The 144,179-nt window shown below is 31.7% G+C and overlaps 11 protein-coding genes and 1 pseudogene across 16 annotated transcripts; 10 read left to right on the top strand and 2 right to left on the bottom strand.

The window, feature by feature from the left end:
- Positions 1-5,401: 5,401 nt before the first annotated feature.
- Positions 5,402-7,829, bottom strand: LOC125846387 (uncharacterized protein At5g65660-like). 2 transcript variants are annotated; one of them, XM_049525793.1, is made up of 3 exons: positions 7,700-7,829; positions 5,852-6,144; positions 5,402-5,687 (listed from the first exon to the last, which is right to left on the bottom strand). In XM_049525793.1, exons 1-3 carry the CDS (start codon positions 7,767-7,769, stop codon positions 5,451-5,453), a joined length of 600 nt encoding a protein of 199 aa, XP_049381750.1. In that variant the 5' UTR covers positions 7,770-7,829; the 3' UTR covers positions 5,402-5,450. The 2 variants fall into 2 exon arrangements, with proteins under 2 accessions (XP_049381750.1, XP_049381752.1); XM_049525795.1 differs by having other exon boundaries at positions 5,852-6,115; positions 7,700-7,797.
- A 20,968-nt stretch (positions 7,830-28,797) lies between these two features.
- On the top strand, positions 28,798-31,734 carry LOC125846345 (E3 ubiquitin-protein ligase WAV3). 2 transcript variants are annotated; one of them, XM_049525741.1, is made up of 2 exons: positions 28,798-29,493; positions 29,610-31,734. In XM_049525741.1, the coding sequence occupies exons 1-2, from the start codon at positions 29,152-29,154 to the stop codon at positions 31,404-31,406; spliced, it is 2,139 nt and encodes a 712-aa protein (XP_049381698.1). In that variant the 5' UTR covers positions 28,798-29,151; the 3' UTR covers positions 31,407-31,734. The 2 variants fall into 2 exon arrangements, with proteins under 2 accessions (XP_049381698.1, XP_049381699.1); XM_049525742.1 differs by having other exon boundaries at positions 28,800-29,493; positions 29,613-31,734.
- Positions 31,735-34,721: 2,987 nt separating this feature from the next.
- Positions 34,722-41,308, bottom strand: LOC125846368 (protein RMD5 homolog). Its single transcript, XM_049525774.1, has 2 exons — positions 41,022-41,308; positions 34,722-36,164 (listed from the first exon to the last, which is right to left on the bottom strand). Exon 2 carries the CDS (start codon positions 36,108-36,110, stop codon positions 34,950-34,952), a length of 1,161 nt encoding a protein of 386 aa, XP_049381731.1. The 5' UTR covers positions 36,111-36,164; positions 41,022-41,308; the 3' UTR covers positions 34,722-34,949.
- Positions 41,309-45,155: 3,847 nt separating this feature from the next.
- On the top strand, positions 45,156-50,704 carry LOC125846362 (uncharacterized). Of its 4 annotated transcripts, none has more exons than XM_049525764.1 (10): positions 45,156-45,365; positions 46,634-46,715; positions 46,806-47,020; positions 47,569-47,686; positions 47,958-48,035; positions 48,158-48,281; positions 48,384-48,847; positions 49,024-49,151; positions 49,572-49,658; positions 50,277-50,704. In XM_049525764.1, the coding sequence occupies exons 2-10, from the start codon at positions 46,695-46,697 to the stop codon at positions 50,383-50,385; spliced, it is 1,344 nt and encodes a 447-aa protein (XP_049381721.1). In that variant the 5' UTR covers positions 45,156-45,365; positions 46,634-46,694; the 3' UTR covers positions 50,386-50,704. The 4 variants fall into 4 exon arrangements, with proteins under 4 accessions (XP_049381721.1, XP_049381722.1, XP_049381723.1 ...); XM_049525765.1 differs by having other exon boundaries at positions 48,158-48,245; XM_049525766.1 differs by lacking the exon at positions 47,958-48,035.
- A 563-nt stretch (positions 50,705-51,267) lies between these two features.
- Positions 51,268-56,418, top strand: LOC125847456 (probable starch synthase 4, chloroplastic/amyloplastic; annotated as a pseudogene).
- Positions 56,419-60,382: 3,964 nt separating this feature from the next.
- Positions 60,383-68,290, top strand: LOC125846341 (kinesin-like protein KIN-8B). Its single transcript, XM_049525737.1, has 16 exons — positions 60,383-60,833; positions 60,936-61,007; positions 61,129-61,245; positions 61,394-61,482; positions 62,163-62,307; positions 62,393-62,488; positions 63,116-63,207; positions 63,545-63,646; positions 63,729-63,875; positions 63,950-64,100; positions 65,252-65,314; positions 65,397-65,633; positions 66,097-66,201; positions 66,283-66,396; positions 66,704-67,288; positions 67,457-68,290. The coding sequence occupies exons 1-16, from the start codon at positions 60,786-60,788 to the stop codon at positions 67,748-67,750; spliced, it is 2,457 nt and encodes an 818-aa protein (XP_049381694.1). The 5' UTR covers positions 60,383-60,785; the 3' UTR covers positions 67,751-68,290.
- Positions 68,291-68,826: 536 nt separating this feature from the next.
- On the top strand, positions 68,827-75,140 carry LOC125846375 (COMPASS-like H3K4 histone methylase component WDR5A). The gene is made up of 2 exons (XM_049525781.1): positions 68,827-69,635; positions 74,670-75,140. The coding sequence occupies exons 1-2, from the start codon at positions 68,985-68,987 to the stop codon at positions 74,961-74,963; spliced, it is 945 nt and encodes a 314-aa protein (XP_049381738.1). The 5' UTR covers positions 68,827-68,984; the 3' UTR covers positions 74,964-75,140.
- A 1,272-nt stretch (positions 75,141-76,412) lies between these two features.
- On the top strand, positions 76,413-78,343 carry LOC125846370 (transcription factor bHLH25-like). The gene is made up of 4 exons (XM_049525777.1): positions 76,413-76,498; positions 76,570-77,118; positions 77,621-77,989; positions 78,229-78,343. Exons 1-4 carry the CDS (start codon positions 76,460-76,462, stop codon positions 78,310-78,312), a joined length of 1,041 nt encoding a protein of 346 aa, XP_049381734.1. The 5' UTR covers positions 76,413-76,459; the 3' UTR covers positions 78,313-78,343.
- An 11,076-nt stretch (positions 78,344-89,419) lies between these two features.
- LOC125846376 (transcription factor bHLH18-like) lies at positions 89,420-91,182 on the top strand. Its single transcript, XM_049525782.1, has 3 exons — positions 89,420-89,866; positions 90,314-90,685; positions 90,791-91,182. Exons 1-3 carry the CDS (start codon positions 89,429-89,431, stop codon positions 90,884-90,886), a joined length of 906 nt encoding a protein of 301 aa, XP_049381739.1. The 5' UTR covers positions 89,420-89,428; the 3' UTR covers positions 90,887-91,182.
- Positions 91,183-102,552: 11,370 nt separating this feature from the next.
- Positions 102,553-104,352, top strand: LOC125846374 (transcription factor bHLH18-like). Its single transcript, XM_049525780.1, has 4 exons — positions 102,553-102,588; positions 102,728-103,294; positions 103,820-104,179; positions 104,266-104,352. The coding sequence occupies exons 1-4, from the start codon at positions 102,553-102,555 to the stop codon at positions 104,350-104,352; spliced, it is 1,050 nt and encodes a 349-aa protein (XP_049381737.1).
- A 12,520-nt stretch (positions 104,353-116,872) lies between these two features.
- Positions 116,873-121,137, top strand: LOC125846356 (probable hexokinase-like 2 protein). Its single transcript, XM_049525756.1, has 9 exons — positions 116,873-117,166; positions 117,421-117,601; positions 118,891-119,061; positions 119,338-119,412; positions 119,507-119,662; positions 119,743-119,841; positions 119,928-120,058; positions 120,464-120,545; positions 120,766-121,137. The coding sequence occupies exons 1-9, from the start codon at positions 116,895-116,897 to the stop codon at positions 121,072-121,074; spliced, it is 1,476 nt and encodes a 491-aa protein (XP_049381713.1). The 5' UTR covers positions 116,873-116,894; the 3' UTR covers positions 121,075-121,137.
- Positions 121,138-128,457: 7,320 nt separating this feature from the next.
- Positions 128,458-132,434, top strand: LOC125846338 (leucine-rich repeat receptor-like serine/threonine-protein kinase BAM1). Its single transcript, XM_049525734.1, has 2 exons — positions 128,458-131,160; positions 131,753-132,434. Exons 1-2 carry the CDS (start codon positions 128,583-128,585, stop codon positions 132,217-132,219), a joined length of 3,045 nt encoding a protein of 1,014 aa, XP_049381691.1. The 5' UTR covers positions 128,458-128,582; the 3' UTR covers positions 132,220-132,434.
- The last annotated feature ends 11,745 nt before the right edge of the window (positions 132,435-144,179 follow it).

The following is a 144,179-nucleotide window of genomic DNA, read 5'->3' on the forward strand; positions in this document are numbered from 1 at the left end:
GAATTGATGAATGTATGATTGTCCAAACTTGCTCAATAGGCAATAGCTATTTGGGCCTGAAACGGGTCGAGTCCATATGATTTTTAAATAATTTGACAAACCCCAACTGTTCAACTTATATCAAGTTTTAATTACTCTTTGTTCGCTTTTACTTGGCACGTCCATTAATTTTTTTTATTTTTGTTAATATAGGTATTTTACCAAATTATCCCATATTAAATGATTTCTTGAAAAAAACGTATTTAATGCTGAGGGTATAGCATGATTTATTTTTTGTCTTTCTTCTTGATATGTCATAAGTGGCAAGTAAAAATGAAATTTTATTTTAGGAATAAGTGACAAGTAAAAGTGAACGGAAGGAGTAATTAATTTATTTATAATTTTTTAATTATTAAATAAAATTAATATTGTATAACTTTTTTTTTCTTTTTCATTACACTTACATATAATAGATAAAACTTTATTTTAATTTTTGTACGAAACTTCTCATGGACTAATTTAGACTTCATAAAAGTAAAAAAAAAAAGTTGGGCTAAAACATACTCACTCAAATCAACTTAATTCTTCGTTAACGTTGCTTCAAAACTTCTCTCCTGAAATTACTAGAGTTAAAAGGCCTCAAATAAACGTGTTAAAATGAGTTAGTCAAGCATACGACGAGGATCAAAGGAGATCTTGTTAGTTGTTATTGTACTAACTCATAATGAAGGAAGTATTATAATACTATTAAGAATTGAAAGAAAAATGGGTAATGCGTGAGAATTCGATAAATCCACTAATGCCACACTTTATTTCTATGGGCGTCTACTAAAAATTAAAGGAGCCAGTGGTATAGCTATAACCAAAAAAATTAAAACAATGAATGAATGCTGTCATGTTTATCTGCCTAATTTCATGATTGGCTTTAAGCCCACTAATAAGAATCTTGCTCCACTATTACTAGCAACTTTCATTTAATGTATAGAATTACAAGACAGAGAAAAAGAATTCCATTGTTTAGCTATCGTCATCGTACGAATTAACGAAAATCTACTTTATCATTTGGCTACAATCTATTCATGTGTTAGATCTAGGCATAGTACCTGATTATAATATGAGGCTCAGGTGTCATGCTTTCTGCAATAATAGCGTTAGGCGTTAGATATAAATATGATGATGTATATGCTTAAAAATTCACCAACTAAGAAGAATTTAGAATTCATAAATCCCAGGTTTATTTTTGTTTGGGCTCTTGGTCCACGCATGACAATTGAGCCTAGCTAGGCATGAAGGAGAGTGTTAGAGTGGGTAAAAGTTCTATATTGGTTGAAAATGAATTGCTGATCAATCTCCTTAGATAAACTTGAACAATTCATTAGCTTTTGAGGTTGAATTAAACCATGTACAATATCTTTACAAAATTTATTGGGAGCCCGTAGGTGGAGCTTTGATGGACAGTGAGACAAGTTCTAAATTTTTTTACAACCACATAAATGTTATTATGACGTATTTAATATATTAATTTTTAAAAGTATCAAATTTCTTATAAATGGATACATCAACTACATTATTTTATTGATATGGTCACTAACGTTGGCACTTGTAGTTGCCCCCTAAAATGTCATTTTCCAGAACGGATTCTCGCAGACAACGGGTCCTAGATCTACACGCTCTACTTAACATCCGTACATTTTCAAATCCTACAGGGTCGAAGAGTTATATAGGTATTAAATTCGGCATAAATATTATTTTCTCTAAATTTCCTTTTGCATTGTTTTATTGCTTTAAATTTTATGCGCTAATTAATTGTACAAAAAATATTGATACAATAATACTACTTAGAAGATATATGGCCGCAAGTTACTTTATGTACTAGCATTGATTAGTTATGGGACTAATCCTCTGATATCAAGTTATTAAAAGAACTTTGGTATGTTTATCCTATTAAAAATTGAATTAAGTTTGTACGTGAAGAAACATGATGAGAATATAATAATGTATAAAAATGATAACGGAGGGGATAGTCACACACTCCAACTTGGTGTTCCATTTTTCAACCAATCCCCAACTAACTACAACTTTCAATGGAGAAAGGAAACTGCAGTTATTGCATATTTGAGCAAAGTAAAAAAACACTAAGCAAGTGGACTATATTGACAATTTGTTTCATTCTTCATACTTGGAAAATGGATAAAATAAAAAGAGAAAAGAAGTGTTAATTAGTGACTCTTTTTTTTTTTTTTTATGCTTCAAAGTTTGAGAAGTGATTATTTGTGAATTTACCCAATAGTCAAGAAGGTGTGTGAATGAATTTATACTTGAGATTATTAAGAAAAATACTAATATTATATCTAATTTAATCTCAAAAACTAGTTCATAAAAAAATTCGTTCTTTTTAGTGAACAATAAGTTCAAATAAGAGAATGAGCGGCAAGGGTCAGCAAGTTCGGTCATGATGGTGAAAGGTTGAAAAAAACGAAATAGTGAAAAAAATAGACAAGAAAAACAAAGTGCAAAATCATTAGGAATGACGGAAGCACATGGTTAACATGTTAAGTGGTGGGGAAAGGTGGAACTTTTAATATCAACAAAAGGGCCACTTTCATTCTACAGCAAAATTAGGTCAGGGTTAAAAAAATAAAGTGGTTAATACACATTCCATCTGTCTCTTTTATCTCCCTTAACTTTCTACTTTTCCTCTTCTTTTATGTGGTTTATACTATATTTGCGTTAATCATCATACAATCCATAAATCGATACTATACTTGAAAGTTAGTCATAGAGTTTGACATCCCATTAGTGGACTGTTGATTGTTACTATTACTCAATCAATTGATTAGTAATTGAACCATACATGAAGATTATAAATAAATGTAATTTTACCTTACGATTTAAGATAAGATAGTGACACACTTCCATGTGATATTAAAGAATTAGACAAAGGTTTGGAATTCAAATTCCAACGTCACTTATTATCAAAAATAAATAAATTATATGCTTGACTAATTAAAATAGAATCAGCTAGCATGCAAATGAACATGTATGTTGAAGATACTCACTACTAGAAAATATGGAATCAGCTATAAAATTTGTCAGTAGTCTTTACTCTCTAGTTAATTTGTGTAAAAAGTTGATCTTAGCTAATTGAGTTTTCTTATAATTTATCGCTATTATATTGAAATTGGTATGAAATTTTTGTTGTTTAGCTATGAAATATTGTTCATCCCTAATTCCTAATATTCTAGTAGTAATATTTAAATAAATAAAAATATTTACCTGATTTTTTTGTTGTTGATAATTTTGAATGATTCGCAATTCACTTTATAATCAACCATCATTTGTGTTTTGTATGTGCAACGTGACTACTAATCAAATATTACTTGCTTTGAACACTTGTCCAAAGGTAAAAGATTTGGTTTTGTAAAAATTGTTTTTTTATTACTACGACCACCGAGTAGACCTCGCATAAATTGAATGATAAAAGACAGAACGAATCTGATAGAAGAGGAAATCTTTGAGTGGTAAAAGTAGAATCATGACAAATTTATATTAATAATGTAAAATTTTTGGCATTATTAAAGTTTTTTTTTTTTTAAAAAATAAAATAAAATCCCAAGTATCAAACTAGTAATGTAAGTTGATTATATTAAAGCAATCGTTAATTAAACTATAGTAATATTGTAAAGAAATACTTACAACATAACAGCAAGTATCGAAAATATTCGAAATAGTAATGCAAGTTGATTATTTTAAAGCAATCGACTAAGCTATGCCGATATAATAGTGTAAAATAAATTTTTTTACAACATCGTTCAGGCAAGTAATGTTATTCATATTAAATTAAGGGAATTAAGCTATATATATTTATATGTAGTTTTAGAAAAGAGCATTATGAGTATAAGTTCATTGTTATCAGTATTCATAGTAGCATCATATTATTGTTACTCTGCTATTAAGAGTTATCTATTGTTATATATCATACTCCCTTAATTTAATGATGCGAAGAATTTATACATGCATTATCAAAACCAAAAACTTAATTTTATTAGTACCAAAAGCCCTGATCTAATATTGTATTACAGGCAAGAATTCAATTATCTCAGTTGCATATGGAGTTAACAGAGGCGGAGCTAGGTTGGATTTGTGGGTTTTGACGAACTCAGTAACTTTTTCGTAGACCCTGTATTTGTACTAGAAAATTAAATAAATATATATGTATATTAACTTGTGAACCCCTAACAAAATTGATTGACAGTTAAGTAGTAAGGAACCGTAGAAATGTTTTTCATGCTAAAGTTATAACTCTGAACCCCACTCTATTTTTTTAAAAGAAAATTTAAAACCCCAAATTATTAATCATAGTTCCACCTCTGATGGAGTATCTTCTCTCTTCTTCTTCTTTTTTGGTCCTTTTCGTTTTAAAATGTGGACTTTATTTTTATATCTAACATCTCTTCTTCTTAAGATTGATTTCATCTACGTCCGAGATTTAGTTTGTATCACAGTTACATCATCCTACTATTTTTTCATCATGATTCATGACCAAAAGCTCATTGACATCTATTACGAAGAGTCTACAAAACTAGAAGTAAAGATAATAAATCGACTCATAAACGGGCAAAGACATTAATTCGGAACCATATCATCACTTTGCCACTTTTGTATTTATCTCGTCAATATTAGTTCTGATATTGGTTATTGGCTATAACTACGGCTGAAAATAAAATATCGAATGAATTGAAATTTTTGGTAATTTGGTATTTATTATCTGGGTATTCGATATAGTATTCGAGAGTAAAATTTCAGAATTATGGTATTTGAGTTTGAGTTTGGTATGAGACACTAGTACTATTTGGTATTTGTATTTCCCGAATACCGAATTATTTATTTAATGAAAATCATGTATCAACATGTCCATTACTCATTCGTACAAATCAAAAGAAGAAAGTTAAAAATGAACATAAACGACCCAAATACATGTTTTTTAGTTGTATCATTTTTTTTAATGTCTTCTTACTTATTGATCTTCTATTATATCGTGACATACAAAAATAGAAATGATTGAAAAAATAATATTAACTTTGTAAAATAATCAACTACAACTTCAATACGATATTATTGAATATCATACGAAATTTAATTTATTGATTACCGAATCGAAATTTAATAATCCCACACCAAATACGGAACGGCCACCCCTAGCTTCAACTTGAATCAAAAACAAACTTAACATGCTGTGATATTTACACATTGGGATCAAATCCATACCACTCTGTCAAAAAGTCTTGTGCGTTTAAAAATATCCTTGCACCTTAACTTTTTTCTTTTCTTAGATACAAAAATATAAAATTTTGTTTGCGCACACTTCACTATTTACTACGATCACCATAAAAGATTTTTTATATACCACATCCAAGCCTCCAAAGAGTAAAAATGTAGTAGAAAATTGCTCATATAAATTTAATTTATATTTACAAGTAAAAAGTACTACGAATTTGAGTGAAAGTTACATCCTCTGCCTCTGCCACTGCCCGTACTGGTGTATGAGGAGGTGGCTTCATTGGAGATGACGGCTGCTGCTGAACCTCAGCAAGTACCTTGTCTGGTCTGGGAGGCTGACATGGACATGGCAATGCTATGAACTTGGGTACTTGATCTCCAGGCATTAACACTGCTGGCATGTCTGAGATTTGGTTTTGCTTACAATTCTGTAAAACAGAGCAACCATAAAATTCAGCAATAGCCCATCATCACATGACAATTGATTAGACTTTTTTTTAGAATAAAATTCCAAGATAACTAAAAATTGAATAGATTCATATAGCCGATGATCCAACTAATTTGGTAAGAGTGTTTGTAATTGAAATCTTACCATGTATGCTCGTTTAGATTTCAAATCTGAAGGGTCTCCGCCGGCCTCGAGATCTGTGCCGTTGGCAATAGATCGACGGAGAGACCGAAGCTTGTCCCAATGGTAGCAACAAGAAAAGATGCCACTCAAGCTGAAAATTATTAGCAATAGAAGCGCAGTTCCGAGAGGGAAGCCAAGTGAAGGCCGCGACGCGTCTGAATGGGACGGTGCATAATTTTGATTCTCCATTGTTCTTTCTGTGCTGATAATAATTCGAATTTTCTCCTTCCAACATACAGTGCAAGAAACAACTTCTGTTTAGAGAGGAAAAAATGCTAAAAATATATGATAGAAAGTAGTAGTAAATTTGAGAAGGAAATGGAAATACAGAGGACGGACTACAAGGAGAGTTGTGAGGCAGAGCAAGCAGATGGGGCATGAATTTATAAACTGAGAAATGTGTACACAATAAAGGACGTACACTGTACGGAGGAAGTGCTGGGACCCTTTTGAAGTAATCTTTTCCTCATTGGTAAAAGATTGCTTATTTATTTATTTATGAATGAATGAATAGTTTTTAATTAAGCGTGTTCTATTTTATCAGTATTTTTTACATTGATACTACAAAAGTCCAATATTTGCAAGTAATGATGGCCAAAACTTCAATCATGAAAATAATGACTATAATTTTGCAATTAAAGTCATGGTCAAACACCAATCTATCTGTTTATTTCGTTTTTGTAGTGGAGCATTTGTGTTACACATGCCTTTCACAATAAGGTATTAAACCTCTGCTTCAGGCACGTTTGAGGTTGAAAAAATTACATTCACTTAAGTTCACTACAAGTCTATATGTCAAACATTGTCTACTTTGAAATTTCATAAGATTCGATTAAGAAGTGACAACAAGATGTTAAAATTTCACCTAGAAAAGTGAAAACTTTAGAAAGTTGGTTAAACAAACTTACAAGTTAGCAGTGTGGAAACAAGAAAATGGGAAACGCCACTGAGCTGGCAACAGACAATGGAATTCTGTAATGTCCTTTTCGATCCATTGCCGGTTCCGCATTAGGAGACTCCGAAATATTTTATTGGCCTCAACTTAAGTTAAACATGGAAGAATTCAAGATTTTCACCAAAATTTAATGATTAAGGTTTGATCTTGAAACGTCACACGGTGAATTTCAAATTTCTAAACCACTAAAATTTATATATATATACATTAAAAAAAAATATATCTTACATATATCATATAATTTTTTATTGACACGGTTCAAGAGAACATCTTCCGGTCCTGTTAGATTTGCCCTGCTCTTAAGTAACTCGGCCCGCTTAAGCGGGATAATTAGTTTTAAAGGAGATATGTAGACGGTTCACACTAAAAAAATATATGTATGAATACTAGAAAATCTAGCACATCTTTTTCTTATCTTTTTACTTCTGTTAGTTTCTCTATTTGTTGCTATTGTTTAGAATTTTGGTAAATTAATACTTTGCTTTATAGTTTTCCAGTAATATCCCAAAAGATCTTTTCACATGAGCGGCTTCCTGGAAACATCCATAACATACATGAAATATTCTGTCTTTGCCGTCTTATCACCATGAAAAAGTACACGTTCTTACTTGTATCACTTGAAAAGTCAATTCAATTGATCTTCAAAGTAAATTGAATTAGATGAACTAATTAACATATTAATATGATAGAAAAAAATATATGAGATATATATAAACTCACTGCTGATTAAGAAAAAGGAGGAAGTGGAGGATTCAACTAGATTTGGCATTAAGAAATCTAATAGTACAATTTTGTTAGCACGAAAGTAACAAATGGAGATGAGTAATAAAATGGTTTTTTTCCTATGTACTCACCGGTAGAAGAGATGTGTTGACTGTTGACCCTTTGAGTTGTTAAAGTGCACAAGTATACATGGCATTCCATCGTATATATATCCAAATTATTCTATTCTTATCTTAAAACGTTAAATGAGATAAGGATACCGCTTTTGGTAACTTACCTTCTTTTATTAATTTTTTACCTTATTATATAGGTAGGTGTTTGGTCATAGAATTTGAGTTTTTGAGTTTTTGAACTTAAAATTTTAATTTGAAATTAGTGTATGTTTATGAAATTTCTGCTTTAATTTTAAATAATTGAAGAGATGGTATGTATTATGTGAGAGGACAATATCAAAGAATAGCTGATTATTGTTATTATTAATTTATTAGATCAATAAAATTTTAAGATTATATGTAATTCAAAATTTGTCCAAACTGACCTATAAGATGACTTTCTTACCTAACATATATACTTAGGAGGCTAGGACAAAAGCAAAACTAATAAGAAACTTAACTAAGGTAGGTACTATAGTCACCACATTTATTGAAAAAAACCTAAAAAACCAATGAGTAGTGGACCATTCCAATTCTGTTATTAATCAATTATGTGTTGTCTCCTAAGTCCTAAGTATAATTAAGCTCACTTATCAAAGTCACCGTATAAGTAATTACTAATTAGCATGGGGTGTTAATTTAAACTAGTGTGGCCTAGCTAACTGTGCAAAGCTTGACAAAACGTATTTCACGAGAGGAAACAGTGAAGTTCCACAATTATATTCAGAGATAAAAAAAAAACGTTGAATATGGCAGATTAAGGAATTCAAGTTTGAAACATCTATGACAAAAGTTGTACGTATTTTCTACTCTTTGGCCCACAAGTTCTTATTTTTCTTTCAATATATATTCTTCCATGTCAAAGACAAAAAAAAACTCATATAGACTAAAGTAAGATGCGCAATCAGTCATGGATACAAATCGGCATCCTTTTAATAAGAAAAATTGTATTGAATCTATTCGTTACATACAGAATTGAACCAAAAGTCCGTTCGAAGAGTGTTGTGGCTGGATTATACTTTCATATATTATCTAGTCTAGTCTAGTAATAGAAAAGTCTGATTTCATAAGACACTTGCGGACATAACTGATCATCTACCCAATTGTCCTAGCTATAGCTAGGCTTTGGCTCATGCTAGTGGACAGTGGTACCATTGAAAATGAACATTTTGGTCTGCTTAATTCTCCCATACAACGACGCACACCGCCGTAACTCATGAAATAAAAAATCAACTGAATCAAGACAAAGATGTCTTGTGCCTACTTGAGTAAAAGGGTAGAAATTAGTCTCATCAGTCATATTCATTGTCTTATTCATATCAAGTTTTCAACCTATTAAGGTTGCTTCCATATGATGATATATATGATCAATTACAGATCAGCTACATAAAGATTTTGATGCTTTTGAGTTTTGGCATATGCTTCCATAAGGACCACTGCCATAAATTCCTCAAATGGCGACGAAAAACACAAACAAGGTTTAAATCAAGACTTTTGATTAAGAAAAAAATAATTCAATGGTGAGACTTCTGATTAAAAAAAAACAACTTCAACTTACTATACTAGATCCCTTAATTATTATGTACCTGACTCATTTGCTCGTATATTGGTCATAGTATTAAGATTTCAAGTCCCAAATTAGAAAATTATAAAAGTTTAAATCCAATTCAATCTGTAATTAAAAAATCTAAATCAAAGATATAAAAACGTTAAACTTTAATTTGGATTTCGATTTTACCCCAATTATACCCACCCTAATAAAAGTGTATCTAGCGAGTAGCGACTACATAAAAGGGAATTTTATATCTTACAGCTGTATAACTTTACAACTGTACATGACAATCCACGCCCCAAGTAGTTTGTATTTCTATTTTCCACCCTTAATTAACTGCAATTTTGAAACATCATAACACGACAAAACCGTAAAGCCAAATTACGAAAAAAGAAATAGATAAGAGACGTGAGTATATCGTCTCTGCCTACTGCCCAGCTCTAAAGATAAAAGTAGCAATAAATTATTAATTATATCTATTTATTAAAATTCACTTTTTTATTTTTTAAACCTCATGTTTAGTCAAACAAACAATAGGAAGGCGAAGGATATAATTATTTTGGACCAACTGTTTTTAAAACAATTAAAATGAAGGGAGTATGCATATTATCCTTCTCTTTTTCTGTCGAAGATCAAATTTTTTCTTTATCGGTGTTAATGAGATAATGATGTCCTCATAAGATTTAAGCAATCCTCATTTCATTTAGTTAGTTTTTTGAAATATAAATTAAGTCAGATGTACATTTCTTTAGATCTTTTAAGTAATACGGTTTTATTAAGAAAATTATTGTCATTTACCTTAATTAATAATCTTTCAAATCCATCATAATCCCGACAAGCACTTGTCCTTATCCTACTCATGAACTCGTGGAACTATTTTAGGATTGTTCAGTTTGAACTTTCTCAAAATCAGCTAGATCAAGAGTTGTAGAGGTTTTGTTAACTTTATTCGGCAACTTTTAAGTGTTTGAATTGACACTAGAAGAAAAAGAGAGTTAACAAAGTGAGATTCTATAATTATAGCTAGGATATTAATGAGAAGAAAAAGTACTTTGTCCATTTTCTAAACCCCCCCTATCAATTATTGGTATAACAGAATTCGCTAGATAAAACTCATCAATAACAATAACATTAACGTATTCAGTGAAATTCATAAATAGGGTCTGGAGATAGAATATATACAAAACTTACCATTATCCACAAAGTTAAATGATAGAATTTTGCTTTCAAGTATGGTACAAGATCAAATGAGAGGATAACTTGGGTTATGTATACGGGAGTCCAAGTGAATGATACCATATAAAGTATAGACATAAAACTAAAATAAGAAAAAAAAAAAAAAAAAGGACATATACCTAAATATTGTAATTATAACTAGTAGACTCTAATTTCAATTCAGTGCTGAAACAATAGTAAACTGTTCTATCTTACCCAATTTGAAAAGAAAAAAGTACGAAGAGATATGTGTAGATGGGCCATGTGTTGCCCCCTAGCTCAAGTGTCATTGCTGTAGTTTTAATACTATTTCTGTATTAATTTTTTTTATAGATTTCCAATGTACTTTGTACCTATCTCCTATAAAAATGATCATACAACGAAATCACAATTTTAGACTGTTTTCTAGAATTTCTATAATAACGATCTCTTATAAAATAGCTCACGTAACAAAAACAAATATATGTAACGGACTGCAAAATTAAATTCCCCGACTTTGTGTCTCAATAATTTATTTATGATGAGATTGTCCAACTCAAGAACTCTAAGACATTCACTTGTCAAGGAAATTTCTAGGAACTAACGCTCATAATCTAAAAGTAAGAAAAGGCACATGTATCAAACTATATAGGTTATTTCAGAAAGTGAAGGCATAAGAGTTCATTCAGAATTTCTTTGTCGAAAAATTATATATATTAATATTTTTTAATTTTTTCATTGGCTTATTTTTTTATATTTTGAAATTGTTTTAATAAAAATTTTGATTTTATCACTAATCGTTATAGCTCATCGTCTTCTGATGACTTGAACCTTGGGCATTACGATCGGCCACTTTGTCGATCGTAATTATTGTGCAAATAATTCAACATAGATTTTATGAAGTGCACTTATGTTTTGTTATCTGATTAAAATTTTAAACACAATATATAGCACTACTGAAATTAATTAAATCCCAAAAACTGAGCCTCAAGATATTTAATTAGGGATATTATGGTGCGTGTCAATTTTCTTTTGGTGATAGTGCATGCCAACAAAAAGGTAGTCAGTGTCTGGACTCCAGCCGACGAAACAAAAAGAAAAGTTTGCATTTACTTTTGCATAATTTTTTGTAGACAAGATGGGACAGTAGAAAATATCTTAATATAAGAAAAATTCGAGATAGATATTAATCACTTGTGAAAATGAAATAATTTTACAAAACTTTGGTATCACCAAGTCTTTTCAAGAATTGAATGGTCGAAAAATCTAGTTTGATTTATATACCATATCTTGTTGATAGGAGGTTAAGTAATCATGATGATCGTTTTATTCACAAAATTTAAATGGAGATAAAATACTCACCGAGTAAAAGACTATGATATGCCAATTCTAGTGTTTATTGTAATGATATCCCTGTTTATGTATATCATGTAATCAACTTCCTCTTGTGTTGTTAAAGACGGTAAATATGTAAGCAATACTTTCATTAACTAGGTGCGTCAAATGGATAGATTAAATTGAATTTTAGTAGTAAACAAACTTAATTTCAAGTACCATCTTACTTATATAATAAAAATTATTTTTTATTATATGTACAATGATCGTAAAAATAATTTCCAACAAATAAATAGAAAGAGTGCCTTGGATTTTGGAACCTAAATGGATTAAAAAATTGTGAAAATTACAAAAATATACTAGTTAAGACTTTAATTAACAATATATACACATACATATTTTTAATTACAAATGAAAGTTTCTAAATTACAAACATAGCATATTTAATTAATTTTCGTTTTTAATTATTTATTTATTTTCGATTCTAGTATATCATTTTTTGGAGATTATGTGCCTATTTTGGGGGGATGATTATCATGTATTAAATTTATCTCACCAATTAATGGTTATTACTTAGTTTTTCAAAAAAAAATTATCTTTCCACCTCTTCAGTTTTCCAAGAAATTGTTACTTCCTATGCAGTTTTATTTTCTTGAAAATTTTGAAACTTCTCTCTTCCATGTTCTTCTTCATTCTTCTTCTCTCTCTGAATTTCACCATTGTTATTTTTTACCTTTAAAATTTTTAAACGTGAAAGTTGCTCAATAGAAGTTGGAACAGTGTTAGATATCATATAGACTAAAAATCAAAGGTTCACGTAAAAAAAAATCAAGATACTTCAATGAATACAAATCGTAAACTAATTAAAATCTTTGATTTAGTTTCTTTCAACAGTATCGTAAGGATAGGAATACACATGGAGGTTTAAATTCCGCAATTTCGATAGTATCGTAGGATAGGATTACACACCAACCTTACAACGATAATTAAACCAATATCATATTATAGATAATATTTTTTGAATACTACTCCAATATTAAAGAAATGAGAAAACAGTCAAATACCTCCCCAATCTATTTACCGAATCCTCAATTACACATCAATACTTTACATAGGTCCTATTATCCTCCTTGAAGTATTTTAAACAGAGATATTGACATCCTTAAGTGCTGATGTGGCACAGCAAGTGTGTTCACTCTCCTGAAAGCAAGTGTAAGGCAAATAAATAAATCAAAATTAAATGATTTGACAACTATCATTTCTTAATTGAATTCAATATAATTAATAAATAAATTTAATTAATTACAATCACATTCTCTCTCTAACCATTTCCTTCCTTCAGAAATTACACATCTGCAATTAAATTTTAACATGGCTGCCATGGCAAGCACCTATTCAATATTTTATTTTTTCATTTTTTTCACTTTTAATCCACAATGAACTTTTTCATGACCAACCCCTTCAAATCTTTCCTAAATATAGACAACATAACCAAAAGAAAGTTAATGATAATCCTTTAATTTCTTCACTTCAATGAAAAATACTTTCAATTCGACATTGAAAAATGATATTACGGCTTCTGCTACAGAAATCTTTTCGATTATAGTAGCAGCCCTTTCTTAATTGGAACTAAAAGTGGGTTTTAGAATTTGAAATTTGTGAGTTTCTTGATTGGAATTGAAAGTGGGTATTAGAATTTGAAATTTGGCAAGGTAAATTTCATCTTCAAATCTATCAAAAAAAGCAACAGGAGAACCACCTAGATGCAGAACTAGACAATAATGACAGTAAGATATCATAATAAAAAGATTCAATATTCATGTTAAATTTATTGAATTCAACAATGACAACTAGATTTTGTGCAAATAAATGATCGGAAAGATAGAAGAAAGACGAAGGATGATGGGTGTGATTGAGATGGAGGTGGATTGGTGGAGATTAGACATTTGAGAACAATAGAGAAAAAATGGGATGATTGAGGAAGATGAATGGAATGGTGGAGAAAAAAATGAAAAACATCAAAATTGATGTATTTTGGTAATAATTTTTTTTAAAAAAATTTTATTCTGAAAAAATAGGTGCGTGTATTGCACTCTCCAACAAAGATTTGGGGTGACATTATAAGGGTGTCAATATCTGTGTATAAAATACTCTAGGGGGTAATAGGACCCCCGTGAAGTATAAGTGTGCAGTTGAGAATCGGGTAATAGATTGAGGGGGTATTTGACTATTTTCTCTTAAAGAAATCATAGTTTCTATATTAAAATGGGAAATACATAAGTACCTCACAGCCTATGCCCAAAATCTCTGAAACACATCTAACATTTACTAAGATCCTATTACTCCCTGAACTTATTTTATATATAATTTTCTACCCTTTTTCGGCCTACGTGGCACTATATTGTGGGCCCAACGCGTGTTGATTATTTTTTTCCAGGATAGTGCCACGTAGGCCGAAAAGGAGTAGAAAATTATATATAAAATAAGTTTAGGGGGTAATAGGATCTTAGTAAAGGTTAGATGTGTCTCAGAGATTTTGGGCATTGACTGTGAGGTACTTATGTATTTTCCCTACTAAAATTTACAACTATTTCATAACCATTTACATAAATAGATTTGTGCATAAAAAAGACAAGTTAATATCAAAAACTCGCAAACATGAATGTTTATATCATTCAATACATCAATAATACGATTCATCCTACCAACATAAAACTAAAAGTTTCAACTACATAATGTTTTAAGTAAAAATAAAATAAAAACAACACATTACTGTTAAGCTTGATCCGCAAATTTGGGGAAAGTCTTCTTGTTATGCCCGAGTGTACGACATTTACTACAGGTGACATTACTTTTCTTGCATTTTACTTCATTGAATCCCTTCTTACGATCATTATTTGGTGGTCTGCCTGGTTGCTTTCTTGCAATTGGTGGTAACATTATCGCTTCCTTCATTGGTTGCTTTCTTGCTATTGGTGTTTGCATCATACATCACTTATTCAATATTATAATTCACGTAATTTTCTGTAAAATTACAAATTATTAATCAATTTCCAAAATTAGCAGAATGATGTTCCTAAAGTAATTAAATTACACCAAATCATCTACACCGTCTCAACTAACAACTACACATAATAATTTACCATCACAAATCAATAAGCTTAACCAATTTAATAATTCTTTAATTTTGTTAGCTATACCAAATCAGGCACCAATAAATGTACCAAAATATTTACTGTGAATCATGCTGGTATTCCAAACGGTTGAAGAGACATAAATTAGTGGTCTAGACAAACATTTTCACCAAATCAGTTACCAAAATATATACCATAATTTCGTTGTATAAACGTTAATTTTCTTCAATTTGTTATCTATACCAAGTCAGACAATAAAATATACCAATATATGTACCAAAATAATAACTTGCAGTTGGTGTTTCTACAAGGTCTACAAGATACTAATTACACCAAATCACATGCCATAAGTAATTTGAGAATTATGATATAAAATTTGGTACTCTATATCAACTCAGACAATTAAATACACCAATAGATGTACCAGAATACTAACTCGAAGTTGTTCTTTGTATAAGATCTAAAAAAATACCAATAACAACATATCACACACCAAAATAAATTATTGATTTATGGTGTTTATATAAGAAATGCAACATACCAGTAACATTTTGACAAAATCAGTTACCAAAAAACATACCATAGTTTCGTTGAATTTAATCAACACAAAACAAAATTCATAATACAACAAAGTTGTGACCTATGGTGTTTATAAAAACACAATAAACAATATCTCTTACACCAAACTATCTACACTATCAATATCACATAATAATCTATCATCACTTGCATGAAAAAAAAAAGATGATAATGGTGTTTCTAAAAACATACTACATAATACCAATAAACCACACCATATCCACCATGTTCACTATCAATTAAACATAATAACATACTAAAAACGATTAATAATTTTTATTATTTATTAAAGAAATAAATCCAGCCAATCGTTGCACCAGACTATTACCCAAAGCATATCAATTTTATACTAAACCAAAATAACATACAATTGAAACCTATGACTAATTAACAAAACGACTAAATACAGATTATGAGAAAAAAAACCAAATCAATCGTTAGTTGTTCAAATACCTGATGCGTCCCATCGCCCGTTGTGTTGTAGGATATCCATGTTTGAATAGTAAATCAACGTAGAAAGAGTTTTATATTTGTTAAAGACCTTATTTTATGGGAGAGAATATATAATAAATCTGAGTAAATCAGGAAAGGTAAAATAATTGAAGAAAATCAAGGAATATGTGATAAGTGTGGCTGACTATTTCTACGTTTTTAAAAAATATACAAATTCTAGTTTTGAAAAAAAAACTATTGTTATATAAGTGAAAAAAAAGTATTGTTATATAGTAGTAATTAAGGTAGTTAAGTTGTATGCTTAAGGTTTTTGCCCTAAAAAATTTCATTGAATATAGTACATAATTCACGTTGATGTTTGTTTAGTTATATGATTTTTCCTTTTTTGAATAGCCGAATGCTAACCAAATTGGGCCAAGACTAGTCTGCCATATTCTCAGCCTGATAAGATGGGCCAAAATGGACTTTGGCCCGTGAGTTTTCTGGACTAATACCAAATACGGGCCTCGACATTTTTCAGGCCTTTGTAAACGAAAATAGACTTGGGCTTGAAATTTTGGCACTGTATGATAACCATATAGGGGTGTCCATGGTCGGGTTGATTCAGATTTTTCAAATATCAAACCAAACTATTTGTGTCAGATTTTTAAATCTATAAACCAAATCAAACCAATTAAATTCGGGTTTTTCAACCTCGGGTTTTTTCAGAGTTTTTCAGGCTTTTTGGATTTTCGGGTTTTCCCGGTAAAGTATTCATACAAACATATAATTTACTTGTATTTCAAATATTTCTTTAGTCCTACCAAAATACAATTATCTAAGGTGTTTCTTAAGAAAATAACACAAAATATGAGTATATGAGTAATGACACTAAAAAAATAATAATAATGAAATCACATAAAACAAATACTGCAAATTAATAATTCATAATGAAAATGATCATAATTTAAAAGTTCTAAATCATGCTAAAATAAATTTAATAAGTATTAGTTACATGACTAAATATTAAAGGAAATTAAAATTATATTATGTATTTGAATTGTCTAAACCAATGTAAAACCAAAGAACAAATATTCAATATTATTGTCATTCTTAGTGTTGAATTGATTTTCTTTTTGCATTAGTATTAATTTATTTTTGATTTATGCTTTATTATAATTACCAACATAAGTGAACTATAATCTTTATTGAACCATTTAGAATTCTAAGTTTCAAACTTGAAATAATATATTAAAAGATAAAACTATGAAAAAGTACAAGAAATATTTAAAAATTATATCAAAGTAAATATTTTTTGTATAAAATAAAATTTTAAAATTATATATATAATGTCCGGTTGGTTTGGTCTCGGGTTGATTTTTTTTAGTTAAAACCAAACCAACCCAAATATAGTCGGGTTTTTTTTTTTCAATACCAAATCAAGTCAAACCAACCACTAGTCGAGGTTTTTTTCTCAGTTTGACTCGATTTGTGGTTTGATTTGGTTTTCGATTCGATTCTGTACCCCTCTAATAACCAATATACATGTTCGAGGCAATAAAATTGTATGTCATAATCGTAAAACTCTTCCTTTAAAATAACTTAATATTTTCGAATTCCTCTCTCTTCTTAAGAATTTTATCCAATTCCAATTTTCAAATCTCTTAAATCTTTTCCTGAATCTTTTATATATATATATATATATATATATATCCATTTATTTGAGATACATTATGCTAGTATACATACAATGTATATCATTATGTCTATCTCATATTTTGAGCTGAAATTGATATTCATTATCATGCTAATCTACAGAACAATATGAAAAATATGAAAGTGTATTTTGATATGAACTGTTTGTATAAGTTCAACGAGCAAAGAATGATATACTTAAACCATTGAAACTCCAACCTATGAAAACATTCTAAAGTTTAAATCTTATGTTCAAGCGTACTTAAATATCACTGTTGCATGGTACTTAATACATATGTTTTTTTGTTTGTTTGTTTCTCAATCGATGTCTGATACTTATATTGTAGTCCAATGAAATTCAAATTTGGATAGAGAAATCTCACATTGAAAGGTAAATTGCCTCTTAACCAAACGACTTTGTAAGCCTAACACAAAACCTCTAATAATATTATAGGTGTATCAACTTTATTTTGTTGTATTTGAGCTACCAAAATTTGTCTTTAATATGGAATCTTGTTTGCTAGATAAGGTTAAGGGTGTTTCTAGACGTGCTTCATGGCGTAGATAATGTTTTATTTCATATGATAACCATATATATAATATTTTAATCTTATCGCTATACTTCCATTTGATTTTTTGCAATGATTGATTAGAGTAGTTTGAGGTCTTCCTATTTTATGGTTAAAGATATTGTATTATACAGAGACATTTATTTTTTAAACATAAATAAATACTCGTGGTCGTAGTATATTATGTTAAATTGTATGGAAAAAATATTTTTTTTAAAACTCAAATTTCCATATAAACATCTATGTCAATGATTGCCACTAATTTCAAAATTGCAAGTGGTTTATTTTTTAAAACATCAATTATCTACTACATAATGGCGCAGCTAAGAAAAACTTATGTTCAATAATCATTAATTACACAAATTCCTGATTTCCCGGTGCATCTTTTTAAGACTAAATTGAAAACTTTTTCTAGTTTTGCACCACCTAAATGAATATATACATTATTATTACTAAACACTAGTTAATCGTTATTTAATATATATTCTCACCTCAAATTATCTCATAGACACGATTAATAAATACATTTCAAAGTGGGTGAATCTGCTATATAAGTTGTATAATTTCTCCATTACCGTACACTCTGCTTTCAATCTTAAATAAGGAAATGAAGATTCTGGCAGCACTAAGAAATTTTGACAAGTTTGGAACCCACAGAAGGGAGCCCATTTTAGAAAGCGATTAGACTTGACCACTTGCCGTTTGGATGTCTTGATCAATAATTAAGATTATTTGTATTCTGATACTTTATTTTCTTTTCTAATCTTGTCCCTTTTTTCTTTTTCTTGAATTCTTGTTTGTATCAGAATGAGGTATTGACACAAAAGTCATGACCAAGAATCTAGAGGTAAAACGTTTTGATAGACGGAGTTATTCAATATCTGTGTTTAAAGAGGTAGCACACTCCTAGTAGAACTAATCGAGATACACACAAACTACCTGATTTGAAATGATCAACTTACTTAAACGAAAAATGAATCCAAGATGTTGGAGTTTATAAAAATCTAAAATTCATTTGTTGATGACTAGCATATTACAAAATTAGTGCTGTTTAATTCTTTTGCCAGCTGGTTTTGATGGCTATGGTAAAACCTCCCACTCAATGGGCAAAAGTTATAACCACACAAAGTGCACAATATCATTTATGGAAGTGCTAAGAAAAACTTGATAATGGTGCTTTTTGACTTATTTATATTGCAAAGTTGGCTTCTACTAATGGTATTTTGGCTACCCTAATTGTTCTCTATTTTTTTTATCTCTTATTAAGGTTATTGCGGCTAATTAATCATTTTGGAATTAGTGCACTGCCTAATCATTACCAACTATACCTAAGTTATAAGAAAAAATATCCCAAATCTTGTGAATCTACAGAATATCTGATTTTCTTCTACTCAATCATTGACAATTGAAAATCAAAATGTCATTTGAACCTTTTATTTTGGAAATGCAATAGGAAAATCTTAACTTAGTGCTACGTCTAGTCGGCTGACTTTGATTTTATGAAATTAATTAGTACAAGGACTTTTTCAAATTATCCATTTCCTAGTTCCTTTTTTTCAGTATTACAAGTTTTGTGATGTTTGGCTGGCGCAAAACTATTACTCTTTGTCTCAAATTATATGATGCTATTAAACTTGAGATTAAAATTGGCTATCTAAATCATACAAAATATTGATAATATCACTCTTAAGATTAAAGTTGGCTATATGAATCGTACCAAAATACTAATTGTATCACACCTAAGATTTATCGTATCATTGGGTCTTTTAGCAAAAGATTTCAAGGTGTTGATATTTTTGAAGAAGATAGAGTAGGAACAAACTATCTAATACAAAAAAAAACTACGGTATGTAATGTTATCTTTATAAAAATAAAAAAATTATATGCATCAAATGTTTATACTAAATTAATTTATCATTGTTAAATGATTTATTGAGGTAGGAGTGTATATTAATGAACCATGGCTCATTGAGAAATGTATATGTGCAAGATATCATGCATTTATATTAATTTAGTGTAAAGATTCCGGTACAAATAAATGTAAATCCTAGCATAATGTATACAAGACTATCTTTGAAATAAAATAAAAAAAGTGACAGCTTTTCTCCAATTGTTGATATTTTATTTGGAGACATTAATGTGACTCTTCATCTAGTACTAGTATACCTTTTATAATTATTGTTTTATGGGTACATATTACAGCAGTATACCCCCATAATTGGAGAAAAAATTAATACTGTAGAACAATCCCCACACTGCATTTACAGTCAGTACTATGACAAGAAATTAATGCTAAGATTGCATCATATATGCACCCTATGCTGCCACATTTCATGCTTCAATACCGATTGTTGAACTTCATCTTAATCAGCCAATGCCTTTCAACACTTTCATTTTCCTCTGAACATGGGGCTGACCACGGAGCGAGTTTTCGGAAACTCAGTAACTAATGTAGATTTTATATTTATATTGAAAATTCACAAAATATATAAAAATATTTTAACTTGACGGTTGGCGCCAATCTATGTATCGGATATTCAATAACAAAACAAGCTCATTGAGATGATGTGATCGTTGGAAAAATATAGATTTTAAATTTTGAATTTGTTACTGAAAGTTGAATTATTACTCCTGTTCATAACGCGTTTCTTCTTCCACCCCATTTAACTACACATTGTTATCAAAGAAAGTTCAAAATATGTGCGACATGGGACACATTCTCAATTTGTCTTGTTGATTTTAACAATACAAGAAAAATCATTAAGAGATTAGTTATATTTGTAGGGTAATATATATATATATATATATGCATCAGAAAAGTGGTCCTTTCGAGAACCTACATGTCTCAAAAATATTCATTCATCAAGTTTTCAAATTAATGTATCAAAATGATTACTATAGCTAGAGTGTTTTCATGACAACTAGAGATGCACGTGGAAGTCATTCCGAGAACAAATACAGGAAGGCTTGAGAGAGACCAAAACACTTGGTCTAAATGTTCATGAATATAAATGTTTCATCAATATCTCTCATCAACCATACATATGCAAAATCACCTCCAACCCCTAGCATTTGGTCATAAATTTTAAAATTTATTTTTAAATACCTCTTTGGCCATGGTTTTAGATAAGATTTTGAAATTTTGTAGGGAAAAATTTCACTTTCACTTTTAAAAAATTTCAACTTCAAAATCTATGACCAAACAGGAGCTTAAATGCTTAATTAGCAAGTAATTTACTTTTCTTGATACAAGAATTTGGCTCTGTTTAATTCCCGTAGTGTAAGACTTGTAATTAATTGGGCGAATTAGAAATTTTCACTACAAGAATTTCCGAGGACTTGTTTGGTAGAAAGAATAAGGGATAATTAATTCTAAGAGTAATATTAAGATAAGTTTATCCCACGTTATATTGGCAGAAAATTGCTGAATAACTTATTCTTAGTAAACAAAAAGGGCTATGGTTCTAATCATGTATCGCCATAGACTTGGCGATCAAAAGTAATTTCTAATTTAAAGTAGTTCCTAGTACCTAGCTAATTTCATCACTATTGTTCCTTTTGGCATTGTATATAGCTCATTTTTGTTTGCATTTTTCTTTTATTTGTTCATATTTTGTACCTATGGTGGGTGGCACTTGGCAGTGGTGATAATTTTGCTAAATTTATGATAATGAAGTATATGTTTAGTACAACCATTAGGTCATTAGGGAAGGTGAGGAGTCACATGGATAAGCAATGGCATTGCATATTCCTCATAATTATTAAAAAAAATAAAGAGAAGGCCAATAATATTCATAGAATGTGATGAAAATGGTAGTCTTCCTAGTTGGGTGGTTGTTGAAAACTTGAAATGTTGTCATTATTGGGGCACATGTCATCAATTCATTAACTGCTACTATCCCCACCAACAAACCCCATAATTAGGTAACAAATTATTTGAATTAATATCTTAAAAGATCAATGGACTAGGAGAGTTTATCTATTTAAAATTATTAAATATTATTTTTAATAAAATCACTTAATTTAAAAATTTTATCTTCAAAAATTATTCAATTATATTTATTAATAAAAAAATAAAAAATTACTTAACTTAAAGTTTTATCTTCAAAAAGCGCTCAATAAATATGTATTATAACAAGTTTATTGAATGATTAACGTAGTTGAGTGATTTTTAAAGATAAAAACTTTAAGTTAGTAATTTTATTGATATAAAATAAGATTTAATGATTTTGCTAGATAACTTCTCATAAATTCAATTTATTCTTAAGATTAATACTCCAAATATACAAAATTAGTAAAGAAGTAGTACTTAATCTATAAGTTTTCGGCTCGAGCCTTGTTGGGTGAGAATTTGCTTCTTCTTTTTTTAGGGTAGCATTTGAGCCTTTAATATGAAACACAAATTTAAATCTAATTGAATTTCAATATAAATATCAGTATCGAACAAAAAAGTAATAATATATCTTCATTTCACGATGTGATAAACTTTTGGGAGCACATTCATGTTAATGGTGGGAGTGGGATCTCTTATTTTATAATTCTCCACAGAATTAAGGGCATGTCATGTCACATTTGCACCAAATAAAGAGACCCTCCCTTCAATGGTTTGTTCCTTTTTTTTTTTTTTTCAATTCTTTTTGTAATATTAAGAAGAAGAAAAAAAGGTAAAAGAAGTGACACGAACCAAAAAGGTATTCTTGTATTTGCTACATATGATTAAAAGTGCTCTAAAGTGTCTGAATTTTAATTAAATTAATTAGCGCACTTAATATTAGAGGTCCCCAAAGGAAAATTACAATAAATGATGTGGATTAAAGTGTTGATAATCGGCGCCTCCAATATAATTTTGTGCGCTTCCAATAAATAGGTGGTGGATGAAATGAATGTTGAGAATGAATTGGTCTCTTTTTATTATCTGGAAAAAAGTATGACATAATTTTGTTTCTGCCTTTCACAACCTAATAATTTTACATGTCAAAAACTTTCATTATAATGTCTTTCCTTCAATTATCTTCTCTAGTTCTGTTTCTATTACTACTTTCAACCAAACATATGTACTACTTCAATCTTTGTATCAATTCACAAGAAATACCAAAGTCATGTGTATTTTTTTAATTTACTATATTAATATCTTCATGCTAGATATTGACGTTACGTAGTATTATTAGTAGTGAATAAAAGATAATAGAAGCTAAAGTTTAAATTTTCATTGATTAAATTATATATTGCTGAAGTGTGTGATCATATCATTTAATGATATTCTTAACACGCCCTATCATGTGCGAGCCTGATTTTTTTTTGAGGAAATACTTTTTAATTTGGGTTGCGGTGAGATTCGATCTCTGCATGCTCTAATACGATGTTGAAGTGTGTGACCATCTCATCTAAAAGTTTAAGTTGTTAGAGAAAACACACTTTTATTAGTAAATGATATTCTCAATATAAATGAGGCAAAAAATATTTTTGGAGTTGAAAATATCGATAAAAATATTCTCAATATAAATGAAGCAAAAAGTCTTTTTGAAGTTGAAAATAACGGTCTTGTTATATATTTGAAGCAACTTTTATATAATATATATATATATATATATATATCATAAAGTTTTTTACTAATAATTAATATCTGGACTGAATATACATGACTCCCAGCAAAAGTGATTTATCCTATCTGTCTTTGTACTTTTTCATGATCTAATTGAGAGAGAAAGAAATAAAGGTGTTTTAGAAAATACTCAAAATAATTAAAAAGATCGGCCAATTAATTGTCCATATCAAATGCTCTTTAATTAATTTCCTTGTGTCCAGAACAGGTGCATTTGGATATTCTTAGAGTGATTAAAATATAGCAAGGTCTTGATCCTATTCTAAACCACTCTATCATTTTAAATTAGGAGTTAAGTCAACCGAAAATGGGGTAGGTCATATTACTCACCATTAATTAATTATCCGCTATTATTTTAATTTTAGTATACAATAGCCTCATTAATTAACTAAACGAAGAGATTCTAAGGGGGTTGTTTTATTTTTAGATCAAGAATGCTTTTTCAACTTGTCCATCAATGGAGTATGGTCAAAGGCAGCTCCATGTGTTTATATAATTTAATAAAAATATATTGAGGGGGGAGCTGCAATTTGTTACTAATAAAGATTTAGAAATGGTTTGTTTTCCTAGGATTCTACACTCCCATCTTCTTTTGTCGATTTTGTTATTATTAGAATGTGCATTTCTTAATTGAAAAAAAAAAAGTTAGGCATCTTTGTAGGCTTTTAGATTTTACAATTAATATTTTATAATTAGATCAAATTCAGATAATTTATCAAAAGTTTTAAACTTGAGCTCTAGATATGAAACTGGCCATTCAAAATGAAAGTTCGTTTGCTTATTTAATTTTGGTAAAGTGACTTCCACATGGTTCAATATGGATAAAGAAAAGAAGTTGGAGTATGTTTACCGTGTCTAAAAGAAACAGCTTAAGCCCAAAAGCACAAATTATATATGTAGGTAAGGCTACAGTTCCACATGTAATATATAATTTCAAAAGATAACTATTGATGCATTTCTACGCGTATTAGTATATGATTATAGATTTATGAATTTTAGATTGATTCTCCCAGAAATGCAGCTTTAATATTTCACATGTCTCAATTTATAATATATTATTTTATTTTTAACATAATAAATAAAATATTTGACATAAATATACTAATCATATCACATAAATTAAGTCTATATCCAAAAGAAGAAAATCATGTATTTGCTGAAATATAAAAAATCTTCGGAAAAGAAAAGCGTTTAATCAACTAAAGAAACTGCACCTCCTACCACACTCTAAACAAAGAAAGGATATGATACAATTTTACGAATTTAGTAAATTACACTTCTTTTAATATTGGGTGGAATATTCTAAAGAACAGTTCGATTTGTTCCATACAAAATAATTTAAACATGCAATTATATATAGCCTAAAAGAAACATCTGATTTCCGAGATAACTAATGTTATTTCTATGTAACAAAATATAGAAAAAGTAGGCAATTTGTCGTATAAAAACTATTAAGTATTTATTATTTGTCAAATAATAAATGTATCATGCCTTTTCGATCAATATTGTCGTTTTCCCATAATCAGTCTTAGTATGTACGTAAATTCATCCCTACTTCAAATTTTCTTTTGAGTCAAACGCAATGAGATGAAGACTAGATAGGAGTATCCTTGTTTTATTATCATAAAAAGTAAATAAAAGAGAAATAGTTAGTAGAATGACGATTTTGCCCTTATGACATTGGTAGTCACGAGGATGGGTCTGACGCGCATTTAGTGTCCCATCTCAGCCCCTAACCACATCCCCCAATGCACTAATAACTAGCCTTTCCACAAGGAGCGAATCACGTGCCACATCGACAATCACCCTTTTTTTTTTTTTTTTTTTTTTCAGTTTTTAAAAGGAAAAAGACAATTGGGTGACCCCGGTAACCGGTAGCATAGCACTGAATTCACAAAGGAAGTCAGGGAGAGACATAATTTAACCGGGAGAAGGTGGTTATATTCCCATGCACGTAGTCAAACTTTGCAGTAAAATCAGTAAAAAAGAAAAACAGAGAGTAAATTATTTGACACTAATTACTCCTTGACCTCATCCTTAATTTTTACTTATATTTACTTGATATACTTTTTTAAAAAAATTACTACTATTTGTTATCATTTTTTAGTTGTTCATTATTTTAAAAAAAAAGATTCACTTTTATTTGTCATTATTGATTAATGTATCACAAAAAAATAATTTTCTTTTTTATATTTTTACTTTTAACATTAATTATTTACAAAGATTTAATATTAAATATTAATCAATTAGGATAGTGTGTTAAAATAATCATGTCAATGAAGTAAAAGTCATTTTATAATAGGGATGTCAGGTTCAAATATAACAAGTATAGTTAAACAGAGGTAGTATTTACTAATTAACCTTGTAAATTATGTTTGAAAATGTAAAACAGGGGATTCTGATATACTTTGAAAGCAAATATTCTAGAATAGGAGATAAAAGTTGATTTCATTATTTTATGAGCGAGCGCGGTGGTGGCCGGTGGGTTGGCTCATGCCTGGCCATACAGAAGGTGCAATTTCCCATGCGTGAGAAGGGAAATTGATGGACAAAGCGACCGTCCATCGGAGCTAACGGCGTTAAAACTGAAACATTGGAAAGGACGGGAGGAGAGGAACACGTGATTGGAGGAAGACAAGTACTGTCACTGACATATGGGTCCAAAATACTGTTGCTAGGCACTGCCTATTGCTTAATCGTCAAATCCCTCAATCACACTCTATAATAAGTACTCCCTCCGTCCCTTTTTAGTTGTCCACTTTAGAAATGGCACACAGATTAAGGCAACAATGATTAGCACAGTGAAGTTACAATTTTACCCTTATGACAACTTTTCACTTCAAAATTACAACCACTTATTTGAATTCAAGTGAAATAAATTGGAGGGAAACAACATAAACTTTTACAATTTTCAAGAAGTATAAATAAGGGTATAATAGGAAAAAATTTGTTGTTCTTTCTTGATTTGTCAAAATGGACAACTAAATAGGGACAACTAAAAAAGGAAATATGGACAAGTAAATAGGGACGGAGGGAGTATCTCATTTTTTTCGCATTTTGGGAACCTCTTCCCCCTCCCCCCCTCGCACCTATTAGCCCCTCCCTACCACTTTTGTCTATTTTTCCAACTTTACTTTACAATAATATCCCCTTAATTCCAATTTATAACCATACGGTAAATTATGAGATAATAATAGTTAAAGCTATTTATTAGGACAAAATTTAAGTAATTGATTCTTAAAATTTCAATGGTTCCACGTAAATTGAGATACGTAGAGTACGTAGTATCATGAATGCAACCAATAAGTAGGATATTAAAATGTAGGAGTGTAGGAGAATCTTATTCCCCTATTTTGAATGTGAAAGAAGATTATTTTCCATAGCTAGCCTTGATAATTTAAAATAAAAATAACAAATAGATTTAAAAAATAATTTATCATATATACTATATACTGTACAACATGTCATAAGAGAAAGAAAATAATCCATGCATTCTAAATGTTAGAAATATATATACATGGACAACTACATACCTATAAGATTTTCCGTCTTTTGAATAATTTAATATTTACAATAAGAGTAGTTTTTTCTTATAGTAAAACTCACCCTCTAAATCACTTTTTACTTATCCTTCCTTTGTCATATACATAAAAATGAAATGGATATTTGGTATACTATTAAGTAAAATTTTACTTCATTATTATAATATTCTATTGCATTTTTAATAAATTTATTAATAATGTAGACTCTCATTAGATCTCCTTTCTTCAAAAACTTGTACTTCATGTTTCATACAACTGACATAATCGAGTGAGAGATATATTTCTCCTTCCTCATTCTTCTTCCAATAAATTCAATAGGAGTGTTTTGGATTTGTTTGGATCGATTTTTAAATTGTTAAAGCCAAAATAAAATTAATTTGATCTGTTTTTAAATTTTTAGATCAAATAAAATATAATACACGTTCATTAATTTATTTATTGTAGGTTTGAGTCAGTTTTTTATTATTATTTGTCAACTTATATATCCTATATTATTATTATTATTATTATTATTATTAAAATAATGGTAACTATAATTTCTTTGAATTATGGAGAGATTTTCAGTTTATTGATCAACTTATAATCCTATTTATGACCAGACAATCTGAGGAACTTTAATTTATGGCAATTAGCTAAAATTATAAATTAAGTGGCTAATTTCTGGCAATTTTTTAGTGCGAATTTATTTTTGTAAATCACCTGTAGGTGAGACCTGAAAAATGGTTGGGCCTTGCTCAATTCTCAAAGTTAAAGCTAAAAACTCTTCCAAACCACCCATAAAGCCATGTATTAGTATTTAATTTTGTAGATTATGAGGGAGGAAATGATGTGATATCCTAATCCGATTATACCCAAATACAAACACCAGACTTACTTCCTTAAATAATTTATGCGCCGTTATTATTAGTTAATACAAGTTAATAACTATTGAGCCTCAATCTTATATACATGGAAGAATATTCTATTCTATTAATTCATCGTTATTGAAGTAGTGTAAATTATTACTGCCCATTATTATTATGGTGTTATAATGGCCATTACTCCGTCTACCTCTAAAGTTACACGGTCTATAGAAAATAATTACTACGTATTTAATTATTATGCTAGTTAAGAGAGTACTAATATGAAAAGGAGATTGTAAATGTACTCAAAGGAGTCACGTGGGTTAAGAGTAAAAATGATGTAAAGGTGAAAACCATTGTAGGGGAAAAGGTAGAAAAAATAAAGCTAACAATAGAAAGAATTAAAAATATGCAAGTTGGCTAATCGTAAAGAAAGAGAGATTTCATGGCAGAGATGGTTTGTTTCAGTCCCTATTTTATCGTGAAAATAGAAATAGTCAGCAGATAAATGTAAAAGCCAATACGTTGACTTGCAAAAACCTCCATTTGCCGGTAATCTTACCTTTTTTTTTTTTCTTGGTCCCCCTTATTTTTTAAAGATATTCTCACCTCGGAAAAAGCTTCTGCACTCCAATAAAAGAGACTCACTGGGATTTCAGTTTCACATTAAAGTATTCTTGGTAGCATTTGTAGTGATCTTTTTGTGTTTACTGATTAACAAAAAGGAAAGAGAAAGCAACGTTTCATCCTCAGCAAAAAGGAAGAAGAAACGATTAAGTTTCTATTTGTTTTTGTCTTCTCCTTTATTATGTTTTTTCCTCCGTTTGCTTTGTTAATACCAAATCCAATTTCATAGACCCAACTTTTTTATTTCTTCTCTCCATTATTATTATTATCATCATCACAGCAAGCAAGAAAAACAACAAAAAGCAGAAAAAGAATCAGAGCACTCACAATGGTTTTGGGATGGCGAAGAGCTTTTTGTACATCGATCCCCAGAGATCGAGATACTAAAGAAAAGCAAGACAACACAAACCCAACTCCAAGTCCAAGAATCAATTCCAAATTTGGGTTTTTCTCTAACCCTTCAACCCCACGATTCCAGTCTCCCCCAGTTTCCAGTTCAATACTCCGTTGCCGGACCACTGCTACTGTTCAGGCGGCATCAGCCCCTGGAAGTCCAAAGCTTCAATGCAAAACCAAAAACAGCCCCCGGTTTTTTAACCGCTCTACGCCATCTTCCCCACGTTCACCTTCTACTTTTTCGCTTCTCAAATCCAGCTTACGTTTTCCTAAGGTAACAATAACTGATTAATACTGTTCACTATTCTGTTCTTCTATCCTACACGTTTTTGTACAGTGGAATCCAATTTTTTTTATTTTTTTTCTTAACTTGCTGTTTTCCATGTTTAGCAGACTAAGTGCGGCACATGCTTACAGACGGTGAAGACTGGGCAAGGAACTGCTATTTTCACGGCTGAGTGCTCTCACAGTTTTCATTTCCCATGTATAGCAGCTCTTTTAAGGAAACAAACAGCCCTTGTGTGTCCTGTTTGCCACTCTGAATGGAAGGAGCTGCCTCTATTGTCGATACACGATACTCAAAAACCAGTAAAAGTTGAAGAGAAAACAATTAGAGAAGTATCTCCATCACCTAAAGCAAAAGGAGATGTCAAATTTACAACCGAAACCAACTTTCAGGGAAGGCCTATTTTGAAGGTATACAATGATGATGAGCCACTGATGTCTCCAACTTCTGTTGCTCGGTTCAATCCTATACCGGAATCCGATGAGTATGATGAAGAGAGTGATAATGTGGTGGAAGAATTTCAAGGATTTTTCGTGGACGCAAACGTGAAGCCGGAGAAGGAGAGTTTGGTAAATTTTACCAACTTCGAGGCGAGGTTATTGCCTGAAGCAGCCGTTGTATCTGTTGGCCGGAGTTATGAAACGTATGTGATAATATTGAAACTTAAAGCTCCACCGGCGTTGACAAGGACAGCCCGAAGAGCACCTATTGATCTTGTTATGGTGCTTGATGTTAGTGGGAAAATGAAAGCTCAGGATATCCAAATGATGAAACGTGCCATGAGGTTAGTAATATCAACGCTATCCACATCCGATCGGCTTTCAATTGTGGCCTTCTCTACAACCTCCAAACGGCTTTTACCATTACGGAGAATGACAACAAGCGGAAAACGATCGGCACGTCGCATTGTAGATGCCATTGTTGCTCTAGATGGAACAGGAACCAGTGCAAGCGACGCTCTAAAAAAGGCTGCGAAAGTTCTAGAAGATCGCAGAGAGCGTAACCCCCTCGCTAGCATCATGCTCTTATCAGACTGTCCAAATGATCGTCTCACCACCACCATCTCCACCAATCAACGGTATCAATCTACCATCGTTTCCACCTGCACGCGCTTCAACAACTCGGAGATTCCGGTACATTCCATCGGACTGAACCAATCCAACGATGATGTATTCAAAAAATTCATCGGAGGCATAATAAACGTCGTCGTTCAGGATCTCCGAGTTCAAGTGGGATTCGTTTCCGGTTCAGCGCCGGCGGAAGTAGCGGCGGTTTATTCATACACAAACCGGCCCGCTGCTCTAGGTTCCGGTTCTCTCCGACTCGGCGATTTCTACGCAGAGGAAGAAAGGGAATTGTTGGTGGAACTAAAAGTTCCCACGTCAGCCATTGGGACCCACCATGTATTGTCCGTTCGATGCTCTTACAAAGACCCATCAACTCAAGAGCTCGTATACTGTAAAGAACAAGCTCTTTTGGTCCCACGTCCCCACGCCGTTCGATCATCAACCCCTAATATCCAACGGCTCAGAGATCTTTTCATTTCGACTCGAGCCATCGCTGAGTCTAAGCGATTGATTGAACGAAACGACTTAACCGGCGCGCACCACATGTTATCCTCTGCTCGTGCTTTGTTAGTTCAGTCAAATTCCAGCTCAGCTGGTGAATTCGTTCATGGCTTAGAAACCGAGCTGTCTGAGCTTCATTACAGAAGGCAAAATCAAACTCAGCAGCCACATCGACGAAGAATAAACGTACAACAAAGAGAAGATGATAAAGCTGAGCCGCTTACACCTACATCGGCTTGGAGAGCCGCTGAACGGCTAGCTAAAGTGGCTATAATGAGAAAATCGTTGAATAGAGTCAGTGATTTACACGGCTTCGAAGATGCAAGATTTTAGTTTATTTTTATTTTTATTTTCTTTTTAATATTGTAGAAATAGGTTAAAATATAGTAGTGCCTATCCATATGAAGAAGCAAACAAAAAAAAAAACTTTAAAAACGACAAAGGGTACCCGACGGCTCGGCGCTTTCTGCAGAGGAAAACAACAGTTAGTGAAAGGGTAAAGTGGGTACCCTACATTGTTTGATTAAGGCAGTGGGGGTGGGGGTTAAGAAGAGCTATGTGCTTTTGTCTTCTATTATCTCCCAAAAAAATTATAATCCTTTCTTAATGTAGAGATTTTAATGATGTTTAAATGGAGATGAACAGAATAATCTTTCTTCAATTTGTTGTCAGTAATTGTCTCTCTTGTATCTTTTGTTTTCTTCTCATAATATGTTTAATATCTTTTTGGAAATTCAAGGTTAATTAATGCAGGATATGTTTGTTTACTACTTATTGGGCATAAATACTCCCTCCGTCCCTATTTACTTGTTCATGTTTCCTTTTTTAGTTGTCCCTATTTAGTTGTCCATTTTGACAAATCAAGAAAGGACAACAAATTTTTTCCTATTATACCCTTATTTACACTTCTTGAAAATTGTAAAAGTGTATGTTGTCTCCCTCCAATTTATTTCACTTGAATTCAAATAAGTGGTTGTAATTTTGAAGTGAAAAGTTGTCATAAGGGTAAAATTGTAACTTTACTGTGCTAATCATTGTTGCCTTAATCTGTGTGTCATTTCTAAAGTGGACAACTAAAAAGGGACGGAGGGAGTACTAACTACTAGGAAAAACAGCCCTATCCTACCCAAGGTTTGGTATCCCATGATGAATTTGCATTCATCAATTGGTAGAACGCTTCCTAACAAAGATGAATTCATATTTAGAGGAATTTGAATTTGAAACATCTGATTAAAGATGAAAGAATATTTAGCACGACCTAGATTGGTAGCCCTATACACTTGAATTAATTCACCATTGAATAGTTTAATTTGTTAAGTTGTTTTAAGATGAATGAAACAATATAGATGATGGTATTAGTCAAGAATAGAGACTAGAAAGGTGGGTGTTATATTAAAAAATAAATAAATAATTTTATTACTAGTAAATGATAAATACAAAACAACTGTTGTTGTACTTTAGTTGTGATGAAGGACAATATGTATTGATTGAAGTACACCAGCACGAGCCTGGTTGCTCATCAAATAATTCCAGAGAATACCAAAATCAAAACGATTCTCTAATGATCTTGCGGTCACCACTGATGAATCATTGCACAAAAATCCAGACTAATTTAATGACCAATAAATACAATTTCCTTCCTAGAGAATAATGCCAACTCCAAATTATTATCAAAATAAAAATGATATAATCTTATTTATAAAAAATCTCATCGACATACAAATGTTATGTTATTCTTACAAATAATTCTAGTCAAAGTGTGTCATATAAATAAAAATGGGACAAATACTACTCTTTCAGTTCAGTTTATATGACTTATTTTTCTTTCTAATTAGTTTTAAAAAAATAGCACATTTTTATATTAAGTAATAATTTAACTTTAAAATATTTATTTAATTTTAGATCACAAGTTTCAAAAGTCCCGAGCTAAGTACGAAGAGAGTACATAATTTATCAACTTGTATAATTGATGATAATCAGTGAGAAGTTGAACGAGACAAGAGAATTCTACACTGTTGCCAAATATGAAAACACATGACATGATAGACATCTCTATTTTAGAGTCATTATCAATTGATTCAGAAAAATAATTAATATTGAAGATAATGACCTTACAAGGGGGGATTATTTTAATATGCACTCTCTAATCCCAATAAGAAAAAAGCAAATGTGAGGAGGGTTAATCACATGGTTAGAGTGATGGACCACACATAATCATGATCAACTCCATTTAATTTTTAGATAAATCTCTGTTCTTGAAAATCCCGAGAAAATTAGCAAGATAAAAGTGATCTATTTATGCACTTTAATGAAATTCCACGTTAGCGTTACTTTAGCTATACATTTTGTGAAAACCAAGGAAAAAAGATAGAGAACTTTTTTTGCAAATGCAACAAAGGAAGAGAAAAAGGGTTTAAGAAGAATGTAAATAATAGTTACTATGATAAAGTAGGAAAAGACACTAATGAATATTTCGCGATAAAAAAAAATATTTACTCTTTTTTTTTGAATAATTTTTCATTTTATTTGAATAACGATGATGTTTGCCTATGAAAATTTAATTTCAATTCAAAGTTGTGTTTCAAATTTGAAAATATTATTAACAAAATGTATAATCAAATACAACTTCATCTTCAACTTTAATTCCGTAAATTTCAAATAAAGCGGAAAAAAGATTAAAATTTATGATTAAACAAACGCCTAGTAAGCTTGTTGGTTTCTCTACATTTTTTTTCAAACGCCTACTAAGCTTATTACTGTACCTTCTTTTACTTTTTTGGTGGTCTTCTCCTGAAATTGCGTACCTCTGTTAGAGCTTTTTGAGAATTAACTACTATACTATAATACTTAAAAATTGGTACGTTTTATCTGCTCCCTTTTAGGCAAATTCTTACCAATCCAAACCAAACAATTCCATTGGAACCTAAAAGACACCTACTTTTTACTTCTCTATATGTCGCAATAAAATAAGATAAAAGTAGCCAATGGGAAACATAATACCTAAAACAATTACTATATGGTTCATTGATGCTGTACTTTAGGTCTTCATATTCTTATCATTTTCTCTATTTGTGGGGTTGTCACATTTTCTTTTTTTACCAATTTAACAATGTATCAAGATCTGGAACCCAAAGAGACGTGTCCCAATAGACAGAAAACACTTAATAAGTGAGTGGATATTTGAATGGGCGGACAAACCACAGTTTACACTTCAACCATGATAAATCAATTTTTGACACCATTAAAGTGATGTGTAAGCAGATATATCATATACTCATATGAGTGGAATTATTCCCTTAAATATCGCGTCTTCACAAGTGTTCGACTGTTTTCCACATAAAGGATAACAGTACTGTAGGTTATTCAACAAAAATTGACTACTATCCTAGAAATAGACATCTTCAAGGTGATATCCCTACTTATGAAACTCCATGAGAAGTCATGTGCTTACATGGAATGTAAGGTCCTATCTTTAGGAAGACATCAAGAGAAACCAAATGGTGTTATAACCAAAAGTTATCAAAACATCCATTCGGTTGCTCAATTCAGTCAAATCATCAACCCATCGCTTGATTTGTTCAACAATATTTGGACCCATATCACAGGCATTCCTTCAAGTTCATATCACATTCATTGACCTAAGGTATATGAACTGAAAGACTTAAGGCAGCTTATTTGCATGAAATGGTAAAGAATTCCTATATACATCCAATTTACCATAGTACATAGAATAGAGCAGCTTAAGCACAATTAACACTATGGTCAGAGGTACCATCAACCATGTAACGAACGAACGGGAATTAAGTTCACAGAGCATAGAGATAAAGAGGGGTAGCAAGAAGATTTTAATACAAACGCCGAGGTGATCAACTCCTACTAGAAGAACAATTGTCTACACTGACCGACCTCAACCTCCGTGGGGCAGTAGGGACACTTGAAAGGCCGTGTGTTGTTATTCTTTGACAGTTTGGTAATAGATTGCTTGCATAACACATGCCCACAAGACATCAGCATAGGGGGATTCTCCTCAGATGCCTGATCCCGACTCACTGGACAGACAAAGATAGAGTGGAACTGAAATTCTCTGTCCAAGTCTACTGGCACGGGTAATTGTTTCATGGATTGCCATTCCTGCTTTTTCCCAATCATCACATTCATCAGTTTCAGAAGGGTTGGCAATCCCTGGACGCCTGCTGCAATGGTCACACTCAACGGACTCTCATATGATTGACCCATGAGATTGCAGAACTGCCGAGCAAGCTCTTCAGCCAATTTATCCCAGTGGAGAGGTGATAGTAAATCTGAGTAAGGTGAGGACTCCAGTTTCTCAGCCCACAATAGACAGGCCATGAGCCTCTGGATCTCTGCCAAATATTTGGTGGCAAAAGGTGGGAAGAAAGTTCTAGCATAGTTTAAAGCTCCATCTCTACCTCTTTTTTGCAGAATTTCTACAAACTGCTGCCTGTGTAGCTTCATTTCAATATCAGATCCACTCAGCTTAAGTTTCTCACTATTCGTGGTGGCCCAACTCAGAGCTGGCTCCAGGTTCCTTGACCTCATGGCTTCAAGTATTTGATACATTTGCAGAAAAGGAGATTTTTGACCTGCAGCTTCAGATTCTCTGGCCTCATTCACGAAACAATCACCAAGATCAAAGTGGCCTTCCCGGTAGAAATGGCTGGCAATTATCTGGTTAACAGTATGGATATCAGAACCAACATTCCTGTAAGCCTTTGATATATCAGGATTGAGTGACTTCTCAAGGAGCTTCGGGTACTTGCTTAGTGCAACATTTAGTTCTTTTTGTGTTCCTTCCATCTGACTGAGTGGAGCAACTTCCTTCAACTTGGCTTTAAGTTCACTTAGAATCACTTTGTGTTCACTCAGAGATGCAGTGTCATTAGCTGACTGTATTCTCAACAGTGCTTGTTCTATTTCATGACTGATCTGCTCTATCACTTCTTGAGACTTTGATGATGCAACCTTTTGCTTCTTTGTGACACGATCAAAGGCATCTTTAATGGTACTCAGCTCCATTTTCTAATTTCTCGAATTCCTGCTAGAATTTCTCGGTGTAAAATTGGCAATCCCCTAGATGAAAAGGATACAACGTCATTATGCATATACATATGGGCACAATAGAAGATAAGAAAAGGAAACGAAGAATCCATCGGTGCCTAACCACCAGACTTGACTGTGCGCGCTTGTGCCTGCAAAAAATATTTTTACTCCTAAGAACTGCCTAACTTTAACTCATTGTGAAACACAAGATCCTAATTAGCTAAAGCTAAAAGAAAGTTTAAGATCCTTAAAGAACCGGAAGGTGACAGGATCATTAAAAGTTAGTAACTAATTAGACATGGAATATTTTAATTGCTTCATTGTATACCTTTACCAGCTGCAAGTATTGTCTCAACAGTTGAGGAAACACACACACACATCTCTCCCCTCACATAAAATATACCTTGCATCAATGCTTCAGTACTTCATAACCAAATATATCCTTTTCTTCAGCCCATCTTAACCGAAGCAAATAGACCAAAAGATAAGAAGTTGTTTAACTTATACATGATGCATAAGGAAAAGTTAACATAGTTGCTGGAGTTCGAATGTGAAGTTGTTGTTAACAAAGAAAAAGCACTAGATTAAAGTTGCCAAAGTTTGAAACCTGAGAAAAAAATATGGGAAATGTTAAGACAATGGTTTTTGAGCCTAAATCAACCACAAGAGTCAGGTTATGATATGAAGACTGTCCAAGAAATCATAAGAGAGAACTCATTCTCTCAACTAATATGGGACTCTAATGCCCCCTGCACACCTATGCTTGAACATATGGAGTGTGGACAACATAAGGAGATAACAGCCTGAAGTGTGGACAACATAAGGAGATAACAGCTCGTTCAAATGTTAGCATATCACGTCTGTACGTCTAGAGTCATGTATGTCTAGAAATTAAAATTTATTGTAATTAGATAATAAAAATCTTATAGAATATTCTATAAGATTCCTTAAGATACTCTATATTTACTTAGCTTAATAGCATAGAGATACTAATTACCTACCGCGTAGATAGCCCAACACTCCTATATATGTGGGCACCCTCTTGCACATTATTATTTGATCATGTCAATGATAAGTCTTCTCTGACCTCACATGGTATCTCTACAATCTTGGTAAAGACTCGGATAGCTTTGCCGATGGGTGTTGTTGGTCACATGTGACAGCCTCCTTTTGATGTTGGTTCCGTTCATCTCTCCGGCTATCAAAGTCACTACTCTATGAACGATCATTCAAGCGCCACTCATCCACAATGACCATTCACACATCGCTGCTTTGTGGCAACTGCTTCGGCACCACTACTCTCTAGGATCGTTCAAACACCATTCATCTTTCAGGTGACGGTTCTAGTGCCACTCTCTCTCTAGCAAGAAGTGTGAGACTTTCTATGCAACTAGGATCTCACTCTAAACTTTTGGAGCGTTTATTATAGTTCTAGCCATTCAAGTTACACACATAATATCCTAGGGATTTGCAACATCAGTTGGAGCACCTTGACTAATTTCACGAGGTACGTGCTACCTATACCTCCCACGAGTATAGGTACCGGTACCTCTTTCCATCAAGACTTGGATGGACGGGAAGAAATCACATAAAATTTTGAACATGACACCTTATGGTTGTCTATGTAGCAACTAATAAGGAAACAACAAATGATGATTGAAATCAAAAGCAAGACACTACAAGAATAAGATCAATACTACAACAGACACCACCCACCCTAAACCCATCGAACGCTACACCTTGAGTGCGTAACTTAAATATAGTCATTTTTGCTAAACAATGGCAACCCAGGATAACTTCAAGGAAGGTTCTTGACACCACCACCATATGTAAATCACAAGGGACACAAGAACAAAGAGCATGTTTCGAGTAGAACATGCATTTTTGAATATGTACGAACATTGTTGCTCTGTAGCATATACAAGTCACGAAGAATGCCAATGAAAGGTTACGGAAACCAATATATTGGACAGGTCATTTGTAAAGAGGTTTAGATAGGCTTCTAGAATTTAAAAAAAATGAAAAGAAAGGTTCAACGAGATGACCCAAAACCTAGAGATTGGTCGGAACTAGTACTCATGCTGTTTTAGTTAGGAGATTTTTCTCTTCAAGCATGTGCATGCTCTACTTTATGGACTTTCAAAACTACCATAAGAAAAACTCTTTGAAACTATTGTATTTAACAAATATTGCATTTTGATGTCAGAGGCCGAGCAATTCATCTGCTATCACGAAGGACTGATCCAGATTGTATTGGCGTATCTCAAAATTCAACCTGCCATCGTAAATTACACTCGACACCCCATTGATATAGTAATATGTACTACTTTCACTATTCTATGTCCTTCGAAACCCTTTCCCACAATCAAGAAACGTGTACTCCATCAAGCCTATGAAATCCTTGTTGCTTGTAAAATAGAACCTATAAAATAAGGTTCTCCTCCAAGTGGGTGTGACAAACGTCATGCAAAGTTCTCTTATACCAGGGTTTAGAAAAAATATGTGAGGTGTTATATTGTATCTACTACCTAAATCTTACTGGTCAGAGTTACTTGAACCTCTAATGACAAAGGTAACAAGTATCAGTGGAATATTCGAGGTGCATGAAAGAGACCCTAACAACATAATTATAAGAAAAATAAGAATAAGGCCGCCTTAAACGCTTCAAGTTGACCTTGAGTGTTTTAACCAAATCATCCATTGTTCCATCGACTTACTGCATACTCCTTTGTTTCAATTTATTTGACTTAGTTTGTCTGGGCATGGAGTTTAAGAAAGTAAACAAAAATTTTGAAGCTTGTGGTTGTCAACTAAAAATATGTATAATGTACCAAAATGGCCTCTAATTTTGTAATCATAAACATGCCACGTGGAATTTTAAAATTAAAGAGTTGTCAAATAAGGAAAGAGACGTTCTCTTTAAAATGAACTAATAAGGAAAGTAAGACAAACAAATTAAAACAAATTAAAAAGGGTAGACAGCTGGTCCCTAGGTGTTTTTTATGCAATTTGACAAGTGAAACTAACAGCCACCTTTTCTTGCACTGTAATTACACTGCTCAAATCTGGAATTTGTTCCTTAGCATCTCAAATCTGAATTGGACAATGCCAGAATGTACATCAAATGTGTTGAAGAGCTGGGTAAGGAGAGGGGGTACCAAGAGCCAGAAGAGATGGTGGAGGTTAATACCATCATGTATATGGTGGTCAATCTGGAAGGAAAGGAACAGTAGATGTTTCGACAATAGATCCAATTCCATACACAAGGTCAAATGGAATTGTATAGTATCTCTACTTTTTTGGTGTAAACAGTTGTGTATAGTAGATACAGATCAAATTGTAGATTTGATAGGAAGTTTGTAATTGACACTTTTTGGTGGTGGCCAGCATGCCCTTAATGCTGAAGAATACAACCTTGCCAGTTTCAAAAAAAAAATTAAAAAGAGAGAGTATTTTCTAAAAATTAGACAATATTGAAAATAGTTAAGTGTGTGATGATGCATAGTTGAGAGTATTCAGGAAAGAAGAAGAAGATGTAGAGTTCTAAATGCAGCCCTAGTCACTTATGTGGTATTTTGGAGCAAAAGAGATATGAGAGCTTTTGAATAGGTGGAATATGACTTTGTACACACTTACATCTGTTATTTGCTTTGATTAACTTTGCTTATGCTTATTGTTCTACGTATAAAGTTCACTCACGGGTTGCTTGGAGGTTAAGTGGAATTAATATCCCTAGCTCAAGCATAATTTTTCGTTATAATTTTGAACAGAAGATAGCAAAAAAGAAACATGAACTTAGGTTTCAAATTCAAATCAAATAGCACATCCACTGTTATACCCAATAGTCTGAAGAATTTAGCCATCACTTTTGTTATCCTTTTATAAACAAGAAACCCCCAAGGGCCTGTGTGTGCACAGTTAGAATACAAGATGAGTAAAACAATTCAACATGATCATTAATCTGCAAAAATGAAGAGATAAGAAGTGACATCGCAAGACTGATTCAGATGCTGCATCTAGACCACACTAATCTAATGCAGCAATCTCAAAATTGGGGGTACTATCCTTCTTAGTAAATATTTTTTTCCTAATGACTTGCACAAAAGTCATTTCATGGAAGGGACACTATGGATGCAGATTTCAATGAAACTGGAATATGTACGCCTAATGCTTCGGTACCTAACGATTTCTGACAAGAAATACATGAAAGATTTGTTTTATGTTTGAACGAGGAATTCAAGAAAAATACATGTCCAAAAGCCATTTCATGTAAGGGAAACTGTAGATGCAGATTTCAACAAGATTGGAATATCTACGCTTGTTGCTTGGGTACCTAAGCATTTCTGATTTCTTTTATGCTTGGAAGGAGGAATTCAAGAAAAGTACATGTCAACAAGTAAAAATCCAGTCTAAACTTCAGTGGATTAGTTGTGGCTTTATTTTGTAACTAGAATTAGAAGAACTTCTGGTCGAACTATATATTTGTCATACTCTGAGAAACAGGTGCAATTGTGCACCCACTAACCTAAAAGTTGAGCTCAGAAGATCCTAATTCACAACAAATACACTCCCAACCTAATATAGATTGGAAATCCTTTCAATTAACAGAGCTCAAATAATTACTAAGAAATTTCATTCATCATAATTTGCTTCCAACGGAAATGAAATCATTTGCACGCTTCTCATCCCCAAATTCTCAACAAATAAGCATAGAGCTAGCAACAAGCAGGGTAAAATATCCGCATGCTACTAATTAAAAATTTACATGTTCTTAGCTCAGGACTGAGCCGTAGATCTGGAAAATAACTGCTATATCTTCAGAATAAATAACCAATTTATTACTATAATAGGTATCAATCAACAAACAATTATTGCATAAGCACTCACCCGATAGCCGGATCTTCAAATCCGAAGATGATCCAAACAGTCAACGTCTAGAAAGTTCCAACAATCCTCAGAAAGCTAGATTATGATTTCGAGTCAAACACTTAACAACATACAGGATTTCGAGCGAGATTGACTGACGGGTGATGGAGCAAGGAGGAAGATGAAGCGGATGAAGAAAGGGTGATTTGCAGGTGAAGATTGTGGTAGAGACGAGAAGATGGGTAGGGTTTCCTCCGTGGCTGTTATGTTTTATTTGGTTAAGAATGAAATGTAGTGATTAGTGGGTGCAAAAAGAAAATGCTGCGGAAGTTGTTGTGGCTGTCAAGAATCGAACCCACGGCTTGCTTTAAAGGGGTTTTATCCTTTGCAAAGGTTATGAAATTTCCTTAAATTTTGTGAAATAAACAAAAATGTCTTTTGTTTATACTTTTGCCAAAAATGTCATTGATGTTAATATTTTTGTTCAAAAATGTCTTTGCCGTTAATATTTTAGTTCAGAAATATTCGTATAGTTATTAAATCGATCAAAAATGTCCTTTTTTGAATAACTATAATTTATTTTCTTTTTAAACACATGTTCTTTCTAATAGAAATATTATTAAAGGACCCTATCCTTGTTTCTTTCTTTTAAAATCACTTTAACAAATAAAATGTAGGAAATGTTTTTTTTCTTATTAATATAATTTTATCAATTAAAATAGAATAACTTCATGTACCCTTTTAACGTATAATATATGTCATGTATATAAAATCATAGTAAACTCATCATTAAGTTTTATTTATATAACGATAAAAAATAATTATAATACAATAAGCAATATTTTCACTTTTTACTTTTTTCTGAATTGAAGTAGGTAAGCATTTGCTAATTTTTTAAAAATATTATTAAAAAAAACGTGTTAAAAAGAAACTAAATAATATATTTATTTGCGAAAAGGACATTTTTTATTCATTAGATAACAATGAGGGCATTTTCTTTACCAGAGTATTGACGACAAAGATATTTTTTGGACCAAACCTTAAATAAAAGAATATTTTTATTCATTTCACATAGTTTAAGGGTATTGTTAACTATTTTCCATATTTCAAATTGGAAAAATAAACATATATATCCCTCAATTTGCAATTTAGAGTAGTTGTGTCCCTCATTAAAATAAATTGGGCGTATATCTAGAACTGTTGTCTAATAAATTGCATTTTATTTGAGAAAATGCTCTGATATACCCCTCAAATTTATTATTCAGAGCTGATATCCCTTTTTTTTTTTTTTTATGAATATGACACATATATACCCCTGTTGTTATACTAATGACTCACATATTACCCTCACCTCTTTCTCTAACGGAAAAAAAAATAGTTAAAATTTTTAATTATTTGTTTTAAAAAATATATAATCCATATGGTTATATTTATAAATACTCCTCACGTGTATTTAATTTTGAGATTAATTTGAAGTATTCATATCATTTTTGTCCAAACTAGCATCCAAAATAACTCATAACTCAACCCAAATAAAGCTTCTAATATCAACAGACAACAATGGAGTTATGCCACAAAAATAACAAATCTTCAATTCAATTTTGACCGCTTCAATAATGACCGTATTCATCTAAGTTGATGATTCTCAACATCCGAACACACGCAGTCACTTCAAAATCTCAACAACTTGAAATTATGATGAGTCAACAGTGAAAAATTATTGAAGAACTTTGAATTTTTTTTAAACTAATCGTCAAATTTAAAGAACACAAAAGGTCAAAACTGAATTTAGCTCAATAATACCACACAAGAGAAAATCTCGGAATAATTTTCAATATTCCATTCATTTACAACAACTTCCATACACAAATTTTAGAAGTAATTCGGCCATAAATAAGAATGTCGATTCGAAGACCCAACAATTTCGTTTCCAACTTCTCCACCCAATGTGCCATATAATTTTAGCGGGTGAATCGAAGTCAATGAAATTTCAAGCACCATATCAATTGAACTTTCAAAAATTTCAAAATTAAACTCAAACAATGAACTCAATAAGAACAACATACAGTGAACTATTTTAAAAAATTTGCAATTTTTTCAACGTTTTATATTTTTGATTGGCAAAACAAATGGAAACAGTAATTATAAAAACCAAATTCATGTACTGCGTGCTAATCAATTAGTATTGTTTTTTACAAACAATTGGTTGTGCTTTTGTTTGCTTATAAATGGGTATGTGCAAAAAAGTGTTTAACTGGGTTCGTTTTTGGTGTTGGTTTGGATAAAAAGAATATGCGTACTTCAAATCCACTTGTCTATTTTAAGATTGAGTTTCAAATATTTAACAGATAGAGATATATTTGACTCAAAGTATAACGGTAAGGGTATATTTGGATCAAAAGTATAATGAAGAGTATATTTAAACTATTTCTAATAGTATAGGAATAAATATGACCCTTTTCAGTTAAATTTATTATTTTGATGGTTAAATTTATTTTTGTTTCACTAATTTTCTAGTAAAATTTATCATAGATGACCTATTTTTTTTTCAAATACAAAACTAAATTACAATATAACTGAAAAGAATAGTTTTAAAATATAATATAGCAAAAAAAAAATTAGTTTTAATTTTTTTTCATTACACTAAAGAATGAAAGAAAAAAATAAAATAAATAATAAACTCAAATAATGATAATCCAAGAAATCAAAAAATAATTTATGTATGAAAAAGATTAAAATATACTTTAAACTTTGCTTGATGGATCATATATACCCCTACATAATTTATTTATTTTTAAAAAAATATTAAAAGCAAAAAAATATAAATTTTAAACTAATTTTTTCATTTTGAGCTCTTTTGTAACGATGGGTGTATGTGAACCGTTTGTATAACGGTAATGTTATATATGAGTCACTTTCATAATGAGGGCATATCAGCTCCAAATGACAAAGTTGGGGGGTATATCATACCCTTTTCCCCGTATATTTACTCTTTTCGTTAACATATTTATATATATTTAGTTGAAGAAAAATTGTAATATTGATTTTTTTAATTTAAAAAATGTCGCGCGGTTTTAAAAAGAAAAATAAAGTTACTCAATGATAAAATGAGATTGAATTGAGTCTAAATAGAGAAGGATTGAAATTTTTTTATATCAAGATTGTGATTTATTTCTTACTTTTTTATGGGCTAATTATTGGCTTGAACCACTCGATCATACATTTACAACATAGGTATATATTATATATCATATTAATAACTTTGTTTTTTCTCCCTCAAAAATAAGCACTTCAACAAGCTATATTATAATTTTTTGAATATGTAGCTAAAATATATTTGAAATACTCACTCCCCTAATATACATATTTGAGAAATATTAGATTATCACAAGAGATTAACTAATATTCAATAATAATTGGAAATCAATTTACAAAATTAAATAATTTTAATTGAGTTATTCTCAATTCACAATTATTTAAATACTCACTCCCCTAATTTTTTTTTTTTTCAGATTTCAATTACAGGATCTAGTTTTATTGAGAGTAAATTTTATTTATTTTTCTAGCACAAGAATTATGGAGCAGAGCTTTCTAATGAAATGAATATTTCATGGCAATAAGAAATTTCTTTGTTCTTATAAAATTAGGTAAAGCTGATGGTTTGGTTTATGTGTTACAAAATGATACCATCAGGAAATTTTGTATTCACTAACATTGAAGTAGAAAGTAATAGCTTATGTTGTTCTTGTAAAGTGGCTTTACATGATAGCAACATTGAATGACCACACAAACAAATTCTATAGTAATATACAATAAATATTGCCATCGAAGAATCATAGTCAAAATTTAAAGTTCTCGTCATATCTATGCAAATTTAAAATCAATTATCAAACTTGTAGTAGTTTCCTTTCTTTTAGGTCATTCTCATTCCAAACAAAACCTCAACATGACTTGGTCAAAATATCTTTTACGCGCCAAGGGTAAAACGAAAACAAACAGAAATCAACAAATTAGCCAAAAATAAAAGAAGGAATAAATACACCCGAAGGCAACGCCTTATTGCATACATTTTTCTCCCATCGTTCCACGGAAAAGCCACCAAGTATGTTGAAACCGAATGCGGATTCAGGCTATATACGCCCGACGCACAATATTCTTGGCCTCGTTTGTTCTGGGTCATTCCTCCAGCTCTCTCTTTTCTATATTATTCACCGTTTGCCCATTCACAACGAAGCCGGATCGTTACTTTCGCTTCCGTTGTGGTCTTTTTTTCCAGATCAAGAACGTTTCGCTTTGTGTTCTTCGCATCTACTCCCTTTTCGGTATTATTCGTCGGATTCGACTCCATCGGCTAGGTTTTTTCAGGTATGGAAGATCTATTACTAAGTTTTTTCGAAAATTATTGATTCTTGAATGAATTCCTGGTGCTTTTCGATATTTTTATCGATTCGGGTACATATTTTTCCAAATAACTTGGATTTGTAGGGTTCTTGGATATTAGTTACTGACAATTTGGGACTTCTTGTTCTTCATAAAAAAAAACTAGGGTTTCTAACAATCAAAAATAAAATTAAGATCGATTTCTAGGTTTTCTTGAAAATTATTGATTCTTGAACGAATCACTGGTGTTTTTCGTTATTCAAGATCGGTTCAGGTGACAGTTTTTCAAATATCTTGGATTTTGTAGGCTTCTTGGATATTAATTACTGACAATTTGGGACTTCTTGTTCTTCATAAAGCTAGGGTTTCTAACGATCAAAAATAAAATCAATTACTAAGTTTTCATGAAAATTATTGATTCTTGAATGAATCACTTGTGTTTTTCGGCATTCATGATCGATTCAGGTAATATTTATTCAAATATCTTGGATTTGTAGGCTTTTTGGATATTAATTGCAGGCAATTTGGGACTCCTTGTTCTTTATAAAAAAATCTAGGGTTTCTAACAATAAAAAATAAAATCAAGATTGATTACTAAGTTTTCACAAAACCATTGAGTTTTGAATGAATCACTAGTGTTTTTCGGCAGTCTTGATCGATTCAGGTAATATTTATTCAAATATCTTGGATTTGTAGGCTTCTTGGATATTAATTACTGATAATTTGGGACTTCTTGTTCTTCATAAAAAACTAGGGTTTCTAACAATCAAAAATAAAATAAAGATTGATTACTTAGTTTTCATGAAAATTATTGATTCTTGAATGAATCACTGGTGTTTTTCGGCATTCTCGATCGATTCAGGTAATATTTATTCAAATATCTTGGATTTGTAGGCTTCTTGGATATAAATTACTGATAATTTGGGACTTCTTGTTCTTCCTAAAAAAACTAGGGTCACTAACTATCAAAAATAAAATAAAGATCAATTACTAAGTTTTGATGAAAGTTTCAAATCATTGATCAGTTCAAAATTTGCATAAGTATGTCTGATTTATTTCCATATCTGATCTTTGGTAGATGTTGATTGCTTTTGTCTTCTGCAAATCAACTCAATTTTGGTGTGATCCGGTTGTCAAAATGTAACAAGTTTTAGAATTTCTCTTGTTACTATGTTATGGTGGAAAATGTTTTATGGTTACCATTGTGCTTATTTCCGTGGTCATAACTTCCATCTCTCTCTCTCTCTTTTCAGGACTTCTGATTGTTGGTGTTTGTGCGTTATTGAGAACTTGATTGGCTGACCCAGAACAACTATGGGCGAATATGAAAGAGATGTAATTTAATTTTTATTCTTTAAATATTCATTATTCTTCTTAATTGTTTATCTTCTGCTTTGATATGACAACTTTATTGTATTCATTCAGGAATATGAGGAGTATGAAGATTTGGATGAATATGAGGAAGAAGGTGGTGCAGAGGAATATGAGGAGGAAGAAACCCAGCAACCTCCAGAAGAGTTGTTGGAGTACTTGGAGCTGAGACAACAACTGAAAGAAGATATCAGGAAGCAGATGAAGAAAGAATTAGGTTCTGCTAATGACCTTTCCCGTGAAAATAAAAAGACATTGCCAAGGGACAAGTAAGTGCCACTAGCGCGTTTCAGATTTTGGACACCCTTGTTTGTTGTCAATATGGTATTTTCCTTGATATTGAATCTATCAATTATGTGAAATGAATATATTCTCACCCAGTCTGCTGCTTTTTTCAAACCCATGTCAAGTGGATTTTTGGATGTCAATTTATATGTCTTCTTTGGATATATGATTGTCATCCTCGGCCGGAGTTTCTTTTGAAGTTGTTCACTTTTGAAGATAATTAGGACTTCTGCGAAAAATCTGATTTCTAGATTCTAAGAACTATAATTCTAATATTTCTGGTTTGTTTCTAGTTTTCATGGCATAGTTGCAAAAAGTATAGCAGCATGTCGGGAAAGCTTCGTACAATAGCCTTTCCCTGGATCATGCCCATAGCAGGAGCTTCATGCACCGGGCTGCCCTTTTTTTCTAATTGCATGAAATAGTATCTCTTACTCCGTTTAAAGATTTATTTGATGGGGGTATACATTGATTTCAGTTTTGCGGCTTCTGGTGTTCGTCTTAATTCCTGTTTCTTTTCTGGCACTTTCAGTTATGGTTCCTTCTTTGGACCTTCACTGCCTGTAATTGCTCAAAGAGTAATCCAAGAAAGCAAGTCGCTGTTGGAGAATCCAAACTTGGTAGCAAAAGTCATGAAGTCAAACCACACTGTATGATCTAGTTTTAATTCATATGAAGATGCATGTGCTTCAGTTTAGTTTTCCAGTAGAGTACATGCTAAGAGTCTAAGACAACAGCTTTAGGTTCCACCTTTGCACTTTGGAAAATTTGTACTTTCTATGACATGCCAATATTGTATGGTTAATTGTCGTCATCTTTATTGTAGCCTATGGGCATTGATGGCACATACGTACCTTTCCATTGATGTCAGTGGCATACCGCATACCTTATATCTGTTACATTACATTTCTGTTCTTGCAGAACAATAAGAGCTCTGCATCAAAACACACAGGATCAAAATCTGGTACCAGCAACAATGCACCAAAAGTCAATAATGGGGTACTGAATTTATTTAGTGGAAATTGTTTGTACTTCTCTTCATTGTGTTTTACTTCTGGTTTCCTCTTTGTAATTTGCTGATGCCTTTCTTAAACTATTTTTTGCTATATGAATTTCTGCAGTTAAAAACAAAGGTGCAGATGTTAAAAAATACAAGAGATTACTCATTTCTATTATCTGATGATGCTGAACTTCCTGTTCCATCAAAAGGTTCTCTACCTCATAAAGCCTCTGTTGCTAATTCTGGTGCATTTTCTGTCGTAGCTGATCTGGTAATTTATTTAGTGGCTCAGGGAGTAATCTATTTATTCAGAAAACTTATTCTATATTTTTTTTCTGCACGAGTAGCTTTACCACCAAGCACCAAGCAATCTTCAAGCAATACTTGGAGAAAGTTGCTAGATGATCGTGTAGTACGGAAACCTATCCTAGGAAGCAGTCAAATGCCACATCAACTGTTGAGTCAGAAATTTGTTTCTGTTAGTAAACAAACTCAACTAGCATTAGATTCCAGGAAACAACTGGGTAGCAGTAAAGGGAGTGGGCCTGGCCGGCCTTTGGGAGTTCATCCCAAAATCATAGGTGGTCCAAACGGCAAGAGGGTTTTGATACCAGGTGTAAAGAGCACTGTGCCTGCTTTGCATAAGCCAACCTCTTCAAAGTTGCAACCTTCTATTCCAAGGCAATGCTTAGTACCGAAAAAAGAAATACTACAATCTGGAAAATCAAAGGTGATGCCACAACAAGCTAAGCCTTCATACAAACATAAGCCGATTATGCAGAAACAGGCAGTGCCATCGTCTAATTCTCAGGTCTCACCTATATTTTCATTTGCATGCTATCCATTTTATCTTTTCCTTCTCTTGCAGAGAATGAAGACCTACTTGCCCTTCATTTTGGTTTGGGTCCTTCGTGGGGGGTGGGTGGTTGTTCCAAGGAGTAGTAGTGGTGATGAAGACATGCTGATCTTGATTTTTGATTTTAACAGATAAAGCAACTGCCTCCTAAAAATGCAACTCGTTTTTTGGAAGATAGGCACCCTGTAAGGAAGCCAATGAGACATGAAGAAGAAGATGATGGAGCAGAAGCTATTAGTATGATTAGGAGGATGTTTAGGTACAAATTCTTTCTATTTTTATTTTTTCTGAGAATTTTTTTTTTTTAAAATTATTGTTATTGTCAAATTATTCCTTGTAGGTTTCTTTTAGTTTATTCATTAGCTAAGGGTTTGTGAGACTTGAAAACTTTATAGCCTTTAATAACTTTTTTGTACATGTGGATACTCTTCTGAGTCTTCCCAGAGGAAATGGATTAAGTTAAATATTTACGTTCTCTGATACAGTTGATATAGATAAAACTTGTTTTATGTTCTTTACGTGATGTAGTTAAATGAAACAACATATCCCACAGGGTGGGGTCAGGGAGATAGTTAAATTAAGATTTCTGAAACTGCAAGGTGCTGCTAGCTTTGATAATGCTTAATGTTGAATTTCATCTAGTTTGTTGGCCTGAGAAAGTATTATCTTTTTTTTGCAGGTATAATCCCAATAGGTATCAAGATGAGGATGACACTAGTGATATGGAGGCTAATTTTGATGACATACTGAAGGAAGAAAAACAAAGGTTGGCTCTAAAACTATAGTTAACTTCCTTTGTGTTTGGCTCTAAAATGTTTTTTTTTTGGATTTTTCTAATACAATTTTGAAACCTTAAATCAATGCTTATGACAGCTGTTTAATGAAAAACCAGCAATTTTTCTAGACTGGGGGTGGGGTTGTCTTGGTGGAGGAAGAAAATGTTTTCCAATTTGCTATGTTTTTGTTGGTCAAAACTTTCTTAAAAATGAGGAAAATGACTCCGTCAATGGTAGTAGGAAAAACACGTTCTATGAGTTGCATTCCAAGTTTATTGTCTCCTCTCCATCCACCCAATCCCCACCCCTTGATCATCCCCACCCCCATGCCACTTCCCATCTCATCTTGCCTCCATAGTATTTTGCTAGATAACATATAAATGCTCTTGGATAAATATTTTCTTGCTTACTTACCGAACAAGATAACATTTTCTGTGAAAAAACATTTTCCTTCATACCCAACACACGTAGGTATCTAGGACATGTATTGTCTGTTTGCTATTTGTGCTCTTGGTAGTACTTATCTTGTCATGATAACGTCTTCAATAATCTCCTGTGCAAACAAGAGAGGACGCTGAGTGCTGATCTCAATTTATTTTGTTCTCCAGTGCGAAAATAGCAAAGAAAGAGGATGACGAGGAACTCCGGAAGATAGAAGAAGAAGAAAGGAGGGAGCGGTTGAGAAAACAGTCAAAGAAGCGCAAGTTGAGCCATTAATGATGGGAAAGATGTTTTCCTTGCTTATTAGATAGAACTATAGACGTTTTCATATTTTGCTAGCACAAAGTAAAGGGGGCTTCTGGGGAGTTTATACAGGAATATCTGAGTCTCCGCTTAATTTACCTGTTGATATGTATCTATTGAGCGTTGTGGCTCATTGCCCAAGCACGGTTGCAACAGAGAGTTTTTAATCTTTCTGCAGCTGCAATAATTTAACGCGCCCCTGTTTGTAAGCCAGTTGTGAGAAAAATCTCAGGTACATGAGCACCTGTTGAGTTTATTTGCTACATTATTTTCTGCCGTGACATGTGCTTATGACTTGCGTTATAATTCAAATATTGGTTTCTGAATTTTCAATAATTACGTATATTATAAATCATTAATGTTTTTTATGCTTTATATCTATTGTTTTTTGCATTAATAAATACTTGGGTTGGATTCTGAGGTCACATATCCCGAATGATTAGTATATGCAAAAAAATTGTTTGTTTTTTGTCTAGGAAAAAATGCTTCTTGGAGGGCGTACTTCGTTTCCAATTTGTTTTTGAATTTTGAGAAGCTGTCTCTAACAGCGGATAGTTTGGTGTCAAATTGTCAAACTTGAGATGCAATGAACTTGAACTAGACTATTGCCGGGAAGATGGACTAAAATGAAGAAAGAGATTTACTTGAATGAGCAAGCCACTTGTTGAACAAGCTACTAACATCAGCTAGGGATGGATAGCTTGGTTGGTGAGAGAATTTTAGCTGCATCGTAAATTGTCAATGATTAACAAAACAATCTTTAAAATATTAGTCAAATTTAACCTAATTTAAATTTTTCCACGTCAACCTCGCTTTAATTTGACGGTTATGAGGGGTGCTGTTAACAGTTAGGAGAAGGAGTGTTTGGGCATTTTGAATGAATCACGTGACACTTGACGGTAGAAACTAGAAAGTATCAAAATCTCCGATTTATCATAGCTAGCAATTCTCGTCTCTCTCTGTCAAACTGTCCCACTCGTACTCCCTACTGTAACAACAAACGGACAAATGATCACGGTGATGCTTTCCAGTTCATCCATTGGCAAAACTTCTCTTTCTCGGAGCAACTTCTCTCCATTTAATGCCAAACCTTCTCGAGCTTCCTCCATTTGTTGCGTTAGGTAATACATTTTACTGGTAAGGTCTGCATACACCCAACCCTATATTGCACTTGGTATGTTGTTGTTGTAATACACCTAACTAGTATAGCTCATTTAGCTCCCTTCTGATTCTATTTCCTTCTCTTAATTGTTGCTTGTTTAAGCGAAATTATGGTATTCCTGAAAGTTTATAACAGAGAAATGTTTGTCTAGCATGAAAATTGGAAAAAATATTGCTATTTGTTCGCCGTATCATTACACCATATATTTATAAGATAACATATAAATACTCCATTCCTTGTATGTTTCTTATAGTTTTGATTTGTTCGACTTTTTTCAGGAAGAATGCATTGAGTAATGGCTCATCTAGTGGACCTTTGCAGTTGGAGTGAGTATGAATCCATCCTTCTCCCCTCTCATATAAGTTAGCTTTTCTGTGTGACTGAAAGTTTATCCGTTTTATTGTAACTAAAATACTATATTGTTTTGCAACATAGGTTGGGAAACCAGAGTAGTGATGAGGTACTGCAGTGTTTTTCTTTCAGTTGCTTCAATCCTGCTTTACTACGTGTTTTCATCTACTGCAATATTTTCGTCTTTTTTTCTTATTATAGAATGTTCCTCAAATGAGGAGTGCCGTTAGGAAACTTTTCAGAGAAGCTCAACAGAGTAAGTTATTGTTGATGCACTTTGTCCATCCGAGTTTACTTAGTACATGTGTAATATATCTTCTTATTTTGTTTTACTGAATGCCTTCTATCTAGATATCTTGTACTTGAACAAACAACGCATCTTGGCAATGGAAGAGCTTGATAGAGTAAAAAGAGAGAAACGTTCATTGCTTGATTGAATCGAGCAACTAGAGAGAATAAAGCTGATGTATACAAGAAAAGGTTGTGGTACTATTCTTGCATTCTTCTTTTATCTTTTGCAGGACCTATCAGAGAGTTTCCTTCAATGAAAAACACAATACCCTACATATGAACAGCCACATGAACCCACTATAAGAGGGGCAATCTCATTCAACAACAACAATAACAACATACTCAATGAAATCCCATAAAGTGGGATATGGGGAGGGTAGAGTGTACACAAACCTTATTTCTACCTCTTGGAGGTAGAAAGGTTGTTTCTGAAAGACCCTCGGCTCAAGTGAAACAATTCAAATAGTAACGGAAAAGATATAAAATGACAGTGAAGAAAAACATGTCAACTAACAGGAATAGGAAAGCAGGCGGGGCTGGCAATCTCAGTCAACTAAGACCAATAAGGTGCCCAATGATAAAGAGGAAGAGTATTTTAGGTTAATCATGTTGAAAATGTATGAAATTGATGAAGTACATTTTGGTCTCTTTTGATAATTTACTTGTGCTAGATTTTGGTTATGCAAGATATGTAATCTTATGTCGTATCTCCCCAACTTTTAGAAGTTTGTGTCTTGTTATCCATTTCAGTTTCAACAGAAAACTAATGTCTGATCGTTTAAAACAGAACTTTCTAAATGCCATTTAGGATGTATGAAGTGATTTCTGTTACATGCGGAAGTTGTAGATATAATGGTCAGAGTCTTCGACTTAGTATGCATTTACTTATCCTGTTTCTTGTATTTTGGTATCTTCTCGTTTTTTCTTATCCTAGTCAATTTGATGATTCTTGGCACATGTTCCGAAGAGTTTGCATGTGGTGATAAAACCAAGATCTCATTATTGGTTTCATGAAACAGATAAGTTCTCACTCAGTGCTGAGTTACTACTAAGGATAGACTCTATGGTTCTTACCAGTTTGATTGGCAGCAATGAGGCATCAGAATTTAGATGGCTGGACATGGATTCAATAGGTAGTATAGCTGATTATTTCTCTGAGATAATGCATAAACAGGACACTGAGCTTCTGGTAGAGCTGCGCCACTTCCCCCGAAAAAGTAGAAAGTACGTTTTCAACAATGTGTTGACTTATTTTGGAAGGTATGACTTTAGAAGCAAACTTTTGGCAAAAGTTTAATTGCTTCAGAAGTATTTATTTAACAATTTTCACCCAAATACTCCGTTGCTTGATTTTCTCTTTGGAATAAACATAGTTCTAGTGATCTATCTTTTTAAAAAGTTTTCTTAATCATAAAGGTGAAACTGACCTGAAGGATATAACATAGATGTCACACAGGTGAATTAGAATTTTCTTCTAGTATATGGTTTGAATTAGCTTGTTTTTTCTTTTGACACCAATATGTTGATGGTTTCCCTTTACCCCAGCTTGTTGTCTTCCCTCTATCATTGTCAGTTATAAGTTTGCTATGTACTGTAGTCCCCTAAGTTGTGTGTATTAGTAGTTGATATTTATTACATTTGAGTTTTCTGGACTTCATCTATTCTTCTTTTTATACTGTTGTTCAGGTCAGGTTACCACATAATCCACATTTGTACTGAAATGGCACCAGTGGTATCAGTTGGATCTTTGGCACCGTGCATATGTAACCGGATTATCTCGTGCCTTGCAAAGAAAGGGAAATCTGGTCGAGGTTATCTTACCCAAGTAATCAAGAATATTTTTGCCACTCTCATTTTTGGTTGGTTTATGATGAAAGCTTGCACTTGCAACTTTTTTATTTATACTTTTCTGGAACTAACATCTCAAGAGGCGTTAGAAGAAGCAATTTAGATTCAGATATAGATGAAAAGAGATAGGATATATACTCTATTTACAGGAACTAAAGATCTATTTTGATTATCTTCTTTTTTAGAAGGCAAAGTTAACTTGTTACATAAGTTACTAAAAGGTACTCTCTGCTAAGTTCCAGGAGAACCAACACCTGAATAAGTTTCGTGTGTTTTCCATAAGGAAAATAAATTCTAGTACTTTTTATTTTTCGTAGTACTTTTGGCCTTAGGATGAATTTAAATGGAGAAACATGGTCATTGAGGATTCATATAGATGACCCCAATTTGTTTGGGACTGAGGCGTAGTTGTTGTTGCTTTTCTCAAATAAGTCATGGTTCTCTGTATGTCTGTCTCTTGATGTCGTAGCTTTGCTGATGATTTTTTCAGGTAGGTTTGCACTTCTATTTGGAAGACTAATGACTCTAAAAAAATTATATCTGTTATTTTGTCTTACTTCTGAGTTTATTTAAACCAATGAGAATTTCAAATTGGTGACGTGCAGTTTGTCTTCACGGGCTCGGGTCAAACTCCTGGTTTAAATTCAGCATTAGAATATTTTGAGGAGGAACTCAAGGTAATTGCATTCCTTCATTGCAATGTATAATTGCACAAGATTTTGCAACTAAAATTATTGTTGAATCTTTCAATACCACAGGGTGAAAACATGAGATTTCTTAACAAATATGATGAATCTTTAGCACATTTAGTACTTGCGGGATCTGACATCATGCTATGCCCTTCTTTTGATGATACAGTACTCCAAATACCAGTAAGTGGTTTCCGCAAAATTCTATCTTTTGTGGACTAATGTGGAAACATGAAACAGCATGGCAAAAAATAGACTACCATGTACCTTGGGGGGGGGGGGTATGACTTATGCTGGACCCTATCTTCTTACTAAATATTCAAAGGAGTACATAGGAGTGATATAGAACTTGGAAGCCTGAAGCATTGTCTTCAAGTTACAAAGAATGCTGAAACCATAAAACATTAGCGTAACTCGATCATTACATAGTAGAATTGGACATCCTTAAATACTAAGACGGCTTATTACCAACTTCCAGTTTATCTAAACGATACTTTGTTCTAGGCACACGATGGGATTAATCTTGCAATAATCCACATGCTGATTATGTTCTAGCAATCATGTCGGTTCACAGATCTAGGTGTCTGTCTACACTTTAGTGTACATATTTGCCATGGGAAATACTGTAACCTTTTATTATGAAGAATTACATTTCACCATGGAAGACATTGGCCACACATTTTGTTTCAGTATGATGCGTGGTTGGACAAGTGAAGAAGGGTTCTAAAAATTTAGAATACATGCAACATTCTTTGTTTTCCACAATTAATTGATGAACGTTGTTAATGACACTTAATTGACATCATATTTGATTCTCTTTTGAGTCATTAGATTCTGTCTGCTTTTTCTTAGATGCTGAAATTGTAGTGCTCCTGACATTTCTCTGTTCATGTCTGTAGTTCAAGGCCATGAGATATGGAGCTATGCCTATTCTGCTGGATTTTACCGACAGTAAATACGGGTTAGTTAACAATGAATGCAAAATAATTAAGCTGAAAAATGTCTTTTTGTAAGGTTTGTTATTTCCTTGCTTGCTGAGAAAGTTCATCAAATTACTGGATGAACAGGCACTTTGTGGATCGTGATCTTGAGGGCACCGAATTCTCTCGTTATATCAATGATACCTTCTCCAATATGCCCCTGAACCAAGCAATTGATGAACTTGTAAGTAGTTAAGTCTTGTGAAAGTCTTTCTAGCCTCTCCACACCTTCCCTATGGACCCGAAAGAACCTAATAAATATGAGAAACTTTACTCTCACTCAGCTGTCTGCTTCTGGTAAGTACTTTTCTTCCCGAAAAAGTGCAGATTTTTTTAATCTTGCTTTATGTCATGTTATTACAGAAGAATAACCCATCAAAATGGGACAAAAAGATCGTCGATGCCATGACAAAGGATTTTTTGTGGGATGCAGAGTGCTGCGACATTCATATCTCTGCATATACAGCAATAAAAAACTTGTAATGTAGATTTTCTTTACATATTCACGTATTTTTCTCTCTGTCCATGCCATATCATATGGGTGCCTATTACATGTAGTGTAGAGGACGGTTTTTTGTTAACTTAATAAAAAATGTATTAGAATGCGTATTCTTTCAGAGTAATTGTTTTAGTCAATAGGACGGACACAAGTGAGGGCATTACCAATTCTAAACGAATAATTGAATTTTCTCTCTAGTGAATAATTGATATGAAAAACATTGTTTTATTTTAAAATCTTTTTCCCCTTTTCTATGTCGTGGCGGAGCCAGAATTTTCAATAAGGGGGTTCAAAATTTGTAGAAATAGACACATGAAATAGTCAAAGAGGATTCAACATCTATTATATATACGTAAAAAAATATTTTAACTATATATAAACTATATAACTATGAACCCCTTATTCTGACGAACCTCTTAGTATAAGGTGGCTCCACCCGTGCTTCTATGTCACCCATCCCCTGTACCCCCACCTTAAAAGAAAAAAATCAGAAAATCTTTATTGCGTCTTTATTTCTACATAAAAAAAAATGCCTTTTTACTGTCGCTAGCCATTTCGAGTTTCAGCACTGATAGTCTGATACTGAGGTTGGTGGAGTGAAATAAATAAATCTTGCTAGGCCCAAGTGCCCAACACTGAAAGCGACATATAGCAGTGTCGTCAACGTTGAAATTATTATACCCTAACTAACCATCCACCAAAAGATTATGTCCTTCTCTCCATTTTAAACATCTAAGATAAGAGCAGTCAGTCTCATGCGCCATCAAATTCAATTCTTGGTTCCAGTTTGTTGATTAGTCAAGGCGCTCTAAATTCAGCATATGTGTGTTTCAATTTATTTGTCATAATTTAATTTGGGAAAAAGAAATATTTTTTAAAAAACAATCGTCTTAAAACATATCATAACATTTTTTCAGTGACATTTGCATGACTATAAGAAAGCTTCTTAAGAGGAAATTTATTTCCAAAATAGAGAGATATGCCATTTTCTTGGCACGAAGACAAATTGAAACATAAAAAGTACATTGTGGCAGGTTTATGATTTAAAGATTGTGGTTGTTCTGCTCTCTATATTTTATTACTCTAGATCTTCTTAACTAAAATTGAACATAATAATTTCTAGAGATGGCAAAATTAACCCATGAAAATATTATCTATTTAAATTCAGGCAAGTTATTGATCTCTCCATTTATTTGTTCAGTTTAATCGACTTAGCCCCTCAAAAATTGAGTAATATGTAACTCAAATTGATCAATTAGAAATTTTGTCAAAATATTTTTAAAATGACATTGTTTTAGTTTGGTATGTTATATATTATAATGATAAAGAAAAGCAGTAGTTTTATTAGGTGCTAAAAGGTTATACAAAAACAAATAAAGTAAATTGCACTTCCTCCGTTTCATATTACTTTTGTCTGATTTAAAATCAAGAGAGTTTTATAAAAGTTTTCTTAAGGTGTGTCAAATTAACATAGATTAAGTAATGTGAGATGGAGGTGATGAGTATTAAAGAATTGAATGAGTTTAGTTATGATTCATATTGGGAAAATTGTATGAAATAACAAACTACTAATTCAAATTAAATGTTATAGTCATAATTTATTTTATTTGTAATTTGCAGCAAATATTCCATTTTTTTGTCATCTAATTCGGTATACAATTAGACATTTTCGGTATACAATTAGTCATTTTATACATTTCGATATAGAATGTATAAAATGCGTTTGTGTTTGTATAAAGCCAGAGAAAAGTATATATACAAATACAAATACATATATTTTCGTCATATACACTTATAACTATATAAATACAGATCTTATTATACAAATTACAATATATAAATGAATTTATACAAAACTGAACAATTTATATAAAATTAGATGTATCTAGCTAATTATACAAATCAAAAGCTCCATAGCAAACATAAAAATTGTTATGGAACGCAATTATGCAAACTATAGTTATAACATACAAATATGATTTTTATGTTTGTTATATGTGAAAGTTGTTCCATCCATATATGATCCTTAACCTATTTCAGCCCAAGTAACTTTTGAATCATGTTGACCCGCGTATTCAGTTCATTTGACATCTCTAAATTAATGATTCAGTGAGAAGATGCAATATGCCTGTGCACTTGGCTAGCAAGATGTACTTAGTCATCATGTTTGCAGGTTAAGTACAAGTGAGATGGATCCAAAATTATCTCTTCATTGTCCCTCTTGTGTTTTTTTGTCTCTCATTGTGTTGGGACCAGTGAGTCAGTAAACCTCATTACAGATGTACCTTCCGACCCTACTTCTTCATGACACTTGCATCTTCTTCTTCATGGTAAAATATAACCAACTACTACTATTACATTTTGATGAATTAGATATGAGAGCAAGCAGTCTACATTGTTTTCTGGTAGACTGTTTGGACCTACTACTATATTGGACCAACGAATGTTTATTTATAATTTTTTAAGGAATACGTGAAAGAAAAAATGAACAATTAATATGGAACGAATGAAGTAGTAATAAACTAACGTTTGATCATACATTTCCACATATTCTTGGTAAATATTATTTGGGTGAAATTTCACTATGTATTTGACCAGAGTATTTGGAAAATAAATTTCATTTTTTAGAAAAATATGATTTATACCCATAAGTTTTAAAAATTATTAAAACTAATCATAAGTTTGTATTACAAGTCAATTGGATCTTTCTTGCAACAAATAACAAGTAGTGTCCATGACACTGGAGCAATGTGGTAGTTTGGAGTGAGTGCAACAAGTATCATTTCATATCGTGAAGTAGACAAAACACATTACTTTATTACCCTGAGCCGATTGTTCATCATTTTCATCAACAACCATATCATCACTTTCATATTCACTGAATATTTCATCACTACTTTGGTGTTCACGTAAAAAATTTTGTAATACAACTCAAACAACTACTATAGAGGGTGCTTTGTAAAAGATAAAAGTTTGATGTAAAATTTCAACTTTTGAAAGATCCCAAATAATGAGATTTGGCCTAAATATTAAAAAAAATTAGTATTTAGGATATTTGCCAAATAATGACAAATTCTATGGACAAACATTATTTGCTAAATTTTCCCCCAAATATTACTTGGGAAATCTATGGCCAAACGGGTCCTAAGAGAGTTTGCCTCTAGTTGTTTGTCTTCCTTTGTCAATCAAAGAGTATGCTTTAATCAATTTCATTTTGTTTAAGTAATTATTTGACCAAACAAACAAATCAAATTATGTTGGCCCCAATTATTTAATTGCATTCAATTATACCTAAACTCTACTATAAGGTGGTCAAATTGCTATGATTATTAGTTACTCTCTCGGATTCATAATAAATGGTAGGTAGGAGACACTTTTTAAGAAAACTATTAACTCTTAAAAATAATAAAAAATATTTTTATTAACATATTCTTTATCAAATGACTTGAGAGAATTTTTTAATTATGTAAAATATTATTCAAATTAGAAGAAAACAATCACTATTTCCTTGCAGTTGTGGCTGGCACGCCTTCCATTTTTATAATTAAAAGAAGTCTGTGTGGATTCAAAACTTGAGAGTAAAGAAGCTGGTGGGTCTAAATTCAAATATTGTCAAACTTCAAAAAGTTTCTCATTATTTCATAATGAAAAACTTTTCTTGCAAAACTCAAAAATGTCTTTGTCCCCACATAATTCCAAAAAGTAAATTTATGCAAAAGAAGCAACGTAGAAACTTTTCTATTGTCTTCCCACTCCCATAAGATTCCAAAAATAACTCACCTGTCTTGACCAAAGTCCAAACACAACATTAATATAACGATCAAGGGTCACTATCGTTAACTAAATTGGAGGTTCGGTGTTTTCCTCCCTCATCCAAACTCAAGGTAAAACCCATAACCATATTTAATGAAATCTACAACATAAAAAAAAGGAAATTCATTTACTTCCCTCCACTAATAGTTTGTTGTACATTTCTGAATTTATATTTGTCACAACACGTTACTTCATAGTTAATATTTCGAAAGTCAATTAAATTTTTTTATATATATCTTTTTATGAGTTATCAAAATTTAGAACTTCCGTGTCCATTGATACGGATTATATTTGGCGTGGTGGTCACCCATAAATAAATTTACTGTTTCAAAGATATAAGTAACGATTTTCGGGAGATTAAAAAACATTCATTTTCTTTAATCTCGAGGAAACCCCTCCAATTTTCCCTTCTGCTCTTTGTCCCCAGTCATCTGCATATACAGATATTTTCCGTTTCGGTTCTCGAGAAATTTCATTTCCCTTTGATGAAATCTGGTTGTTTGTGTCTATTAATTGTTTGAACGAACTGCGGTTACCGATTTGGCTGGAAACTGTATTTGATTTGATTATCGAAGCATTTTTACTTGGCGAAGCGCCAGTAATTTCTGTGAACTACAAGTAGAAGTTCGTCGTCAGAATTCAAATTAGAAAATAGGTCTGAAAATTGAAAAAAAAATTCCTCTTCTGGTTGCTAAATACTCAAACCTTTAGTGAAGTTTTGAGGCAAATGTTCGTCAAATATGCCAAGCATTAGAGCTCCAGCTGCAAGGAAAGCCACTACCCTTTCGGTAACGTTTCTATTCAGGACTGCTTTAGCATCACATGTTCTGTATGTTTATCCAACTTTTGATGTGTATTTTGCTTTGTCTGCATCATTCTGGTGGATGTAGGTAGCAGTGAAATGTAGGCCATTGACGGATAGAGAAGGTGGCCGCGATATAGTTAGAGTAAACAATGATAAGGTAATTGTGGAGTTGATTTTTCTACTGTTCTATATGAAAAGCATTGTATATTCATTGTGGAGTTGATTGACTAACCTGAGCATTCAATTTTGGTAATTCATGACAACAATGATGAATATAGGAGGTTGTTATTCTGGATCCTGACCTGTCGAAGGATTACTTAGATCGCATACAGAATCGTAGCAAAGAACGAAGATATGCTTTTGATTATGCATTTGGACCTAAATCTACAAATTTGGCAAGTATTTCATATTATCCTTGTTAGTATTTTTTTTTCTAGACTTTGGTTCCCTTGAGTTTTTATCATCTCCTTCATGTATGCATGATGCCAATATATGTCTTTGCATCTGATGTCGTTAATTAAACTCTGATGCTGTAAACCTCAGGGCGTCTATGAGAGAAGTATTCAGTCTACAATTGCTGGGGTTATTCAAGGCCTGAATGCAACTGTCTTTGCTTATGGCTCAACAGGCAGGTATATACAACATTGGATTAAGAACATCTGACCTCTCTGTGGTTTTTGAACCTTTATGATTAATCTCCTGGGGTTGGAATATTGGCCTAATACCCTGTCATGATATGAAATTTTTAAAAACTGCTAAACTAACCATGTATTAGCATCAAGTACCACTGGTATGATCTTCCTTCAACAACATGGTGAGTGGCTAAAGTTGAGATGCAAAATACTACAACAATGATCATTTTGAATACAATGAGAAACTTGATACATTAATGGCACTGGAAGATTGGTGTGGATCAAAGAAATTAAATGAAAAGCAGAGATTGGTTAATAAAGGTTTATTTTGTTGCGAAGTTGAATGGAAGTTATAGACATTTTGTTATTGTTAGGCTTCCATTCAGGCCATATCAGTGATCTTCTCATATAAAACTTAAAAGAGTTATTCCTGTGTTTGCTTGTCCCTTAATATACACTTCTCTACTGATTTTAAGAAAAGACAACTTATTGGGTTTTAGCTGGGCTAATAAGAGCATCACTTGTGGGGTTAATTTAAACATAGTGAAATTATTATCTTGTCTTCCTTTTCTTATTTTCTTCTTGTACTTTTATCTTTTTGTTTTTCCTATTCTAGTTGGAGGGGCTTGGAGTGCTTCTATAAGATAATCTTAATATTGAACAAGTGTTTGTATTTTCAGTGGAAAAACATATACAATGGTTGGAACTAAAGATGACCCTGGACTTATGGTTCTGAGTCTTAACACTATATTCAATCGTATCAAGAATGACAAAAGCTCTGACGTGTTTCAAGTTACTTGCTCCTACCTTGAAGTCTATAATGAGGTCTGATGTCTTTTGCATGGAATAATCAGTTCTAGATTGAAGTGATCTAGGCTATGTTTTTGACATCTAAATATGTTATAAGCAGGTAATCTATGACTTACTTGAGAAGTCATCGGGTCACTTGGAGCTCAGAGAGGATCCAGAGCAAGGAATAGTGGTTCCTGGCCTTAGATGTATCAAAGTTCGTCCCTTTATTATTTTTTTGTACTTTATCTTTTTGAGGGAAAGCCACATTTTAGATGGTTGGACTTAGCATCTGTCCGGAAACAACCTCTCTACCCTACAAAGGTAGGGGTAAGGTGTGAGTACATCCTACCCTCCACGTACCTCACTTGTGGGATTACACTGGGCATGTTGTTGTTGTTGGACTTCACATCTGTGGTCAAGGTTTATTTTTGGTTTAATTAAAGAACTCCCTCAAAATCAATAGCTTTATGAAGTCCCAATGGATTTCACATCTTAAAGTGGCAGTGCGTATTCATGATATTCTTCTCTTGATGCCTTTGAGATGCTGTCCATCAAGTTTTTTAATACCTAGGCGATGAAAGTATGTAACAACAATCTGCTTCATACTTCTTAACACAAGTTTCTCTAGCTTTCCAGTTATTTTTAGGTCTGACGTGAAAAGATATACTTTCTGCAGTTGTGATGCTCTCCTCATCTGTCGATTTGGCTATTTTGTCTTCTCACTTGTTCTTTGGCCTCACCGTTTCTTTAGATAATGACTATTTACGTTTTGATTACTTTTGCTCTACTCTAGTGGTACAAGATCCTTTCCTGTTGTTCTTGACCCTGTTACTTGTAATAGGTTAATTCAGCTGATAAAATCCTTGAGCTTTTAAATTTGGGGAACAGCAGGCGAAAAACAGAAAGCACAGAGGTCAATGAAACTTCATCACGGTGAGTAACCATGACTTTGTTAATGTTCTATCCTAGGTTCCCTCAAATTCTGTTTAGCTTTCTACAGCAAACTGAAATATATTCTCTTCTACTTTTTTATGATTCCTTGGGAAAGAAGACTTAGATACAGACTTCTTATATCCTCTACAGTCATAAAAGTGAATCTTACCATTGTTTATCAGGCATGAAACACTGATAACGATTACAGCTAAAAGAAAAGGGGGTGGTTCTTGATAACTCTGTTTTTTGCTTCAAGATGAAGAAAAACCTACAACTAGCTCAATTTCGTGGTCACAACCTTGTTAATGGTATGGAAATACTGATATTTTCTGAGCAGTTCTCATGCAGTGTTGGAGATTTCTGTGACTAGGAAACAGAGAGACAAATACTCTAATCAGGTTATAAGAGGAAAACTGGCACTTGTGGATCTTGCTGGAAGGTCTGCCAAATATTTCCTTCTTTCTTCTTTTCCTGCATGAGCAAAACGTAGGTGATAGTTATCTGTGAAACTTTTGCTACAGTGAACGAGCTTGTGAAACAAATAGTGGAGGCCAAAAGTTGAGAGATGGTGCAAACATTAATCGATCTCTTCTTGCTTTGGCAAACTGCATAAATGCTTTGGGGAAACAACAGAAGAAGGGGCTAGCTTATGTTCCTTACCGCAACAGGTGTTTGAATGGTTGTTATGTTGGCGGTGAATCTTTTTCCTAATGCTAACTAGTTTAGTTGATTCTTTTTGCAGTAAATTGACACGAATTCTGAAAGATGGTCTGAGTGGTAATTCTCAAACAATAATGATTGCCACCATATCACCAGCTGTCAGCCAGTATCACCATACTGTGAATACCTTAAAGTATGCTGACAGAGCGAAGGAAATTAAGACACACATTCAGGTTAGAGTCCAATATAATATACTAGTCTCACAAAGGACACTAGAATCTTATTAGAAGAAGATAAACAGGTCTGATTGTGATGTTCAATGCATTACATAGTTAAAAGTCGGGCCCATTTTTTTATTACGATGATCTTCCCATAGTAGAAAGAAAAACACTCTTCATTTGTTAATTATTTTTTAAGGTGCAGTGATTAGCACGTTGTAATAAAGAAGTAATATCTACAGTTACCCTTGGATAGAGAATGGATGGGTGAAAGGTAGTGTAACAAGAAAAGTAAAATTGAATAGGTGACTCATCTGATGTTTATCCAATGAAATGAATGCATTAAGATGGCTTGACTCTTGAGTGTATTAAAGAAGGCCTTGTGTTCCAGTATTGCAAAGGAATGATTCTAATTGCAGTTACTAATGAGAATCGTTGACAAAGAAGGATGGAGCAGATAAGAAGAGTTTTAAAAGAATAAATTGAATTTTAGTCCTTAATGGTTTGCCTAGTACTGAAAAGGTTAACTACATCACCAGATTCATGTAGCTGTCCTTCTGGTGAAGGGTCATCTGAGGGTTGTGGTAAGGGTAGAGGTTGCATGCGGTTGACTTCCTTTTAAATCCACTTTGTTCTTGTGATGTTTTGGTATGATCATTAGATTTGCTTACTGGTACGGCCCAATCCTTTGTGTGACTTATGGTTTAAGCGTTGACATCCAACTGAGAAACTCTTCTATTTGCCTTTTGTCCCAGTAACTAATCAGGAATCACGATAATGACTGAATTGTTTCATTATGAGCCTATTGTCGATCAAAATGCTGAAACTACTTTGGGTATTCTAATTTGCAATTCAGGACGTGTAGTACTTGATTCGTCTTGGTTTCAACTTGGAATTTGTTTGGGATAAATCACCGTATTCTCTACACAAATTTACACTTGAGCTTTACTCTTAACTTTTCTATGCAATGTGATTTGTGTTGCCTTTCCAAATTTCATCCTTTCACTGGAGCTGTTTGTTTGTTTCATTGCCTTGCTCTGTCATTAATTTTCCAAAAAGAAGAAGAGATATTGATCTGTCATTCTGTTTGAGTTATCTTCACAAGTTAATACAAATTCCAGTAGGTGTTGCTCATCAGTTCTGATCTGCTTTGTTATGCTCTTCAGAAAAACATTGGAACAATCAATACTCACGTTTCAGATTACCAACGGATGATCGATAGCCTTCAAGTAAGCAAGTTGACATTTTTAGCAGTTTTTGTCTGGACCTTACAAAATCATGCATGTTTAGGAGAGCTGTTTTTCCTTGTAGATTGAGGTTAGCCAGTTGAGGAAGGAATTAGCTGACAAAGAAACACAACTAATTGCCAAGCCTACTGAAAAAGCGTCAGATGACGAGCTTTCTTGGCTGGACACGTTGAGCCATGAAACCAGTGAAAATGTCCAGGAGAGGATAAATTTACAGAAGGCCTTGTTTGAGATAGAGGAGATGAACATTAGCAACCATAATGAACTGCAAAATCTTGATGATGCAATTGCAAAACAACAGGTTAAGTATCATTGTGTTCTTAACTTGATCAAAATCTAAGAACCATCTATTTGCCAAACATCTATATGCTTTCTCTGGCACTTAACATGTGTTACCCCAAGCATTTACCTATCTTGCACACAACGATTTGTATTTGTTAAGTCAGTAGCCGCAATTTCTTGTTAAGTTTCTATTACATGTCTAGTGCTCCCTATGGTATGAATGCACTACAACTGTTTGAATGGTCTCTTCCCTAAGGTCAGTCTACTCTGGTTTTGGAAGTAGAGCGTGTAGTCATTTGCTTCTATTTCATTCCTTCATTTCTTGTCTGATCCATGGCGCTTCATGATTTTTCTATTCAATCCCTAAAGATCACTAGTGTTGTCTTGTCTTTCTCCTTCTGTATGACTTTTTGTTGAAGATCCCATATTATATGACGAAGTTCAAGAATGTTTTTCTTGTTGGGTATTTCCTCAATTTTCAGGCTGTTGAAAAGGATGGGGCAGTCGTGCGAGCTCTTAGAGCAAGACGTCAAGTCGTTCTTGATAATATTCGCGACAATGATGAGCTCAGTAACAATTATCTGAAGGTGGCTAAGTACCACTGATGTAGGTTATATTATCCAATCTCTGCTTTTCTCTTAACACATCTGGAGTTGTAAATTGCGCAGGAAATTGAAGCAAATGAGAAGCGAAGGTGTGAACTCCAAGCTATGATTGATGAAGCTATTAGCAATAATGGAAACAAGACTTACTTGAGAGTTCTGAGTCAATACAGGCTTCTGGTAAACACATACTATTATTTTTGTTCTTTTTGCTTAATCCCACCAAAGAAGATATATCAATTATCCAGTTCAGTTTCAGAAAAAAAGATGCATCAATTATCCGGTTTTACCTTTCCACCACAAGATGCATTATGTTCTCTCCAATTTTCCTTTCCATGTTTCCACTCATTGGTCTGCTGCCTCCTAGTATTGGGAAGCCTGAAGCCCAATGAAAACAATTATTTTTTTATGTAGAATTGCATATGGTAAGTTTGTCTGAAAATTGGTATATTATTTGAACCTCACTTGTTTACTGAAATATATGTAGGGAATTGCTAATACTGAGCTTCAGCTTGAAATAGCGATGAGAGATCAAATAATTCACAATCAAAGGGAAACACAAAAGAATCTGTGGAGTTTACTCCTTAGTTTAGGCCTTGATGAAAAGCAGATAACGGATCTTGCCCTTAAACAGGGAATAACTATTGAAGACTGGACAATGACTGCCCAAATTCAATTATCTGATAGAAGACAGTCGCCAAACACAGGAAGTGGAACATATACTACCTTATCTTCCTCTCCACCAACTTTTCAACTTGGTGCTAACATGCCACTTGAACAATACTTCTCTTCTATGCCAATTTCATTGAGAAATCGGAGACCACCACTTATCCATTGCAGAGATGAAGACCACAGTTCTTATTATTTGCATGACTACTCCCCATCAGAAAATATGACACTGAACGAAGGCGAAAGTTGTTTCAAAGATGGGACTTCACTTCATGAAGTTCCTAATAGGCATCCTCTTGAATTTTGCAGTTCGTATGCACCGACAAGAAACCAATTTTCTTCATGCAGTGAAAGTGGCATGTCAGTGACCCCCTCCCATGTGGATTTCAGGCAGCAGCAGATGGTATTCCTTCAAACTAATCATTCTGAATTCCCCTGTATTGAAGACTTCGACAATTTTTATTAGGACACACTTCCTCCCTCCTTGTATTTTAGCTACTGTGCCTTTCATGTTCTTTTTCTCCTGTTTCCTTTTTGGTTTATACATTTAACTCTTTTATCTCACTTATAGGATGTCCAGTCAAGCTCTATCAGGCAGCAAATACGGCCAAGCTGCCATGCAGATATAAGTAACACCGATTACTTTCACCATGGAATTACGATGGTTCATAGGGTATCAAGGCATGGTCGGTTTCACAGTAGCCCCTTAACCCAGAACTTTGCCTCACTCAACTCTAATCATGTGCGTCCAAATCTTGGGCAATTTAACCTGCAAGATATGCAGGTGCTTCCTTCCTGTGATACAACCAAGAAAGTTTCATTAAGTTCCAATAGCCGTGAAGCTCAGCCACCAAGATTTGCTTAAACAGTCTATTCTTTCATTTGATTCCTTTTTTCAATTTGCCCCTCCAATTGTACATAATATAGTATTAGAGGTTTTATTGTCATTTAATTAGTGGATCCAGTAGTTGGCATAGATTATTCAATTAATTCGAGTCTTACAACAAGGTAAAGACTAAAGAATGTAGTTGTGCTGCTGCTGCAGCCTGCAGTGGAGTGCACTGCATACTTCAGTAGTGTGAGCTTTTGGAAGTTGCCGGCAGTTGATGAAGCAGTTAAACGTGAGTCATAGAGTCCAAATTTTCTGTAAGCTCTTGGAGAACTCACAATGACTTGCTAAATCGTTGCTGCTTTTGAGTTCTGCTACTCATATCTATGTATTATCACAACAAAGAAAAAAAGATGTTTTTTCACTGTATAGTAACACGAGTGTTTTTCTTTTAGACCATGATGGTGTGCATATAAAATCTTTAGTGTCAGGTTCAAGTAAGTCAATATTTGCTTCGGGATGTGAGGAGCTGATGTGTCATAGTACCAAAATTCAAAAGCAAAGTAATGTTTCAAATTATCTGAATTAGATACCTTTTTTCAAGTATGTACGTAGAATTCTCCCATTCTTTTTTCTTTTCCTTCAATTTTTTTAATTCAATTAAAATTGATAAGTCGGAGTAATGTGTAATTTGCTAGTATCGGAGATTGAAGTTGACTCATTCGAGATAATCAACATAATATTGAAAAATTCAGTCACTACTCTCGCATGGTTGATAGTACTTGATAATTCCATGTTGCTTGTTAACTGCGCTGTTTGAAGTTTACAAAAGAAATCAAGTCAGTAAATGATAAAGCTTGCTAAAGTCAGACACCGGATAAATAATTTTGTAAAATTAAGTTTATTTTGATTCCCCCACCATATGTATGCACTCTAGAAAGGTCTAATACGAAAAGAAAAAAAAAAAAAGGATCCAAAGGATAAAAGGAGTGAGCAATGTGTACCTTGAAACGTGAATTCGAATTTAATCAAGAATATCACATTTGAAAACCAAAAAAAAATGAAAAAAACATAACTCGTATCTCGCTTCTCACACCATTTATACGGAAGGAAACAGCTAGACTTGTGCCGGGATTTATCCAAGCTTGATATTTCAGATTCCTCTGATGTAAAACAGTCGCTAAAGCTTGGCATTCTTCCTCTAGTTCGTTAAACCTCTGAAAAACCCTACTCCATTTTTTTGGCATTCTGAAAGTAATTAACACCCTCCATGGCTTCCCCTACCGAGACTTCAGAATCTTTCAAACCCTACGAGCTTAAATTCACTCTCTCCGGCCACAAACGCGCTATCTCCAGCGTCAAATTCTCCGACGATGGCAAAATCCTAGCCACCTCCTCCGCCGATAAAACTGCCCGAACATGGGATGTCTCCGACGGATCCCTTCTTCACGAATTCCTAGGTCACGAACAGGGTATCTCCGATGTTGCCTTCTCATCCGACGGCCGTCACCTAGTTACTGCCTCCGATGACAAAACTGTACGATTATGGGACGTTTCCACCGGTTCCCATATCAAAACCCTTACAGGTCACACAAATTATGTTTTTTGTGTTAACTTCAATCCCCAAGCTAATATGTTGGTTTCTGGGTCGTTCGATGAGACGGTTAGGTTATGGGATGTGAAGACTGGGAAGTGTCTCAAGGTGCTGCCGGCGCATTCCGATCCTGTGACGGCTGTGAATTTTAATCGGGATGGTTCGTTGATTGTGTCAAGCAGCTATGATGGGTTGTGCAGAATTTGGGATGCTTCAACTGGGCATTGTATGAAGACCATTATTGATGATGAAAACCCACCTGTGAGCTTCGTCAAGTTCTCGCCCAATGGCAAATTTATACTCGTTGGCACTTTGGATAATTCTCTGGTAAGTTTCTGTTTTTTATTGCTGTTTCTTGATTTTCTTAATTTTGCTTTTCTTTTATGTGTTCTATCCAGTGAGCAATTTATATTCCTATTGCTTCTATACACTGGATTTTGGCTGCCAGTTGCGAAAGCAGAACTTCCCTTTTCCTCCGTTTTTTCTTTTAGTTGAATAAGATGTAAAGGTTGAGTTTTGGTAGATTTTGTTTGAAAAAATGTAGCTTTTGGTGAAGTTACTCTAAGGAGGTTCTTCTGAGGTGCATTACACAAGTGCTTTGTCCACTTTAGATAGCTGTTTTCTTTTCTTATTTTCCGTGGAGTCGAAATTGGTTTTACAGCCATGTAGGAATTCAGAGACACTGTAAAGATAGTTCTGTTGGATTCCTCATAATATGAATGTTCATGTTACTCGATTTGATCATCAAAGTTGGTGTCTTTACTGTTTTGAACTGATTAACTCAAAAGAGCTCTGGAGTTGCATGTTGTGTAGAACGTCAGGTTTGATGATAAAAAGATTATAGTGCATTTGTCTATCAAGTGCTTCAGTCGCAGCATATGGTTTCTTGTGTGCTTTTCGGTGGAGTTGGAACTACTGTTATGGGCAAGTCTTGAGAGTTGAGCATAATGTATCTAATCGTGTTCATTTAGCAGATGTAAATTGATCCAACATAGACATAAGACATGCCCAAGTTTTCTAAGATATTTATGTTATCTTATTTCTTATTTAAGGGACTGAGATTATCCATCTAATTCTTCTTTCCAAAAGGAAATACTAAAAGCGATGAAACTGGAAAGAGAAACTAGGACTAGGGTAGCAAATCCAATCCAAAAAGATATTAACAGGTTGGGCGAGGGTCAAAATGTTTACTGGTCAGAATGGGCTATGGCAAATTAAACTGTCCAAAAAGACTGCTCAGATTGGGCTAGGCTGAGTCGCCCAAATCAACCTGTGAAGGCTGCTGCTTAAATTGGTCTCGTCCTCCTGATTCCCCACTTTTTTATCGGATGTCCAGCAAAACTACTTGCAATCTCTCTCTGACAAATTCTTCACATTTCCTCTTAAGGGATAAAGTTGAGATGTAAGTTACATGTTCCCATCATAAGCATTCTGTGTTGAAACAGACGTCAACTGCTTACTACTTCTGAGATCTCTTTCCTTACTCTAAACTGGCTAATCTTTTTTTGGAACCATAGACTTCTCAATGGGTTCTATCTTTTTAGTTAGAAATATGAAGCATCAAAGTTAGATTTTTGCTAATGTGTCAGTAAACCCAATGCTATCCCCAGTGGTTTTTGCTTTTTCACGTGGTTTCGAACAATTTTGATATGTCGACCAACCCTGGAATTTGAGCAATACTGTGGATTTAGAAATTGTTGTAAACTGGATTGGTTCCTCTTTGTAGTTATGCTTTAATCCAACTTTGGGGATCATTTGGAAGGTTCTTAATACTACTTTGATTTGTTGGAGTTGGTATTAAGTTCTTGAGTTTATCTAAGAATGTTTCAATATATAGCATGAAGGGGTACTTCACCGGATTAGTCGATGAACTATTTGTTCTGTACGATTATGGAAGTGCTATGCAGGCATCTCTCAGTACCTCCGCCTATCACACCCCAAGTTTCTAGATAGGATGAAGCTGGTATGCCTAGATCTTCACGAAAGGGTTGGTTATACAAGCTTCATTGTGTATTTGTTGGGAACCACCAACAAATTTGTCAATGTTCCATTCTAGTTTTCTCCAAAAGGGAGTTTAGTTGGAGGACTCTTTATTAATTGTTCAATTCTAACGTTTCCTCCTCATGCTTTTGGCTCTTCCCCATCAAAATTTGTAACCTAAGCCCCAAGATATATCCTGGAGTATCAAAGAGTTCTTAATTTTGTAATATCAGTATCTGCATCCATGATCCATGTATATTCAAGAGCTTTATTTATGTTTCTGGTTCTTTTTTCTTTTCCCCTTTATATTTTAGTAAAAGAAGGAATAAGGGATGCCCTGCTCATATCAAACTTGTGGGATCTAGTGTATGATTTCTTTTCGGGAAATGGCTTGGTGTGTAACCAATATCTGACATCAAAACCTTAGCAGAATAGTGAATTTTTGCATCCAGGAGGCCTCTTCTTTTCTCTCTCATTGAATAATGATCTTTTATTCACCTAGCAGAAAACAGCAATCAGTTTCTTTAGAGTGGAAAAGGCTGCAAATGCATTTATAAAACAAAAGAAAAACTGCTTTAAATGGCCATTCTTTACTTTTTCATTTTCTGCAAAGCATGTTAGTCTGTATCATCTGATTTGTTTGTATGACATATGTTATATCAACTAGTTTCTATGTATGTGCCTCACACTCAGATTTTCGGTTGATTATTTATATGAAAGAACTAAAGTTAAATTTGTTAAAACAATTATACAAGAAGGAAAACTCATTGTAAAGTAATTGGCATGATAAAAATACAATAATCTTTAAAAATCAATATTATTGAAGTATCATAATACATAGTAGTTCAAAATGATTGAACATCATATTAAAAGCATGCTTTAAAGATCAATCAATTCTACTTTAGGGACACTGGTGTTGTAATTATGAATTTATTAAATTCGTCATTTATGCCCTTTACAAAATACAATTCATACAATCCAAAGTGTGTATTCTAGTCGCTTGTTTTTTACAGGCATATCCTCAAGTAAGAGTAATGCATGACTATAAAGTTATAACCTATATTCCCTAAGGTAAGATATAAAGTAATCCAGCTTTGGACATAGGTCTTTTATAGGCAGTTGATTTAGTTGAACCATATCAATTAATATCAATGTGGAATATGAGAGAGAAGAGGTTCTACGAATAAATATTGCATCAATTTAAGCGTAAATTTGATTGTTCTCTCTCTCCCCCCTTAGTGTTTGGAAAGCGAGAAGCTCGAAAAATTGACTAGGGTTTTGCTTCACCGAAGCGAGAAGCGAAGTGCACACTTTTTTTCAATTGAAGCGCAGTTTAATACAATAATAAAAAATATTAAATTTGCATAGTTTAGTAACCAAGATATGAAACAAGTCTTTCAATTTTTTGATTAGTAAATAATAGATACTAGAATTAGAAAAAAAAAAGCTATAGATTTTTACTACAATCACAAACAAAATAATAAATGAATATTTGCAAACTGCAACAAACATGAAAAGCTAAAAATAGTTTCTTGTTTGTTGTAGCTTACAAATATTTAGTTTATTTTGTTGTTTGTGATTGTAGTGAGAATCTGTATCTTTTTTATTCTAGCACTCTATTATTTACTTTTTAGTTAAAAAATTGAAAGATTTGCTTAATATGTTGTTTCTATTGAGTTCTTGATGATTTCTCTGCACAATATTTTTTATTATTATATTAAACTATGCTTTCATTGAAAAAAGTGTGTGCTTCGCTTCTCAATTCGGTGGAGTGAGCCCTCGTCACTTTTTTCAGCTTCTAGTTTTCCAAAACACTCAAGCTGAAAATTTGTGCATGCAGCAATAGTTGATAGAATACCTACACATTAATATAAGATATTAGAATTGAATCAAGCATCCAACATTACGTGCTTACCCAAAACCCAATAAATTAGTGCTAAAACCACCATACGATCATTATTATGTGTAACTAAGAAACAAAAATACCTATACTCAAAACTCCAACAAAACCTTGGCCCTCGTTACCCAAGCACAATCAATGAGAAGATACTTCGTGTGTGTTGCAAGTCTGCAATTATTAAGACTAGGTATCCCTTTAAGTAGGTAGTAAGTGGTGGTTGAAATTATGTGTTATGATCCCTGTGAAATTTGTATGGCTATGGAACTTAACAATGAGGAAACCTGATTCAGATTAGAATCCCATAAAAGTTAAAATATTAATTTGGGAAAGCTTTCAATGTTACAGTTTTATCCACATGTGGTATCATATTTTGATGAAATATTTTATTTTTTAAAGGGCATTAAAGTCGTAGCAACATTTTAGGGATACTTTTGTTGATCAACATTTAGCGTATTAACATTTGTGCTTTTAGGGATATTTTTGAAGAATGTATATATATATATATATATTGTTATGGATAAAAAATTAACCGACGAGCCAAGTCAAGAAGACACAAAGTAAGGCAATGATGAACTTGATGCACATTCTTATTTTTGTTCTATGTTCAGTGTAGTTCTTTGCAGAGAGCGTTGTCCTTTAAGTTGGGTTCCTTTTCTTGTCGATCCCCTGAACTATATATCTCGATAGAGTTTCTTTTTGTTGTGCACAGTAATAGCCTAAAAACTTATCTATTTTTTAGTAAAAGAAAACAACAGATGAGCTTTTCAGTTTCACCCTGCTTTTCTAGTCATCTTGGAAATGTGGGTTGGAGTCATGTAGTCGAGCTTTGTTTGATTCTAATTTCTCTATGACCTATGATATGTGAATCCATCTCAAGTTTTTGTCAATCTGCAGAAGATATATACTTTGGCCCTTAGGACATGCTCTTTTGATTTATATACAACTTGTGGTCTTTTCTGTTGGTCACGTGCACCTTCAGAAATTTAACTGCTACCAACAGTGAATTTGTTGTGGAAAAAATTGTCACGGTGCTTTAAGATTGTCAGTCTCTTTAGTCTTAAAATAGTTTCCTCTCTCCCACTCAAAAAAAAAGAAGAAAAGTCCATCATCCATTTCTTTTCAAAGTCCAGTTTCCTGTAGTAATGAACCATTACGTTTTGGCAGATGTATTCCATGCGGTTTCCTAATAGTAATGCTGTTTTCTTACTAAGCTGATTGTACATTTTAGTATTGCTTAGATTTCACAATGAAGTAGGTGTAGTGTTTTATAAGTTCAATTGGTTCGGGAATGTGTCAGACTGTCAGTATATGTCTTTGTCTAGATTAATGCCCTCTGCAAACTTTCATTGTCTAGAAACTGCTACTTGACAACTTGTTTTCAAAGATGAAAAGTAGACTGTTATTCAACGTGTTTAATGATAGAGACTGCTAGTTAATGTGTTCAATGACCTTTGTATGCTTTTCTTTTCCTTGTTTTGCAGAGGCTTTGGAACTTCTCGACAGGAAAAGTTCTGAAAACTTACACGGACCATGTCAACTCAAAGTACTGCATTTCATCAACATTTTCCATAACAAATGGGAAGTATATCGTTAGTGGTTCTGAGGATAATTGTGTATATTTATGGGAACTCCAATCAAGGAAGATAGTTCAAAAATTGGAAGGACATACTGATACTGTGATTTCTGTATCATGCAACCCCACTCAGAACATGATTGCTTCTGGTTCTCTTGGGAATGACAAGACTGTGAAGGTATGGACTCAGGGGGGAGACTAAGTATTCTTTTATTTATGCCAAAACATTTGTGCAGTTCAATTAGGTGATGTAGCAGAATTGCTGCATCTTTTCGGCTGTATCTTGTAGATTATGACAGTTGTCATTTTGAGGTTCTTTCAGCTTTTGTCTTAGTTATTGTATTTCAGGAATTTGCTTAAAACTAAATGAAAGTACTTCTTCCATTTGACGTTGACAGTCTGCATCTTGTATCAGATGTGCTTTTGTCGATCAGTAGAAATGCAATAGCATGATGATGAGTGAGGCCAGAATTGCTATTTTAGGATTATGTTTGATGCTGTTTGTCTCTGGGATTCTGATTTTCTAATAATGTGGAGAATATTTCTGGTTGTTAAAACTTAAAATCCTTCATTATCTTTTAGTTAAAATCATGTACTTGTGATTGTTTGCAAATTGTTGCAAGTAGGGTCTATGTGCATTTGTTATAGACTTGTTTGGTGATCCATCTTCTTCCTCAATCTTGCAGTTTAGTGATAACAACTTGATGGTACATCCAGTTTATGGGCATTCTCTACTTTTTTTTACCAGAAATTATAGGTGGACATGTTATATAATTTTTACATTCTATATATTTTTAGTTTAAGATCAATAATGACATGATTTTATAGTTATAGACATGTCTACTGGCTCAAAAAGAGGATTGATTAACTACTGGCTCTCTTTAATGGTTGGCCGATCTCCACTTTGTTAGAATTCGTTTTTCACATTTTTACATTATCAAAGTATATATAGAGTTCGTTTTTCACATGTGAAATTGTCAAAATATTCAAATAAATTCTACTTGTACTGGCTATTAATTTGGTACCCATTCTCTGATGCTCTTTTTATTTTGTTTTCACTCAAATTATTATTCATTTCCCTACTTTTTAATATTTTATTTACTACAATGTTTCAACTTATATCACTCTCAGTTGGTGAAAACTGATCACATAATTTTCTCGATGAGTACGACTAATCTATATTATAGTCAGTATGTGTCCCGTGGGGACTATGGAGTATGGACCAAAATAATTTGTAAATAATTTCAAGGAATCTACAGCATTATTTTACTATCCCACGATATTTAAAAATTCGTTCATGTATAAGGATGGCTAAAACTTTAATCATTAAGCCACTGCCCGTTCAAGATAAAAAATGGAAAAATAGTACTATCAATTAAGTTTTCAAGGATTTGTCATATCTTCCAAAATCGATTTTGCTTTAGTTTATAGCACAATAATTAGGAATCCTTGACGGGGGGCTTACGTGGTGCTAAATCAGAACTGAAAAAAATGAAGAACATTTCACTCGTGGCATATAAAATATTCAATATAAAAGTGTTAACTACCTTTTCAGTTTGGTTGAAGACAAGTGACCTTATAACTTGTTGTCAATCAAAGATTCGATCTTCTCCTACGCCCAATAATAAGATGCAAATATATATATTACAGTACTACACATTATAGCAAGTTACAAATTATCATCAACTGCACCTATTGATGGACAATTCATCGCTAAGTCAATGGTTTTCAAGAACGGTATGTACAAAGTACAAACATATCAAATACTATACGAAATATCTTAATTTGTTGTATGATTTAATTTGCAGGAAGAAGGTGTGTTCTACTCGAATAACAACAATTCCAACGACGATTTCACCACTCAAAAATCTACAATCTCTGAAGATCAAGAGACTAGTGAACTGTCTATTACTCCAGATAGTACTCGTGCTAATTCACGTTCTTATTTTCATCAAGAAATTAGCAAAAGTAAATCGAAAATCACCCCGATGGAAAATTTCCCAGTTGGTTCAAAGAGACCTGCAATTGATGATGATCATCAACCCAAATTGAATAAGATCTCTTCATCTTCACATCGTTTTCTTTCTTTTAATAATAATAATATGGATTCAGTATTTCCTAGCCATCAAGGATGTAAAATAGAAGCTGTGGATGAGATGTATTTGTGTGATTCATCAGATCAGATGTTTTTTCCATACGTGAAATCGAACGGTTGTTACGATGTGAAGGATAAAAAAGGGGGGAAAAGAATTCCTTCAGTAGAATTGCAACATCATATTATTGCTGAGAGAAAGCGCAGAGAGAAACTTAGCCAGAGGTTCGTGGCACTTTCAACCATTCTTCCAGGGCTAAAAAAGGTAAAAAAAAATAATCATCAAGTTCAATTTTAGTATTTTACATACAAATTACTAGTAATTAATTTTTTTTTTTTTGATAGTTCTGTGCACTAATCAGATCACTTATAAGTTAATTAATTATGTGTAAATCTTTATAATGATTTTGGTGACTTGATGACAATGGTAAACTACTCGAGTAAACTACAATTATTATTTTTACATTGATGTAACTTTGATTTTATATTGGATTTTAGTTATACACATGGATTGCTCAACACAATATTTTTCTCCCCTTAGGGGTAATCCCAGGATTATAGTCCTGGGATATTTACTAATTTATCCCACTTCCACTTAGTAGGTGGGATAAAATAATATAAAGTTGGAAGGAATAAGGTAGGTTAAATATTTTTAGGATTAAAATTGAGACTAAATTTATACTCGGTTTGGTTAAAGGTGAAAATTAAAGGGAGAATAATATATGAGATACTAAGGATTGCTGGCATTTTGTGAATAATATTGGTAGGTGGACAAAGCTTCAATTCTTGAGCAAGCAATCAAACATGTGAAAGAGCTTAAAGAAAAGGTGCAACTATTGGAAGAAGAGAAAAAGAATGGACCGTCCAAGCAGAAATCAGTTATGTTTGTGAATAAATCTAAGCTGGAAATGGAAGATTCATCTGAAGAAAACAATAATATTGGCAGCGATTTACGGGCAGAAGATATTGAAGTAAGATTCTCAGATAATAATGTATTGATCAGAATTACGTGTGCGCGGCGCAATGCCTTTGTGCTGAATATCCATAACGAAATAGAGAAGCTTCATCTTACCATTCTTCAAAGCTGTATGATGCCATTTGGGAAACAAGCAATTGATATCACACTAGTAGCTCAGGTAAACTACTTCAAAGTTGCACCAATATATATTTTGTTAAATCATCTGTGAATATATATGTTAACCAACTTTTAACTTTTATACCTTGACAATATAGTACTAGTAATTTTTAGGTTACCATCCCTAAAAATAATGTGGGGTTAGCAATTACTAACTTCGAAAATAAGAACATTGATAGTATGAATTATAAGTTGTTACACTAGTATGTACATAATCTATTTTAAATTCGATGCGCGCAGATGGAGGAAAGTTTCTGCATGACACTAAAGGATGTGGCGAAGCATGTCCGAATGGTCACTGGGAGGTTGATGACCCAAGCTTAGCACTTTCTCTGAGGAAGTTGTAAAATATGTAGACTATCTCAACAATCTGATAATCTTGGAGAACCAACAGAGTTTTGGTTTCTTTTTAAGATGATGTTTATCTCCTAGGCAATTTCTACAAAGACTGCACTTGATAAAGTAAAATATATCCTACATTATGTAAAGGTAGTTATGTGAGTGTGTGTGTTTTTAGTTTCCACCTGGTGTTCCAAGCTTATCATTGAGCTCCGATTAAATTTGGATCGCACACGGCAAGGTTCTTATGAGGTGGCGCTCCTCCCAATAGGATTTTTTCCCATATTCAAAACTCAAACACAAGACGCTGACTAAGGGTGAATCAAACATAACTCAAAGACTTATTTTTTTTAAAAAAAAATCTTGAAAGAATGTCGCGCTTGTCCTAAGAAGTCATAATTAATTGAGTTATGTGAGGATGCTCACATAACAAGTAGTTGCTAGTAATAGTAGTTATGTATGTATCATAAAGTACCATTTTTACTTCATTCGAAATTTCCGTATTGTTATTCTTCATTAGGTGCAATATTTGTTTCTACATTTTTGTTTTCTTTCGTCATCATAGTCAAACCATACACAAAATTAAAGAAGATCAGAGATGGGGTTCGTGGGTTCGGACGAATCAGTAGCTTTTTCGTAGACCCTGTATTTTTACTAAAAAATTAAATAAACAAATGTATATTAACTTGTGAACTTGAGTGGTAAAGAAGTGATCGTAAAATGCTAAAATTATGAGTTCAAACCCGCCTTAATCCGAACCATCCTCTCTTTTAGAATTCCAAACTCTTAATTCTAGCTTGGACAGTCTTCAATCACTTCATCACTCAAAACTCAATGGGAAGAGGTAAAACAAAAAGTAAAGAATATACTAATAACTAAATTCCAAAATGTGCTCCTAGAGTTATACCAACAAAAATAATATATTTTAATTTACCCTCAAGAAATTCATGTTTTCTCCCAAACCACAATGTTCTGTGACAAGAACTGCCTGAAGTGTTGTTCCTTCATTGATTTTTTTTCTCCACTTCATCCAGATCATATTTAAATGACTAAAGTTGTCCCTTAGGATTATTAGAAATACGTTCCCTTTAGTTATTATGTATACTAAAAATGGTTGTTCTCAAATACTTGTCATTTTATAATAGGGGAAAATGAACTATTTTTTCCAATTATACTTTTGGTATTAATTGCTTTAAAATTAAGAGATACATATATAAATAAATTAAAGATTAAAAAAATAAATAAGGCATAGATTAGAGAAATCAATTTTTTTTTATTAATATATATTTTCTTAATGAGTGTGTAAAATGTTGTATGGACAAATAAGTGGAAATGGAAGGTATAGTAACTAGGTCTGACATTGAGAATACTAATTTCTCCGGCCTAAAATTATTGATGTTTTAGGCTTTGGCGTATAAATTAAGAAATTCACTTCCAAAAATTATGAGGACTTTTGATTAAAATGCCCTTAATTTTTTTTTATGGTTGATAATATAATTATAATGAATATTAGGAATGTGTGAAGGGGAAATTATTTTGGACAAAATTATATATAGGATGAGTGGTCTTCTTATATGATCTTGAGTCGTGATTTATGTTAGTTTTTGAGATTGAGTTAAGATTACTCCTAGGCTGCCTAGGTAGTTCTTAGGACAATTCTTTGTTACCCTGTGAGAAGAAAATTACTCCCTCCGTTCCATTTTATATGTCATCCTTTTCTCTAAATAGTTGGACCACAATACTTATCATTTTATAAAATTTATGCATTAATTACCATATTTTGCCTATTATACCCTTGATAGAATAATTAATTAATCTTGTCATTTATTAATAAAGTTGACTTAAGAAAACATTAAATAAGGGTAGAAGGGTAAAGTTACATCATTTCTTAATGCAAGTGCAAAGTAAAAATGTGACATATAAAATGGGACGGAGGGAGTATGATTTAAGGCAAACATGCTTGTAATGCGAATCTAATCCATACGCTAACTAATATGGGACGGAGGGAGTAAACGTAGGGGTTGTCAAATTCCAATTTTCAAAAGATTTGGATCTTGGAAAGATGAATGAGATAGGCCCAAAACAAGATTATCTTCTTACACGTCCATACTAAAATTCTTAAAGGCCCAATGATTAACTATATGAAGAAAAAAGAAAAAAGAATGGATCTTGGCAGAAGAGAAATTTACTTAAATTGGAAACTCAATTTTATTTTGTTTCATTTTTACAAAATTTAGATTCATTTTAACTATGACATGTAATGTTTTCTTTATAGAATAATTTTTAACAACTATTTTAATTATTTTATTTTAACTACTGCAATAAATATAAGTTGTTCAACTAATATTTTAGACTACATTGCCAGACAAACAAGGTCCGGGGACTCAGCTAGAATAATATTTTTCTCATTGCATTGCAATTTACTTCATTTGTTTAATTTTGGCCAGATCACGAAGAGTTTTTTTATATAATTGGACATTAATGAGTAATGAAGAAGGTGAAATTAGGTTTAATTAAATCTCCGCAGGCCAAATAAAATGTGGTCGTGCATACAAACCAATCAATTACTGAATTAAATAATAAAATTTCCTGGAACCCACTTCCAATAATCTTGCATTATCTGTTTTTTTATTTGTTAAGTTGATAAAAACAATTAAGAGCCTTTTGTCCTATGTTCTGCACAGTTTGTCATGCACCTTATGTTAGGCCAGAGAAATGGAGAATAAATTCTTCATTTCAGCAAAATACGCATGAGAAAATGAAATCTCTTACCCACCTATTTATCGTTTAAATAAAAGAAAATAATATTTTCATATTTCTTTATATGTAAAAATGACATAAAACTATTTTCTTTTTTGGTAAAAAAGCTTTTAAAAAACAAACATTACTCCCAATTGCACCTTAATTTAGGAAAAAATAAGATTTTCTGGATCTTTGACAGATTGGATCCAATAATCATCACTATGACTCTCCATGTTGTAGTCTCTATTTGTGAAAATAATATTAGAATAATAAAACATCAACCATTTCTTTATTTTAGTACTTATTTGTTCTAGTTGTTGTCCAATTATGTTATACCTCTCCTTCAAGAAGCTAGTCATGTTTGCAAAATTTTCTATAATAGGACAACAACTATGTTTGACGAGATCCAAATATATTATCCTCAAATCAAGTGTTAATTGTTGTTTTTAAAAAATAATCAAGTGTTAATTAAACATGATGAGGACTTGTTTAGTGTCTGTTGAACACTTACCCTTAGACCAAGTGAAGCTGACGTTTTACTGGTAATAAAATGTCTTCAATTATCGGAAAATGTAAAATTAAAATGGCTTAAGTAAAAGCTAGTGCATTTTTTTATAAGTTATAATAACATTACAAAACAGTAGTTAAATTCTCCGAACTTAATCTTTAGATCTGTAAAAGAGAATAGATTTGACAAACTCATTATCTATATTTCTATCTATATTTTTTAAATATTTTTTTAATAACTGATACAAAGGAAAACCAGAAGGAATAACATTAATTTTACCAATATAATAATGCCATATACAGCACGACAAATCTTGGACAGATTGTGAAATCTCCTCTATGAATATGGCAAGTCAACAACAATTTTTTTTCCGGTAGAGTGAGAAGAAGATAAGGAATATCAAATGGGTAGTTCAACTGAATTTGGGTGGGTTAAAAATGAGTTGGTTATTAACTTGGTCAAATATTCTTTGGGTTGGAATTTGTTTGGACGTGCAATTTGAAGTTTTGAACTTAAGTTGTATTTTCCCTTCATAATTTGTGAAAATTATTAAAATTCTCCCGATCTTATACAATACCACATGAGCAAATCATGATTCATAAGGTGTTGGAATATTTAAGACACCACACCACAGTAATAAATCACATATCTCCATGTTCCTTTTATAAATAAAAAAAAATAAGTATTTGCAATTATATGCTATTACAAACTTTTAAATACACACATATACATATATATAATATTTTATGGAGAAATTGAAATTTAAATTAAGAATTTGTGCATATTTATTTTTATTTTTAAAAAAAGAAAACGTTCATTTCAAATCAAAATTTGAAATTGAATATTCCATATCCTAAGATTAGATGCCTATTAGTTCTCCGCGATTATTTCAGCCTAGCCATATAATTTGGATTTCACTTTGTATCTCCAAATAAACATTTTCGAATTATTACTTTATTTGTATTAAGAGGGGCATTAGAAGTCTATTCAGGGTACGATCACCTATGATGTGAACCCATATATTTAATTTGTTAAACAGCAGTGGTTTTGCCATATTTAGTAAATTATTCGGAATTCGTCAAATAACATTTTGTCAATAATCTTCCAGAATATCTATAAAATGGTACAGACAGGAACAAATCAAATTAAATGAATTAGTTTATTATCATTTCGTTTTCATCTTTACTTTATTTATAACACTGGTTTTGCTATAAAATGTGCTCTACATAAAATGAAGTGTCGTTGTCATGCTTGAAATTTGAAAATATTAATAATTTGATTGGTTAGTATTATCATAATCTAATAATTAGATATTGTTTTCTCCTGAAACAACGATGATGTTAACCCAAATAGGGAAATTCACGTTGTTGAACTATGAGTCAAATGATATTGATGGTTATGTTTAGGGATGGCAATGGAGCGATGCGGTGCGGGTATGAAGTGGGTTTCAGACAATGCGGGGCGGGGAGGGGAGGGGCATCTCTAAGCTGGTGCGGGGCGGAGTGGGGCAGGTGCCGGTCTCCTCCCTTCTTGTGTTCTAGTGCTTCTTGTTTGATAAAAATCTCAAATAATATAGAAGTTTTCTCATCTATATTTGAAGTTTATTATCATATTAGTATTAATAGATCAACAGGAAAATATACTCAATCTAAAATTTGAAGTATTGTTTGGTTAGTACTGTGATAAACTGATTGTTTGCTTTTTCTTGATTTAGCAGTCAAGTGAAAAATGAAGATTATTGCTGTCAATTCCAGTGATGCATTGTTCACAGTTGAATTATGGAAATTGGATACTATTAATATAACAAAATTTATTTAAAAGAAAAAAAAATCAAGGATAACAATAAATTTAAAATATAGTTTCTTCATTTGAGGTTTGAATGCAAAGTTATATACGATCTGTATATATTCTTGATTACGTGATCAAACAAAAATAATTAGGTATCAGATAAGAATTTTGCAGGAACGGGGCGGGCGAGGCGAGTTTATGCGGGGCGGGGTGATATTATAGAAAAATACAATGCGGGGCGAGGCGGGGAGGATTAAAAATTTTGCGGGTTAAGCTTTATTCGCTCCACCCCGCCCTGCACCGCCCCATTGCCATCCCTAGTTATATTTTATGATCTATCAAAAATAACTTTAATATTTTTATTAACTGAAAATTAAAAGTGTGTATTACTCATCCTTTTTAAACTCTTTTTTTTTTCCTTTTTAAACTCGAGCAATTGTATTTACGACATTATATTGGTTGTTTTATTGTTGTTCTTCCTTCATGTGGCTACTTGTCAAGACTTTTCAGTTATTGTGCTTAAATTATATTCCCTCTGTTTTAATCTAGTGCAGTAATTTAATTAGATACGAAATATAAGAAAGTATAAAGAATTTTTGAATTTAACTATTTTAAGTTAACTATATAAAGTACTTTTTTTTGTTTTAATATGTATGATATTTTCTACTTTTTGAGATTCAAATAATTTAATTTGAATTGTACATTTGAATATAAAATCTTTAACTTTTTAAAATGAAATTATATATTTAAAAATTATGTAATAATTAATTTAAAATGTTTTTAAAACACGAAAAATTATTGTTAAATAGTAACTTGTTTGTCTTTCCAAATTCGAAGACCACGTATAAATTAGGGCAAAGAAAATATAAAATATACCAAATTACTTTTTATTTTATTCTTTAATTAATATAAGTTACTAAATATATAAAACTATATTTAAAAATAAAATAAAATTAAGACATGTAAATTAAAAACGGATTTGATTTCTTTACTTATTTAACCTTTGAAAGCTGGCCAGGCGTCACCAACCCTTTATGCCATGTCGCAATCCTATTGGTGTCACGAAATGTTCCTTTACCATTTATTTATTTTAATATTAAAATGCTTTTCAATATTTTTTTGATTAAAAAATACTGTAGTAATATACTCTGTACAATTCGGAATTCAAATTCATTTAGGAATTCTAATTAATTAAGTTTTATCCTTTCCTTTTCCTAGTGGGTTAATATCATATACCATGAAATTGGCAAACCGTATAGGGATCACTGTCAACAAACTTATGATAGAGACTCCATAAAGGAAAACAGAGAAAAAAGAAAGAAAATGGTAACACCCTTTTGGACAAGTTAAGTTATTTTCTTTATGTTAGTGTAACAAAGTCAAAGAACAAAGTCATTTCTGTGTAGGAATAGTCAATACCAACCAACTAGGGTTGTGATCAAGTGTTCTTAATTAGAAGTTTGTGGTGTTCGAGCCATCTGTCATATATTAGTTGATCACTTTTCTTTTTATACGCATGTTATAAAATTATAAATAAGAGGATAAATTTACCAAAATTCACCCCTTAAAAACTTTTTTGACTTTATAAACAAGTGTGAACACTTTGAAAAAGAATTAATTGTAAGGATAATATGGGGGGGAAACAATTAATGTTTGTTTGATTTAGTAAGATGATCAATTGATATGAGACAACATCAATTAATGAGACAGAGGAAGTATTTAAAAAAAAAAGTTAATACCAGCTGCAAATACTCAATAAGCAGTTAATGTTGTATAATAAATATTTTAGTTAAACTTGCCCCCATTTTTAAGGAATAAATTAGAGATAAATGCTTTAATTAAACTGTTCTAAAGCAAGTTTGTGATGCAGATCTTGAAAAGATTCTTCCCAAGGTACTCTTGTCTTTGTCTCCCTGAAAACCTCAGCTCATTATACCAACTTGAACTTAAACTAGATATTTTTGGAGTTCTTCTAAAGATACGTTTGTTGCCATATCTACACTCTTAAACCAGCCGGCCTATTGAATAATTGCCAGAGGCTGAATACATAATCTATCAAACAACGTTGTTTTTTTCTTGACATGTTAGTATAAGTTAAATTCTAAACTAAATATGTTGTCGTACGGAGTAATGAAATGGAGAGAAAGTGTAATGGTCGGAGATGAGTCAAATTAAAAATTATTCACACTACTACGTATTTGAAAAAAGACACGGATTAAGTTCAGTTAAAATTTGAAACATTTACTTGTGAGTTACCAAAGTGGGATCCGAAAGAAAGAAGTTAGATGCTTCAATCCCAGAGAGTTTTCACATGTGCCTATTACTTGTATTAAGTATTATTTTAAGTTGTGAAAGTATATATTCCGTCGAAAAAATAACGTAAGTTTAAGGAAAGTACTATTCCAAACAAGCAAGTGGAGAGAACATAATAATTGAGGGATATTTCACTTTTTGTTCTCTTTGCATAGTAGATAAGATCAGTACCTAGGGTCTACACATCTCATTTTGTGGATTCATCAATATTGTGGGGGTCATCATGAGGTGCTATATCATTTTGCAATTTCTTTCATATTTTTATGACGAAAAATATGTAGCTTGAAATATTGATCAAAGTTACTCTCAGAAAATAAAATGTGACAAATAAGTTTGGATCCCATTTTACAATTTCTGCACGTGCTGCAAATAGGAGTGGCTCCTGTTGTTTGACAAGTCATGGAATTCCACATTATATTTCCACTGGCTGATTTTCTTTTCTTCCTTTGGGGGACTGCTACAACCATGCACGTTTTTACCTTTACTTTTCTTGTTGTACATATCTGGGATTTATTACTAATTAATTAATGTTTGTTTAACCATTCATAGAATTTACCTTTAAACCTTTGCTTTATCAGTTATCACATAGTAACTCGGAGGTGATCATCCCATAATTTATCCAACTCGCTCTAATATATGATGTGCTACATATCGCCAATCTCCCGTCTCCTTGAGATATTGATCCAAGATATTTGAAATTTTCTCTTTTAGATATGACTTGTACAACAAACTTTACTTCTACCTAGCTCCATCTCATGTGTTACATTATTGAACTTACATTTCAGATACTTTGCTTAAACTACTAAATTTGATGATCTCTTAACTTTGAAGACTCCTTTGCAATTTGAATATAGAACATTTATCTTGACTTCAAAAAGATTCAAGTTGATCTTCATTACTAGTCTAAAATAAGAAGAAAACATGAAGCCCTACTTTGACGAAAAAGAGTTAATTATACCATGGGAAAACAAGAAAATGATAAACCATCATCTCGGGCCTTTAATTAACTACAGTTTGGAAGACTTGGATTGCTTTATTTAAATAATTTATTTTAAAAAAAAAAAAAAAAAACCCTTACATGGTGCTGGCAAAGACTTTGACATAGCCCTACCAGGTTTATTATACCAAAAAAAAAAAATACAAAAAGAAGGGAAGACTTGGATTTCTTCACATCCATGTTTGGTTAAATAATCTGAAACTATATTTGGCAATACTTTGCCTTAATTAAGCATGACCAAGGTTTCAAAAGTATTTTAGAGAGTTTTTAATTATTACACTATAATTTGGCTTTTTAGAAATTTGGACAAACTACTAAAAGTCATAGTATAACGCTATTTATTTTAATTAATCCAATTCTTTATTATCCTATTTTTTTTTCTTTACTTGTCTTATAATTCCACAATTAATTACTGTATAATCAACTTTTTTTTTCAAAGTTGACCGAAATTCAAAAAGGAAAAGAGTGAAGCAAAAGTGAAAATGATATATAAGATAAGGGAGTCGACCGATCAGTCGCGTATCTTCCTATCTTACTATTCAATGAGATACTTCTTCCGTTCACTTTTAATTATTAATTTTAACGTATTAAGAAAAGACAGTTATTTTTTTTTCTTATTTTATCCTTATTATATATTATTTTACAAAACATAATACTATACATCAATTAATATAGATAGTACAATAAAATAGTCATGTTAATCATTATTTTTTCTTATTGTATGTGTGATATGTCAAGTTAAAATATGACAAGTACGAGTGAACGGAGGAAATAATTCAATAGTTAATTATAACCAACATTTTTTTTTCAAAGTTGATGAGGGATTTCAAAAGAAAAAGAGTGGAGTAAAAGTGAAAATGATAAGAGGGAGTAGATCGATCAGTTGCATATCTTCTTATCTTATTATCCAATGCGGTGCTACAAATGTGCTTTGTAATGGAAGGAAGTTTAATTATTAGTGCTTGTAAGTTGATGTAATTAATTAGTCACGTTTGGTTCTATCATCAACATTATAAATTACTTTCTCTTGGAACAACTGTGATGTTAACAGGAGAAGGATGATTCACGAGGTTGTATTAATTAATTCGAATCTGATGACGTGGCTTGCCCCAATTGGAATACTTCATATGAACCCACTACACACTAATCCCTTCTTTTCTCATTATGCTTAAATTAATTACTAGTTTAATGTTTAAACTAATTGATTCGAATCTTTTCTATATTTTCTTAAAGTCATTATCAGCTGTTTTTTCTTCTTCTATTTCCTCTTTACTTTATCAAAAGACCCTTTATGCCAGGAAGCGTTACCAATAAACCGACCCCATAAAGTCGAACATATATAAACATTGAAATATATACAATTTATTATATGACCAATTGACCATTTTTATACTTGAATCATCTTAATAATTACGTTATATATTCTATTAAAATCAAAATGAAAATACATAAATATCTTTATTGGTAATAGGAGGTTGTAATCAGTGGCAAGCTATTTTTTAGTATATATATATATTTCTAAAAAATTGTTTTTGACCTATATACACAACATTATTTTTTATATATGCATATTATAATTTTTCAACGAAATTTTGCGTGATCACCCTTCAGTCAATGTAACTATTCCACTGGTTGTAAATTTTAGTATTAGTAAAACAACACAGTTTTAATTGAAGGAAATTTTTGACATCGGACGTTACGTTACGCGCATAAAAGAGTCAGATTCAGATTGGTCTCAAAATTGAAGCGCTATATAAATTGCCATTTTCCCAGAAAACTGGAGCTAGATGGTCAAAAAGATAATACTAAGGAGGCAACAGAGATTAGAGTAAAGTAGATTGCAATCTGATGATAAAACGAAGAAGTTTCCACCATCAAAACTTTTAACATGTGCTTATTCTTATATTATATATTATTAACTCCTAGTATTATTTTAAGTAGTATTCCTATTATTATTACTCCCTCCGTCCCTATTTACTTGTCCATATTTCCTTTTTTGGTTGTCCCTATTTAGTTGTCCATTTTGACAAATCAAGAAAGGACAACAAATTTTTTCCTATTATACCCTTATTTACACTTCTTGAAAATTGTAAAAGTGTATGTTGTTTCCCTCCAATTTATTTCACTTTAATTCAAATAAGTGGTTGTAATTTTGAAGTGAAAAGTAGTCATAAGGGTAAAATTGTAACTTCACTGTGCTAATCATTGTTGCCTTAATCTGTGTGCCATTTCTAAAGTGGACAACTAAAAAGGGACGGAGGGAGTATTATAGAGAAGAGTGTGAACACAATAATTGAGGAACATTTAATTTCCACCTGTTTTTGTATTTTCTTTTTATTTCTTCATATTTTTGGCAGTCAACTCAAGCAGCTATAAAGACACAAGAATTCGTACACTTGACCATCTGACACCATCTGAGATCTAAAGCATTTTTCCTCTCTAACTAATCAGGTAAATTAAGCTTCTTCCCATTTTACAAGCTGACCTAACTTTTTTCTCATTTAAAAATACAAATCTATGTATGATACTGATTTAGATTTGAATTTTGCAGCAGGATCTAAGCCTTGGATACAAACTGATCAATCACTAAGAAGACGACGAATCGATTTTAATAAATTCCAATCGATAATGGATACATGGTGGTCTGAAATGGTATGAAAGCTCCTTGTTGTAAAGAGTAGTAATTATATTTGATTTTATGTATCGATAGTTATTAAGCATTTAATCAAATATTACAGGAGAGTAGCTGCAGTATGAATGATCACAACTTTGTTAATCAGAGCCAGACGATGACACCATTTAATGAATTGCCTTTCAATTCTAAGCCCTTTTCTACTTTTTCTCCTCCTCCTCCTCCCTCCAGTGTAATTTCTAATTACAGCTACTCCAATTCAATGCCAGCTAAAAACCAATTCGAAAATTTGAATACCTTTAAGGTCGTCAAGCGTGAGGTTCCATCAGGAACTACAATAAACTTCTCTTCTTCCGTTAATTCTATGGACGATTCTGATTTTGGTGATATCGAGGCCATGGGATTTGGTGCTGCTGTTACGACTACTACTGATCAGAAGAAAAGTTACAATAGAACAAGTGTTCAGGCACAAGATCACGTTCTAGCTGAAAGAAAGCGGAGAGAACGCTTAACTCAGCGTTTTATAGCTTTATCTACCCTCATTCCCAACCTAAAGAAGGTAATTATATATATTCCTGCTTGAATAATTAATTTGTGCTAGCTACCTGAAAAAGGAAAGAACATTTGATGTATACAATTTGGAATTGTTTTTATTTTTATTTTTTATGAGTTCTTTGGAGTGAAAAACAAAATTTTGGGGTTTTTTGAATTCTCAAATTCAACTTCTAAAGTTAAATTCTGGAATAGTGTGTCTCATCAATTCTATGTCCAAGGAGTTTAATTTTCTGGAATAAAATAAAAATTATTCATGCCAAAACAGGCACCAATTATCTTAATTGTGATAGTGCAATCTTCAAATAAACTACATCTTGTCAAAAATTAGCTAGTTAAATAAGAATTTACCAGATTTTTGTTCTGATGATTGAAAAACCATCATAAATATGTGTATATAATAATTAAATTGAAGCCCTCTTGATCGGTGTTTTTTGGGTGTTATTCTTAACAGTTGGACAAAGCAACAGTACTGGGAGATGCTATCCAATATATAAAACAGCTGGAAGAACAAGTAAAAACACTTGAGGAAAAAAACAAGAAATGTCCGGAGATTCCAGCAGCAAAGAGACCTCGATTGGTTTCCAGTTGTGACGATTCATCGTCGTGTGGCGAAATATCCAGTGTTAGCACAGACGATAGATCATTGCCAGATATTGAAGTTAGAGCTTCAGATGGAAATATTCTAATTAGAATTTATTGCAAAAAACAAAATGGGATAATGAAAGAAATATTCAATGAAGTGGAAAAACTTCATCTTTCTATCATTAGTTGCAGTGTTATGCCTTTTGGCGACAACACTTCACACATGACTATTATTGCTCAGGTACTAATTCAAAATTGAACTCCATTAATTGCTTATCAAACTATACCATTAATTGCTTAATTATCTTTTCTAATACTAATATCTTGTCTGTTTTTAATTCAACAGATGGATCATAAATTAACAAGCGTGACACCAAATCATATTGCGAATAGAATCCGAGCGGCGATGATGAAAGAAGAAGCCAACTCCTTTACAGCATAGCAAAGAAGATTATATAATTAGAAGTTAATTAAGGTCTTTAATTTGTTTAGGAGAAAATCAAGTGTAAGGTCTGCAGATCTGTTTTTGCGGATCGGATTAAGATCACCTGGAAGTGGGGTCATAATGACTTGGTTTAGGGTTAATGGTTTCCATAATTGGATGCTTTTTAGCGGGTTAAAAAATTGAACCCCGTTTTGCAATTAACTCACGTGCTAAAATTGAGACTTGGCTCTATCTTTTTGACAAGTCATGGAATTCCACTAATGGTCTTGTTTTCCTTAAATTTGTCTTCTGGGGCTTAAAATGACTAGTGTGTTTGTACTACTTTATTTATGTGTACTCTTTGTCTCCACCATGTAATGTAATAAGGACATGTGCAGAGGATTTTTTGTGAAAAATCTGAGTATATATTTTTTATACAATGTTGTAGGTCCTCGTTTTATTTCATGTGACAAAACTAATTTGATTCCAAGTTTATCCAAAAAAAAAAAAAAAGTTGTAATCATAATGTAATTTTTATATGGCTATTTCTAAGATATTTGAAAATTCAATTTATAGTCACACAAATAAAATAAATACGTCCATTTGACCAACAAATCAGGTTATTCAACCATCATTTTGACCTGTCTTTCTCCTTCTTGACCTCCATTGTTGTTCTTCTGGGCATCCATTCATTCATGTACAAACTACCAGAAAGCAAAAAAAAAAAAAAAAATTATACGAGAGAAATCGATGGTCAGAAATCAAATAAGACGAGAAAATTATTTTATTTTATTTTTAATAAATCCATGGAACAAGCTATCAGAAATCAGGGATGAGGGATTTTCAATGTTTTTTTTTTTTTTTGGAGCTGTGTGGAATAGAAAGTGGGAGTGTATAAAAAGACATGTGTTGATAAAGAAGAAGCGTCTAATTTATCTCTGAACTTTACAAATGATTTAAAGTTTGTCACTTGTTGAAACATGAGGTATCATTAGGTGCTAGATTATGTAATTAGAGACTAATTGATGTACTATTATAGTAGTATTATAGTAGCTTCCGTAAGAGAATTTGGCATAAGCGAGCTAATTTTGTAACGGCAAAGTCTAATTTGATCTCAATTATTAAGAGACAGAAATGTTAGACCATTTTGCACCGTTCAAAAATAATTTTTAACCTTGTTCCCTTTTTTTAATTGGAAGCCCTTTCTCCCCTTTTGTCTCCTAAAGTGTACTTTGTAAGACACAGACCAGAACTGTAAAGAGTGAACACTAATCCCATCATTTTAGTGTAAATGGACAGGATAAAGTAATCTCCCTATTTTATTTCGATATTATTATTCTTATCCCATCACTCAAACCACCCTAATAATATGCTGAACTAATTTATAAAGTCGCACTCGCAGTAACCAAATGAAAGATCCAGAACTATATGAGTGCTTCAATGAGACATGGTAATTTACTAATTTAGCCAATCTCAGAACCTGAAAGTAATTAAGCAAAAGAAAATTCACATTTTCTCAAAGAAAAAAACTAAAAGACAAAATCACCAAATACTTTTTATCCCGTCTACTTTGTTTACCATGAAAACGTAACCCAAGAATCGAAATCCCTTGCATGACTGGAGAGGTTAATATAAGTAAGGATATGACTTTTTAGGGCTTCTCTCGTCCTATGAATGAATTAGCTGGGCTCAGATAGAATGTATAACTAGACTTGCTTAACCTGATACACAGAATTGGAATCTTTGTTGCATCGAACCATCAACACACAAAATGTTACATGTCCAACTTTTTCTTTTTCTTTTTCTGTTTAATTTTCACTTTTTCAGGTATATATGTCCAGGCATCTTTTGAAAAGTCAAATTTTCATTTCAAATGAGAAAATGTAGCAGCTGGTAATGATACAGTAGTACCTAAATATCCAACCATGTGTTGTACAGAAAAATTAGAAATTAAACAACCGACCAACATCAAACGACTTTTAGTCCTATAATAATTTCTAGAAAACGAAGTTTTACTAGAATCAGGTGGTCTGCTCTACGCGTACTTTGACTCAAAAATCTTCCTCGCTCTACCGTACCATTTGGTGTTTAGCTAGAATTTAAGGTTCAAATTGTTGGGTTATGACAATGATTAGGGTGTCATGCGAAATTTTACAATTGCGAATTATATTTCTGATAAATCAAATGACAAATAAAAATATATTAAAGACATTATATTTTTATATGAAAACTAATAAAAAAGAAAATATTAAAATCGTTGAGAAAATAAATCTCCCCATAAACAAAACTCTTAAATATCTACATTGTGGATTCTATTGTGTTATGTTATGAGAATAATGATCTTCAATTTATAGATCTCCAAACTTTTCCTCCAAGGAAAGAATAAACCAAATATGGAAGAAAAATTATATTTTTCTTTCAAAAAAAGTTCAAGCATTTATGGTAATACTTTGACTTTTCTTTTAGAAAAAAAATAAAGTTCAAATAAGAAAAAAAAATCAGGGCAAAATCCTAACACAAATATATATACTTTTGAAGTGAGCTGCTTTCCATACTCACAAGTCACATATATGATATAACTACTAGGTTTGGTATGAACATGCAGTAAGATTCCTTAAACTTTGGAATACAATGTACTACATATTTTCTTCAACCAACATAATATCATAATGCAACTCTCCTAAGGATGTAGACACCGGCCATGTAGCTTTTACCTTTTCTTTTCATTGTTGACTTTCATTAATTCGCTATGTAAAACTGATCACTAACCGATTCATCGAGATTTATTTATATATGTACAATAAGAGAGTCGAATAAACACTCGTTAGTAAGAGAATTAATTTAAAGCACTTGAATCCAAGACATCTAAATCAAGATGTAATGATCACAATATTCCTACTACATTAGATTTTTCACATTTTGCAACTTTCTTCGTCAGTACACTACATTAAAAATAATCTTTAACGGCAATAGTTCAATTGCTGCTAAATATATATTTTTAGCGGCAATTAACACTCTTTGTATATATCCCTAAAGCCATTAACGACACTGGATCTAATGACACTTAACTAATATCGTTAAATACTTCAACACTCTTTATTAATGTGTCTATTTATTGCCGCTAAAAATTGCTTTATAACATTCTATTTAATCCCAAAAATTATAGAATTGAAGCTAACAGATATTTCTTCATTTTACATTAACCTTCAGACACAACCATTAGTTTTCAAATATATATATAGAAAATTTATTTTTCACAAATAAAAAGAAAGAAAATAGATTTAACAATTTAATTGTCGAACAATATATTAAAGAAATAACAAGTTGAACCAAGTTAGTTATGGGAATCAATAATAGTCCAGAAATCATGGCCAGTTTGGTGGAAACTTGAAGACAGACGTGCCATCAATGTCAAATCCTATCCAAAATTAGGAAGAGAAGAAATGAGTAACAATTTTTTCCCGAGTTGTCTGCAGACTGTTCTCACGTTGTTATGTCCTCCTGTTTTTTTTTTCATATGATTTTCAAATTCACAAACTAGTACTCCTCCATCATTTGACTAATTAATTAGAAAACTAAATCGTGACATTATAAATGTGAGGCATGGACAAAGTTAATTCCAGCTATTCCTTTTACTGGACTCCAATTAAGTTACACACTCTGTCCAGGTCATTTAAAGCATCCTCCTTAAATTGAGGGATTTATAATGTTGAAAATAACTTAGTGTTCCAGCAGATAAATGTAATCTGGCGGTATAACTATTTTTACACTAATAGTGTAATTGTTTATTCCGTTGGTTCATTTTCACTTGTTACGTTTCACTTTAAGAGATTCAACTGCATGAACTATAGCCAACATTTAATTTTAAGATATATTTTTCATCGTATTAATATAAGAAGAATTATAATTTATACTGTAGTATTTTTTATATTGTTTTGGAACATATAAATTTTAATCATAAAATATTAAATTAATTTAATTTAACTTAACTTCAAAAATTAGTTAAATTGACTTTTTTAAAAGTGAAATGTGACGAGTAAAAATGAATGAAAGGAGTAGCTTAAACTCAAACAAAACTACGTAATTGTCATTTTATAATTATGTCAATAGTCTTTAATCTTTATTTCTACACCTACGAACATCGCGACACGCGTCCAACAATATATAGTATAAAATAGACAACCACAAATTAAAGGAGGTAAGAAGTGTCCATATTTTCAAGTAGAATATTAATAGATGCTGCTTCTTGTTTTGGAAAGAACTATCAATTCAAAATCTCGAGAAAGACCAACAACCGAGTTGATGTGAAATACAAATAAAAATAAGTTTCTATATATGTGCATGTTTCACCTATCATCTTCGTTTCCCCATTCAGTTGTAACATTGTAAAATTAACTGCGCCTCGCGCAGAAATTTAATATGACAGAATTTATAAAATAATATTTAAAATATATTGATCATTAAAATTAAAATATTATATTATCTTACATACAAGATTACATAGTAACGATCATTAATAATGTAAAGAAAATGATAATTATGAATGTTTTTAATACTTCTCTTGTTTTTTTTATTAAGAACACCATGCTTTTACAAAAGTTTGAGACCACTTGTTATATCATGTGACAAATCGGGGGTATCTAAGTTTATATAGTAAAGTACGTAGAAGGATGTTTTTAATGCTGTCAATAGTTCAAAGACAAACTAAAACTAATAATTTGCGCCAAATTCAGGAGTGTTTTTCTATTCTTCTCTATAAATTAAAACACCTTAGAAGTTCTACAAGTTGAAATGTTGAAGAACTCTCTCGTTCTGAAGATTGAAGTTTTACTTAATTAATTCTCTAGTTGTTTCTGAAAGATATATATATATATATATACTTACAAGAGATGAAAACCCATTTTGAAAGAATCATCACGAGACACAAGAACAAAACTGTCATGTACAGTATTTATAAATTAATAATGTAATCATGTATAATATATTGATATGTTTATGGTTAATTACGTCAATAATTTTTTTCATTTTTTAATGAATTTGATCACGTTTGGTATCATAAAATTTAATAAAATTATCTTCCATTTGAACATATCGATGATGTTAACCATAAAAAGGATAATTCACGTGGTTGCAGGTCCACTCACCCATTCCTTCTAGTGTCATTTTCCTTCCTTAACTATATAGTATAATTTTTCTTTGTTTATTCTTCATATTACCGTATGTGTCCCTTCAGTAAATGGTTGTGTTGTCAACACCACCTAATGTATCTACACTTTAACATTTAAAATATAGAATATAGGAACCTAATCTCCTTATTTAGTAAATTCATAATTAATATATATAGTAGATAATTTAAAAAACTGTTATGTCAAAAATATTTAGAGGAAAAATAAAAAGGTGGGACTTAACGTCATGTCGTCATCTCATATGGAAAGCTTCAAAAATTATCGGTGACTTCATGTAGAGTAATAGTAAGTGTTGCTTTCGGACATGAGAAATAAACGGACATTATAACAACTGGAATTTCTCAACACAACAATAACATATATTCTCTCCATTTCAAAAAAAATGATTTAGTTTAACTGATAATGGAGTATAAGAAAAGAAAGTTATGTCAAATGTACCAAAATACTCTTAATCTTGTGACCTTAAACATGTCACGTGGAAAGTTGAAGTTAAAGTGTTGTCAAAAATGGAAATGGGTCACTCTTTTTTAAACAGACTAAAAAGCAAATTAGATCATTCTTTTTGAAACGAATAGAGTATTATACTTACGGAATCTCAATTACAACTGAGAATTGAAATAATAAGATAACAGTGAACAATACTAATGGAAAAATCTTAAAATTACTGTGAAAAAAAGTAACTCGAAGGGAATGAGATAGTAAAATATAATAGGAAGATGAGAGGAGAACAAATTAAACCAAAGGTTCAAAAGCATAATTCATGACATAACAGACATAAATGTACAAATACTATATCTGGAAAGAGTGGATGCTTAATTTAATTATTAAGGAAACAGAATTGCTTATTAAATTTCTATTTTGGCAATCTACATGTTTATTTTATGGTACAGCTTTAATATGATTGGACACTATTTTAGAGTCTAGTACATACATATATTTATAAAATAAATTTTGGCAATCTACATGTTTATTTTATGGTACAGCTTTAATATGATTGGACACTATTTTAGAGTCCAGTACATACATATATTTATAATAAAAAGGATAGTACTCAGTTGATATCCAATTAAAAATCTAAAAATAAATACTAGTATCTATATGGTTAGATATTGAGAGATAAGTTTCACTTAATGACCCATTAAACTATTGGGATTAGGACGAGATTACCAGCTGAACCTCCCCTAGTTAAGGATAATGTCCTTCCTATTACTCATATTTTTGACAATCCAAAAAGAAGATTAAAATAGTTGTACAAAAGGACTGACAAAAAAAGCCTTCAAAACGGGGACATTAAAGTATTTAAATACTCTTTAGTTAAAAAGGAAATTAATGAAATTGCCACTGGTTGAAATATACTTAATTTTACTTGCCAAAAGTGAGGGGAAAAGATACTCACCCTGTTTTTTTAGTTGTTATGTTGTACATTTCGATAGTTAATTTGATTTATTTTTAAAGTTAAATTAGATTACATTAATTTAATATTTTAAATTAAATATTAAATATTTAAAAATTATACGAAAAAAAATTATAAATTACAATTTTTTACATATCAATATAATGAAAAAATATATCATAAAATGTCAGTCAAAGGTCTTATCATTTGACTCTAAAAAAAACTGTGATAACTAAAAAGGAACGGAGGGAGTACTAAATTTCTGAGGCAATGTACATTCATTAAAAAAAGGATATTAATTGAACACCACTTTTCACTTTTAGTTTTTTTAGCTATTCACAAACTATTCTTGAAAATAGAATAATTCAAAGTAAAATCATAAATATAAGTAATTAACTGTGTTGAACTTGTCACCAAGAAAATATAAATGAAAAGCAAAAATGAAAGAGATTTAGAATAACTCTCTTAAATATTAAACAATTAACTTATTTTAAGTATTAAAAAAAGGCTCAAAAAAGTATTTATTATGGACTAGAGGGAGTCTAAGGTCTCATTTGTTTTCATTAAGTTTAAGACCTTTGAATCTGAATACACGTTTGAATATTAAGATTTGCATTAAGAACTAGGTGTCTAGATCTGAATACACATCTGAATATTAAGATGTGGTCTCCAAATCTGAACACTGAATGATTATTGTTTGTTTTCAATATCTGAATGTGCATATGATATCAAACATTATATTAATAAATTGTTATAAAAAAATCATTTCATCAGAAAATATTACTTTTTGATTAAAAAAATATCATAATCGTCAAGCATAACATAAAAAAAATCCCGAATGAAAAATATTTTATAGGCACAATATAATATCAAAAAGTTCAATAAGTATGATAGATATTAGTCGAAAAATAATAAATAAGGTATCACATTATCAACGCCTAACATATATTTTGGCTGAATAGAAAACTAAATTATTTTTTATCTTTTTTTCAATAACCTTAATCCAATTCTCTTAACTTGTGAACCTCTAATGTCATTCATGCTTTTTTGTAGCGGACGTTTTCACAAAACATACTAGCACATGTACTGCATAATGGCTCTTCTCATCCAAGTTCATCTAATTTTTTCATATATTCTTCAAATGTAGGTGCACTATTTTTTTAATTAATAACTCCAAAGCAGTTATCATCTTCTCATTAATTTCTAATTCAAACAAATAAGTTTTTATTTTTTCCCAATTTTTTTTTCCAGCTGAAACTGAAGCTTGGAATGTAGAATTATTAGGAGCTCCATTATTTTTGTCACCAACTAGTCCAACAACAATAATATATCAAAGAGTTTCAATAAAATTATTCGCCTAAGACAAAATTCTAATGAGAGACTTCAAATATGTATACATAGTTATTATTTTTAATTATGAATAGTATTTCTTCACTCAAAAACCTTGATGAACATCAATACACTAAAAATATTATTGCAACAAGTGTTCTTGACAAACATCAATACTCCCTAAGAAAATTATTAATATAAAAAAAAATATTTGTAAAGATTATGAAAACTTATCAGTTCAAGAGTATAAAATTGGTGTTTCATTGAGAAAAGAGAGAAAGAAAGTTTGTAGTTGAGAGAGCAAAAGTCACATAAAGACCGAGAGAGGCGATACATTATTATTTTATAACTTATTAAATAAATCTGAATGGATCTGATTCATTCAGACCTTTTTAGGTCCATTAAGAGGCTTTTTGAAAAAAGAAACAAATGGACTTAATGGGCTGAATCAGAATCATTCAGATTCAGACCTAAAAACCAAACACATTTAATGGACTGAATCTGAATGATTAAGATTCAAACCTCTATTAAGTGCAAACAAATGAGGCCTAAGCTAAAGGATCGGTCTTGGAAAATAGAACTGGTATTAACAGATAATTAACCTGTAGGCTATTAGTTATCTTTCCATTAATTTTCTCGATAAATATTATTTATCCATTTTTTTATAAATAAGCTAGTGGGTTAACGAACTTATGATTAAGACCCCAAGTTTTTTTTTAAAAAAAAGACAAAAAGACAAAAATGTTGTTATAGTTATAATAAAGCGATGTTAATTTTAGAGAAATAATGACAATTAATAGTCATTTTCAGAATAAAGAAGTTTAATTATCAACAAAGGCGGAGTCAGAAATAAGAGTTAAGGGGAAACTAATTTCCCTTTTAAAAAAATGAGGGAGGGTTCGAACCCACAACTCTAGTGTGAAAAATATTTCCTTCCTTGATTGTGACCCATCAATCAATTTTATTAATGATTTATATGTATATATAAATATATAATTTTTAGTACAAATACAAAATTTATGAAAAAATTATTGAATTCGTCTGAATTTATGAACCCTACCTAGCTTTATCAACCAACTGCAGTTGTGATAACTTAAAAGAAATCCATTATGGAAGTGAAATAAAACCAACATAATGGAGATAACCGCAGTGACGACACCCCAACGTCAACAAATGTCGTTGGAGAGAAACCTAAAGTAAATTGGTTGGCTTAATTTATTAGCATCTTAATTAATTAATAATACCAATAAACTTTAAGTTTTGGTTATGCTAATGACCAATAGGTATTGCGGCGTCAATATTTTAAATAAAACCTGCCTCAGTTTTTTCTACAAATAAATTACAGACTACAGCTCTTTCTTGTTCAAATGAAGTTGGTGACCACAATCTTCAAAAGATCTACATTAAATTTTTTTTCTTTTTGCCTCTATAAAATACTCAGTTCCTAATACCAACTCGAGCAAAAGATAAATAATTTTGGAGTGAAAATAATAATAATAATAATAATATACATTTAACCTGCCGGCCATCGCTTTACGCGCGAGAGATTGAAAACACTTTATGGTTTATTTGGTCCCTCGGTTATGAATTTTTTTATTTTAGCCTTTAATGATATCTAATTAAGTACATCTAACTTTAATTACTTGAAAATTTGCACTTTGAATCCCCTTTCATATGAATTTCTCAAATTTTCTGAATTATTAAATATTCCATCATTTGATAATTCATGTATCATGTAATTAAAACTTGTATTATTACGTCATATTTGAAGTTAACAAACTTCAAAAAATAGTACAAATATAGCATATTCTCTACATATTTAAAGGGATAAAAAACACATATCTATTTTAATTATTTAAATAATAAGGATATAATTAAGTGTTACTATCCCTCTCTAATAATAATTATGGATTTGGAAAATCTTCATAAGGTTGCAACATGGATTTGGAAAAGTTGTGAAATTTAATCAAAGATACGTAATGATAAATATTCATTAATTGACGTGTTAAATATACCATACCTTTATTATAATATATGAAGCATCGGGTATGAGGCCAAAGTTTCTTTTGAAAAAATAATTCAATGAACGAGTAATCATTTTAATACTATTTTTTTTAGCAAACGAGCCTAACTTCTTCGTTTTATTTTATGATGTAGTTTGATAGAACAAAAAGCTTAAAAAGAAAGAGTATAGCCCTTTGTATTTTGCATGCTTGCACTAAGTGTACGATTTAGCACTCAATGAATTGAGTTAAATTCTAATCCACAAAATCTATATTAAATTATTTTTCTCATCTGTTACAATATTGATGAACACAATAATTTAATCTCTATGTTAGTGAAAGATAATAAGTACTCCTCTGTCCCTAATTACTTGTCCATTTTTTAATTGACACAACTATTAAGAAAACAATTAATGACATAGTGAATTTACCATTTTACCCCTATTAATTATGAAGTGGATGAAAAAATCTACATTTTTAAAAGTAATTAATCATTTAATTGAGGATATAATAGGTAAAAAAAAATGTCATTTCTTAATTTGTCAAAATGGACAAGTAATTAGGAACAACTATAAAAAAAAAAGTGAACAAGTAACTAGAGACAGATGGAGTATCTTATAAAATCAATCAACATATGCATAAAAATTGACCCAAATCACCATAGTTAACAAAAAAAAAGCGTAGTTCAAAAACAAACTATAAATATTTGTGTGGGTATTGATAATTAGTGAAAATAAAATGAAAATTTGTTTTAAAAATAATTATTTCTAAATATATAACGAATATATTTTTCAGGATAGACTAAAACTAAAAATTCATTACAAATTAAAGTTTGATCTCCATCCGTTTACTTTTATTTTTCTAATATACTAAAAATATATTATATTCACCATGACTTATCTAATTGAAAAATAAAAAAATAAATTATCATTTTATACTTATTTTACCCATACTATTAAGTATTATATTTCATTTCCCAATATTTAAATAATTTCGACCAACAATTAGGATATACAATACAACAAATTAAATAAGGGAAGTAGTGTATTCACACGGGTACGCGCAAAATACTCGGGTTCAAAAATGAACCGCTACTGCCAACAAAAGACGTGGGTGGGTAAATCCCGGTTTGGTTAAGGGACGAGAGTGGTCAAAAAGTTAATACGGACTCCCCCAATTATTATACTCTCTCCGTTCCATTTTATGTGAGATAGTTTGATTCAGAAAAAATATATATTTTTAAAACTTGTGATCCAAAATGAATGATAGAAATTTATGTAATTGTAAATCATTTCATTAATAATAAAATAAATATTTTATTAATGTATCCTTCTTTTTTAAACTCACTGAAAAAGAAAGCAAGTCACATTAAATTAAGTCAGAAGTACATAATATAAACTCTATTTTATTTTCATTGATTAATTGAATTAAGAGAGAGAAAATTGAAGCTTCCTTTTTCACACGTGCCCTATTACTTGTAATATTTTATGTATTATTATTTCTAAAGAGCAATAATCATAGACAGTGAGAACACAATATTTAAATTGATTTTCAATCTTTTTCCTCTTTTCTTTTACTTTCTTTCCAGTCAACACAATAATTCAAGCAAGTACAAGTATAAAACACACAAGAATTCTTGACAGACAACATCTGAAACCAAAAGCGTTAATTTCCGACGCTTAATCAGTGTTCCTCAAATATACTAATTGTGATTTTGGAATCTATTTAAATAGGCACGATCTAATCATTAAAGATATATACATCTCCTCAACAATGGATATTTCATCAGCTACATGGTGGTCTGAAATGGTAAGACAAAATAATATATATATGAGCATGTACTAATCTACCTAGTCCTTTTTTTTTTTTTTTTCGCGAATGTTCCCTGTGAATTTTTATAGATAACTTGTGGAGTAGTAATTAGTAACATTTTATTTGACAAATACAGGATGTTATGAATATGAATGATCTTCAATACACTGATCACGGCCAGATGATGGCCACATTTGATGATTTTCCATTCAATAATGACCTATTTACCTCTTGCACCTTCGATAATATTCAAGCTTCTCAAATATTTGAGGAGTTACCAGCCTTTTGCAGTTCAACAAAAGCAATTTACCAGAATAATACCACTTTTTCTTCTCCTCCGCCTTCTTCATCCCCCAGTGTTATTTCCTTTTCCAACTCCAATTCGCCATCAGCCACTCCTACTACTACTGCCCAAAACTACTTTAAAAATTTGAATACATCTGTTAAGACTGAGATTCCATCAGGAACTACTTTAAACTTCTCCTCATCAAATGCTTCTCCTGATTCTGATTACGATGATAGTAAGCAACTATTCCAGGCCATGGGATTTGGCGATGATGATATTTCTCAGACGAAGAAGAAGATGAATTATAGTAGAACGCCTTTGCAGGCTCAAGACCACGTTTTGTCTGAAAGAAAGAGAAGAGAACGACTCACTCAGTACTTCGTAACTCTCTCCACCCTCATCCCTAACCTAAAGAAGGTACTACTCCTAAATTAGTTTTTTCTTATCTCTTTAGTCATTTTTTTGTAACTATTAGCTGGGTAGGGGAAATTAGTCTGTGCTCGTCCTTTTTTGGAAGTATCTCTTTCCATTGACCACAAATAACAGAAAATGAAGAATAAGATCTATATATGTTACTGTAGTAATTAGCAACAACTTTTAGTACATTTGATTTGAACCCTATATTTTTAGGAGTCTTTTAGCTCTTGTTAAAGATTTACAAGTCAATAGAAAATATAGAGTATATCTAGTTTTAGATAAGCTTAATTAAATAGATCTAGCAGCATGATCAACGCGAGTTTTATATATGAGATTTTGTAGCTACTGCAAAATCTTGAGATATGTAGTGTACTTTAATTTTTTTAAGAAAAGAATCTAATTAATTAAGTGCTTCACATCTTCCCTCCACTTTGTATATGAAAATATTGTACACAAAATTCTAAAATAATAGTGTTACTTGGGATTGATTATGGTGTTTTTTCGGTGTTTGTTGATCTCCAACAGTTGGATAAGGCATCAATACTTGGAGATGCGATTACATATATAAAACAACTTGAAGAACAAGTAAAAAGGCTCGACGAAGAAGCTAATAATAAGGAACCAGTAGTACCAGTTAAGAGAATTCGTTTGCTCTCAAATTATGACAATTCTTCAACTTGTAATGAAAACTCCAACAAATCAGTCATCCCAGATATTGAAGTTAGAGCTTCAGATGGAAATGTCCTGATTAGAGTTTGTTGCAAAAAGCAAGAGGGAATAATAAAGGAAATATTCAGCCAAGTAGAAATGTTTCATCTCACAATTACTAGTAGCAGTGTCATCCCATTTGGTTATGATACAACACACATAACTATTGTTGCTCAGGTACTAACTTAATCTTTCGAAATTCATACAACTATTAGATACTCCAATTGTGTTACTTAAGTTTGTTTTCTTTTTTTTTGAAACAGATGGATCATCAGTTGAACATGACAACAGAATATGTTGCCAACAAATTACGTTTATCTATAATGAAGGTTATCAATAGCCATGAATAAGCCATGTCTCTAGTTGCATAGAGAAGAATTTCAAAAGCTAATTTTCAGCTATTTAAGGGACAGTGTTAAATTTAGATTAATGTGAGGGTGGGTTTCATGATCGACTTGGTTTTTGGGTAAAAGGTTTTCATTATTGTGGACTGGGGCATTGTTTTTTGTTTCTTTTTTTCGGGTCACAAAGTTGGGACCCGTTTGATCACAATAGCCCCAGTTCTGCTTTTTACAAATGAGGCTGACTCCCTATTTTTTGACAAGTCATGGAGTAACACTAAGTAGTCATTTTCTTGTTCTCCTTTGGGGGACTGCTAGCTACAGGCCCATACATGTTTGTTTGTTTTTGGGCTTTAGGTAACTAATTTTTGGCCTTCTGTTGTATACTACTCTACAATTGTTTTTGTTTAATTATGTTGATGGTGTAATAAATAGGAGTACATGTTTATTGGTGTTAATTAGTGGAAACTTCTTATCGTCTCTAATTTGGGTATATGAATATGAATAGTGTCATTCTTGTTAGTTCTATAAATTTGACGCATAATACACAGCGATAGGGAAAGAAAATTTAACAAGTAGTGTTTTTTCTTGTAATTTCTTAAATAACACATAAAAATCCATAAATATGAGTGCTCTAAAGAAATTAGTAGCATGCACGTTCTTCTCAATCCTAGCTATAAATTTGCACAATCAAAGAAGATAGACAAATTTCTTAGGTGTACTCTTCCATCGTGCCAACAAAAATCCCCTAAGATAATTCACTACAATGGTCTTTCTAAGGAGTTTCAATACCCACATACGTACAACAACAACATATTCAATGTAGTCTAACATCAAAATGAGATATCTTAAAGTGGTTGTTTTCGATAGACCCCAGCTCAAGCTATAACACTCTAAAAAAAGAATTAAACTCTATCGCCAACAAAATAACTAATGTGATCCTAAATTTTCCACTCCGTTCTACGAAATTATATTTCTATAACAACGTAATCTCCTTCATAAATTTTCTCTATACGCAATATGAGTGAACTCAAAACATAGGTAATTTTGAATTATTAATTAAAAAAATTCCCAGTTACTATGTACATAGTGGCAGAATTATGATACGGTGATGACATTATTTTTTGGTGTCGAAAATTTGACTTCTGGGTAATTTAAATTTTTTTAGGCAACTAATACATAGTTTACTGACTTTAATGTTACAAAAAATAATTTTATGATTTTGGTGTTACACAAAAGTAAATTTAGTGAGCATCAATGAAATTAACCCCAATAACACCCATTTGAATATTAAAATTATAATTCATGAATAGTTTAGGGTATTTATTTTTATGTATTCTATCCTAAAAGTATAAATGATAGTCTTACTTAACTTTATGAAGCTCTTTTTTCCATTTGACTAAACGTTGTCCAAATTAGAACATCAAAAAGTTTCAACTTCTTCTTTTACTTGAATCAAATAAAGGAAGAAATATAATTCAAATGTTTGAAAAGTAGTAGTAGAAAAACTTGATGAACTACCATTACCTTTTAGTAAGTGAAATAATAGAGAAGACTTGGAATTCCTTAGCACCCCCTACTTGAAAATCAACTCAAAAAGTTACTATAATACTATTCCCTGATGCTTCACATTTATTTAATTTTTTAATCATATTCCCTGTTCATTTATTTTGCTTTTTTGGACGGTTAATGCATCATTTAATGGGATAATACGAATCCTTTTTGGTCTCAAAGTTGAACAACTTTAAAAAAATAAGAAATTATTCCTGTCAATCTTGATTTAAAAAATTATTTGGAAATTCTAGGAAACATATAACTATGTAATTACATAGTTTAGTAATTATAGTGATATGTTTATTTTCTCATAACATAATTATAATGTATGTAATTACTCTTTGTTTCATTTTAGTTAAATTGGAGGTAAGAAAAGGGGAAATGGGGGAGGAAATTACAAGGCGGAGCTTACCAAGAAAATAATTTAACCAATATAACTTAGCTATTAAGATTCTCCCTCTTTGCACTCAGTTCAATATTGGTCAAGTAGTTAGTTGACCAGACAAATATAGCAAACAACTTAATGATTTGCTTATTTGAGAAAGTTATTGTTTTGCTTGAACAAATGTATAAAATCAAATTTTGTGAATTATGGACTACACATTATTCATTAACGTTAATATCAATCACATTTAAGTGTCACAATAACACATTTTTCTTATTAATTAATTTAAGAAAATCCTATTTGACCATCCATAAATTGGCTAAAAATGCCAAAGCTCCATCATTTCTATGATAGATGTAACAATAATTGGGCCCAAAAGCCCACAATTGTAGTTTGGTTCGGGTTAGACTGGACCCAGACTGTAGTGGATCATACACTCGCTGAACAGTTTAGCCACTAATGAATTAAGGGTGACATAAGAGTTTCAAAAGGAAAAATCACGCCCTATACACATTTAAGAGTCAATTTTACGGGTTTTGAACATACTTTTAAAAAATTCTTACTTATAACAGTTTATTTACGAGTTATGACATATCATTTAAAGTTAATTTTATTTAAAAATCAATTTCCATTTATTTAATAAATGATTAATCTATTTATGGTTTATTATTATTAATTAATAATATGTAATTAAATTGATTTTTGTTCCTTTTTTAAATCTGAAATTATCAGTTACATAGATGTAGGGATTCACCTACAACAAGTTTCCTTCTTTACCGTTACCACCTCCCATACGTCAATCCCACCCCCTCCAAACCGCCCATACGTCAATCCCTCCCCCCTCCCCCCACGCTCATCCAGTTCTACATGCCATTAACACACTAGCCCAATTTTACCTTCATCTATCACATCTTTCTCACCACCAAACTACACTAACTTTACAATCCTCCATTCAATTTAGTTTTTTCAACAAAATCATGTCGAAGAAAACGGTTGTAACTCCTCGAAAGATCCCTCGATTAGTCGAAGGAACTTCTACGGATGAAATTCATGCTCCATCTTTCAACATTTTGACTCAAACACCGCTGCCAAACATTGTTGAAACTCCGGCTAGGGGTGATTCATCTCTATTGAAAGATCAAAAAAAAAAAAAAAATGACTCAAATAAAAGGGTGAGTCCGATAAATTGAAAGGGGAAGAAGAGGAAGGGGAAAAATGTTGAAACCCCTTTTGATTCTGATTCTGATTCTGATTTTGTTACTGAATCAAAAAAGAAAAAAAGAAAAAAAATAATGAATGTTGAAGTTGCTCAGTCGTCAAAACCATCTACAAGAAGATCCAAAAAAAAAGAAGGAATCAGAAGTCCCAACACCTAAAAAAGACAAAAAAAATTGTTAGGGTAAATATTATATTCAATTTATTTTCACATTATTAAAACTACTGATTTTTTCCTAAAAATATCACATTATTCTTATATTATTTTCGAAATAGTTGTTTGAATGAAACGTGTATGAAATCTGATTAATATGTGTATGATTCTGATTAAACAGTTGATTGTTGGATATTGTATGATTTGTGATATAATAGTGGTATACAAATGATATGAATTGTGTTTTAACAGTAGTGTGATTGTCTATTAACTGTATATACAAAGAGTGAGAATGGCGCGATAAGTGAGAGTGAAGTTACTGGTACGATTGCTAGCAAATTTGGTGGACCTCGCATAGCAAAAGAACATGTTTCGGATACTACCAATTATCCTACACCAAGACCACGTACAAGAAATTTGAAATAGTTGATTGCACCTTCTACTTTTTTAGAATTACATGTTTTTTTTTTTACTTTTGAACAACTTTTTTGTATTTAAGTATTTGATGATATATAATATCATATGTTTTCTTCCAATCAGATACCATCTACATATGAATTACTGTTTGGCTATTATAATTTCAGGATACTAGTAATAAACAGATTTCATACCATTTGGATTCACTATTTTAAAATATCAGTGTGAATCCAAATTGTACAATTAATGGATGAAACGTGTGTGAAATTTGATTAATATGTGTATGACACTCAATTTAATGTTTGATGGTTGGATATTTGTATTAATTGTGATATAATATTGTTATACAAATGATATACATTGTGTGATTATATGAAATTGATTTATTGTTAGTATAATATGTGTGATATAAACTGAAGTTCGTGTTGGAATGAAACTTGAATAAGATTGGTATAAAGTTTGTTATATATTACACTATATTTACACTATCTTATATATTAATCTGGAATAAATTTTATTTCCAAGTATATTAAATCTGTATAAATAATTAATGAATCGCGTATATGAAATCTGGAATCTAAAATCTGAAATTTGTACAAATATTTACACTATCTTTATATATTAATCTGAAATAAATTTTATTTTCTAGTATATGAAATCTGTATGAATAATTAATGAATCATGTATATGAAATCTGAAATCTGAAATCGGAAACCTGTACAAATAGTTACACTATCTTATATATTAATTTGGAATAAATTTTATTTCCAAGTATATGAAATCGTAAAGAAATCTACATTAGCTTTCTTTTGATCTAAAAAAACCTGCACACCAACATCATTGTGGATACTAACAGGGGGACATCTATCACTAATTATATATTTCATCTCTATATTGTGAATATTAACATCTATCATTAGTTGCGATGTTATCGCACTTACTAGACCACTATAAAGACTAGAATACTCATATATAATCCCCTCCATCTGAAAATCAACATATTTCCCTGTTTCATTAAAAAAAAAATAACAATTAGTCTTACATAATACAAAAAAAAAAAAATTATACACACTTGTCATTATTTTTTCATACAAAAATCATTCAAACAGTAAACTACAAACATATTTCATTAAAAAATAAAATTTCAGATTTCATACCCAATTAATACAAATTTCATACATACAATCATCATTTATACCAAATTTATACATTTCTCATACCAAATAGTTCATTCCTTTCACACAAATTTATACATAATTGACAAAACTTATATAAACAATAGCATTTCACATTTCATACCAACTTAAAACATTTTTAATACACTTATTCAAACTTCAAAATAACTTTTTTTACTAACTAGTTAACACACTTTCATACCAACTTAAAACAATTGTCATACAATTCTTCAATACACTTTCGTACCAAATTAATTACAATTACACTAACAAATTCATTCAAAACTATACATTTTAATTCATTTTTTCATGAAAAAAACCAGTAATCAATAATATTACAGAAACTTACCAAGAAAAAAACCAGTTATCAATAATATGGTGACACTAAACCACTACCAAAAAACAGAAACTTACCAAGAAAATCACTAATATTACAATTTCACAACAACTAATAAGTATTATGAACAAAACGTGTTGTTTAAACAAAAAAAATATCACATTCAATATAGTGGCGATTTACAGTTCATTTTTTTTTTCTATTTCATTGAAATCCAAATAAAAATAGTAAACAATTAAAAATACTCACCTGAAGCAACCCATCTTCCGCCATGTTTAATTAATATTGATACGTAGTTGTCCATAACAAAAAAAACACATTTTTTCAACAAAAAAAAAATTCAATTTGTCGCCAATGACAATTTCTGGAAGAAAAACGAAGAGAGAGAACCGAGAAAGAAAAATGGATAAAATCTGTTTTTTAAATTAATTTTAACAAATTGGAGTGAATTAAGGAAACTGAATATTCTTAATTAGTTTGAAATTCCTTAATTCATGCTAATTAATAATTATCTTAAATTAATTCAAATTTAAGATAATCCCTATTTCCGTTTTTTTCATTTTTTCCTTCAGAAACGTTTTATTTTAATTTCTTTTTATCTTTTTATTCTTTTTAAATCAAATGTTTTTAATTATTAAAAATAATTTTTTTTTTAATAATATGTTACAACCTGAAATTTTTAATGTTATAACTTGAAAGTCTAAATCTACTGCTGTTGACAGGCAATTTTGACCCTCCACAATATAAATTAATCATCGAGCTTCTTCAATTTTAAACAATTTTAAATAATCAGTTTTATAAAATTTCAAATAATAATAATAATAATATAGTTTGCAAGTTATTTTAAATAGTCTTGTCACTTTTTATGGTTTTTAGATAGTATATATGTTTACATAATTATGTATATAATTAGTATATTTTATGAATATTTCGAAAATCATCTCAAAAAGATTTTAATTTTTTTTTTTAGTAAGTATTTTATTAGTTTAGTAAATTATAGTTATGATTTTGAGTTATTTAAATTAGCTAGTTTATAATTAAGTTAATTATTTTATTTCGTCAAAATTAAGAAGCTCACTAATTAATTATATTAATTCGTCCTATTTAATTAGTAGTCAAATTTACTAATTTAATCGACTCGACTATGCTCTTAATTTCGATCGGCTACAATTGAAATTCATTTGACCATTTGTTGTAAGTGTAATTTCAACTACATTTTTGCCAACTCCCATAAACCTTTTTCTTCCAAATTTTCGGACCCAAATTGGCCTACTTCCAGACCCATTTTAATTCCCCAATGTTCCATTTCAAATTTCCAACAGCCCCATTCCATTCCCTGCGCCCCAGCCCACTCTTGATAACCGACCCGGCCCATTTATTTTTTTTTTCCCTTCACAAAAAGAAACCCAATTCCAGCAACAATACAGTCAAACTCAACCGCCTCACTCTGTTTCTTCTTCTTCTCTACGCAAGAACATCAAGCAAAAGGCTGCAAACGAAACCCAGAAAATCCGGCAAGAAATCCGCAGACCCACACTCCTCCCATCCCCTCGTCCCCTTTGTCAGAAATCTCCATACTTTCTACTGTTTGCCTTTGAAAAGAGGAAAAAATTCAAAAGGTTTTGAATTTTTGCTCAACAGTTTCCCCTCCCTAAATCGCCTCAACTTTTCCTATAAATAACCTCCCACTCTTAATGATGAGCACGAGTTTGAGCTTAGTTTTTTAGCGCTAAGACATTTTACACTTAAGAATTTCATATCTAGCTTTTTGATTCTAAGTTCCAAGAAGATCGATGCTCGGATTTTCTTAGCGTGTTGTTAGCATATAGATTTCAAAGTAGAAGAATCGCTGCCCTCTCCTGCTCACTTGTCCTAGTCTCGCTGCCCCCGAAAAGGTAATCTCTTTCCCTTTATCAAGTTTTCTCTTTCTGTCGTATTTTTATTTTTTGAAGTTTTCAATTTTAATTATGTCGGCTGCTTTTCTAACCTGGATATGTCATTTACTTATTCATATTTGAAATGGTGTACTAGCTTTCTGTTAAGTATTAACAAATTAGATTTTGTTCCATCAACATGCTTGGTTAGTTATTTAATGGATTATAAGCATCCAGTGTGTGTTCAAGTTCATGGGATAAGATTTTGGCTTTTGGCTTGGACCATTTTTTGGCATCTGTTATTTGCCTAATCTATGTCATCCATGTAGTTCATCTTTATTGCTTCTCTGTTTGTCAAAAAAAAATGATTCGGAAGTTTCATAGTGAATTTGTTTGCTATGTTTCTTGTTCACTGCTTGGTGTCGTTAATCTCTAATAAAGAGAGTAGCCTTGATTTAACAATATATGTAATTTGTGTGGTACATTCTCTTCTCAGCAAAATATGTTCAGTTCTCTTTTTTTTTCAGTTTAATTAAACCGCCATGACTTTATAGCTTTCCTAGTCTTTTAGCGCATGTCAAAACTATCGTGGGTTCATTTTGTGGTATTTTCCTTGCATGTGATTAATCTTTATGTGTTTAGAAGTATTATACTTGAATGAGGTTGACTTTATTTGCCATGATAGGAAGATCTAGTGTTTGGCCATGCCATCTTCATTTTTTTTTCTCAAATGTCGCCTCGCTTCGGATTTGATTTCGCTTAAAATGTTATAATATCTCGTCATGATTTCTCTGTCCCGATATATATCCTTAGGAATACTTAGCGTAGTAATTTGCTCACTTTTCATGTATGTATATCCCCATTTAAGTCTCTTATATCTTAGTTGGCCAGAGTTTTGTCCTTAGGATGACTAAACTTGAATCTTTGGTGTTAATTTCCTCGCGGTTCGGTTGTTATGTTTGGTGGCCTCTCTTTCCAAATGAACAAAAATTAGCTTACTCCGTCGTATCTTCGATTTATGATACCTCTGCGATAAGTGGCTTTATTTATTGGTGGGTGAATAGTTGATTGTTCGTCAAGCTGCTCCTTCTCTCTTTATACATAATTATGTTAATTGCTAATCATTTGTTTGCCATATTGGAGGCTGCTTTTACTACATCCATTTTACTCGCCTAAAACTTTATTCTTGTGTGTGTATACATACGCCTTGAAATTTCCTTGTGCTTAGATTGTGATAGTCTAGTGTTAAATACGTTACTTCCCATCATGTTTTGATTTCCTTCATGCACTGTTAAGTCATAGATGAAGAGTAAGTGTTTCTTCTTTTGATACAGTAGTATTCATTTGTCCTATGGTAGCTTTGGTTATATTTTGTTTCTTTTTAGTGCTTGAATCGTTTTTTATTTCAATCAAATTACACTTCATTTGCTTCTTCGTCTCACATACTAATTTTGTTTTCTTTTTATTTCATTTCTTGTATGCACCCCCTTTCGAGTCCATGGTGGACTTATCTACCTTGCATTGCCGAGTTGGGCCATAAAGGCTCGATTTTTACTTTCCCTCTCTCTCGAGTCAGCCCCCCCATACATCCGGAGACTGTTACAGGCCTCAGAGACCCAACAGGTTGCTGGAAATTATTTCAAAAGCCCAAGAAATGAGTTGTATACATGTTGTATACAGCGTTATACAGCGAATTACAGGTCAAAAGTGCAAAAATACAGAGATGATGTAAAACACAGGTGTTTGGAAGCAGGAGATACACGAAAAGAGTTGATATACATTCCGATATACACTGATATACAGTCAATGTATACAAAAACGGGAATATGGTTAAGATAAAAAATCCCAGCGAAATTGGTCCAAAAGGAGGCCCAAATTCAAATTTCTCCCTTACTCGTTAAATTATTTAATTGTGATTATTTATTGTTTGTTGTTTAACTCTAACTTTATAATCGTAAATCAACTCAGTTGGATCCCCCAAGAGACGAGCCATTTCTCTGTGTTGTTTTGTTTCTAATAAATCTCATTTTATCAAATTTTGTTGTCGTTTATAATCTTTAGTCAAAAATTTCTTTTTTCTTTTATTAGTTTAAAAATAGTTTTTTTCATAAACCAAAAAATGACTCAAAAAACCAACTAATTTAAGTTTCGTTAAAATTCTTATTACTTGTCTCTAATTCAAATATTTCAATTAAGGTCCCATTTTTTCTTAAAAAATAAAAATCGCTCTTTGTTTAACTATTTTCTCAAAGTTAATCTAATAATGTTAATTATTATTATAATATACATACTTAGTCGTTTTCTCAAAAAGGTTAGTCAATTAATAAAAAATGATTTTCATGCCTTAATTTATTAAATTGGTTTAAATTATTATTTCAAAGTGAATAAAATAAATTCTAATTAATCTTGTTTTATTAATATTCTAATCACTTGTATTTCGAGTCAATTGTTCCATTTTGAATCCTTTTCTCTAAAAAATGAAATAGAAGTGCGTCATTTATTTAATCATTTTCTTAAAGTTAATCAATTATTGTAAGTTATTATTTTTTATGTTAAATCGTTATTTTCCTAAAAATAATCAAATACATTTTAGTCAAGTCGCAGGTCAACCGCATGTTAGCGGGCACTTCGAATGCTTAACCCCTTCTCGAAGTGTAAATTGAACCCCGAACCCTCTTTGGCATTTTCAAATGATTTTTTCTGTTTAAGTCTTTGAAAATTATAAGTTTTCTTAATTTCTTTAAAAAATTAAGTGGCGACTCTTTTCTAAGTATTTTTTCTGAAATTGTTTTATACTTAGAACATTTCAAAAAGTGATTTTTTCTAAAGATAGGAAAATTACGGCATAACAACTGCTATAACTCGAAAATATTAGTATAATATATGTCATATTAGAAATTTTCACATTTCAAAATGAAAAAAAAGTGACACAAGTTTTAATTATTGAATAGAGGTGATACTTTTAAAATTAGTGCTAATGACGCTAATTTTAAAACCCTCAAGTTATATTATTTACATAAAAGCCCTATTTTCCTCAATTCCACACCCTCCCTTCTCTCCACCCTTTTGCCGCTGACATCCCCTCCCCTGCTGCCATCGTAACCAATGTCGTCACCACATCCTCCTCTACCACAATCATCAGTTCTTCCTCCATTGCCATCACTCTCTTATTCTTCTTCTTTTACCACCATTGCTGCCACCTCCTTCTTCTCAATCTCTGCCTCCACAACAACCATCACCTCCACCTTCGTTGTTATCACCAACATCTCATCTGCCACTCTACCACCCTCTTTTTTACCTCCCTTGCTACAACAACTATTGTAGTTGTTGCAGCAACTTGAGCAGTTGCTGAAAAATCTTCAACAGTTGCTACAATAACTTCAACAGTTGCTGAAACAACTTCAACAATTGCTACAATAACATCAGCAGTTATTGCGACAACTTCAGTTATTGCGACAACTTCAGTTGTTGCTTGATTTTCTACAAAAAGACAATTCAATGACTTCAACTTCAAAATTTTTAAAATTAAAGCTAATTAGTTTGTGAAATAGGATCAACAAGAGAAAGAAAAAACGTGATAAAAATAATGAACGACAACTATAATGATAGCAACAACAAAGAAGAACAAGTAAATGGAAGAAGAGAAAAAGAAATGAAGAAGAAGAAGACATCTGGAAAGAGAAATAAAGAAGGAAGAAGAGGGAGAAAGAAATCTTGAAAGAGATTTTAAATTTTGAAATTTAAGAAGAGATGGAAAACTTTTCAAACATTTTGAAATTAAAAATTGAGTTTATTTTGAATATTTTTAAAAGTTTAGAAGTTTTAAATATTACATTTTAGATCCCAATTATCTTAATCACTAATTAAAAAAAGGGAAAAAGGACAAATATACCCCCGAACTATCGTAAATGGTATCTAAATACCCTCCGTTATACTTTTAGAACTCGGATGCCCCTACCGTCTAATTTTTGGAACGTGTATACCATTTGGACTAATGGGGGGACACGTGTCACGATCTTAACAACCTATCCAAAATTTATTTAATTTTTACATCCAATCAAAAAATTGACCCAACTAATAAAAAACCCACCCAAATAATTTTTGACCCGCACCAAAATAAATCTAATTTTTCCTTTCTTCTTTAGTCCAAGAACCAGTCACACAAAGAACTGCAGCGACTCCATCTTCTCCCGCGAAGTTCCAGATACGAGACCATCTCTAACTGTTATCGAACCTAACCTCCCTCACTCCAGCGAAATCAACGGGGTAGTGACCCTTAATCCACCAAGAAACCTGACCACCACTCACCCATCTCTCCCTCGCGGTTGCTCCAACAGCTCCGGCGAACCAAACCAGCGACCATAGAATGGATTTATAGTCGCTAAACTCAATAACTTTTTTACATAGCTGAAACTTTGAAAAATGAAGATTGTAGGACTGAAAGCCAAGAAAAGAGATCTGTGAAAATCCAAAAATCAACAATACACTCAATAATCACACTACAATGAGAAATATAAAATAAAATCTGTCCTAAATCAGACAAGAAAAATATGGGAGGATAGGGAACAAACATACCTCTAGCTCTCTTTACATAGCTTCAACAATGGAGATCAAGAAGATACTCCGTAACCCATAACTAATCTGTGGCGTGGGAATGTTCTTAGATTCCAAAATGTACCACAAAAAAAAGATTTATGGGTAAGCAAGAAGATAAAACGATGGAAAATTGCCTCTAACATTAGAAAAACCAAACTCAATTTCATCAAACTGAAAACCACCCAAAGTGTTGTATGTATGAGTTTCCAACTCTGTTTCTATCCTTTATTCTGTTAAAAAAAAAGTTGATGAGAATATCTTAAATTGGAGTATGTAATATGAGATTTAACTAAAGAACAAAAGAAAATATCTAATGGATTCTCTGTTAGAAAGGAAAAGATTAGAGAAGATGGTCTATTGGGGTTTTGGTTATAATTTCGGTGCGGGTCTAAAATTATTCGGGTGGTTTTTTTTATTATTCGGGTCAGTTTTTTAATTGAAAATAAAAATTAAATAAATTCTGGATAGGTTGTTAAGATCGTGACACGTGTCCCTCCGTTAGTCCAAAGGGTATACACGCTCCAAAAATTTGACGGTAGGGGCATCAGAGTTCTAAAAGTATAACGGAGGATATTTAGATACCATTTGCGATAGTTCGAGGGTATATTTGTCCTTTTTCCTATTAAAAAAAGTTTGACTTGATCAATCTTTTTTTGTCACCAATTTTAGTTTCAACAATTTTTTGTCACCTCCTCCTCAATTTACTCATGAAACTCGTTCTTCTTTCCATGGATGTCGTGGTTCAGTTATCTTTGATCAACAAAATTGACATGCATGGCCGTAGAGAAACGACGAACGTAACTATAAAAAATTACATAATAGAAAGAGGAAGAAGTAGAGATCAATGAAGAAGGATGTGGTGGTTTTGGCAGCAGTGACGACGGTTTCCACGGTCGTAGCGGCGGTGCTTTTGGTGAGGCAATGGAAGCGACGTAGCGAGCAACGATGGAGGCATGCAGAACGCATCCTCCGAAAATTCGCAAGAGAATGTGCAACACCTGTTCCTAAATTATGGCAAATTGCTGATGATCTCGTTGCTCAGATGCACGCTGATCTAACTTCAACTCAATCCACCCTTCAAATGTTTCCTTCTTGCTTACCTTCACTCCCAAATGGGTACCTACTACACTTTTCATTTCTAGATTATTCTCTATTGTTGATTACATTTTCCAATTTACACCGAGGATTTGGGAAAGAGAGAAAGGGAATATGCTAATAAGGTTGGGTGTTTTTGATAGATTTTGAGATTAATTGGATATTGAATTTGAAGTCAGTAAGTGCGTAGTACTACTATATATACTGAAAAACTTTGTTGTAGTTAGGACAATGCTCATCATTAATTGTGTGTATATATATATATATAATGTCAGTGATGAGAAAGGTCTATTCTATGGGATTAATCTTCGCGGAACTAATTTCATCATTGTTCAAGCACGACTTGGAGGAAGAGATGCACCCATGTCACGTATTGGAGGAAGAAGTGAACCCATTTCTGATCTATACAGACAGGAAATTCCAATTCCTCCCAACATAATAGAGGCCACCTCCCAGGTATATATGTATAATGTTGTGTGCTCTTAGAAATTTAACTTTTTGGTACTTCATAGCAATAGGTCTTATTCAATTGTACGAAATATATTTGATTATAATAAGTGTTTATATGATGAAATTCCTAATTCACCCAAACTTTTATAATAGTTCTTTTTGACTGGTGAAAGATTCTAAATACTCACTATGGGTTATTAACTCTCTGTTAATACAACTCTGACATAAGAAATATTCCCTTCAACATTATCAAATTGAGATTATTATAGAAGCAGCCAGGTTGGGTAATCAAACTTTATGAATTGAAGTAAAAGTTTTGATAGTTTAATTATCTCTTTACAAGTCATAACAAAAACTTCTAAATCAAGTAGGTTAAACTACAATGAATAAGATCCTTATGATTTCGAACTTACAGTGTAAATGAAGAGCTACAAAGAATGTAACCTATTCTAATGACTTGCTCCTTCAATAGAATAGGTCGCCTTCAAAAGAAAGAAAGAAAATGGTGGAACATGTTAAACATAATAATTTCATTCAATGTGTTCATGACTAGTTTTGTTTTGGTGAATTTCCAATTTTTTTTCTAATTGTTTTAGGATATATATGAGTAGCATTACAAATTCTGTAAGCTGAATACTGAATTTTGATGTCTTATCTGTATCGTTTTAAGAATTTAAATCTTTGAACGTTAAAAGTACTACTTGTAGGTATGACATAGCCAAAAGTTATTATAAAATTTTAATTTGATTTACTATATTTAAAAATTTGTAGGATACTGATACTACTGCAAGTTGCAACTATATATGTTATTTTCATTTCTACATAAAATATTTAAACTAAATTTAAGTTTGTGTTAAAAAGTTAAAGTAAGCATCAAGTGTGCATACAAAGAATGCAGTCATTTCAAAAGTTTGTGAAGCATTTAAGATTACAGTTATTTTATTAGATGATTTTCATGTCACTTATTGTGGCCATTCCTAAATACTGAAATTAGATATGAAAAATGGCATTGGTCATAAACTTAATGTGGCCATATAGGTTTGTTATTGTTAAATTGATTTTTTTTTACTGTCCTCTCTTTTTTTTCTATGTTCTTTTAATTTCATCAAATCTTGAAAATCGTAATAAGTTTCTTTTGATGTTTGTTAGACAATTTTACGGCTGAAGCTTTGTTAAGGTGACATAGACGCAGTTTGTTACTAGTAGTCTTCGCAAGTCAAGTAGTGTCAAAACTATATATGATGTTAATTGTTGCTATATATAGGTTTGAAGTTTTCCTTTTGAACCTCTTTCAGGAATTATTTGATTGGATAACTGTGGAGCTTGGAAAATTCATCTCTATGCATAGTGAAGGTTTACAAGGAGGAGAAAAAAATCTGGGATTCACAGTATCACCTACAATTGCAGAAGTAGCTGCCTCCAAGGAAACAGCCATTACGTGGAAGAATTCATTATTAGGAGATGCAGTTGAGTCTTTCTATACCTAAGTAGATTTAAATATATTTTCTCTAATGGACCGAGATTTTCTGAAACAAATATTTTTTTTGTGCATTTGGAATTTGAAAACAATCAACGTACATATTTGCAAAGATTCAACTACAAGAAAAGATATTTAGGTGTATATGGTTATCAAGCACAATGGCTCGCTCATTTGATGATTATTCTTTCTACTTTCCTTTCCACACTTGCAAGCCATAATTAATATTGATTCACATGAATATGTTACTACGTCGTAATCTCAGGCAGGGAACAAGTTGTTGAATGAAATCAATATCGCCATGGAGAAGCACAGTGTTGATAAGCGAGTTTTTGCCCTGGTATAAGCGGATCTTCCCTTTTAGTACAGCAGAAATAGTACACTTATTTACATAGAATCTTTATTAAAACATCGGGTTGCAATTATATATGCAGGTTGATGATACTATTGGAGTTTTGGCTGGAGGAAGGTATTACAGTAAAGAGAGTGTGGCTGCAGTCACTCTAGGGATGGGCACTAATGCGGCTTATATAGAATCAGCACAATCCGTCGTAAAATGGCCTGATCAGACTCCAAAACCAGAAGAAATAGTAAATTCTGGTGACAACATTTCTAAGTATACCATTCTATAAAATGTTACAATGATTCACTGTAGTGCTTGGTTATGCAGGCAATTAATACCCAATGGGGGAATTTTAGATCCTCCCATCTTCCAATTACAGAGTTTGATACATTGTTAGATGCTGAAAGTTCATATCCTGGTAGCCAGGTGGATACTTAAAACTTTTCTGCCCCCTCAGGTTCCCTGTGATCTCTATGAACTACATTAACTCCTTAATCTCATTTTGTCTTCAGATATTTGAGAAGCTTATTTCAGGTACATATTTAGGAGAAACTGTTAGAAGAGTCTTATTAAAGATGGCTCAGGAATCAGCTTTATTTGGAGATACTGTACCACCTAAGCTAGCAATTCCATATACGTTGAGGTAACATACATTATTTTTTTAATCAGTGACATATACAATGCTTGGGATCTTATGGTTCTTTTTTTAAAAAACTCAACTACAGCTTTTCTTTCTTTCTTTTCCGAAACTACCTTTAAAATGAATTTATCCCCATCAATTGTACTGAAATGTTGCATTTTTCCTCTTTCTTTGTGGAAATTGCCCTACCAACCAAGCAGCCTGGATGTGCAATGTTTTCTCCATCTCTGTGTCTAATAGGGACAAATATCAAAAATGCTTTTTGGATAGTGTATAGTAATTAATAGATTACATAACAGATTGGAAGTAAAATCAACTTGAAACAATGGCATTTTTGAACTCCATATTTGTAATTGACATAATTACTGTCATGCTATGATTTCTATTATTGACTATAGCTCTTGGCAGGTCCCCCGATATGGCTGCTATGCATCAAGACACTTCAGAGGATTATGAAATAATTGATGAGAAACTTGGAGAAATTTTTGAGGTAGGGCAATTAAAGCAGAATTGTCAAATTTAAGTAATTTGCTAGTAAGTGTTCTTGCAGTTTCTCCATTACTATTTTTCATTTTTGTAGCGCAGGAGAGGGTTAAGTACGTGATTTCTCTAGTTATAGTGCTTTTTTGTGTAGGCTGTTTCGTGCATTACATACAAGTAGATTATGTTTACAGATTTTTGCTTGCTAATTAGCAGTCTGCTGATTGCAGATAACTAACTCTACAACCATGGCAAGAGAACTAATTGCAGAGATCTGTGATGTTGTAGCAGAACGTGGAGCTCGCTTAGTTGGAGCTGGCATCGTAGGGATTGTAAAGAAACTAGACAGACTTTCTAATAGGATTAGCATTATTACTGTAGAAGGTGGTGTCTATGAGCATTATCGTGTTTTCAGGAACTATCTGCATAGCAGTGTATGGGAGATGCTTGGCGATGAACTCTCTGACAATGTGATTATTGAGCATTCTCATGGTGGTTCTGGAGCCAGTTCCATCTATATTGCTGCTTCACAACCATAAACCTCTCAAATTCATAGTAACTTGGCTCTTTAAGCCAGGATAGATAGTTACATCATTTGTATTCTTTTACATCCCAGATCAACTGAAAACAATATATCATTATATCTTACAACAAGGATTTGTATTTCGTTTACTGCTTCTTGTTTGTGGAAGCAACAAGCTAAGTGGCAGATTTACATACATAATGTGTAAGATTAGATACTATATTTCATTGTGTGATGATTACTAATTATCTTGTTAAGCACATCAATTAGTCCTTCTACAGTATTATACATAAGCTTTAAGACTCTTGTTGTCTTTTTTCTGGTATAGGAAGATGTACTTTTTTGAAGATAGAAATGATGGTGCAATCACAAGGATGAGTCCCCATTACTAGCTTAAAGAAAGTACTGTTACAGAGAGACTGAAAAGGACTAGAGCAGCCAAGGTAAAACACCAATCTGTCTTGTTTGTTGTCTTCAAAAATAAGGTTACCTCTACTTATGGGAAAAGGTTCGATTTAACAAATCGAATTCTCGAATGTTTATATCCCTCCATTCCATAATAAATGAGAAATAACAAGCATAGAGACAAAGGCAACCCCACCACCCCCAAAATTTGAAGACTATTTATATGAAATGTGTTGCTTGATGTTAACCATATTGTATCAACTGTTACTTTCAAGCATCTAATACGTCTAATGGAAGTTGGGCCTATTAGGCAGACTTTTTGGAATATCCCATATGCACAGCCCATAACCATTAAGTTGAAAATGGGAAAAAAAGTAGCAACTGTTTTTCCTACGACCATATTGCTGTACGAGGACCACCATTGATTTATATGAAAATTTTATGTTTTTACTTTAACAGAATTGCAGAAGAAGAAAGGACGAGCACTGACAAAAATAACGTGAATTGGAAATCAATGTTTTCACTCATACATGTTATCTCAATTCTTGGATTTTTAATTTACCAAAAATTGGTAATTACATCCCAAGTCATTAGCATTGGTTTGCAAGGAGAAAAACTATTTTACTTGCTTTGTAGAAACCATTTACTCAAATTTAGTAGGATTTCATATAAACATTCATGATTTTGGGATAATATGATGGTGTTGCGCCTAACTCAACCCAAAATGTAGCTATTAATTGAAGAATTGCCCAAAATGATATGTACCTCAACAAATATGAGACTTAAATACTCAACTAGAGGGGGTAATTACAAGTGACCAACATTGACAAATATAACAATATGGATTGATGGATCTGATTTTGATACCACGTGAAGATGAGACTTTTGCACTTAACTTAGATCTAAAAATTAGCTCACAAGAAAAGGATCGATCAAAACCGTATAAGGATACCACAATTCACTCTCACAACCAATGTGAACTTAACAATTTTAATACCTATTTGCATCGTCTTATACCTTATAGATTCATATATAGAAATATTTTTAAATTTTACCCAAATAATATAAAATATTTAAAACAAGTCGATTCAAATAGACTCTAAATCAATAAATGCAAGAATCATGAATTTACTAGAATTTTTCTTTGAGATATTCACAACTCAAATTATTCCAACTTATGTAATGTAACATCCGAGACCATTATTTTCCACATGATCGTAACAAATAATTCAACGTCTTTATTTCATATTCAATTACTAGTAACTTTTGCATTAGCATTGACGAGGATATTGGGACAATCAAACTTACATAGGTATTTTAAAGTTTATAACGTTAATAATGGAGTAGTTAGTAAATAATTTGTGATCCAGCATTACAAATATATTAAATATTTAAGTAGATAAAGAAGTCCACTAAAGTAATATACTCATTTGTAATTTTTTTTATTTTTTATTTTTTTGTATTGGTTGGACCATGGGAATTGGGATGGACCAAAGAAAGAAAAATGTAGGGCAGTGTATGCCAGAAAGTTTGATTTTTTGCCTCCATAATTTATCGTCGGTCCACTAGAAAAAAAGGTAATTATGAATTATGATCATAATAATTAATTAGATATGATTATCTGTCTCTCTTACACGTTCTCTTTCTAGAGACCCGCGTGCTACTCTGCACAATTAACATAAACTTAGATTCTCTTCTATGGAAATATTTAAGAGACCTTTGACCATGCAAATCTGTTTTGTTTATACATTTTTCAAATGGATTTGAGCACCTAGAAAATTTATAAAAATAAGCTTACCAAACACTTCTTTTAATCCCTTTTTTTTTAAAACGTTGTTCCAAACAGATTATTGTACAATACTACTACAACAATAACATGTCCAGTGAAGTGAAATTCCATAAAATGTTACACCTTACTACAACCTCGTAGAGATAGACAAGTTGTTTTCAAAAGATCATCGGATCAAACTCAAGTAAAAGAAGAAGAAAACAATAAAAGAAAACATAACGATTAATAAGGAAAACAATGTAAAGTCTACAGGAGAAAAACAATAACAACATCAAAGTAGTATCATAATTCAAATACATTAAATACGAGAACTATAGAAACAGATTATTGTACAATGCATCCGGAAAAAAAAAATCACCTTAATCTAACATTTTAAGAATGTTTCATCGCGATTTAGGAAGTAGTGGTAGTACTTATTTTTGTTCAAGAAGTATTTTTAGCTAAAAATAATTTTCAAAATAATATTTTTTTAAGAACATAGCCAAACGCAAATTATAATAAATTATAACATAATATAATGAAGACAAGGAGTGGAAGTAATTTCTTTTTTCTTCAATATATCCATTTTATTAGATGGTACACCATTTCATTAAAATGAGGGGACATATGCATATGTAATAAAACGAAAATTACAGAATGATTAACCTAGAATAATGCAGAGGACATATGCTAATGACAAGTTACACGCATTTGCGGCTTCAGAAATTTAGGATAGAATTAGGGATACATCAAATGATAATGACCTACCTAACAAAGTGAAAATCATACAAATCCTTCCACAATTCATTAATTATGATTAACCCAAGGATTATGACGATCCATTTAAAATACAATGAATAAACAAATAGAAAAATGGTTGTTTATTTTTGTGAGTGTCCAAAGCCAAATGACTAGGGGACAAGGCGAACAAATATCGAGACATTATAAAAACATAGTAATAGGACAAAGGAGAAGCAGGATATTGAAATTACGTGTTTCGTGGGTTGGAAATAGCATTGGGTTACGCAGCATTTAACTGAGCCCAACGCCATTTAGTTCATCTAGATCACCGCATCTAACTCAAAATTAGATCAAGTAGTATCCTCCCTCACGATTTATGTGACACTCTTTTTTTTATAGATTTTTAAAAATAAAAATAACTTAATTTTGAAATTTCATTTTATTTTTTAGTACGTCTATTGGTATCTAATTTGGAGGTGAGTTATGAAGATATTAAATAATGTATAAGTAATATTATGTTTGGTGCTCCCTCCATCCGATATTAGATGGGCATCTTACTAAAAGTATTTGTGTCATCTTATTTGATCCCTTACTAAATCAAGATAGAATTAATTAAACTTTTCTCATTTTACCCCTACAATTAATATGACCTTTAGAAGTTTAAACAAGTTTTTAAGTTAAAATTTTCTTTTTTCAAGAGTCTAATTTATATGAACAAAGGACAAAATAGTAAAGTTAATCAATTTATTAATGATTTCTTAATCACCGTGTAAAATAGAAAGTGTTCATCTAATATGAGATGGATGGAGTAATTGGTTAGGAGGTAATTTATTCATGTATAAAATTAATATGGTACTTGATTTGTACTCCCTCCGTTCCTTTTTATATGTCGTCCTTATTATAAATAGTTGGTCCATAATACTTATCATTTCATAAAATCAATGCATAAATTACAATATTATTTCTATTTTACCCTTGTGAGTTATTAGCCTTGAATATATATACATTTGACTAACATAGAAAAACTAAGTGAATAATTCATGTTCATTGGTCAAATTAATTAATCAAAATAAATTAATTCATATTCATTAAATGAAGAGTTGACTTAAAAAAATAAAATAAGGCTAGAATAGTAAACTTACTTAATTTCTTAATGCACATGAAATAAAAAGTGGTGACATATATTTAATGAAGGGAGTAATTTAGAAACTCGCATAACTAATACTTCCTATGTCACTAATTATTTGTCCCTTTTAAAATTGACACACTTATTAAGAAAATAATTATTGACTGAGTTTACCATTTTACCCCTATTAATTATGAAATGGGTGAATTAAAAACTTAGGATTTTCAAGAATTTCTAATTTTTTCAAAGTAACTAATTGAGGGTATAATATGTAAAAAAAATTTATTCTTTCTTGATTTGTCAAAATGTACAAATAATTAGGAATAACTAAAAAAGAAAAAGTGAACAAGTAATTATGGACATAGAGAGTACATATATAAAATTATGAGAAAATTTATTGCTATTATCTTATGTATGATAAAATGTGAAATAATTAAATCGGCATAAAATAATGCATTGATTTTCTTACAACTAAGTTATTCATTGAGTTTAACTCTAATCAGTTGTCAATCAACTCTTAATGAATTAATTTATAGACATAGAAATGTCTGAGGTTTGCTTTAAACCACATATTTCAAAAATGTATTGTGTTTAATATAACAGTGACACAAGACTTAAGACGGAAGGAGTAATAAACCAGTGGTCCCAGAACCTGAAAGACCAAAATAAGCTCGGAACATAGCCAAAACTATAAATAATTTATTTTTTAAAGTTTTTCATATCAACTGTACTTTAAAAAAATAATTTTCAAAGTATATTACAATCTCAAGTAAGTTACAATTAGTTATAAGCATGTCTCAAATCCATTATTGTAAAATATTACGTACTTGTTTCTCTACCACAGAAAGTTCTTACTATATTTTTAATTGATGATATTAAAACTTTAAAACAATATAATTAAAAAATTATTCAAGAAAAATAAATTTATATTATGTGTAAATATCCAGAAACGTTGGAGTTGGTAAAAATGGTCATACATATGGATATGATTTTTCGTCTGTCACTTTCCAAAGCTGTCTTCAATTTGAATCTCCTCCTTTTGGTCTCATGTGGTAAATTTAGCATAAGCAGAGGGGTAATTTGGTAACATGCAGTTGTGTCTTGTAAATTTCGAATTGCCAAGAGGGGAAAGTGATTGAGAAGGACACTTCTTGGGTTTACCAATAACTCTTTAATTAATTTATATTCTAATAATCTTATAAAGAAGCACAATTATTAGCATGATAAAACAAAAATAGTACACTCAAATCTCAATCCATTTCTTCTTGTTTTCATTCGAGTTTGTTTTATCCTTAATATTCGTAATTTTAAATAATTAGTAAAGGGAAAAATGCTGATGCAAACAGGGAAATTATAACAACTTTTTACAGCTTAAATATAGTGTTACGAGTTTGGTTATTTGATTATTATGAGCTCTTTTACACACTTTTTTTTTAACTTCGAAGAAAAGATAGAAAAAGAGTTAATTAATCAAATGATGATGTGTGTCTTCTTTAAATCATATTTGTCTCTTAATCTTGAATTGTGGGTCTATTGAAAATATTATATTTTTACTCTAATAAAATAAAAATAAAATCTGCACATATCTTATTCTCCTATACCTTTTTTGTGAAAATTACATCAGTAAATATTATTATTATTAGTATAATTATTTGATTCAAAATAAATATCGAGTGATAATAAATTTTAGGTTTGTGATCTGTCACAGTTGTAGCTTTGGGCTCCACTGGTGATCTGGATTTATATTATTTTTTGTTTATCTGATTGTATTTTAATGACTGGAGAGTAGGGTGCCCTTCGCATAAAGACATCACTTTGCAGGACCGATCTAGCAGTTGGTGGACTAAACTGTACAAAATGGAAAAGTTGGGTGGGCGAATAGACAACATAGTAATACCAATTGTTTCCAAATCAAACTTTTTCTATATTAAAATTAAGGAAAAAATTTTTTTGCCAAAAAATTTGGTTAGAATAATATTTTTGCTATGTTATTTTAATTTTTTAAAAAATTTTACCCTTTTAATTTAAATACATTTTAACTAAAAAATGAAAAAAGATCAATTTATTTTAAAATTAAAAAAATATTATAATTTTTTTAATTTTCTGATCATTTAACACTTTCCATTAATTAAAAGGGCATAATTGCTACTACTTGAAAAACACAGTATAATTAAAAGGTTCGTTTCATAAACTCATTCTCTAGCTTAAGTACGTATTGCACAAAATGTCATTCATTTTGAAAGTAAAAGCAAATCAAAATGACATGGAATTGGAATAGCACTTAAATGATACTCCCTCCTATCCATTTTAGTTGTCACTGTTTACTAAAAATAACATAAAAAATATTTTCATAGAAAACGATGAATACACACATTATGTTATGATTGTTTAGATTAGCTGATCAGTCTTTGTTTTTATATACATTTCTTTATGTTTAACTTTGAGCTGAAAGTATCAGAAACGACATTTTTATTTTTTCAAGATAGAAGTAAATAAGAGTATATTTTCTTTTGTCTCATATTTCATCATTTTTATTTTTACACGCATATTAACAAATTATATATACGAAGATAATTTTACTAATTCACCTCTTAAAAAATTTATTGAAATTTTAAAAATAAATGTGAACACTTTCAAAAAATAATAATTGCAAGAGTAACAGTATTAAGAAAATTTTAATTAATGTTCTCTTGATTTAGTAAGGTGGACAACAATTATTTTTAGTAAAATGATCAATTAATATGAGACAGATAGAGTAATATATAAAATGTCATTCTTATTAATAGTTTCTTAAGAAATGTGTAAAATAAAAACACGATAACTAAACTCTCCTCTATTGTCGCGTTCTTTGTGCCATAATCTAAGCCTGCGCTGTCCAAAAAATATTACTACTCATCAAAAGAAGAAAGGGCTTTCCTTAAGAATGACATCTTATCAACTACAAAACTAACCTAAAGATGAAAAAACTACAGACTGTAATGGAGAATGTTTTAACACCCTAAATTAAAGGAAATAAAGATAAGTGCAGTGCTTTTTGTGACAAACGAATTGAATGGAATTTTATGCCTCCCAAATACTCTTTTTAGCTAATGAAATCTCTTTAACTAGTAAGGACAACTATTCAACACGAGAAAAAGCAAGACCAATAGTTGTTTTTTTCTACTCTACTTTTTATCCGTGAAAAGATTGTGTAAATGTTAGCAACTTTATTATTTTTGTTAAGGAACAAAAAAGTTGGTTCCCCACGTTACAAAAAGAGTTGGGGCCTCCTCTACTTATCTCACAATTCAAATTTCTTCTTTATAATATACTAATAATCAATCCCCTCCTATTATATATATACTATTTATTTACTCAAAACAAAAGAATATACACCAAACGGATTACCCACCCCCAAACCAAATCCTCATTTTTGCTTTTCTCACTCTCACCGAGTGAAACCGCAAACCAAACAGTTGGTGGACATTAGATTAAGGAAGGAAAAATGCGTCTTCTTTTTCTTCTTCTTCTTGTTATGCATTTTACTGACTTTTCTGCCGGTCGGTTACCGGAATACCAGGCTTTGCTTGCCCTGAAAACTGCCATTACTGATGACCCACAGTTAACTCTTGCCTCATGGAACATCTCCACCAGTCACTGTATGTGGAATGGTGTCACGTGCGACACGCATCGTCACGTGACCTCTCTTGATATTTCTGGGTTTAATCTTACCGGTACTCTTCCGCCGGAAGTTGGGAATCTTCGTTTCTTACAAAATCTGTCTGTCGCTGTTAACCAGTTTACTGGACCCGTTCCTGTTGAAATCTCCTTTATTCCAAATCTCGGTTACCTTAATCTTTCTAATAACATATTCGGGATGGAATTCCCTTCGCAGTTAACCCGTCTCCGTAACCTGCAAGTCCTTGACCTTTACAACAACAATATGACCGGTAAACTTCCCCTTGAGGTGTATCAGATGACTAACCTTCGACATCTACACCTCGGCGGGAACTTTTTCGGTGGCCGCATTCCTCCGGAGTATGGAAGGTTCCCGTCTCTAGAGTACCTCGCAGTTTCAGGCAATGCACTGGTAGGAGAGATACCACCGGAGATTGGAAACATCACTACACTTCAGCAGTTGTATGTAGGATACTACAATACCTTCACCGGTGGGATTCCGCCGGCAATAGGGAACTTATCGCAGCTCCTCCGGTTTGATGCTGCTAACTGTGGACTTTCGGGGGAGATTCCACCGGAGATTGGGAAGCTTCAGAACCTTGACACCCTCTTCCTGCAAGTGAATTCTCTGTCTGGGTCATTAACTCCGGAGATAGGTTATCTGAAGAGCTTGAAATCTTTGGATCTGTCGAATAACATGTTCTCTGGCGAGATACCGCCAACATTTGCGGAGCTTAAGAATATCACTCTTGTTAATCTTTTTCGGAATAAGCTTTATGGGTCAATACCAGAGTTCATAGAGGACTTGCCGGAGCTAGAGGTGTTGCAACTTTGGGAAAATAACTTTACTGGAAGGATTCCACAGGGGTTAGGCACAAAGAGCAAGCTCAAAAATGTTGATCTCAGTTCCAATAAATTGACTGGAAATTTACCCCCAAACATGTGCTCCGGTAACAATCTGCAGACAATTATCACTCTTGGGAACTTCTTGTTTGGCCCAATTCCTGAATCTTTGGGTAGGTGTGAATCACTTAATCGGATTAGAATGGGAGAGAATTATCTGAATGGGTCAATTCCAAAGGGGCTCTTAAGCTTGCCACATCTGTCACAAGTTGAACTTCAGAATAATATTCTCACTGGTACATTTCCTGATATTTCTTCCAAATCTAATAGTCTTGGGCAGATTATCCTTTCAAATAATCGCCTAACTGGACCTTTGCCGCCAAGCATTGGAAACTTTGCTGTAGCCCAAAAATTGCTTCTTGATGGGAACAAATTTTCGGGACGAATTCCAGCAGAAATAGGAAAGCTTCAACAGCTATCCAAAATTGATTTCAGTCACAACAACTTTTCTGGACCCATGGCTCCGGAGATTAGCCAGTGCAAGTTGCTGACTTATGTTGATCTCAGCAGGAACCAACTTTCGGGTGAGATTCCTTCTGAGATCACAGGTATGAGGATACTCAACTACTTGAACTTATCGAGAAACCACTTAGTTGGGAGTATTCCTTCCCCTATTTCTAGTATGCAGAGTTTAACTTCTGTTGATTTCTCATATAACAACTTTTCTGGTTTAGTTCCTGGAACCGGGCAATTTAGTTATTTCAATTACACCTCATTTCTGGGCAATCCAAATCTTTGCGGACCCTATTTGGGCCCTTGCAAAGAGGGTGTTATTGATGGGGTTAGTCAACCTCACCAACGAGGAGCCTTATCGCCTTCGATGAAGCTTTTACTTGTTATTGGTTTGCTTGTCTGTTCTATTGTGTTTGCTGTTGCTGCAATTATAAAGGCCCGATCTTTAAAGAAGGCAAGTGAAGCTCGTGCCTGGAAGCTCACTGCTTTTCAGCGCCTAGATTTTACTTGTGATGATATTTTGGACAGCTTGAAGGAGGATAACATTATTGGAAAAGGAGGTGCTGGTATAGTCTACAAGGGGGTAATGCCGAGCGGGGAACATGTAGCGGTTAAGAGGTTGCCTGCTATGAGCAGGGGTTCCTCTCATGATCATGGGTTCAATGCAGAGATACAGACTCTTGGGAGGATCCGACACAGGCACATTGTTAGATTATTAGGATTTTGCTCGAATCATGAGACAAATCTTTTGGTTTATGAGTACATGCCTAATGGAAGTCTTGGGGAAATGCTTCATGGCAAGAAAGGCGGTCATCTACTTTGGGATACCAGGTATAAGATAGCCGTGGAGTCTGCAAAGGGTCTTTGCTATCTCCATCACGATTGCTCTCCTTTGATCCTCCACCGTGATGTGAAATCAAACAACATTCTGCTAGACTCCAGCTTTGAAGCTCATGTTGCTGATTTTGGACTTGCTAAATTCTTGCAAGATTCAGGGACATCAGAATGCATGTCTGCTATTGCTGGTTCTTATGGGTACATTGCTCCAGGTATTTTGTAAAAGCCTTCGTATCTTGAAATTCTTAGTTTCTAACATGTGTTCATAATTATTTTTCTTGTCACATCATGCTATGCGAGTTTAGTGCCGAAGTTACAAACTTACTGATGAACTAAAGTTTATCAGCTGAGACTAATTATCAGTCTGTTAAAAATGAAGCTTAGGTGTTCTAAACATCATAAATGTGCTATCCTGTAGTCTTGTATTTCCACTACTAATAATGTTACGATGAAGGACAGCATTAAGGCATGGATAGTGGGGGTCCTTGACTGGTAGTAAACTAGAGGATTGGGCCTTCTTACTTTTGAAAAGGATCTCTAACTACTTCGGTGATGGTTAGGTTGGAATTTATAAATGCTTATGTAACTTGGTAAGTAAGGCAACTGTGTTGCATGCTCCTGAAGCAAAGCAACATTAAATAAGTGGTACTGGTACTTGATGAACTATTAAAACTGTTGGAACGGGTAAGGGGATGTAAAACTCTGGTTTCTTGTTTAGTTATCTAACAAACTTCTGATTGCTAGCAATTATTTGTTCTGCTCTATTGTCTACTTCTCATTAGCATCTTATTTTCATTTTTGCAGAATATGCTTACACGCTTAAGGTTGATGAGAAGAGTGATGTATATAGCTTCGGTGTGGTGCTATTAGAACTGGTAAGTGGCAAAAAGCCAGTTGGAGAATTTGGTGATGGTGTTGACATAGTCCAATGGGTTAGGAAAATGACTGACGGGAAAAAGGATGGAGTTCTCAAGATCCTTGACCCAAGACTCTCAACGGTTCCCCTTAATGAGGTGATGCATGTCTTCTATGTCGCATTGTTGTGTGTTGAAGAGCAGGCTGTAGAACGCCCCACCATGCGAGAGGTAGTGCAAATACTAACTGAACTTCCCAAGTCACCAGGTGCAAAATCAGATGACTCAACCGTCACTGATCAGTCGCCCCCACAATCAACCTCTGCATTAGAGTCCCCAACCTCAATTCCCGAGGAAACAAAAGACCACCATCAACCAACACCTCAATCACCTCCACCTGACCTACTCAGTATCTGATTTGCAATGTTCTTGAAATAGGAGTGTTTTATTTAGTTTGATTCTCTAGTTCTATTATGATGAATTGTGCTAGCTTTGTTCTTTTTTTAAAAAAAAATTGGGTCTTTTTGGGTTTATTCTAACTCTCAGATGGGTTTAAGGCTCAGAAGTTTTCCTCTTGTACAGTAAGATTGGTAGGGTTTTCTCAAGTGTATTAATGGAAAAATTGCCCTTCATTTTCTATTCTTGCTTGGTTCAATTTTTTTTGTGCAACTGGTCTTAACCTGACAAATCTACAACTCAGATCAAACTTGAAGAAGAGATAATTAGTGGCTCTGTTAATTACACCTCTGGGTTGGTGAGAGTAGATTATTTTGTACTTTATGATTTAATTATTGGTAGTAATTAAATTATTATGCTCCCCTAGGAGAGTGAGATTTTAGTCTCAGGTGTCTTTTAATTACCAAGAATAGTGGGTTCACTTGAAAACAGTGATTTAAAAACCTTAAGCTACTGCCACATTAAGAGACTTTATTTGTGGTGTTGAATTAAATTCGAACCGTATATCAGAGAGTCAAATGAGTGCTGGAATAGCCTTAAAAGAAGTAGAGCAGTAAAATCTTGTCTCTTTTGAAAAGAATCTTTTGCATTAATAACTTTGTGGATCCACCTTAACTGACCTTGTGTTGGCATGGCCATGAAAATGAAGCATGAGGTCAAAAAATAAGACGAAAAATCATGTTACGTCGGGGCCTGGCTAATGTAGGGCCAACTGTTACCATGTTTTCATCTGCCGGGAAACAACCCTTTTTGGTTTTTAAATTGTACATTTGGTTTCCCCCACCACGAAGACCGTAAGGGATTTGAAGTTTATGAGTTCAGATGTCATCAAATACATAACTTGTTTCTGTTGTTAGATTTGCATTTTAAATATTTATACATATACCCAATGAAATTCTTAATATAAATCTGGGATCCAAAATATAAGCAAAAGTTATTGAGTTTGTTCAAATTGGTATACATAATACTCTAACGAATCATGTTCAAACTTCATTAATGGGACCCCTGAACCGAGAACAATAATAGACCTAATTTTTTGTGGCCAGTTTTACATTATACGAGAATGTTATACCTAGTTACCAATGTATAGCACAAACAATTATGTGTAGTTGGCTTCTAAGTACTCATGTGGCTGTGTTTGAATCAGATGCGGATTTTGATGATTTATTTGATTTATATTGATGCTAGTGAAAAATGAAAAGTATTTTTATTAGTGAAGTTAAGTAAAAAGGATGGATGATTAATTGAAGCGATATGACGAATGAGTCGGTGCTCTTCCGGGCTCCGCGTAGAGACTACAAAATGATAATCAAAGTAATACTAAAAACATAAATTCTCCGTCGGTGATGGATGATTAATTGAAGCGATATGACAACACCAAAACAAATTAGAGATTGATTTTTGGTACAATGTTGTGCTGGCCGTGATTGTTGGGTTTTCTTTACCTCTTTTTTTGACGTGGGATTTGATTCGAATATCTTGTCCTGTCACTTGATTACTTGTTGTTTCCCCTTTTTTGTTTTCTAATTGTTTTTTAAGTTTTAGCTTTTGGGTGTAAATGATTGTACTGCTCCATCCCTAGTAAAAATTTCAGTAACGTTGGGTGAAATTATTTTGAACTCGTTACTGCTTGGGGAAGAAACAAATAGGCTCTCGATCGGAACGTTGTTGTGAAAGATAATTTATATATATTAGGAAATAAGTTCTAAAAGTTTGTAATCTCAATTAGGTGAGAAATAAGTGTAGGTAGTGATTTTCCACTTTTATGGGCCGGATATTTTGCACGTAAAAATACAGTCATTATTTTTACTTTGTCTAAATCTCATTAAATTATTAGAGTGAAATGTAAATCAAAACAATATGCAACTATGTAGACTAGACATATTGTGAATTGTGATTGACGTTTCAACTTTAATATTCTGTATGCTACTTGCCCTAGTGAGTAGTGACTTCATTCATTGAATGCATTAAACACTGAAATGTGAGCTGATAAAATTCATGCAAAGAAATGACAAGACATAAGATAAAATTCTGCTCCCACTCTGCCCAAATCCTTGTATACTCACTCAAGTTACGTCTTTTTTTGCAATTCGATATCAATTTCAAAACACTACACTTTTCTTTTAAAATTAGGACCAAAACATCAATTACTAAATGACAACATTTTCTTGGCTGTAGTATCATTTTGTAGTCTTTAGAAGTATCATATGTTTTTTACCCTATGAATGGGACAGATTGTAAATGCTTTATCTACGATTAGTTATCACTTTAACATCCTCTGATTTGATGCTTAATAATGCTGCGACAATCAAATTTCGTCGTTTTTGTAGTGCTAATACGTGATTTGTCAACTTTGAGTAAAGTGATCTTGAATTATTTAATCGATATGACCCACTTTTATGATGTTTTTTTTTAAAAAAGATTTGTCAATTTTGAGCAAAGCTGAATTGAATTTGAATTATATATATGACCCACTTAATTGTAGTTTAATTTATTTAGTTCTTTCAAGTATTTATAACTAAAATGGTCACATTTACCTTTTTCCCCATATTTATTACTGGAAAATTTTATTTACCAAACTAACTACCTGATGAAGTTGCACTTATAAACCAACATGGGTTATGGTACAGTAGTGGGATAACTTCACTCTTAATCAAAGGACTTGGGTTTGAATTTTGGAGAAAATTTTGTTGTTACTGTCACCTCAAATAGGCACTACCAAGCAAAATTCAAATTTAATCGGAGCTACAATGTAAATTTCGGACAAAAAAAAAGTTGCACATATAAGAGTAATATTAGGGGGATGACTGGTAAATCAAACTCTATAACTTCTATGAAAACTGAAAATGTCTATTCAAGTACCAGTAAGGTTTTTTTTTTGGGGGTGGGGGGTGAGGGGGCTTGCATATATTCTTCAACAAAAGTTAGGTTCATATTTAGGGGGGTTGGTTTTGCAGTATCAAAGTGCTACACGTAGTCTTTTCACGAAAAATAACACAAATTATGTACCTAACCCCACCAGACACATGTCAATTGTCACACAGGACTAAACATTAACATTTTGACTAAATTAAAAAATGTGTTTAGTTATATTAGTACTTATTTTATAAGCTGACAGCGGAAAAAGAATTTATATTTTCAATGCAATTTAATTGATTATATACAGTAGGTTATTATTTTAATGTATACTGAGGTTAATTATCAGTATTTGGCATGCTATGAAGAGTTAAAAAATAAAAATTAAGTGACCATCTATAAAATCAACCATATGTAATACTTACTCTGAGAAACTTGCAACAGCTACCAACTTTCACCCTTCAAAAATATGAAGGTCATACTAGCTTGCAGGGTGTATAAAATTGAATCAAAAATCGAATTAAATCAGAAAAAAAATATAATTATATTTGGGTTGATTTGGTTTTAACTAAAAAAAAACAACCCGAGACCAAACTAACCCGACATTATATATATAATTTTAAAATTTTATTTTATACATAAAAATATTTATTTTGATATAATTTTTAAATATTTCTTATACTTTTTCATAGTTTTTATCTTTTTAATATATTATTTCAAGTTTGAAACTTAGAATTCTGAATGGTCCAATAAATATTATAGTCCACCGATGTTGGTAACTATAATAAAGTTTAAATCAAAATCAAATTAAACTAATACATAAAGAAAATCAATTCAACACTAAGAATGACAATAATATTGAATATTTGTTCTTTAGTTTTACATTGGTTTAGACAATTAAAATACATAATCTTATTTTAATTTTCTTTAATATTTAGTCATGTAATTAATACTTATTGAACTTATTTTAGCATGATTTAGTACTTTTGAATTATGATCATTTCACTTATGACTTGTTAATTTGCAATATTTGTTTTACGCGATTTCATTATTATTATTTTTGTTGAATATTTTAGTGTCATTAATCATATCATATTTTGTGTTATTTTTTTAAGAAACACCTTAGATAGTTGTATTTTGGTAGGACTAAAGAAATATTTGAAGTACAAGTAAATTATATGTTTGTATCTTTATCGGAAAAATCTGAAAAACCCGAAGAACCGAAAAACCCAAAAAAATCCGAAAATCCCGAGGTTGAAAAACCCGAGTTTTATTGGTTTGGTTTGGTTTATAAATTTAAAAATCCGGCACAAATAATTTTATTTGATATTTGAAAAATCCAAATAACCCGATCATGTACACCCCTACTAGCTTGCTTAAAATTACTAGAGTTGCAAACATTAATGTCCTAAAATGTGGAGGCCAAATGATTCAAAGATTTTTAATGGAATTTTTTGTCTATTTCACGAAGTTAATAAAAGAGAAAGTAAAACCACTAAAGAATGTGGTTTATTAGATGTTGAGATTCATCCTTTCTTAATTAGAGGTCACAAATTTGAATTTTGGATATGAATAGATCCTAAGTAGAAAGTGTCTTCCTCGAATGAAACCTTATGCAATACGAATTTGAAATAGTCGAGCTTCAATATAAGTACCAAACAAAAAGGAAAAGTAATGATCGTTAAACTTTAATTGAACAGGCCATTTTTGAGCGGTCCCATTTTCGATCACTTTCAAGAAGTATTTGTTTACTGGACAGACATTTTACCTACTCCAATAGAGATCCTTAAGATTAGTTTGAATAATCATTTATTTTTGTTTTTAGCTTATAACCTAATAAAAGAATTTAATGTCTAATTCCGTCGTCAAAGATTTAACAAGGTCTCCACATATGTAGTCCCTTCAAAATTTAATAAAGGGATAATTGCACTTTGGTGTCCCGATTATTGATAAATTTTGATTTTAGTGGTTTTGATATACATTCTAATCTTTGATTAATGGAAAGGTATATTTATCTTTTTAGTCTTTTTGCTTATAAATATTTGCAAATTACCATAATCATTAATGGTTCACCAAATAATTCCCATGTGTAATGTTAAATATGTATTATTACTCCTTATTTAACGTTAATATAATTCTAAAAATAGGTCAACTATAATATATTTTTCTATATATAAAGGTACCAAAATCATACTAATTTATATAAAAAAAAAAAAATCATACTAATTTTACTAATTGAATGTTAAATGTTTTTGAGTTTTATATCATAAGGAATTAAGGATCAAAAGAATTTACCGAAAAGTTTAGTATTATCTCATTTTTATCTCTTTAATAATAAAGTTATTCGTTAAAGTTTTTCAAGTCGTTGAACTTTTCGTTTTTTGCGTTTGTTTTGTTGTACCTCTTTAAGAATTAAGGTTTGAACACCTCTGATTAAAGATGAAGAAATCTCAATCATTCAATCATAAGTGACAATGGATGGAAAGTTAATGTGCACCGCTGTTATAGTGGGAAATTTACGAAATTTTGATGATATGTACGTAGCTGTTATGTTTAATATAAAGTAATTTCGATGGAGCAGCACTACAAATATATATATGATTCTCTTTAATTAAAGAGTTAATATCTTAAAAGACCATTAAACTTTGAGAAATTATCCTAAAAAGTCATTAAACTTTGTTTTATATCAAAAATGTCACTCAACTTAAAACTTTTATCCTCAAAAATTACTCAATCATATTTATCATTAAATTAAATTTAACATAATAAAATAAAATAAAACTTATGCCATTATAATCATGGAACCATAAATAAAATTATAATCTATTTATTACCCGACGATCCACCCAAAAAATAGTTTCATCTAAAGATTAATATTGTATTATAGAAGCTATTTCAATCCATATGTTTGCAATTCTTAGTAGAAAACTCTACACAAACAAGGTGATAATAACATTATGAATTGTCGATCTGCTCAATAGGTTAAAGCATAAACATGCAGAACATTATTCTAGGAAATTACAAAAAGATCAACCTTGAACTGCAACTGCAATTTCTAATCGACGGCATTCTTTAACATCATTATTTGCTTATAATTACGTTAATATTGCAGAAATAATTTAGTAGAAAGTACTAATTAATCTAAGTAACTTAATAGATTTTATAATTTTATTCAGTTGTGGGGTTCATAGTTACATGACATTAAAAAGTATTTATTTTGCTATATCAAATTTGTTTTAAGATAAATGAGTTGAGTGATTTTTTGGAATAAATGAGTTGAGTGATTTTTTAAGATAAAAACTTTAAGTTGAGTGATTTTATTGATACAAAACAAAGTTCAATGACATTATTAGATAATTTCTCATAGTTTAGTGACCTTTTAAGATATCAACTCTTAATTAAATCACTAAATTTGTTATAGGTGAGAGCTTTATTGGTGAATTGATCCATTTGAACTGTATATGTTATTGATTTAAACGGTAAATGCATGTTAGCAGTAGTAAAATAAAGGATTAAAACTTTAATAAACAGAAGACATGAGGTGATGTTGGAAAAGCAAAAAGATTGATAGATAGAGATAAAGTAGAGAGTTTGGCTTGACTTGGTTTGGAATTTGGAGGTTCCAAAATAAACTTTTGACAATCCAACGCAAATTGAAACAAAACAAAATAGTGGTGGGGCAGTCTATACATAGAAAAAAGCTGTAATGTGAAAAGAAATTGACAGATTTTTATACAACTTGGACCCCCACCATCTCACCCTAATTACATTTCGAACCATAAACTAAAACATGGATTTACATCAACAACAACTTGAGAGGAGGCACCTAAACAATACATAATTAACTACAGACAGTTAAGAAAGAAAGAAACCTCTAGCTATATTTATATTAATAAGTTCACAGACAAGACAAAAGGGAGTTGTTCAGATGACCCGCACTTTTCATCACCAATTTTAAGGTGTGTGCTTAATTAGGAAAGGGTGAAAAAAAAAAGCAGTGGAGTTTTATTGATTTACAAGAATATGATCTTGGAGATGGGTAATATCCTACTTGTCTCGTGAATTTATTTTTTTAATCTTAATATAAAGTAAGTGTGAGTTAAAAATTGAAAGATCAATTATTTTTGATTGTTAAATGTAATTTCCGGAGTAAAATATGGTACCTAGATAATGGAAATTGGGCTCCATTTCTGCCATAAAAAATGAAGTCATTATTTTAGATTGGCACCACCAACTAAGGCAAGGCCATTTCTGTTCACACCAAAAAGGGAGCTGACACAGTAAAGGACTGCAAGGTGGGTCGAAATCGAATTATAATGCGCCATCCAAATATTTCTACTTATGCTAAATTATTTTAAGATTCCTTAAAATATTGGAAATCAATCAGAGTAAAGAAAGAGGTAAATCATGGATTTGAGTTTCAAAAGCACAGTAAAAATTAGTGAGTGGGGAGTAGGGAAGCAGGAAGAACAAATTATGAGTCAAAAGTTTTAAAAAAACAAATATCAAGTTGTACAAACTATCTCATCATATATTGCTTTTCTACCTGCCTCCTACCAGCATAACAACCACAATCTTACCACTCACTTTTTCCTTTTTGGAGCTATGGTAATTAAAGTTGATGTCACGTGAAAATAGTCTTTCGTAAAGATACAAGGTAAAATTACATATAATATATAGATTCTTATGATTCGATTCTTTCCCAAATTTCATGCATAGTGAAATCTTAGTGTACCAAATAATTTTTTAAATTAATTTTTTCTTGCATTGGGTCAGATATTTGATGGATTGACCATAAACTTTGGGTCGAATATTAAAATTAAGTTAATTTGTAGTTGAGGCCAGCAGGTGTCTGTAAATAATGTTTAATTTCCCACTTTGAATAACATCTATCATATGTGTCAAAGTAATTTGTAGGGACAAGAAGAGAATCCAATAAACTTATCAATTCATGCATTATAACTGATGTCAAATTGAGGCTTAATAGAGGTGGAGTTAGAATTTCAATTTTATGAATACTGAGTTTTAGACTTTAAGGGTCTGTTTGGAAAGCCACCTGGTAATTGGAATTGGTGTAATTACTAGGGTAGTAATTACCATCCTAGTAATTACACTGTCTAGTAATTACACTGACCTGTTTGGTTGCCACAGTGTAATTACACTGTAATTACACATGTCCTGTTTGGATGTCACAATGTAATTACACATGTTCTGTTTGGATGTATAATTGCAATCATAAATTATAATAAAATTTTAAAATAAAATTTAATTATTTAAAATTTATACTAGACAAATAAGAAACTTTATAAATGACATTAAATTAAATATTTAAGATATATATTCTTTTTTGAAAATATAATAATTAATAAACATATTTTCTGTAACTAATATTATGAAAAAATAATTGATTTATATTTTTTCAAATTAATATATTTCAATTGAATTGATCGTAACAACTAAAAGTATGAAGTTTCTACAAACATCGTGAAATGCATGTTTGATAAAAAGAAATAATATATAAATAAAATGTCATAAATGTTTGACAAAAATATAATTTATCAACTCTAATTAAAAATGACGTGCAATGTAAATTCAGTATTACTAAAACAAATGAAACTGAAAATATAACATAAGTTATAAATTCAAAACAAATTTTTTAACATAATACTCTTATAACAAATTTCAATATAGCAATAAATATGATTTAGTTTTATTTTTTCTTAATAAAGAAAACGTAAGTCTATAACTTATTTAACAATAAATTCTATTTTAATTTAAAAATTAGAATATAATAAAATTATGCTAATGAGAAAATAAGCATGGCATAAAGAAATAGATAATACGAAAAAATTACATAGAATCACGTAAAGTAAGGTTGAGAATAAGAAGAAAATTAAATATAATAATATAAAATATAAAATAAACTTTTACAAATTTTTAGAATAATAAAATTAAAAAAAGAACTTAGAATAATAGAAGTAAAAAAAATTAAAGTAGAAATAAAAAAAAAGAAATTAAAAAGTAATCAGGTGGTAATTACACCATGTAATTACCAGCAATTCACAGCCTCTGGCTGTGAATTGTAGGGTGTAATTACCCTCTGCCAATTACACCAATTACCTGCTGACCAAGTAATTACCTGTCCTTCCAAACAGGACAAGACAGTGTAATTACACCAATTACACCAAATCCAATTACCAGGGTGTCCTTTCAAACAGGCCCTAAGTGAAATTTAATCTTTGAGCCTATTTAATAATTTTTTTAATACAAATATACAATTTGAATTAAAACTATTGAATCCACCCGTACTTACGCTTCTAGCAGATACATCAAAACCACCTGATTGAACCTTATTTTGAGTCATTTCTCTAAACTTGCATCTTTCTAGCTCTAGATCTTGGACTTCTGTTATTGCACTTCGAATTTTTTAACGATGGAAATATCTTCCACACATTGGACATTTTAATCGCTCGATTTAACTTAAAATAGGTCAATCTTTAATTTTTTTTATTCTTAACAAACGAATTAACTAGCGCAGCAGGGCATTAGTACTTTTAAGGACGTGGGGAGAGTAACTTATGGAATATTATGTTGTAAAATACAAATGTATGAACAGTGATTTTTATGTTTTCTTATCTTAAAGTGGTCAAAATTAAAGACCAACACAAAATAGGATCAAATGAAGGGTTAAATATTTGAGAACAGAACATTGGGCTGTTATAGGAAAAGAAAGTTGCAAATATCTTGGGCTAGCACTTTGGGTGTCCAAACAACAAACTAAATCTTAAGCAACTCAATAGAAACATGACGACTTGCTTCTATTTCTTCAACAAGAATGCAGCAGGCCAAAAAATTGGACTTGAACCACCTACGATATCGGGTTCTGGAGACCCATGTTCTACCCAACGTAGCATTTGCACTTTATTAGAAGAATAAGCAAAGCCCACCAACTAGAAGAATTTCCATTATGCTAACTGCAAATGTAAAAAAGGAATGAACAAGAATTATGGACAGAGAGATGGCCCATTTCACTAAAATCATACATAAAATGACAATGGAATATGAATCTCATTAAGCTAGATCCATTTCACTAGTTGCCACTTTAAGACATTGAGCTTAATTAAAAGTGAGACAAAGTCTTGCTTCTTAGAATTTTAGGCCTGTGTCCAAAAGTTTAAAATGCAATTTTTATGATAAACAATGAAAAGCAATTAAATAGTAATATTTTTTTGGGGGTGGGGGGAGTTGATGAGAAGAAGTGCAGTAATAAAGTGAGTAAATTTTAAATGTAGAGTAGATTGTGGCTGTGTTTCAAATAACAGTTTTGAAGTTGTTCTGTTCTTGGGCTTTATTACCATCGCCCCTTGAGGGATCCCCGTTTATGGTGAGCCCAAGTAATTTTCCCATTTAACTTCTTATCTCTTATCACGATTTTTTTCCTTTTCTAAATGGCACTAAAAAAAAAAAAAGTAAAATACAGTCAATTTACATATGAGAAAGTATTTTTTGAGTAAATCCATTAGGCAAAGTACTAGCTCATTTTATAAATTTTCCCAATAACGAAACCTTTACAAATGAATGAATTAATGTAATAATAAGATCCATTAATCAAATATAATCATTTTAGTATAAAAATAAAAACATGTAAATTGTCCGTCACTATAAAATAATGCGTAGCTCAATCTTTTTTAGGGGGGAGTCCACTTCAATAACTTGCTATCAGATTCTGAAATATTGTTTTGACATTACACTATAGTCTTGACCTAACTCATTCCACGTGCGTTAGAAAAATACACCGACGATAAATATCAGTTTCTTTTTCTCATTTTGTTTTATGAGTTTAGAAGATAGTGGTGAGTTTCTAGAAAAAGTGAAAGTCCTATTGTGGGAGGTTTGTTTTCAAAGAAGCACTTGATAGTCTTGTCTTTTTTATTGTTTCGATATTATCGTTGATGTCTAACGCACATTACCGCCCTACTCTTGAATATAAATATACTAGATATGGGACCCCGTGCTAGCACGGGGCCCAATATATGTTACTGTTTATGTTTCAATTTATGTGGTACATATGAAATTTAGAGTTAATCAATTTTTTAGTATGTTTTTATATATTTTAATTTGCTAATTATTTTTATTTAGAGTATGTTTTACGTAAATATATTATAAATCACAATAATTAACAAGTTAATATAAAAAGAAACTTATAAAAAATTCATTGACTTTTGAAATTTCATTTGTATCACATAAATCAGGACAAAGCGAGTAATATATATGAAAATTATATAAAACGTACTATAACTCACAATAATTAACAACTTAAAATATCTATATATCTATATTTCTCCCAATTTATGTGGTATAGATGAAATTTTAAAAGTTAACAAAAACTTTTTATATGTTTTCAAATATTTTAAGCTATATTATATTATGATTTATAATACTTTTTACATAAAAAATTTATTTATATAAAGTATAAAATAAAAAATTTTAAAAATGAAAACATAAATGTCAGCACGAGTCCAATCTATGTTAATTTCTATGTTTTAATTATTGTAATACCGATTGAATTTTGAGAGCCAACTAAATTTTTTTAAAGGATTTTTTTTATAAATTTTAAGTTGTTAATTATTATAATTTATAATATTTTATTTATTTTAAACCAATATATGTTTCTCTCTGTCTCAATTACATGACACATATGGAATTTGGAGAGTCAACTAAAATTTTAAAATATGTTAAGTTGTTAATTATTATACCTTATAGTACTATTACGTCATTTTCAAATAAAATATGTAATTTTTTAATTTCAATTTACGTGTCATTGATATAATTACATATATTAAGTAATAAAGAATTAATGTCTAAATTATGTGACACCTATGAATTTTGGAGTGTAAATCAAATTAGTTATATGATTTTAAAAAAATAAAGCGGTTAATTATTACAATTTATAATACTTTTTATATATTTTTTAAATGATATATATATCTTTATGATATTGGTATTAGTATTATAATAAATTAAATTTTATTATTTTTAAATTTATGATCTCAATTGTCAGCCTA

This window comes from Solanum stenotomum, chromosome 12, assembly GCF_019186545.1.
Source record: "Solanum stenotomum isolate F172 chromosome 12, ASM1918654v1, whole genome shotgun sequence".
NCBI classification, from domain to species: domain Eukaryota; kingdom Viridiplantae; phylum Streptophyta; class Magnoliopsida; order Solanales; family Solanaceae; genus Solanum; species Solanum stenotomum.

Coding starts and splice junctions, on each gene's coding strand:
- LOC125846362 (XM_049525764.1), top strand. CDS start 46,695: ATGGGCGAATATGAAAGAGAT. Junction 47,687..47,957: donor TCATGAAGTCAAACCACACT/GTATGATCTAGT, acceptor CTGTTCTTGCAG/AACAATAAGAGCTCTGCATC. Junction 48,036..48,157: donor CACCAAAAGTCAATAATGGG/GTACTGAATTTA, acceptor GAATTTCTGCAG/TTAAAAACAAAGGTGCAGAT.
- LOC125846356 (XM_049525756.1), top strand. CDS start 116,895: ATGAAGAAGGATGTGGTGGTTTTGGCAGCAGTGACGACGGTTTCCACG. Junction 119,062..119,337: donor ATTCATTATTAGGAGATGCA/GTTGAGTCTTTC, acceptor TCGTAATCTCAG/GCAGGGAACAAGTTGTTGAA. Junction 120,546..120,765: donor AACTTGGAGAAATTTTTGAG/GTAGGGCAATTA, acceptor TGCTGATTGCAG/ATAACTAACTCTACAACCAT.
- LOC125846374 (XM_049525780.1), top strand. CDS start 102,553: ATGGATATTTCATCAGCTACATGGTGGTCTGAAATG. Junction 103,295..103,819: donor TCATCCCTAACCTAAAGAAG/GTACTACTCCTA, acceptor GATCTCCAACAG/TTGGATAAGGCATCAATACT. Junction 104,180..104,265: donor ACATAACTATTGTTGCTCAG/GTACTAACTTAA, acceptor TTTTTGAAACAG/ATGGATCATCAGTTGAACAT.
- LOC125846387 (XM_049525793.1), bottom strand. CDS start 7,769: ATGGAATGCCATGTATACTTGTGCACTTTAACAACTCAAAGGGTCAAC. Junction 6,145..7,699: donor TCAACACATCTCTTCTACCG/GTGAGTACATAG, acceptor CTCTCTAAACAG/AAGTTGTTTCTTGCACTGTA. Junction 5,688..5,851: donor AATCTAAACGAGCATACATG/GTAAGATTTCAA, acceptor TCTGTTTTACAG/AATTGTAAGCAAAACCAAAT.
- LOC125846370 (XM_049525777.1), top strand. CDS start 76,460: ATGGACAATTCATCGCTAAGTCAATGGTTTTCAAGAACG. Junction 76,499..76,569: donor GTCAATGGTTTTCAAGAACG/GTATGTACAAAG, acceptor TTTAATTTGCAG/GAAGAAGGTGTGTTCTACTC. Junction 77,990..78,228: donor ATATCACACTAGTAGCTCAG/GTAAACTACTTC, acceptor CGATGCGCGCAG/ATGGAGGAAAGTTTCTGCAT.
- LOC125846368 (XM_049525774.1), bottom strand. CDS start 36,110: ATGGAGCTGAGTACCATTAAAGATGCCTTTGATCGTGTCACAAAGAAG.
- LOC125846375 (XM_049525781.1), top strand. CDS start 68,985: ATGGCTTCCCCTACCGAGACTTCAGAATCTTTCAAACCCTACGAGCTT. Junction 69,636..74,669: donor GCACTTTGGATAATTCTCTG/GTAAGTTTCTGT, acceptor CTTGTTTTGCAG/AGGCTTTGGAACTTCTCGAC.
- LOC125846345 (XM_049525741.1), top strand. CDS start 29,152: ATGGTTTTGGGATGGCGAAGAGCTTTTTGTACATCGATCCCCAGAGAT. Junction 29,494..29,609: donor CCAGCTTACGTTTTCCTAAG/GTAACAATAACT, acceptor TTCCATGTTTAG/CAGACTAAGTGCGGCACATG.
- LOC125846376 (XM_049525782.1), top strand. CDS start 89,429: ATGAATGATCACAACTTTGTTAATCAGAGCCAGACGATGACACCATTT. Junction 89,867..90,313: donor TCATTCCCAACCTAAAGAAG/GTAATTATATAT, acceptor TATTCTTAACAG/TTGGACAAAGCAACAGTACT. Junction 90,686..90,790: donor ACATGACTATTATTGCTCAG/GTACTAATTCAA, acceptor TTAATTCAACAG/ATGGATCATAAATTAACAAG.
- LOC125846341 (XM_049525737.1), top strand. CDS start 60,786: ATGCCAAGCATTAGAGCTCCAGCTGCAAGGAAAGCCACTACCCTTTCG. Junction 61,246..61,393: donor GACCTAAATCTACAAATTTG/GCAAGTATTTCA, acceptor TGTAAACCTCAG/GGCGTCTATGAGAGAAGTAT. Junction 66,397..66,703: donor TGAGTCAATACAGGCTTCTG/GTAAACACATAC, acceptor AAATATATGTAG/GGAATTGCTAATACTGAGCT.
- LOC125846338 (XM_049525734.1), top strand. CDS start 128,583: ATGCGTCTTCTTTTTCTTCTTCTTCTTGTTATGCATTTTACTGACTTT. Junction 131,161..131,752: donor TTATGGGTACATTGCTCCAG/GTATTTTGTAAA, acceptor TCATTTTTGCAG/AATATGCTTACACGCTTAAG.